General features: G+C 45.2%; 5 protein-coding genes and 1 pseudogene across 13 annotated transcripts in view; 2 read left to right on the top strand and 4 right to left on the bottom strand.

Moving 5' to 3' along the window:
• Positions 1-52457, bottom strand: part of NCAPH (non-SMC condensin I complex subunit H) — a 53628-nt gene extending 1171 nt beyond the window's left edge. Inside the window, exons 1-18 of one of the 4 annotated variants that reach the window (XM_090281822.1) lie at positions 52341-52455; positions 46942-47158; positions 46689-46779; positions 45898-45990; positions 45429-45567; positions 44892-45016; positions 35107-35296; positions 33939-34030; positions 32991-33196; positions 28720-28868; positions 28012-28118; positions 27547-27669; positions 14903-15013; positions 13365-13547; positions 12619-12732; positions 11087-11178; positions 10617-10705; positions 7056-7586 (exon numbers count right to left, since the gene is read on the bottom strand). In XM_090281822.1, the coding sequence (XP_090137948.1) occupies positions 7552-7586; positions 10617-10705; positions 11087-11178; positions 12619-12732; positions 13365-13547; positions 14903-15013; positions 27547-27669; positions 28012-28118; positions 28720-28868; positions 32991-33196; positions 33939-34030; positions 35107-35296; positions 44892-45016; positions 45429-45567; positions 45898-45990; positions 46689-46779; positions 46942-47158; positions 52341-52359 (2175 nt within the window). In that variant the 5' untranslated portion in view covers positions 52360-52455 and the 3' untranslated portion in view covers positions 7056-7551. Of the gene's footprint in view, positions 1-7055; positions 7587-10616; positions 10706-11086; positions 11179-12618; positions 12733-13364; positions 13548-14902; positions 15014-27546; positions 27670-28011; positions 28119-28719; positions 28869-32990; positions 33197-33938; positions 34031-35106; positions 35297-44891; positions 45017-45428; positions 45568-45897; positions 45991-46688; positions 46780-46941; positions 47159-52340 lie in introns of those variants that run through there. The other 3 variants (XM_090281821.1, XM_090281820.1, XM_090281823.1) reach the window with 3 other exon arrangements.
• A 4570-nt stretch (positions 52458-57027) lies between these two features.
• On the bottom strand, positions 57028-61562 carry ITPRIPL1 (ITPRIP like 1). 3 transcript variants are annotated; one of them, XM_090280360.1, is made up of 3 exons: positions 61345-61562; positions 60259-60372; positions 57028-59916 (listed from the first exon to the last, which is right to left on the bottom strand). In XM_090280360.1, exons 2-3 carry the CDS (start codon positions 60265-60267, stop codon positions 58621-58623), a joined length of 1305 nt encoding a protein of 434 aa, XP_090136486.1. In that variant the 5' UTR covers positions 60268-60372; positions 61345-61562; the 3' UTR covers positions 57028-58620. The 3 variants fall into 3 exon arrangements, with proteins under 3 accessions (XP_090136486.1, XP_090136484.1, XP_090136485.1); XM_090280358.1 differs by having other exon boundaries at positions 57028-60372; XM_090280359.1 differs by having other exon boundaries at positions 57028-60281.
• Positions 61563-82415: 20853 nt separating this feature from the next.
• On the top strand, positions 82416-111575 carry SNRNP200 (small nuclear ribonucleoprotein U5 subunit 200). The gene is made up of 45 exons (XM_090281819.1): positions 82416-82584; positions 82953-83116; positions 86554-86725; positions 87734-87926; positions 88373-88428; positions 89914-90012; positions 90362-90514; positions 90617-90716; positions 90888-91024; positions 91499-91582; positions 91673-91846; positions 92128-92265; positions 92503-92658; positions 93219-93389; positions 94986-95179; positions 95394-95517; positions 97114-97263; positions 97507-97617; positions 98141-98272; positions 98442-98630; positions 98964-99161; positions 99530-99682; positions 99779-99859; positions 100133-100216; positions 100788-100894; positions 101244-101362; positions 101603-101757; positions 101870-102059; positions 102224-102397; positions 103294-103454; positions 103729-103956; positions 104281-104472; positions 104560-104738; positions 104966-105117; positions 105874-105982; positions 107221-107329; positions 107737-107926; positions 108022-108186; positions 108392-108513; positions 108732-108875; positions 108983-109159; positions 109431-109591; positions 109679-109760; positions 110951-111043; positions 111137-111575. Exons 1-45 carry the CDS (start codon positions 82540-82542, stop codon positions 111278-111280), a joined length of 6411 nt encoding a protein of 2136 aa, XP_090137945.1. The 5' UTR covers positions 82416-82539; the 3' UTR covers positions 111281-111575.
• LOC150006545 (mitochondrial coenzyme A transporter SLC25A16 pseudogene) lies at positions 84250-85042 on the bottom strand (annotated as a pseudogene).
• A 2673-nt stretch (positions 111576-114248) lies between the features above and the next one.
• On the bottom strand, positions 114249-118409 carry CIAO1 (cytosolic iron-sulfur assembly component 1). 2 transcript variants are annotated; one of them, XM_090281813.1, is made up of 7 exons: positions 118027-118409; positions 117352-117500; positions 117120-117231; positions 116924-117012; positions 116499-116700; positions 115575-115674; positions 114249-114702 (listed from the first exon to the last, which is right to left on the bottom strand). In XM_090281813.1, the coding sequence occupies exons 1-7, from the start codon at positions 118163-118165 to the stop codon at positions 114462-114464; spliced, it is 1032 nt and encodes a 343-aa protein (XP_090137939.1). In that variant the 5' UTR covers positions 118166-118409; the 3' UTR covers positions 114249-114461. The 2 variants fall into 2 exon arrangements, with proteins under 2 accessions (XP_090137939.1, XP_090137940.1); XM_090281814.1 differs by having other exon boundaries at positions 115575-115662; positions 118027-118407.
• On the top strand, positions 118029-137677 carry TMEM127 (transmembrane protein 127). 3 transcript variants are annotated; one of them, XM_090281818.1, is made up of 5 exons: positions 118029-118601; positions 118981-119298; positions 130464-130628; positions 135200-135321; positions 136835-137677. In XM_090281818.1, the coding sequence occupies exons 2-5, from the start codon at positions 119055-119057 to the stop codon at positions 136958-136960; spliced, it is 657 nt and encodes a 218-aa protein (XP_090137944.1). In that variant the 5' UTR covers positions 118029-118601; positions 118981-119054; the 3' UTR covers positions 136961-137677. The 3 variants fall into 3 exon arrangements, with proteins under 3 accessions (XP_090137944.1, XP_090137942.1, XP_090137943.1); XM_090281816.1 differs by lacking the exons at positions 135200-135321; positions 136835-137677 and adding an exon at positions 131364-133742 and having other exon boundaries at positions 118037-118601; XM_090281817.1 differs by lacking the exons at positions 118029-118601; positions 135200-135321; positions 136835-137677 and adding exons at positions 118611-118747; positions 131364-133742.
• Positions 137678-141026: the final 3349 nt, after the last annotated feature.

Raw genomic sequence — 141026 nt, 5'->3', positions numbered from 1 at the left:
CAACTAAACTGTAAAACAACCATCATTCAGAACCATGAGAAATCAAGCTGAATGGAAGTCCTTCAACTATGGAATTAAAGAAGAAACCACATAAAGACTGGTAGAGGGGCAGATGCAGAACGGGCTGGTCCCAGACCCACATATATCGAATAAAAATCAGGAGGGACATTTCAGGAGCAAAGGGCCCCAGCTCCACAACAGCCCCCTTGCCCACGGTTCCAGTGCCAGGAAGAGAAGTCACCATAATTTCTGGCTGTAAAAACCAGTAGAAACTGAGGCTCTGGAAGACAGAAACTTGTGGAGTCCCAGGCAGTTCTTAAAGGGCCTGTGCACAGACTTACTCATCAGACTCACTCCCTCTGAGACCCAGCTTGGGGGCAACAGATTGAAAGGAATCAAGACATATGGAGAGGAACTGAATTGTGCGGGTAGAAGTGGGGGGCAACTTTCTCTCAGACAGAAGAGCAGGCAGAGGCAATTAATTATTCTTCTTCAGAGCCCTCCCCCCACAGAGCCACAGAGCTGGCAGGTGGGTGCCATATCTGAGATTCCATCAACCTGGCTCACACTGTTTGCCCCACCCCAGTGATTCCCTAAGGCCCTGCCCCGCCCAACTTTTAGGCGCACTCAAGCTCTTCCCAGTGGCTTTTCCATTCGAATGGCTTGTCTTGGCCCATGCTGCACATTTTCCTAAGTTCTCTCAAAATAGCAGCACCAGGCATCAGTAAGCCCTGTACCTCTTGATAAGTTGCCCCAACCCAGCCCTAGCAACAGTCAGCCTTGGTTCACAGATTGGCCTCTCCTAGGCAGCTCCAAGCCTAACACAAGTAGCAGCCATCTGTAGATCGCTTTCTAGGTTATGCTGTGTGACCCCAGACAGAACGCAGGCTGTGGCTGACCTTGGAACAACGAGAGCTCAAATACAGCAGGAGGATGTACACAGCCAACACAGTGGGCACACCTTGAGTACTGAGCTTGGATAATAGGGCAGATGTGCCACTGGACTGTACAGGACAGCTACTACATTAAGCCACTCTCCTAAGCCTAGGAGTCATAGCAGCTCTACTTAATACATAGAAACAAACTCAGGGAGGCTGCCAAAATGAGAAGACAAAGAAACATGGCCCAAATGAAAGAACACAACAAAACTCCAGAAAAAGAACTAAACAGAATGGATATAAGCAACCTACTAGATGAAGAGTTCAAAACACTGCTTATAAGGATGCTCAGGAACTTAGTGAGGACCACAACAGCATAAAAAAGATCCAGTCAGAAATGCAGGATACAGTAACTGAAATAAAGAACAATGTACGGGGAATCAACAATAGAATGGATGAAGCCGAGAATCAAATTAGTGATTTGGAATACAAGGAAGCACAAAATAACCAACCAGAATAGCAAGAAGAAAAAAGAATTAAAAAATATGAGGATAGTATAGAGAGCCTCAGGGACAATTTCAAGTGCACCAAAATTCACATCATGGGAGCACCAGAAGAAGAGGGAGCAAGAAATTGGAAACCTATTTGAAAAAATGACAAAAAACGCCTCTAACTTGGTGATGGTAATAGACATAAAAGTCTAGGAAGTGCAGAGTCCCAAACAAGATGAACCCAAAGGGCCCACACCAAGACACATCATAATTTAAATGCTAAAGATAAAGACAAACAGAATCTGAAAACAGCAAGGCAAAAGCAGTTAGTTACCCACAAGGGAGCTCCCATGAGACTGTCAGCTGATTTCTCAAAAGAAACTTTGCAGGCTACAAGGGACTGGCAAGAAAGTGTCAAAGTGATGAAAAGCAAGGACTGACAGCCAAGATTACTCTACATAACAAAGCTATCTTTTAGAATCAAAGGGCAGATAAAGAACTTCTCAGACAAGAAAAAGCTAAAGGAGTTCATCACTACCAAACCAGTATTATATGAAATGTTATAAGGTCTTCTTTAAGATAAAAAATGTGAATAAAATGGCAATATATACATGTCTATCAATAATTGAATCTAAAAAACAAAATAAATAAGCAGAACAGGAACAGAGTCATAGTTACACAGGACACTCTGATTGTTGCCAAATGGGAGGGGGGGTTGGTGGGATGGGCGAAAAATGTGAAGGCATTAAGAAGTACAAATTGGTAGTTATAGAATAGTCATAGGGATGTAAAGTACAGCATAAGGAAATGAGTAACCAAAGAACATACATGCATGACCCATGACACAGACAACAGTATGGTGATTGCCTGAGGGAGTTGGGGGGAATGGGTGAAGAGGGGCAAAGGAGGAAAAAGGAAATAACTGAAATAATATAATCAATAAAATATAATTTAAAAAAAGTAGCAGTTGGCAGCTATAAAAACAGTTGGCTGCAGGTACCGGTATCTGCAGCCATAAGAAGTGCAGTATGCAGTCTGAATCCAGGCAGATAAGTGCTTACCAGAATAAACAGTAGAACTTCTGCACAATACAACAGAATCTAAAGTCACTCCAACATGTTATTCAAAATATCTCGCTTTCAACCAAAAATTACTAAATACATCAAGAAACAGGAATATAAATCTATATCTAAGAGAGAAATCAATACTAATTGATGCTAAATGGGCCCAGATGTTGGATTTAGCAATCTTCAAAGTAGTTACTTAAATATGTTGAAAGAATTTTTAAAAGGAAATATGTTCTAGTAGTTGAAAGAAAATTATAATGAAGAAACAAGGAATCTCAAAAGAGAAATAAAAACTAAAATGGATATTATAGAGCTGAAACTATAACTAAAAAGAAGTTTTGCTATATGGACTCAAGAGCATACTGGAGATGGCAGGAAAAAAAAAAATGAATGAACCTGTAGAGAATTTGGTAACAATGACATAATCTGAAGAACACAGGGAAAAAAGATTTTTAAAAATCAACACATTAGACTTCAGGGAAATGAGGAAAAAAAAAAAAAAACTTAATGAGATGCCAGTTCAAATCCATTAGGACAGCTAGAATAAAAAAATAACGATTGGCAAAGATGTGGAAAAACTGGACCATTTATTTGGACACTGCTAGAAAGTAAAATCGGTGCAGCCACTTTGGAAAACAGCCTGGCAGTTCCTCGAAGAGTTACAATGAATTACTATGTGACCCTACCATTCTTATGTATATACTCTTACATATATATGCAAAAGCATTAAAATTTTTTCCCACAAAAACTTGTGCATGAATGTGTATAGCACCATTATTCACAACAGCCAATAATGGAAACAATATAAATGTCTAGCAACTGATGAATAACTAAACAAAATGTGGTCTATCCAATGGGATATTACTCAGCTATAAAAAGGAATGAAGTACTGACACACACTACAATTTGAATAAACCTTGAAAGTATGTATTACGTTTCAGTGAAAGAAGCCAGTCACAAAAGACTACATATGGTGTTCCCATTTATATGAAATGTTCAGAGAAGATAAATCTATTATATAAGAGACCAGAAGTAGGTTGCCTTCTCCCCTAATCCCTCATCATGTTACCCAGAATATGGAAGTCAAGGCTGGATTCCAGCAGCCACACTGAAGCATAAGGATGAGTTACACATGAGGGACGGCAGAGAAGACAACTGGAATGATCCTTGGTCCCTAGTGATTTCGTAAAACTGCCACACTAGCCCACTTATATTTGGCTTTCTGTTATATGCAGCCAAAAGAATTATGACATAGCAACCATGTCAATGAGTGGGAAGAAGCTTGGGAGGAGGGTGGAAGGGAAGGGAGTTCACTGAGGAAGTTGGGACTACCCTTGCAGTTTTACTGGCCATTGAACCCCAGCACAGCCTCACCACAGAGAAGTGTGCTAAACTAAGAGTGAGACTGGCTTGGCTGGTTCCACTTCCAGGAATGAGAGCAGAGCCAGAGGATGAGCATGCCCTGGCATGTGGAAACATGTTAGAGGCCCTGGCCCAGCAGGACAGGGCACAGGTTCTCCCTTGGTATGTTCAGAAACCTAACCCTTTCAACAGAGTGGGCAATACAGAGTGGGGCAAAAGTAGGTTTACAGTTGTGAGTACATTAAACAAAGTATTATTGTTTATTATTGTATTATTTTTCCATACGAGTGACTGTAACCCTACTTTTGTCCCACCCTGTATTTAGGACAGTTTGGAAAGCACATTCCTGGGTAGAAGGGATTACTCGTTTTTTTGTTTTGTGGTCTTTCGCTTAGGAGCAAGTTTTTTATGATCAGGAGTAATCACCAATTAGGGACTTCGGAATGGCGATAGAATGCGTTGGCAGAGACCCAGGACCTGCCTAGGACAGGATCACTTGGATCCACACCTACAAGCACCGAGTCTGTGATCTGAGTAGAGTAGCTATAAACAAAGACTCTAGAAGACTTCTGGCCAAGATGGAGGCCTAGACTGACACATTCTGTCTCCCTCCACAACTAAGAAGGAATACAACTACCACAAAACCAGAAATAACCAGAAGTTCCAGAAAATAAAGCTACATGAAAGTCCAATGTCTGAATGGGTAGGAGGGGTGAAGCCGGGGTGGAGAGGTCAAGCTGTGCTGGCAGCAGCAGCTCCGGCGACAGCAAGCACAGACACTGTATTTAAAAGAGGCAAGAAGCGCCTGGGGAGCATCCCCGGCTGCAGACCAGACCCGTCAGCTCGCAATTCCAACAACTGGGAAGGCAGACCCCCATTGCCTTGGACTGTGAAGGCCGGAGGGGGTGGGGATGGAGGAAGAAGCTCCTGTTCTCTCAGCAGAGAGTAAACGGCAAGAATCCATCTTGGACCCCCGCCGCCACACAGAAGCCACAGCTGGTGAGAAGGGTCGCCCGGTAGTGACAAGTGCACAGGGCTTTGCCCCCTATAGCGTAGGAGGTATGACAGCCCTGCCCAGAAAGCAAAGGTAAACATAAAACTGTCAGGATGACAGAGATCATGATAGAGATCCCAATCACAAAGCTGACCAGACAGCAAATATCTGATCTAACAGATCAGTAGATAGGAAATTTTTCTGAGGCACAGTTCAGAGCTTTGGTTATAAGAATGCTTACAGACCTAACAGCAGATCTTAAACAAGACGGGGAAGGAATAAAGGCTAGTCCTGCTGAAATGAACAAAAACACATATGAAACTAGTGATGAGGGAAAGAAAACCAGGGATCAAATAAACAAATCGGAACATAGGGAAGGAACGGTCAACCAGTGCAGAAAGAGGAAACGAAAAGTGAGGATAATAAGGAGAGGCTCAGAAACCTATGGTGCAGCTATAAGCAGGCCAACATCCAAATCATAGGGTTGCCAGAAGGTGAAGAAGAACTAGAAATAGAAAAATTATGTGAAAAAATAATGAGGCAGAACTTTCCTAACTTGGGGAAGGAAATAGACTTACAGGTCCAGGAAGCAAAGAGTTAAAAAAAAAATTGGTCCCAGGGAGAACCACACCAAGACACATTATAATCAAAATGTCAACAATTAAGGATAAAGAGAGAATCTTAAAAGCAGCAAAAGAGAAGAAGAGAATTACACACGAAGGGGTCCCAACAAGACTCTCAGCTGATTTCTCAAAAGAAACTCTGTGGGCAAGAAGGGACTGGCAAGAAATATTCAAAGTAATGAAAAGCAGAAACCTACAGCCATGATTACTCTATCCAGCAAAGCTGTCATTCAGAATAGAAGGGCAGAGAAAGTGCTTTCAGGACAAAGTAAAACTGAAGGAATTCATCAGATCCAAACCACTATTATATGAAATGTTAAAGGGACTTGTTTAGGAGAAAGAGGATCAAAACTATGAACATTAAAATGAAAACTGTATCACAACAACCAACAACAGAGGCTAGGGAATCGAAACAAAGGCAAAGTAGGCAACGAGAGTGGGAAAAGAATCATAGGAATGGGGAACATATTGGGGGGAGGTCAGCTGGAAGCGGGAAGGGGAGAAAGGGAGGGAGATGGTACAGGAATTAAGAAGCATAGTAGGAGGGAGTGGAGTAGACAGGAAGAGGTTGAGAAGAACTATATGCACAGCCAATGGACATGGACTAAGGGTGGGGACAACTGGAGGGAGGGAGGTCACTGGATGGAGGGGAACAAAGGGAAAAGAAATTGGGACAACTGTAACAGCATAATCAATGAAGCATATTTAAAAAACAAAACAAAACCAAAAAAACCCCAAAGACTCTAGAAGCAGATTTCCTGGTTCAGGGCCAAGCTCCTAACGGTCTGCAAGTTACTTGACCTTTCTGTCCTGTTTCTCCCCCATACGATAGGAGTGATAATAGTATGTTCCTCACAGCAACATTGAGAAGGCTAAATGAAGTAAATAAGCAAGCCACAGAAGGTATTTAGGAGCCACTTAATCAATGTCAGCAGTTTTTACTGCCATCACTCTCCAGCAGTATTCATAGGCCCCATGGATCCGATCTGAAAATCTGCGTCTCCAGCCAGTGATTTCTCTCTCCTCCACTCTACTACAGACACATCATCTCAGCACTTCCTTAAGCATTTCTTGCCTCACACTGACACATATATCTTGTTTAGCTACCAAGACAGCACCCCCTTGAGTGCACAAACCAGGTCTAATACTTACCTAATGGGTACTCAAATATTTTGCCAAGCATATTACTCCAAATTTTATTATTGTTTTTATTTTGAAAATTATTGATTCTAGAGAGAGAGAGAGGAAGAGCGGGACAGGGGAGGGGCGGGGAGGGGGGAGAAACATCCCTTTGTTGTTCCGCTTATTCATACATTTATTGGTTATTTTTAAAAAGATTTTATTTATTTGTTTTCAGAGAGAGGGGAGGGAAGGAGAAAGAGAGGGAGAGAAAAATTAGTTGGTTGCCACTCATATGCCCCCAACTGGAGCTTGGCCTGCAACCCAGGCATGTGCCCTGACAGGGAGTCGAACCGGTGACCTCTTGGTTCGCAGGCTGGCGCTCAATCCACTGAGCCACACTAGCCAGGGCTCATTGGTTATTCTTTTTTTTTTTTTTTCTTCATTGGTTATTCTTGATTCTTGTAGGTGCCCTGACCAGGAATTAAGCCCAAAACTTTGGCATTATTGGGACGATGCTCTAACCAACAGGGCTATCTGGGTAGAGCCCAGAATTTTATTTTTTAGTATTGTACATTTATAAGTGCACATGGTATATTTTATGTACAACGAATTGGGTAGCTGACAAAGGACCACATATGCCCTGTGGGAAATCATTTCCTACAAGGGTAAAAAAGTGTGGAGAACAACAGATCAATTTAGGAGACTAATACTATACATGGATAGAGAATGAATATAGGTTTTCATCACCAGAACTGTACCCTCACCCTCTCCTTCCACCTAGGTGGTTACAGGGCAGAAAGCGCTAGTCAAGGGTGAGCTTCCAATTTTGGTTCATAGACTGTGAGGGAGAGAAGGAAAGAGTGACAAATGGGCACCTTGGAAGCCAGCTAAAACCTTGCCATGAGCTCCACATTGTAGCACCCTGAGTAGACACATCCTGGTCACTGAAGAAGTGACAAGCCCCGTCCTGCTGACTCATCCTGGTGAACTCAAGCCCCTTGTCTCACAAGAACATCAGAGAGATCCTCGGTTCCTTCCAGCTTTAGATTCTGCAAGTGGATCAGACATACATGGACTCTGGTATACCAAGAATTCAAGAACCACCAAACAAATTCTGATATAACAAAGAATGCGATTTGTCTCATGACTGTAAGTAAAATTATGTCACAGCAAATGTAGTTTACATGAGTGAACCAGTTCCTAATCCTTGCCATTCGCAGGGGTAAATAGCAGCAAGCCTTCTCTGGCTCTGGTTCCCACGCAATCTGTGTACCGGGCCCAAGAGCTAGGCTATCTGTCCTGAAGGAACAAAGGGAAATGGATGGGGGGTCCACTAGGAGCCACAGTGTGTTTACTAACCTGTCCATGCTTGGCCTCTCCAGATCCTCCCATACCCAAATCCCACCTGAGTGATGGCCACACATCCTTCTCTCTCCCCAGTCTCTGTGCAGGCTTTTCCCACCGCCCAATTCTTCCCCACTCTCCCAGCCAAGGAAGTCTCCGCCAGTCCCAGGCAAGTGCTCCCTCAGTACTGGACCACTATCATAGCCCTTCTTACCTAACCTCACTCGGCCCTGGAGGGAGGTGTGATGTGCTGTGCTCAGCAGTCACCCTTTTCTAGCAACAGCATACCTTCCCAGACTGCTAAAGATGGAAAGCTCAGGTCACACCACTCAGGTGTGATGTCTGCAGCTCGAACTCCAGAAGCTGCTTAGGTGAGGCTGACAAGTGACACACTGCTAGCACTCACAGCCACAAAGGCATAGGGCACAGCTTCCATCAGTGGCTGTCCCAAAACCCATAACACTGCATGAGAGGAGCTCCTTACCAGAGTGGCTGATGAGGAGTCCAGACAGGAGGAAAAGACTAGGAAAAGGAAGCCCAGAAAGGGATCATATTCTGGTAGTTAAGTATGAGGTGATCTCTCTTGGTGGCTACAAGCTGGAGTATACATAAATCCCTAAGATTTTCATGGTTACTGCCAGGGCCAAAGTTACCAATCAAATCTCAAATAGCACAAAACCAGGCCCAACAATGGCCTCCGTGCTTAGTCCAAAAGGTCGTGGCCTGAGGCTACCTCCCAGTTCTTCAAATGCTGAGTGCCTTGGGACCCCTTACAGAGACTTGATCACAGCAAAAGGAACAAAGCTGGTACTGCCACTGGGGAAGCAGAATAGTGCTAGACCCAAGTCTCACTAACCTCCTCAGCAGTATCTGCCTGGGCCCTGGCTACTTGGGGGGCAAGTGAGGGCCAGAAGCTGCTCTCTTGGGGAAGACACGTTTCGGAGAAGACACAGCCCAAGGAGCTCTCTGCTTCTCAGACTGATGCTCTGGAGGTGCCCCACATTTCAGGGGCCTGGGTGTGCTATGTCCATTGGGTGATGTGAGATCCCAGGCCTCCCCCAGAAAAGCATAGCAGCAACTCTTCTGAATGTCAGAGAGATGGTGGCTAGTGCACCCTCCTCCTCAGAGCCATTTGTGGATTTCTTATGAGGACAACAAATTATCTTTTTATTCGTTTTTTTCTCTTAGTCATCCTTTCCTCATATAGCTGGCTTCTGACATCAGACACCTTAGGATGTGTCAGGAATCACACGGAGACTTCTGTGTACTGGCTCCCACAACCAGACACCCCCACCCTACCTTCGTGACCTCTGACCAGGACACACCAGCTCTGCAGTCAGCCTGGCTGCTCACTCCAACCAGGAGCTGTGTGTGTTGTGTTCCTGGGCCCACACCCACCTCCATTGGCTCTGATAAACCACTGTTCACTCTTGGGAGCTAAGCTGGGTTATTCTGTTCAGGCCTTAGTTGCTATCCAGCCTAGCAGTTACAGGCCCAATGATCAACCTCACAGTTGGACACATGTAGCATGTGGCCCTGGCTCTGTGGCTCTTCTGCATTTGTTTCCCACCAAAATCAAAACTAGCTTCTGCAAAATAGACAGTTACTTCTCTGGTGAGGTTATTAGTTTAGAAGTTGGCAAAAGAAGACATGGCCCCTGATTCCCAGGAGTAGGTCCACTGGGACTAGTTGGAGGCTGTGCTCAAAAGGCCACCCTACAGGGGACATTCCCTCCTTGGGGGCCTGACAGTCAGTCCAAAGCAAAGGCAGGCCTGGGAAACCAGGCCTGGGAAACCGAGACAATCATCACTGCTCCTGATGTCATTAAGAGGTCAGAGATCAGATACTGGCACATAGTAATTCCCAGCACTGCTACCAGCACCCTATTTTTGCTGCCATTCCATTCCAATCTTATCAATCCTATTAAACCACACTTCAGGTATCACATTCCTCTGACCTCTCACTTCCAGGGCAGGGCACTTACCCTAGAAAGGGCTGAGTAACTACAGTGGTGGCAGCTAGGCACCTGTAGCCCTACAGTTGTTCAAGGTACAAGTTACAGCCCAAGCCCAGCCCATAGTCCTCTACTTCAGGTGTCACTCTGCATTAGAGCCCAGCTACCTGGGGATACCAAAGGACAGCAAGTCTTCAGCAGTACCATACATTCGGGGTACACCCTGCAGCATCAACAGGCTCCTAAGGGTGGGCTGCTGCCTGCTCTTTCCATAACTGCTCGCCAGCACGGCACAGTGAAGGGCCTGGCACACGGTCACAGGTGGCATTTCCACTGCCTCCCTCCTTGTGACAGTTAGCTCCATTCCTAAGAGTTTCCTCACTGCACTTGGTGGCCCAATGTGGCTGGCCATTGCCTCCAGAGCTCACTTCTTTTTCCCTGAGTATCTGAATTCATTCCTCCCTATGCGCTCCCCTTTTCTCTGCCACATTTCCCATGTGTCTTGCTTGACTTTGGCACTGGTAGGATTTGGCCTTTGAAGCCTTTGACTCCCAATGATGTGAAAGTACTTATGTTTTCAAGTTGGGAATAGAAACACCTAAAATTTTCCCATTTGGGTCTTCCTCATTATTTTTATTGCTAATCACACCTGATGGCCTTTTTCTAAGTTACTTCTCAGTGCCTGGTCAAAACTCTGGGATGAAGGTACCATGTAGGTCAATGTACATAAGCTATTCTATGAGGTAGCCGTGAAATTATCTAATAAAAAGTCCATGCTTACCAGAGTCACCTACCTTTTCATTGGCTAAATGTAGGAGACAGGCAAAGGCCAGGGGTACAGAGAGGTTCTGAGCCATGAGGGGTGGCAGGCTGTGAAACAAATGACAGTATTTAGCTAGGTCACTGCAACTCTAGGAACAAAGGCTCTTTCATCAATGTGAATACACATGTCCAATGAATAAACTAATGAGAAACAAAGAAATATTTCAGATGTATTTTATTGGCAGGTTTTTCCAATTTTTTAAAATCTGGAAATAAAATATATCTGCTGTTTCATTCCAACCACTAGTGCAGAAAAATGCCAAGTTGATCTATATTAACTCATTTATCATTGCAGAGAAAAAACAGGAGACCTGCTAGAAGTGTCAGAACAGCAGGTGGTGTGTGGAGGGTCCATCACACTAAAAGCTCAGGCTGGAGCACCGAGCCAGGCTCAAGGAGACGCCAACCCCCAAGTTTGCTGGCACGCACCTCTTTTGCAAGTCCCGGGTAAGCCCGCTCAGCATCTTCTCGTCAGCCACCTCCACTGGGCCCTGTTTTTGTCCAGTTTCACTGTGGTTTGCCTAAAAGAAGAAGGATAGTCACAAACCAGACATCTGGGGCCAGTTCACTTTTGAGGGAGCAACCCAAACTTACAAAGTTCTATTTCCAGAAAGAAAAGCATACATCTGAATGAACCGAAAAAATTTCTTAAGCTATATTTTCAAGGAAAAGAATCCATAAAGGGACCCAGTGCCTGAGCCCTGTACAATGAAACTAACATTTACTGAGTTAGGAAAAGAAAAATTATAAAGAAAGAAAAAAAAAAAGACAACATAACAAAAAGCTATGACTATTTATAGCTTCAACTGGACCACATAGTCAAGGGCAGCACAGAATCCATCTCTAAAAGTAGACTTACTTTCCACTTAAAACACACACATGCTAATATATAAACTTTATCCCTGGCCAGGTGATTCAGTTGGTTGGAGCATCCTATACATCAAAAGACTGTGCAGGCATTGTACAGGTGGCAACCAATTGATGTTTCTCTCTTGCATTGATGTTTCTCTCTCTCTCCCTTCCTCTCTCTAAAATCAACAAACATATCCTCAGGTGAGGATAAAACAAACACATTTAATTAACCAGAATCCCTGGAGGGCAGGGTATTATATAAATTCAAAGGTTAAAACAGAAACCCCTTCCTACTTTTTAAAAAGCACATTTCTCTGATGTTTGCATCCCACTCCATTTTAGTTGATAAAACTTCACAAATACAACAAAAGCTTTATCTGATATCTAAGACTACACAGCCTCAGGGTCCTCAATGAAATCATAATTTTCACTTCTCAGCCAGCAGAGAAGGTACAAAAGAAGGGGCTGAGTTTGGAACGCTCAGAACACCCCCTGAGCAGAAGAGGACTGAAAGGAGAGACAGATGGTTCTACTAATGAGAGTTCCATTCAGTTAGAATGCGTTAATCAAGGTTTCTTTCACCTTGCTGAGGAGAAAAAGAGACAATTTGACAGAAATTTTTTTTACTTTGCCATTTAGAATACACTTCCCAAATCAGTATTATTAGATCAAAGGGTTTAAACACTTTATGGCACTTGAAATGTCAGAATTTGCTATCCAAAAGGGCCATTTATCAACTTAAAATTGTACTGGCACTTAACCCATTCTCCAATCCTTCCTTGACTCTACACTGACAAACACTGTTTAGCTGCTAAACTGTTACTGGAAACCAGCATAAAGATCCTTTCGTTTTTGGTGTTTTGATCAGCAGCAAGGCTGAGTAATGTCTCATGTTCACTATCTCTATCACCTGTATGTGACCTGTCACACCCTTGGTTCACCTCTTTTAGCTGTAATGTCATCCTGGTCTGAGTGACACCTCCTGCACTGGCACTTGGGATCCTGGGGCCGTGGACACCAGCAGCTCCCCACCCTCCTGCCCCACGCTGGGTGCCTAGAGGAGAAGTGGAACCCTCCATCTCCACCCCACCACCTCCACGTCTGCTAACCTCTGCATCCACTTGTGTGGAGAAGTCAGTCAGCAAACTCCACATGCTCTGCTTCAACTTCTTCATGTCCATCTTTTTGGCAGTCTTGGCATAATGAATTTCAATTTTATTTACCTGAAATAGGTATGTGACAAAAAGTAAAACTAAGCAGAAGGGAACATTTACTATCAACACATTGTAAAATGAGACTGGAACAAAGAAGAATCAAGTTTAAACCATGGGGTTAAAGAGCTTTCTTTGAACATATTAAAATAGGGTCCCTCATTTTAACCTAACTTCTTGTCAAGTACAATGTACATTAAGGTTAACTGGAACTCCAGTGTAAAACAGAAAAGTAAATCTAACATATATGAGAGTCTATCACCTGCTATGAAACAGACAGATGCTTAATGTAGATAATTTAATATAAACTGAACCTGGCCAAGAGTTTCCAGAGCCAAACAGCTAGCCTCAGCCAATCAGCACAGAAACCCATCTCTTGGCTTGCAGCCTTCGTTCACATACTTTGCATGACTGGTTTAGGACATGTGGTTTATAATTACCTATAGAGAGGTGGCTTGTTCCACAAATCTAACGAGTCTCAGTTCATCCCCACAGCCCTGTTTAAGAATCAGCCCCTTGGATAACAGTGGGTTAAAATTGAGAAGAAAAAACTCAAGCTCCGATCAATACAACTCTCATTCAGGAGGCAAATGACACAGATCTCAGGAAAACACCATGAAATGGAATTCTTGCTCCATTTTTACCTTCTGTGGCTCAGCTACCAAGTTCGACTCCCCATAACGAGTGATATCTGATCCACGGGTTTCAGGCAAGTCATCGTTCTCTTGTGTTGTCTTAGGCGAATGGCAAGGATAAGTTGAGAGGTCAGAGGTCCCAAATGGTCCCTCAAATAAGTCACCCGACTCTTCATAATCACTGTCAGCAGCCTGGTCAAGAAAACAACTCTTCAAGCTTGGCAGAAGCTGTGGGAGGGGCTTAGACATATCCCTGAATAGGACTGTATTTACACAGCAAGAACAAATGGTTTGTTAAGCTGAGTCAGCCTAGGGTGGACTCCAAGGTCCCTCTAGTTGTCCTCCTGGTGTATATAAACCCTATGAGGGAGACCTCTGTTCATAACTAAGACTGTGGCCCAAAGTTGGTGGGGCTCAGTTTGTTGGAGTGTCATCCCGTAACCAAAAGGTTGTGGGTTTGATCCCTAGTCCAGGCATGTATGGGGGCAATCAATTGATGCTTCTCTCTTGCATGGATGTTTCTCCCTCTCCTTTTCCCTCTCTCTCTAAAAGCAATGAAAAAATGTCCTAAGGTGAGGATTAAAAAAAAAATTTAAAAGTAAAATAACTAAGACTGTGAAACAAGAGATAAAAGAAATACAGTCATCACAACTGCTACAGTATCTCCTTGACTTCTAACAAATTTAGTGTTTAATTTTATAGAAAACATTCTTGAAATGGCATGAACTGTCGGCAGGCCAGCAGACAATTTGGCCAAGCCCAGCGGCCATAGATCAGCTCTCTGGGATGGGGCCCAGGAATGGTTTTTTAATTAGCTCTCCTGGCGACTCTTACATACACTGAAAGTTTGAAAAACACTGGTTAAGAGATTAGTCTGGGTTTTCACTAAAATATAAAAACCCAGCTCTCATTCAAGTAATAAAATAAGGTGAATAAACTATCCTTCCCTTTCTTTTCCCTCTCCGCACATGCAGGGACCCAGATGAAGCCTGGTGTTCTCCCCTTGCTGTTATTTCCACTTGTATCTCAGACTCACAAGAGGAACACTGACACCCTCCAGTCTTATCAGGACCCAAAGACAGAAGTAGTTTGTACAAGTTCACACTGTCAGAACCAGTATCAGAGCTCTAGCCTGGTCTCCTGAGACCCACACATGACCCTTTTGTCCCTGTTAGGACTCACCATCTTTTCATGTCTATGAGTTTTGTCTCCCCAACCAAAATATCAACTCCTAAAAGCAGAAAGTGTTTTCTTTTAAAATCCCAAAAAAGCTAATACAAGCGCTTTACATATGCTAACAACTCCATCCACATGTGGACTGGTTATTGGAGTGTGTCCACTTTTCTGCAAACAGGGCTAACAGTAAGGCAGGCTAGGTTCTGGCTGCTGCCTCAGATCTGCTCAGTTCCCTGATGCCTGGGGCAGGGTAGGCATCCAAAACCCTCTACCTGATTAAAATCCTACAGCCTTCGAGACATGGAAGGGGGAGATAGGAGCAGGAAAGACTCTAGGGCTTGGAAGAAAAGATAGAGCTCTTTTCCCTTTACCTGTAATCCAGGGCAGAAGTTGGATGTGTCATTAGGGTTATTATAGTCATAGTCTGCAATATCTTCATAATGTTCGGTACCTGCCTGCTGGCCTCGGGCTATCATAAGGACCTAGAATGAAGGAAATAACTGCAGAAAGCAATTTCTAGAAAATCAGGGCCAATATGGAGGCATAGGTAGACACATTTTGCCTCCTTCCACAACTAAAAGGATTACATCTACCTCAAAACTAAATACAACCAGACTACAAGAAAATCGAACTGCATGGAAGTCCAACAAACAAAGATATAAAGAAGTAATACTCATCCAGAGAGATAGGAGGGGTGGAGTCAGGGAAGAGAGAATGTGATGTGGTGGTGGCAGCAGCAGTGGCAAGACAGTGGCTGTAGCTGGCCAGCAGAAAGAGCAGTCACATATTATAAGTCAGGAGGGACACTTGGGGAGAAATCCCAGCCCCCAGACCACAAAGCTCACGGTTTCAGTGCTGGGGAAAATAAAGCCTCATTGCTTCTGACTCTGAAAACCAGTGGGGGTTGGGACAGAGGAAGAAACTGCCAGTCTCTCAGGAGACTCTGTTTAGAAGCCCCCATGATCCTAGAATGTTCAAAAATCCACCCACTCTGGGAATCACCACCAGGGCAACAGCTAAAGAGCCAGTCCCATACAGGAAGGTGAAGTGCCTGAAAAAGGGGTGAGTGCTGAGCAAGCGACCTTGTTCCCTCTCTGGCCCCTTCCCCACATACAGTGCCTCAATGTGGTGAAATGGTCTCCCCCCACTGACAAACACCAAGGGTCCACCCCTTTTAACGTAACAGGTGCGGCAGCTCTACCTAAGACACAGAGGCAAATATAGGAGGCTGCCAAGCTGAGGAGACAGAGCAGTATGGCCCAAAAGAGGGAGAAGATCAAGGTTCCAGCGGGAGAAATAAGCAATGAGGAGATAGCCAACCCAACAGACACACATTTCAAAACACTGGTGATAACAATGCTCACAGACTGGACAGACATACTTAAGTAAAGCAAATGCATACGGGAAGAAGGCTATGCTAAGTGAAAATGAAGGAAAATTCACACAAAACCAATGGTGAAGGGAAGGAAGCGAAGGTTCAAATCAATGATTTGGACTTAAGGAAGAAATAAACAGTCAAGAAGTACAGAATGAGGAAACAAGAACTAAAAAATACAAGGAGAGGTTTAGAAACCTCTGGGACAACTTTAAATGTACCAACATCCGAATCACAGGAGTGCCAGTAGGAGAAAAGGAAGAACAAGAAATTGAAAATTACTTGAAAAAATAATGAAGGAAAACTTCCCAAATCTGGTGAAGGAAATAGACATACAAATTCAGGAAGCACAAAGCATCCCAAACAAACTAGATCCAAAGAGGACCACACCGACTTCCGGCCAAGATGGAGGCTTAGACGGACACGCTAGGTCTCCCTCTACAACTATAGAGGAATACAACTACTTCAAAACAAAGGATAACTAGAAATTCCAGAAAATAAAACTACACGGAAGTCCAACATATGAAGTTATAAACCAGCGGTGCCATTTGGGCAGGTAAGAGTTAAAGAGGGCAGTGCTGTTTGCGGTCGCACCCGGAGCGGCGGGCGGCGAGGAATCCCGGCGGCCAAGCCCCTGGCGGTGCGCGACTCCGGCGCTGGGGAGAGCGGCCGCCGCATCGCCTTGAACAGTGAGGCCCAGGGGGGCGGGAGGACGGACCCCGGTCTCCTAGCGGAATAACTGTGTGAATCCATCTTGGACCCCCGCCCCCAAAGAAAGCACCACAGGGCTGCGAAATAGGTCGCGGACAGGCAGGCGCCGGTCGCTAATTTGTGACGCGTACACAGGCACTGCCCCCGACAGCCGGCCCAAGAAAACAAAACGCATCTGTCAAAATGAGGCAGACAACTATAGAAATACCGGTAACACAACTCACCAGGCAGCAGATAGAGAACCTGACAGATGAACAGATAAGAAACCTGTCAGAGGCTCAGTTCTGGGCCATTGTTATCAGGTGGCTTACAGAATTCACAAAAGAGCAGGAAAAAGATATGAAAGAAGCGAAAAACTTTCATAACGAAAGGAACAAAACCGCATACGAGACAGAAGGAAAGGAAATAAAATCCAGAGTTCATTTCAACAAACTGGAATATGGAGAAGGAACAAGCAGTCAACCAATGCAGAGAGAGGAAATGGGAAGCAACAATGAAAGGATCAGAAACCTCTGGGACAGCTATAAAAGGCCCAACATAAGAATCATTGGTTTGCCAGAGAATGAGGAAGATGAACTAGAACTTGAAAAATTGAGTGAAAATATAATAAAGGAGAACTTCCCAGACTTGGGGAAGGGAATAGACCTGCAGGTCCAGGAAGCAAGGAGAGTTCCCAAGAGACTGGACCCAGGGAGAACCACTCCAAGACACATTATAATCAAAATGTCAAAAATTAAAGATAAAGAGAGAATCTTAAAAGCAGCAAGAGAGAAGAAAAGAATTATGTACAAAGGGGTCCCAATTAGACTATCAGCTGACTTCTCAAGGGAAACCCTACAGGCAAGAAGAGACTGGCAAGAAATATTCAAAGTAATGAAAATCCAAAACCTACAACCACGAATACTCTATCCAGCGAAATTGTCATTCAGAATAGAAGGACAGAGAAAGTGTTTCCAGGACAAAATAAAACTGAAAGAGTTCATTAGATCCAAACCACTGTTATATGAGATGTTAAAGGGACTGGTTTAAAAAAAAACAGAAGCTAGGGAGATGAAACAAAGGCAAACTAAATAGGCAACGAGAGTGGAAGAGGAACTGTGGGTACGGGAAGCATATTGGGGGGAGGTCAACAGGGAGGGGGAATGGGGAAAGGGAGGGAGATGATATAGGAATTGGGGATCAAGGTAGGAGGGAATGGAATAGACGGAGAGAGGTTGGGAGGAACTGTATGCACAACTAATGGACATAATCTAAAAGGGGGGGACAACTGGAGGGAGGGGGGCCACCGGGTGGAGGGGAGCAGAGGGAAGGGAAATTGGCACAAATGTAATAATTTAATCAATAAAACACATTAAATCTGAAAAAAAAAAAAAAGAAAGAACAAAGAGGACCACACCAAGACACGTTATAATTAAAATGCTAAAGGTTAAAGATGAAGCAAGAACCTTAAAAGCAGCAAAAGAAGGGAGTTATCTACGAAGGGTCCCTATAACTATCAGCTAATTTTGTCAAAAGAAACTTGCAGGTAGGAAGTTTTCAAAGTGATGGAAAGCAAGGACCGACAACCAATATTACTCTATCCAGCAAAACTAGCATTTAGAATGGAAGGGCAGAAAAGTGCCTCCCAGACAAGATAAGGCTAAAGGAGTTCATCATTCAAAGCCATTATTATATGACACGTTAAAGGGACTTAATTAAGAAAAAAATAAATAAAACTATGGACATTAAAATGACAATGAACTCTCAACAGATTCTAAAAAATTAAAACAAACAGAAGAACTGAATCAGATATGGGGATCATTTGGAGGGTTATCAGCTGGGGGGGGAGTGAGAGAAATGGGAAAATGGTGCAGGGATTAAGAAGCATAATTGGTGGGTACAAAATAAGACGGGGATGTTAAGAATGATATAGAAAAGGGTGAAACCATAGAACTTACGTATGCATGACCTATGGACATGAACTAAGGGGGGTGGGATTGCTGGAGGAAAGGGGGCTACTAGGTGGAGGGGAGCAAAGGGGAAAAAAATGGGGACAAATGTAACAGCATAATCAATAAATTATACTTAAAAGAAGAAAAGAAATGCAACCACTCAACTGGGTTCCTATGCTCAGTCTCCTAGAATTTTAGGGTTACAAGTGCCCTCAGAAGTTATCTAATCCAACTTTCCACTGCACAACTCTATTCTAGAGCAAGTGGGGGTAGCAGGGCTCAGAGTCCTCATCAATCCTAAATAAATCAGAGCACCTGGTTGGCAAGGAGGCCTGCACACAATTTTATGAAAAAGGGCTCCTCCACTAAAATCAAGACCGCCTATAATTATCTAACAAGAAGTCAGCTTTCTGCTGCGTGCACAATTCTGACAGAAAGCTCACTCATTCACTACTTTAATGAGGCAAAGGCTGTTCTCCACAGAGCTAAAGGGAGAGATATCTAGCTCTCCTCCCTGTCATTATATCCAGGGTCCTTTTCTTTTCCTGCCTTCCAGAGCCTAACAGATCAAGTTTGCCTCTTCTCTTTGGGAAATGCCTGCTAAGGACACCCCTTCATGTATTTGCAGGCCCTCAGACCAGTGATTTTTACCTGGAAAACGACTTTGGGGAAGGGAAATGGTATTAAAGTTGTGTAGTTTACAAAAGCACAATGAATATTTTAAATTATATTTTATTGTTTATACTATTACAGTTGTTCCAATGTTTTTCCCTTTGCCCCCCTCTACCTATCTCCCCACCACTCCATCAGGCAATCCCCAAACCGTTGTCCATGTCCACAGGTCATGCATGTATGTTCTTTAGCTGCTCTATTATCTATTCTGTATTTTACATTCCCAACACTATTCTGTAAGTAATTGGTTCTTAATTCCTTAACCTTTCTCAATGATCCCTACCCGCCCATCTCACTGGCAACCATCAAAACATTGTCCATACCTATAATTCTGTTTCTGCTCTGCCTGTTTTTTAGATTCAATTGTTGATAGATATGTATTTATTTCCATTTTATTGTTCACAGTTTTGATCTAAGACACTTCAACATTTCATATAATACTGGTTTGGTGGTGAACTCCTTTAGCTTTTTCTTGTCTGGGAAGCACTTTATCTGCCCTTCCATTCCAAATGATAGCTTTGCTGGGTTGAGTAATCTTGGTTGTAGGTCCTTGCTTTTCATCACTTTGGCTCTTGTTGCCAGTCCCTTCTAGCCTACAAAGTTTCTTTTGAGGAATGAGTTGACAGTCTTATGGTGGCTCCCTTGTAGGTAACTGTTTTCCTCTTGCTGGTTTAAGATTCTTACGTTGTCCTTAAGCTTTAGCATTTACATTATGATGTGTCTTGGAGTGGGCCTCTTTGGGTTCATCTTGTTTGGGATTCTCTGCACTTACTGAACTTGTATGTCTACTGCCTTCACCACGTTTGAGGAATTTTCTGTCATTTTTTCAAAGAAGTTTCCAATTTCTTGCTCTTACTCTTCTCCTTCTCGCACCAACATAATGTGAATTTTAGTACACTTGAAGTTGTCCCAGAGGCTCCTTAAACTATCCTCATTTTTTGGATTCTTTATTCTTCTTGATGTTTTGATTGGTTGATTTTTGCTTCCTTATATTCCAAATCACTAATTTGATTCTCAGCTTCATCCACTCTACTGTTAATGCCCTGTAAGTTGTTATTTCAATCAGTGTATCCTTCTCTCTTAACTGGATCTATTTTATGTCGTTGTGGTCCTCACTAAGTTCTGTGATCATTCTTATAAGTAGTGTTTTGAACTCTGCATTAGTAGATTGCTTATATGTCCATTTTGTTTAGTTGTTTTTCTGGAGTTTTGTTGTGTTCTTTCATTCGGGCCATATTTCTTTGTCTTCTCATTTTAGCAGTCTTCCTGAATTTGTTTCTATGTATTAGGTAAAGCTGCTATGACTCCCAAGGCTTGGGAGAGTGGCCTAATATAAAAGCTGTGCTGTACAGTCCAGTGACACAGCCTCCCCTATTATTCAAGCTAGGTACTCAAGGTGTGCCCACAGTGTGAGCTGTGTACACCCCCCTTTTATAGTTGAGCCTTGACTGCTGTTGGCATGTCCAAGGTCAGTCACTGCCTGTGTTCTGTCTCGGGTCACACAGCATAAACTAGAAAGCGAACTACAGATGGCTGCTACTTGTGTTAGGTTTGGAGGTACCTAGGAGAGGCCAGTCTGTGAACCAAGGCTGGCTGTTGCTAGGGCTGAGTTGGGGCAACTTATCGAGAGGTACGGGCTTGCTGAAGCCTGTTGCTGCTTTTTTGAGAGAACTTAGGAAAATGTGAAGTATGGGCCAAGACAAGCCATTTGTATGGAAAAGCCACTGGAAATAGCTTGAGTGGGTCCTAAAATTGGGTGGGACAGGGCCTCAGGGAATCACTGGGGTGGGGCAAACAGTGTGAGCCAAGTTGATGGAATCTCAGATATGGCACCCACCTGCCAGCTCTGTGCCTCTGTGAGGGGAGGGCTCTGAAGAGGAACAATTGCCTCTGCCTGCTCTTCTGTCTGGAAGAAAGCTGCCCCCTAGCTCTTGCACAATTCAGTTCCTTCCCTTTTGTCTGATTCCTTTCAATCTGCTGCACCCAAACCTGGAACTCAGAAGGAGTGAGTCTAAGTAAGTCTGCAGAGGCCCTTTAAGAACTGTCTGGGACTCCACTCTCCACTAGTTTCTGTCATCCACAGCCTCAGTCCCCATGGGTTTTTACAGCCAGAAGTTATGGCGACTTCTCTTCCTGGCTTTAGAACCCTGGGCTAGAGACCTGGTTGGGGGCTGGGACCCCTCGCTCCTGAGATCTCCCATTGGTGTGGGACCAGACTAGTTTGCATCTTTGTCCCTCCTACCAGTCTTTATGTGGTTTCTTTTTTATTTCTAGAGTTGAAGGACTTCCATTCAGCTTGATTTCTGACGGTTCTGAATGATGGTTGTTCTACATTTAGTTGTATCTTTGATTTAGTCGTGTGAGGAGGCGAGTCATGTTTACCTTCACTGCCATCTTGAGCAGAAGGCCCAAAAGCACAATGAGCATTTCAATGCAACTATATACTACAAAAGAAGCCCTCAAAACTCAATGTTCTTGCAAAACAAATTCAAAATTAATATTAAACAATAAAATATTTAGAATTAAGTGCCCATTTAATTCCACTGCTCCTCATGACACAATTTTTAAATCCCTCTCCATTTACAATACTCTCCTCTGGACACACCAAAAATTGTCCAGAGTCTACAGGAAATGTTTCAGAACGGGTACTTAACCACCTCACATATTGGCTGACTGCAGTTAGAATCCTCTGTTAAGATATTAAACTGGATGGCTGGTTGATCTGCAGAATCTCTAGGTAAATAGAGCATTTATTAAGGCAGTGTTCACTTTCCAGTGTTTAAAAGTCGTTTTCCTAATGTACTGTTGCTGAAAGAGTGATGGAGCTGCAGCCCCTGTGCCTACTGCCCTGCTTCACACGGGGAAATTAGTTATTGTGGATAATCACAAGCAACTCTAGGCTGGGCCAGGCTTAGTGGACGAGCTCACCATGTCCTTCAGTTCCCAGTAGCATAGCTCTGCTCCTCTCTCTCAGACTCTGTTTTCTGAGGAAAGAACTTGTTGCTGGCATCTAACCAATACACACAGTAGCTATAGTTGCTACAAGTGCTGCAACGTCGTATCTCTCTGCATTTCTTTCTTTGTTAATTGAGGTATAATGACAAAGAATATCATATTAGTTCTTTCTGCATTTTTAAGAGGACTTGGGGCCAAGATGGAGGTGTAAATAGACACGCTTAGCTTCCTCGCACAATCACAAGAAAGATTACAACCAACCTCAAAACAAAAAACAAGCAGAACGGCCAGAAAATTGAACTGTATGTAAGTCCAACAACCAAGGATGGAAAGAAGAAATATTCATCCAGACTGCTAGGAGGGGATGGAGACAGGGAGCCATGGTGGAGAGGATGCAGTGTGGTGGTGGCAAGACAGAAGCTGTGGCTGTTGGAATGAGCTGTCCCACGTTCATATGTGGTGGATAAAAGCTGGGAGGGACACCTAGGGAGCAATCCCAGCGTCCAGGCAAGACCGAGCAGCCCAGAATTCCAACACCAGGAAAATAAAGCTTCATAGCTTCTAGCTGTAAAACTCGATGGGGGTTGGGGTGGCGGAAGAAACTGCCCATCTCTCTGGAGAGTTCGTTTAGAGGGCCAGTGCTGAGCAAGCAGCATTGTTCCCCCTCTTACCCCGCACACACATACAATGCTGCAAGGCAGTGAAATGGTGCACCCTGCACTGACAAATACCTAAGGCTCTGCAGCAGCTCTACCTAATACACAGAAGCAAACAACGGGAGGCTGCCAAATTGAGGAGAAAAAGAAATATGGCCCAAATGAAAGTACAGATGAAAACTCCAGAAAAAGAACAAAGTAAAACAGAAATGGCCAACGTATCACATGAAGATTTCAAAACACTGGTGATAAGGATGCTCAGATAACTCACTGAGCACGGAAAACACATAAGGGAAGAAATGAACTACATGAAGTAAAATAAAGAAAAATCCAGACTTCCGGCCAAGAGGGAGGCCTAGGCTGACACGCTCCGTCTCCCTCCACAACTAAGAAGGAATATATCTACCGCAAAACCAGAAATAACCAGAAGTTCCAAAAATAAAGCTACATGGAAGCCCAATGTATGAAGTTATAAAGAAGTAGTGCTCATCCAGACGGGTAGGAGGGGCAAAGCCAGGGTGGAGAGGTCAAGCTGTGCTGGCAGTGGCAGCTGCGGCGACAACAGTGGGATGGTGGTAAGCAGAGACACCCGTATTTAAAGAGAGGCAAGAAACACCTGGAGAGCACCCCCTGACTGCACACCAGACCCGTAAGCTCACGATTCCAACAACTGGGAAGGCAGACCCCCATTGCCTTGGACTGTGAAGGCCGGAGCAGTTGGGGATGGAGGAAGAAGCTCCCAGTCTCTCAGCAGAGAGTAAATGGCAAGAATCCATCTTGGACCCCCCGCCCCCACACAAAATGCCACAGTTGGTGAGAAGGGTAACCCAGTAGTGATGAGTACACAGGGCTCCGCCCCCTATAGCGTAGGAGGTGTGACAGCCCTGCCCAGAAAGCAAAGGTAAACACAAAACTGTCAGGATAACAGAGATCATGATAGAGATCCCAGTGACGTGGCTGACCAGCCAGCAAATATCTGATCTAATGAATCAGCAGTTAGCAAATCTTTCTGAGGCACAGTTCAGAGCTTTGGTTATAAGAATGCTTACAGACCTGACAGCAGATCTTGTAAACAAGACGGGGAAGGAATGAAGGCTAGTCCTGCTGAAATGAACAAAAACACATAGGAAACTAGTGGTGAGGGAAAGAAAACGAGGGATCAAATCAACAAATCCGAACATAGAGAAGGAACAAACAGTCAACCAATGCAGAAAGAGGAAACGAAGTGATGAAAATGAGGAGAGGCTCCGAAAGCTACAGGACAGCTATAAGTGGGTCAACATCCGAATCATAGGGTTGCCAGAAGGTGAAGAAGAAAAATAAGAAACTGAAAAATTGTGTGAAAAAATAATGAAGCAGAACTTCCCTAACTTGGGGAAGGAAATAGACTTACAGGTCCAGGAAGCAAAGAGTTCAAAAAAAACTGGACCTAGGGAGAACCACACCAAGACATAATATAATCAAAATATCAGCAATTGAGGATCAAGAGAGAATCTTAAAAGCAGCAAGAGAGAAGAGAATTACATACAAAGGGGTCCCAATGAGACTATCAGTTGATTTCTCAAAAGAAACTCTGCAGGCAAGAAGGGATTAGCAAGAAATATTCAAAATAACAAAAAGCAAAAACCTACAGCCATGATTACTCTATCCAGCAAAGCTGTCATTCAGAATAGAAGGGCAGAGAAAGTGCTTTCAGGACAAAGTAAAACTGAAGGAATTCATCAGATCCAAACCATTGTTATATGAAATGCTAAAGGGACTTGTTTAGAAGAGGATCAAAACTATGAACATTAAAATGAAAACTGTATCACAACAACCAACAACAGAGGCTAGGGAATTGAAACAAAGGCAAACTAAGTTGGCAACAAGAGTGGGACAAGAACTATAGGTATGGGAAACATTCTGGGGGGAGGTCAGCAGGGAGGGGGAAAAGGGGAAAGGGAAGGAGATTGTACAGGAATTAAGAAGCATAGTAAGAGGGAGTGGAGTAGACAGGAAGATGCTGAGAAGAACTATATGCACAACCATTGGGCATGGACTAAGGGGGCAGGGACAACTGGAGAGAGGAGGGCCACTGGGTAGAGGGGAACAAAGGGAAAAGAAATTAGGACAACTGTAACAGCTTAATCAATAAAGCATATTAAAAAAATAAAATAGAATAAACACACACACACAAAGGACATAGTGGGGAACTAGTGAAAACTGAACCAATCAGTGGTTTCGTTAATAGTATCAGCCCATGGTTAATTTCTTGGTGTTTTTAGTTGTACTATGGTCATGTAAGACATTAACCTTAGGGGAAACTGGGTGAAGGAAATATGGGAACTCTTTGGACTGTTTCTGCAACTTTTCTATAAGTCTAAAAGTATTTGAAAATAAAAAGGTTTTAAATGTTAAAAAAAAATAATTCCATAGGGAACTAATAGTGAAGGGAAGGAAGCTAGGATTCAAATCAATAAATTAGAACATAAGGAATACATAGTCAAACAGTACAGAATGAAGAAACAAGAATTCAACAAAACTAGGAGAGAATAAGGAGACTCTGGGACATCTCCAAAAGTGCCAACATCCAAATCATTGAGATGCCAGAAGGAGAAGAGGAAGAGCAAGACATTGAAAACTTATTTGAAAAAATAATTTAAAAAAACTTTCCTAATTTGGTGAAGGAAATAGACATACAAGTCCAGGAAGCACAGTCCCAAACAAGGTGGATCCAAAGAGGACCACACCAAGACACATCATAATTAAAATGCCAAAGGTTAAAGATAAAAAGAGAATCTTAAAGCAGCAAGAGAAAAGCAGGGTCATCTACAAAGGAGTTTCCATAAAACTATCAGCTGATTTCTCAAAAGAAACTTTGCAGGCAAGAAGGGACTGGCAAGAAGTATTCAAAGTGATGAAAAGCAAAGACCCACAACCAAGATTACTCTTTCCAGCAGAGCTATCATTTAGAATGGAAGGGCAGACAAAGTGCTTCCCAGACAAGGTAAAGCAAAAGGAGCTGCTCATCACCAAGTCCTTATCATATGAAATGTTAAAGGGACTTATTTATAAGAAAAGAAAGAAGATCAAAACTATGAACATTAAAATGACAACAAACTCACTACAATCAACAACTGAATCTACAAAACAAAAACAAACTAAATAAACAATTAGAACAGGATCATAATCATAGATATGGAAACCATATGGAGGGTTATCAGCTGGGAGGGAGGAGGGGGAGAATGGGAGAAAAGGTATACGGATTTAGAAGCATAATTGGTAGGTACAAGAGACAAGGGGATGTTAAAAACAGTAAAGAAAATGGAGAAGCCAAAGAACTTATATGCACAATCCATGGACATGAACTAAGGGGGGGATTACTGGAGGAAATGAGGGTACTGGGCAAAGTGGGGCAAAGAGGAAAAACAAAATTGGGATAATTGTAATAGCATAATCAATAAGATATACTTTAAAAAATAAAAATCAAGGAAAAAACAAAAAAATGAAATAGTATAGTTGACTCGAATACAAGTTTGAACAGTACAGGCCCATTACTATGCAGATTTTTCAATAATTATGTACAGTACTATAAATGTATTTTCTGTTCCTTATAATTTTCTTAATATCTTCTTTTCCTTAGCTTACTTTGTTGTAAGAATACAATACGTAACACATATACAAAGTATGTGTTAATGGACTGTTTATGTTATCAGTAAGACTTCTAATTGACGATAGGCTATTTTAATGTTTTGGGGGAGTCAAAAGTTATGTATGGATTTTTTACTGTGGTAGGGGAGTCAGTACCCCTAACCTCCAAGTTGTTCAAGGGTCAACTATATATGGTAAGTGAAGAGTATTGATTAAAAAGAAAATTACAAGTATATCAGGATTGGTTCATAAAAATAGAATGTGAGACACATTCTATTCAGGGAACTATGTAACTATTATTAAGACCCTATGGAGAAACAGGCAAAATAAGGATGAAGAAACTGTAGGCTGTACACTTGACACCAAATACTAAAACAACCAGGAACGTAAGTGAACAAAGGGTTCCCATCAAATGGAACTTGGCATGAAGTTCCACTTGACCACTGCCTGGTCACGCTGGCGACAGGGACATACACTTGCTTCTAGCACCACCAGAAGAGCAAAGGAAGTGAACAGTAACTGGGGTGCAGCACCAGGTAGTCTTGAATGCTCGTCCTGACAGTCAAAAGGAACTGGGCCACTTGTGCAGTTCTAGGAAACTCCCTAAGAACTGCTGTCAGGTGCCTGGCATGGCCATTACCCCATGTGTCACAGTGGGTTCCTATCTACACCTGGATGGTGGGGAAAGCATGTGGGCTAGAGAAAGCATCCAGCTAGTGAATCCACAACAATGAGAACATGAGAGAATCAAAAAACAACTAACATCTTGTATAAACCTAAACGAAAGATTTTGTTTATCCCTAGCATTTCAACACATAGGCCTGTGTCCAGCTTTCCAGCCAGGTGAGATATTTCCTAAATGTTAGTGTCCATTTATCCTATGAGCTTTTCCATTCAGCTCTGCCTCACCTCTCACACCCAATCTTCTGGTAATTCTTCTTGGCCAACACATATTCCTCTTCATGTTCTCTTGCCTTTTCCTCGAAGACATAGCCTGACAGTCAACACTAACAGCCACTTGACACCTCTGATGGTGTAAACAGATTCAACAACAATGGCCTTGAGGAACCAAGAACCAGTCTTACCTTGGTGCCCGGTTTGAGGTGCAGCTGAACCAGATTATCAGTCTCATAGTGGAAATCTGTAGGAAGAGTGGTGGCTCTCCAGTTCTGGTTCTCCAAAGTCGACTTGGTCAGAATAGTAGCAGCCTATTTTTTTTAAAAAAAGTGGTTTTTAGGCATCTTTAATAAAAATGATCAAAACCTATTTTATTTTTAGAAGGAGCTTGGGAAGGGCATAGGCAGTACTAGTCTACTATCAGAGTCCCCAGTTCTGTGTAAAACTGCAACTTGCTAACATTATTCATATTCTAAATTATTATTTGTCATTGTATTTGAGACTATTTCTCAGTTCCTCTAAGAATTCAGAGACAATAAAGCTATCTGTTTAAGAGTTAAATTTATAATGAATTAAAAAAAATTTTTTAAAGGGAAAGAGAAATGCAAAGAGTAATGTAAAAAAGTACAAATGGTAATAAATCCCACACAAACCTTTGCTTTTCCAAAATACACATCAAAGTCAATGTCATCATCAAAGTCAATTTCAAATTCTTTCTTTGTGCTCTTCTTTCTGTTCTCTGATTTAGAGGCAGCATCTTCTACAGAAATGGACAGAGAGCAACACTGCTCACTTCTGGGGCCTACATTATTTCCACACCTCACAAGACGCAGTGCCAGTCTTACCAACCATACCATAAAGCATTGGGAAAGAAAAATCATGCCTGATTTTCATCCTTCATTTGTGATTTGTAATTTTGCTAACAAAACACAATAAAATTATATGCAAATTAATCCTTCCTTTTCAAAGAGGGAATGAAAAACACATGGTGCTGGCATAATCCCCTTCAGAGTCCTGCCCAGGGTTGCCTCGTGCAGTAACTCAAATGGAACCCAGAGACCAGTGGTCATTCCCATCCATAGCCATTGTTTGAAGCCATGTGCATACTAGAGGGCAGTACCAAGTCAGGAGCCCAGCTCTCTTCATTCTTCCCACTCAGAGGTCTCCATCTTAACTGAGCCCTCATCCCAGGCCAGGCCAACTGACTGTCCAACCAGGAGGCTGGCTTGTCTATGTACATTTGGAGCTGACATAAGGTTAAACAGGACAGCGAACGGCATTTCCCTTCCTCAGCTGACATGCTGTTTGCTGGTCTCCTGCATGATCTCTTTTCCTAAGAAGCTCCACCTAGAAGTACATACGTTTGAGTCGGGGTCTGAAGCGCCAGTGCTCCGGCCCAGCCCACATGGACATGGTGCGGGGACTAAAGTAGGAATATTCTCCAGGTTTCATGGATAGAAGAGGACACATGGTACTAATGTCTCCATCTCCAAGGGGAATCATTTCTTCCCTGTAATATACATGAGGTAATGTTTTTACATGTACAATCATGTCCACTTTGACATATACAATACAACCATGTATTTACATGTATGAGGGGGGACTCAGAAACACCTGAAATTTCTTTATAAAAAATTGTATATTTACACTTACATGTTTAAACTTCAGTCACCTTCAAAGTACTCTCCATCTGATGCAATATACCTGAGACAGTTTTTCCACTGCTCAAACAGCTTTTGAACTTGTCAATTTTAATGCCTTTTAGTGCTTCTGCTGTTTTTTGTTTCACCTCTTCCACATTGACAAGATGTTTTCCTTTGAGGACTTTTTTCATCCAGGGAAACAAAAAAAAAGTTGCTAGGGGTGAAATCGTATGACTAGGGACGGTGAGGCACAGGGGGATGATGTCATTCATTTTTTTGGTCAAAAACTGCTGAACACTCAGCTCGGTGTGGGCAGGTGCATTCATAAATCGCCCTCATGAAATGGGTAAACGCGTTGAAAGAGTCTTCAAAAAAAATTCACTGAAGCCAAGCGCAGCCTGGTAGGTGCACTGATGCAGATGCGTTCCTAGAACACTCACCTAGCAGCAGGGGAAGCCTGTACTATAAGGGGCCCACCCTCTGGAAGATAATTACGTTTATTTTTGCCCCCCCCCCCCTGTAAAGCAGTATCCAAAGCAGTTGAAGGTTCTACCTACCTACCTTTCCACAAATGAACATTTCTAAGTCCAATACAAATACTTCATCATTAATAAGCCTGTAGTTTTTATTTCATCAAAGCATTTTGCTTCTCTTAATTTTATAGCAATACGATCATATCTACACAAGTACTTTGGATGTTCCAGAGTCATAAAATACAAGTTTACCCATTTGAAAACAAGAAAACAGAGGTTGAAAGAAGGTAAGTTTTTACGTAAGACCACACAGCTAGTAAGCTGTCTGAGCAGGGAGTTGGCACAACCCTCACTGGGGTCTTCCAACATACAGGCTTCCGCCACAAGCTTGATAATCTTTCACCCTTTTCTCATTGTTCTTCCATAAAGGAGAGCTCCAGTAACTCCTCCTAAAAATGAAGATGTTATTCTAATTTATATCCCCCAAATGTTGGGGGTGGTGTCTCCCTAATAAATCTACCTCTTAAGCTGGTGCACTCTAGTTGCATTCTTTGTGTGGTCAGTCCAGCATGGCAGTTTGATTTGGTTTTTCACCCATTCTGCAAATTACTATAAGGTAGCTTTCTCCTAAAGACCTCTGGCACATCATCAAGTATGTGAGTACTGCTCTACTGCTCTCTAGGAAAGGTTAACAAGAAAACTTCAGGCTTTTTACCTATAGTGATCTGTAAGTATAAATCCTCTTTATGCCAAGACTTATGGGATAAGCTAAAAGTTTTAAAAGGGGACTTTGCCATTACCTACAGAATCTTATTTTTAAAACCTAGGAAATTGTATTGGTACATTTATTCTATAGTGAAACATTAATTTTAAAGATTAAAGTGTACTAAAAACATTCACACTTTTAGTCTGCAGAATGCCGAGCCTGTTATCAAGTAAGACTGTATGCACTGTGAAAACCAGAGGGAGAAAGTGGCTTCAACAGCATCCTCACTCAATTATAATGGATATTCTTCTATTAAAGCTTTGGCGGTCTGTGGGAAATCACTAGGAACTGATAGGCAAAACTATAAAGAGCTTGGATCCCAACCCCTGTGTCTGTGGGCCAGGGCTGGACTGAGGCCCTGAAGGTCTGAACTCTAGCCATTCAGTTATTCTTACAATACACAGTGCTGTGTGGCAGGCACCTTACCGGTCCCCACTCAACAGCTAATCTAACCACAGCCTACCTTCTTCAAGGCTTGCCCCTCCACTGAACACCTCTAATAAACGGAAGGAATTCTATTTTTCCTGCCTACCACTTTCCCTGCCCCACCCCACCACCCCTGGTGGGCCCTTCCTTCAGTTTAGCACTAGTTCAGTCATCAATACCTTCAGTTAAAGGTCTCCCCCCATCCAGCTCCTAGCACACACGTTGCAAGCAGAGCGCCTGCTCTTGCTTACACTGGGCAAGCTGTGGCCTGGGTCTGGACCAAGGACAGCAAGCACCTCACAGTCACACCACAGAGACCAGGAAGAGGGAGAACACCAAGCTGCTCCTGGACATCGAAGACTTTCTCAGCTGTGTCCTTAACGTACACACACAGAGCTCCACTTTTTACACTGTGCGTAGCTACCAGTGTTGCCCTCCAGAACAGGTAACATGGACATCCCACACACGAGGGGACTTATAATCCAGCAGGGTACCTGCCCCACCCTGAAGACCTTTCAGGATGACGCAGGGTTTTCAACCCTGGTACACAGGATGGTCCCCCCCAGGGAGATCTGGGGAAATGGTACATGGCTGGCCTCACTCAGCTTAAAAGTCCTGGGCAACTCATTATGTGCAGCCAGGACTTCTTAACCTCCCTAAGCCTGTTTCCACATCTGTAAAATGGGGCAAAGAGGACCTAATTATAAGACTGTTTGAGGTTTAAGTGATTATATTTTACATATTATATAAATTACGTGAAATAATGCAGATAAGGCCCTAGCAAAGTGTCTGGCACAAAGCAAAGACAACGAGCTCAATAAATAGATATTACTGTACTCGTCTAGTCACAACCCTTCAAGAAAATGAACAGCCCAGAAGGTGATGCCACTTGCCACCTGCTCTCTCCCCTCACCAAAAAATTTTCATGGCTTCCATGGCAGGGTCAGGTTCAGTTCAGTGCAAACAGGCCAGCACTACGCCAAGGGTAGGGAATTGAAGAAGGACAAAACCCTAACTAGAACATAAGCCTTGACCCCTAAAGTACTCAGTAGGATAGCGTCTTTAGGTTTTGCTCTGTCTGGAGCTAGGGAGAGAAATGGAGACACTTGTTCAAAATAGCTATGGTCCTAATAAAACAAAAGAATGGAAGTGACTTTGCTACCATCAGTTCCTTAGATGCCACCTCATTATCTAGGAAGAATGACAGCTCTTCTCTGACATCTGAAAATGTCCCACTAAGCTGCCTGCCATTTCTTTTTTAGAATATAAAGACGGGAACAGGTCAACAACACAAATCAGGTAAGAAGGGTGCTAAAGGGCCAGGTGGTAACTTTGCTTCAAGGTGCCAAATGTTCAGCCCTTTGATGTCCACTCCAATTTGAAGACACAATCAACTGAATCATTTCCCACATGGGCAGACAAACTGAGCTCAAGAAAGCAGTCTCTTAGCTTGGAGACATTAAAGAAAGGCTCTTGCAGGGATTCTGGCCTCAGTGGAAAAGTCTACTGGATGACTTCTAAGATTTTACCCATACCCAACCAGCTTGGTTGTCCCCAATCCCAGGGCTGCAAAGCTGCTCTTGTAGGCACAGGCATTATCAGGAGGCTTGTTCTATACCCAGGCCCATTTGAGACCTTTAGGGGCCCTCAGCACTATAGGATTATGGGTTCCTGCTTCCAAATCATATTCAAAATTAAAATAATGCTAATCTGTTAAGTACATATAACAAAGGCCAACAAAGTTTAGATTTTCTTAGATGGTTACTAACTCTAGTAAAAAATTTAAATGACTACAGACCAATTTTACCATCTCTCTTCCTGCCTCATATGCTCAATGTTATTTGCCTATTGAGTTTCCCCTGCTCTGCTTGTCCCTGGTAACCCAACACTGCCTAGCCCCACTCTGCCTGACCAATCAGGCAGGGGCCAATTTTTTCCATAAGCAACACATCAGCCTGTTTCTATCTATAACAATAGTGAGCAATTTAGCCAAAAGCTGGACCAGGTGCAGTGTGTAGAAAGGGAGCACTTGCCATGCTACCAGAAGCTACCACTGAAATGGCTATTTATCCCAGCTAGTTTTTACCAGCACTTTACCTATTTTAGTTCTATCCTTACAAACTCCTGCAATGTCAGTTTTATAACCAGTAAATGGCTGAGCTGACATTCAAAGGCAGGTATGAATCCATTGTGAGTCAGACGGCTCGACCAGTGTGGACAACATGTTACAGCAGCCCAGTAATCACAGAGATGGAATGAGATTGTTCAGCAGGAATCTGGGGAAACTCCCATGGGAACATTTTCTGTGATCTTTAGAGCCTTACTGGCAGCTTTGACCGTGGCAGGGCTCCCTCCAGCTCCTGAACTCTGCGTGATCCCCAGAGGCGGTGTGGTCTGGTTCGTCGTTGGCATCAAAGTCATCTTCCAGAGGCCCATCGGGGAGGTCTCCACCATCACTGTCCTCTCTCTCAGCATTGATGTCAAATACCTGATCATTCTTCTTAAATTTGTCCACAAGGACCGACAAAGACTAGAGGGACAAAGAGAGGGCTCTCCTCATTCCTGTGACCCCCGTGGTCACTGCTGGAGGAACAGCCTTGATAGATATGCCTCCTCCCCCTCCCAAGAGCCAATGTTCTCATAACAGAAAAGTGGGGAAGTTTACATTGTGCAGCACAGATGAAGCTGTACTGTCACTGGGCACATTTTGTAAAACATAAAACAGGAATTTGCATCATTAGCTACTTATTTAGAGAAAAGAGTTGTCCATGGAAACCATTTGTTTTGGAAGTTGTAGTAAGAAGGCTAAAGAGGCCAGGCTAAAAATACACAGAGGAAGATTTACATGTGACAATTTCACAGGAAACTCTGTGCCAAGGGACTTAATCTCAAAAAGCAGGAAATTCCTCAAGCTTGACAGCAGCCCTAGAGACCAATGGCCACTGGGATAACCATGTTCAAGACTAAATCTGATCTTAAAAAGTGGCAAGGCTGCCTCTCCCGAGGGGAGCACATAGCTGGCCCCAGAATTTACCTATCTGTCCACTGGTCTTGCTGGAGCTCACAACCCCACTCCTACCCCACTCCCCACCCTCAGGTCTTAATCCCTGCAAAAGTGACAAAGAAAATGTTTGCTATACTCGTGGGCTAAATAAAAATGATGCCACAGTTTTGGTTCCCACTGGGCAGAACTAATCTTAAACCATCTGAGTGAAACCACAAGGTGCTGAAGAAATGTCCAGAGCCCTGAAAAGTCCAAACACTGACCATACCTCATTATGTGTTTCACTGTCCCATTTAGTGAACTGGAACCCAGCCAAGGAAGGGCAGATCTGGCGGTCTTCTGCAAACTGCTGCAGAAGTGCTGGAGAGGACAGACAGAGCAGGGGGGCAGAGGTGAACAAAGCATGCTCCTTACCTCTAGAAGGACCAGAGCAGCATGATGGCGAGGGAGCACTGTTACCTCTGTTCTCAGGCAGAGACACAGGCTGCTCTCTAGGAGGGGTGAATGCATAGACCCCTCCAATGAAGGTAGGCCCCACATGGGCATTCCAACAATTAGTAAGACACTTGAACAGAAACCTGAAGCACATACATGTGACTCTGAAATGGACTGTGTCCTGCACTGTATTTGGGAAATCAAAAACCCTCCCTTAAAGTGTGCAGAGTGCACAGCCCATCATAAATGTTATTTTAGACCTAAACTACAGATTAGCTACCTCATAGGATTAAAGCCCTAGATGAGCACATAAACTTGGAAAACAGGTTGTTAGTACAAAATTGTTTTTCTTAGTAAATTTGAGAGCATACTAAAAGAGAAGGCACTGTAACTTGTGCTAGTCTTGAAGGAGGGTCCATTTCATGGGACACACAGAAATCATGACATACGAGTACAGCTCTTGCATCCTTGCTCCTGGCCTTCCCCCAACCTGTGACTGTCACAACAGCCTGAGATGATCCCCCCACTGGGGGGCATGTAGGGAGAGGCTGGAAGGGAGGTTAAAATCCTTGCCAAGCCAGCGTAAGAGGCTAAAAACAGGGCAGATCTGTTCTCAGACCACCACAGAGACAGCTGTGAACAGATCACAATGCCCATACCTCCTGGACTGGTAACAAATAAGAACAAAGACACTCTCACTCGACCAGTCTCTCAAAGCCCCTTTCCTAAGCCCAAACTCTGACATTCCAGGTTAGCCATGGGCTCTAATATGTGACTCTGAGAACTGGCTGCTAAGGGGTCACCTAAAAAACAGGCACATACAGACCAAAAGCAGGGGAGCACTCACACTGCAGAAAATTGGGGAAATCTTTTTCTCCCAATTACATTCTGGGTAATTCAAATATGCCACACAAGAGCATGATGCGCTTTCTATACCTCACGGTTATAAGAAACAACTAAATGACTAGCATGCTCTGGTGAAAGGCATTGTGTGGACTTACCTTTTAAATCTGTCATTTCTACAACACCCAAATCTGGCATTTCAGGAGGTCCTCCACTGGAGAGGGTCTGGACATCAGAAGGGAAAAGCAGCTCGCTTCTATAGTCATGGCAGTGGAGGGTGGAGAGGAATACCCCTGCTGTACTGCACTCGTCAAATGAGGCTGCTGTCTTCTGAAACAGGGGATCAATCTGAGCACAAACAGAGAACCCAAAGTTATGGAATAGAGCCAAAGGAAACAGCAAATCCATTCACTGAGCCTGCCCAATACGGCTGCACACACTGGAATAAAATGTCTCCACACGTAATCAAAAGGGGAACAGGGCTTTCTAACTGATCAGATAAAAGCCCATCCCAGCAGATACCAGTTCAAAAGTCAGATGAAAAAACTGATACCACTCAAGTACACTGTATGTGATCGTAAGCTTATAACATGTCCAAATCAATCTGTTTTTGTTGAAACCTCAACAGTAACCTTCTGTTGGTCTCTTTCCTTAAGTCACCACTTTTAAATGGCTATCTCTAGTGGAATGCTATCAACGAGTTCTGCTGACTTAAAACACCTGTGTTGTGATGGATCTACCAGATTTGACTATTCCTCGGACCAGAAATTGTCAATGATTTGGAAAAACACAACCAAGAAATCCAGGACTTCCGGCCAAGATGGAGGCGTAGACAGACACGCTGTGTCTCCCTCCACAACTAAGAAGGAATACAACTACCTCAAAACTAGAAACAACCAAAAGTTCCAGAAAATCAAACTGCATGGAAGTCCAGCAAACAAAGATATAAAGAAGAAATACTCAACCAGACAGGTAGGAGGGGCAGAGCCAGAGCAGAGAGGATGTGGTGTGGCAGCAGAGGCAGGCCAGCAGAAAGTGCAGTCAAGCATTCTAAAGTCAGGAGGGACACCTGGGAAGCTTTCCCAGCTCCTCACGGGACCTCACAGCTCATGGTCCCAGCACTGGGGAAAATCAAGCTTCATTGCTTCTGACTGTGCAGACCAGTGGGGGTGGGGGTGGAGGCAGAAACTGCTGGTCTCTCAGCAGAGTCCACTTGTTTAAAGGGCCCCCACAGTCCTAGTACGTCCACCGACCCAACCACTCTGGGAACGATGGCCAGGGCAGCAGATAGAGGGGCGCCAGTCCGGTGTGGAAGTGGAAGAGGTGCCTGGAAAAGGGGCAGGCGGCATTGTTCCCTCTCAGATCCCTCCCCCACATATAGTGCCACAACTGGTGAAACAGGTCGCCCTGTACTGACAAATCCCTAAGGCTCCGCCCCTCACAACGTAACAGGAGCAAGAGCTCTGCCTGGGACACAGAGGCACACAAACAGAGGAGCCTGTCAGAATGAGGAGACAGAGAAATATGGCCCAAAAGGGGGAACGAATCAAGATTCCAGTGGGAGATCTAAGCCAAGAGGAGATAGCCAACATAACAGATGATGAGATAGACAACTTAACAGATGCAGAATTCAAAACACTGGTTACAAAGATGCTCACAGGCTTGACAGCTATGCTTGAGTATGGCAAACACATAAGAGAAGAAGTGAAGGCTATGCTGAGTGAAACAAAGGAAAATCCACACAAAACCAATGATGATAGGAAGGAAACTGGGGTTCAAATCAATGATTTGAAATATAAGGAAGAATAAAACAGTCAACCAGTACAGAATGAGGAAGCAAGAACTGAAAAAAATGAGGAAAACTTCCCAAATTTTGCGAAGGAGATAGACATACAGGTCTGGGAAGCATGGGAGGTCCTGGGCGAGCTGGACCCAGAGGGAAACACACAAATACGCATCATGATTGAGATGCCAAAGGTGAAAGATAAAGACAGAGTCCTGGGGGCAGCAAGAGAGAGTTGGAGAGTTGCCTACAGGGGGGTGCCTATAGGACTATCAGCTGATTTTTCAGAGGACACTTTGCAAGCAGGAAGCGACTGGAAAGCAGTAATCAATGTGTTGAAAAGCAACCTATAACCAAGAATACTCTATCCAGCAGAGCTATCATTTAGAATGGAAGGGCAGATGAAGTGCTTCCCAGACAAGGTGAAGCTAAAGGAGTTCAACATCACCAAGCCATTATTATATGAAATGTCAAAGGGACTTACTTAAGAAAAAGATCAAAACTATGAACACTAAAATGACAACAAACTCACAACTATCAACAACTGACTCTATAAAATGAAAACAAAATACAACTAAGCAATCCAGCATAGGAACAGAATCATAGGTATGGGGATCATTTGGAGGGTTATCAGCTGGGAGGGGGGAAGGGGAGAAATGGGGAAATGGTTCAGGGACTAAGAAGCATAATCGATTGGTACAAAATAGACAGGGGAATGTTAAGAATAATATAGGAAAGGGAGAGGCCAAAGAACTTATATGCACAACCCATGGACATGAACTAAAGGGGGGTGGGATTGCTGGAGGGAAGGGGTTACTGGGCAGAGGGGAGCAAAGGGGGAAAAAATTGGAACTACTGTAACAACATAATTAATAAAATATACTTAAAGATAAATTAATTAATTTAAAAAAGAAAGAAAAAAAGAAATCCAGAACTGAGAACCAAGAACAGGCAGTCAGTTGGGTTAGATGGCTAGGTAAAGCAGGCAGAGGGGGTAAGAAGGCCCCCAAGCTGGGTCAAGGAAGAAGAGTGGCACAGCCAGGTGACAACAAGCCCAAAGGTAGAACAGGGGCCAGGGCATAAGAATGGGGACAAGGCAAAGCACATGCATGTGCAGCAAATGGGTAGAAGTCAGCTGGGACTTTACAGGTGGCCCTGTGGCTGGAATAGGTTGGGTACCAGGTTCACAGGTTTCCTGATGTCTCAGGACGTGGCTACTATGGAGAGAGGCGCCTTGGATATGATGACAGAAGTGGCTTTCTGGCTTTTTCCTGGCTCCCTGAGCTCCAAGCCTGACCTCAGCAGAACTGAGAGTCTCCTCTCAACTTCCCAACAGCCCATCTCACCAGCCCCAGAGTAGTACATATGTCCCTCCATATTGTCCCTGTCACCTCATCCAGTCAGGCACATGGTTCGGTGGTTTTCCTCTCAGTCCCGTGGCTGGTTTGGCTCAGTGGATTGAGCGTCGGCCTGCGAGCTAAGTGTCGCTGGTTCGATCTTCCAGTCAGGGCACATCAGAGAAGAAAAACTCTGACTCCAAAAAACCTCCGCTGCCTTGCGGCATACCTCTTTAGGGGAAAGGCTAAGGGAGTAAACCCCGACAGAAAATCTGGAGCCGGAGTCCCTAAGGCGGTTCGACGTTGTAGTCAACACCGGCAACTCCTGCGGCGCACCTGAAGCCAAGCTGTATTGACTCCGTCTTTCCCTTGGACCCTTCAGCTGCGAAGAGAGGGGGGGTCTGCTGCATGGGCAACAACAGACCCTCCATATCACCCTGCCCAGGCTCTGTAGCTTCAGCTTCACTGGAGAGGACACTCCAGCGTCATCACAAGATGTCGATTCAACACGGGAGGAGACAGATACCGTGTCACTCCCGAGTTGGACTGCACAGCCATTCTCGGCGGTGCAGATAGACTCTTAAGAAGCTACACCATCGTCTCTCGAGACGGACGGCTGCTGACGACGACGACAACATTTCTACCACCTATCCTTTCCTTCTCACCCCCACAGTCCTTGCCTGAGTTAACCCTGTCTCTGGTCTCTCCCATTTCCTATCCCGCAAATACCAGTGTTGTTACTCCATTCCCTCCCTCAGATGCTAACCAGAGCAATGGTTCCCATCAGAGTCCCACCAACCCTAGAGGCTTGTGTAGGAAATTAAACTCAGCATTTCAAAGAGTCAACACAGAAACTGTACAATGACCCACATTAAAGCTGAAAACACTAAGATAATTTTCCTTATTTCTGTCTAGAATTGTATCATGCCAGTGTGAGAACAATGGTTCTTTCATGTATATTAGATCTGCTTGATGTCTTTGAGTAATTTCATGGGAAAATGAATTACTGCTGGCTGCATAGTTTGGGAAGAACGCTTTGAAACACGGGTCCACAGCAAGGAAGAGAAACAGTAAAGAAGGCTTTGGCAGGCAGCTGACTGCATGGTAAGATCTAGGGCTGTTTCAGACTCATGAGGAAGGCCTCAGCTCCAGCCTGACATACACTACCCAGCTCCCTGGAGAACCAACACTTCCTGTTTTGCAGCTTGTGCTTCTGCTTCTGCCTAGAATCACCTTCCTGGCAATGTCCACCTGTCAAATACCCACCCTTCCTTCAAGGCCCAGTTCACAATCCACCTCTTCCATAAACTGAGCACACAGAGAGTTGTGTCCAAAACAGGTGAACTGGGACACAAGTAGTGTTCTCTGCATCTAGACACACCCACAGAACAGTCACTCTCTAATCTCCACACCACCTCCAAGAGAATGCAACTTCAATAAACAGTTGAAACTTCAAATTCTAAGTTTGTAATTATCCCACATTTTCCATCATCCATACAAGTTTATGGCAGAGGACAGAACAAACAAAGCTCTCCAGGACTGGGGTACTTGGTGTTTCCTCATGACTGCTGATTTCACTTGGCATAAATATACCACAGCCCAGCAGCCACATTCTGTTTTCCTTTGTAACAATGAGAGAAGCTACTGCAAGCCTCCTCAGGCTCCCCAGAACTGGGTCTACCTGGTAAGAAAAAAGATGGTTGGAAAACAGAATTTCCAACCATACTATTGACTAGAACATTTTGCTGTAGAACTAGAAGCAAAGCAAGAATGATAGTGAAATAAATTATTCAGATTATCAGAGAAGAAAAAGACAAGAACTTGGGAAGGGAAAGGAAGGTGGGAGAGGATTTCCTGGCTCCCCTTCTGATGTGTACACCATATTATATGGATGAAACACTTTGCCATCAACTGATTTACTAATGTGAAACCTGTGTGTGGGTGGCATCAGTGTTACGTACTTTCACAGTTTAACAAAGTGAGATTCAGAACCTTTTACCAGGCCACACAACTAAGACAGTGGAAGCAGGATCTGAACTTCATATCATGTGTCTCCAAATCTAGTGCCAGCCAAGGTCAATACTGACAGAGATGAAGGAAAGAAAATGGCTCCCTCCCCTAGAGTCCCTGCCCATCCACACACAGTCCTCACAGCAACACTGACTGAAACCACCAGGCAGACCACAGTAGAACTGCTACATCACTCAAAGTGAACCTAGCCCTGTCCACTCAGCCTCATCAGTACCATCTGCTGTGATGGTACTACTTGCATTACTGCCCTTTATTTATTTGTCACACATAAATGAACCAAGACCCCCAGGACTGTATATGTCCCAGGCTAGGCACATCTCTGACATGCCCTTTAGCCCCCATCTTCTTCTCCTTTCCAAAAGCTGGTATTTTCTGCCCTGGCTTGTGTGGCTCAGTCGATTGAGCACTGGCCTGGGAACAAAAAAGTTGCCAGTTTGATTCCCAGTCAGGGCACATGCCTGGGTTGTGGGCTTGGTCCCCGTTGGGAGCATGCAAGAGGCAACCAACTGATGTTTCTTTTGCACATTGATTTTTCTCTTTCTCCCTCCTGGTTCCCTCTCTGAAAATAAATAAATAAAATCTTAAAAATAAAGGAGGCAAGAAAGGAAGGAAGGCAGGCAGGCTGATATTTTCTCCACAGGGCCCTCTACTCAGTCATCAGCAAAATTCCCTCTAGTCTCCACTTCTTCCCTGAAGGTCTTGCCACCTACTTGCTCTAACTCATTTATTCTCAATGGGAGTGATATCACTCTCAAGGGGGTAAAAACTGGTTCTTGGGAGAGGGTGAAAAAAGTCTTAGCAAGTATAATTATTTATGGTTATCCAAACCTCAACCCTGACAAAATCTTATTCCTTAATAATTAATTTCAAAGGGGAGGGGCAGGTACAAAGTATCTAAAAAGGCTTTGAGGAGTGGGAGGCAATGACAAAAGGCTGGGCACCACTCTAAATGAAACAGGGTACCCACCCAAGGGCACTGCTTGCCCTGCAGGCCTCTCCAACATGGCCACTTCCTCTCCCACCACCCTCAAACCACTGTCCAAGAAAGAATTGGCGATGTCCTTGCTCTTCATTGCAGCTTCCAGACTATTCTTCCCAGTTTCCAAAACCCTCAGCTTTGAACATATCAGAGCTTATCATACTCAGTCCATCTGTGTTATAATTACGTTCTCTAATCCCCAGGTCTACCCCCATCTTGGGAGATATTAATATTAGCTTCTTGGCTCATTACTCTCCTCAAACTTTACTGCTGTCATAGTTTTTAGTGATTTCAATATCCGTATGTTGATTCATCCAACATTCTGGCCTCTCAGTTCCTTGATATCTTCTCATTCAATGATCTTGAGCTTCATTCTAAGACCCTAGGACTCAAAGAGATCCTAGTATGACCCCCACACTTCCTCTGCCTTTTGCTCTGAACTGAATCATTAACCATGACTGCAACCTTTCCACACTCTCAATTCTAAGTGCCTCCCTCTGACTACCATTTCCCACCTTTACAGCCTACAGCCTTGGTGCCTACAACACCTACAAGTCTCTGACCCCACCAGATGGTACATATACAGATCAAATGACTACATTGCCCCTCACTGTCTTCTTTCCCAGCTAAAATTCCATAAGCAATGATTATGACCACTCCCATGCACTCGCTCTTAATTCCAGCCTTTTTCTGTTAACATTCACTCAGCTAAATGCAATCCTTTGTTAAATCCAACTTTCTGCCTTTTCCATGTTTCCACCCACACAGCTAATAGTGAAGAAGCAAAGTCATGCTAACTGACCTTAATTCAAATCCATCAAGTAGATCCTAAGTATTGTCTGGCAAGCAAACTATATTCCCCTGGTCCATTTTCTCACCCACCCCCCTAGATGACTCTTTCCTATCTTTTTCTCTCCTGAAACCTCTAATACTTTCTTCCTCAATACTCTCTTGTCAGTTGATGATCTATCTGGCTTCCTATTTCATTGGGGGGGGAAAACCCACTCAACCAAAAGAGAATGTTCAGAATGGAAACACACACCCATCTTCCATTGGCATGGGGCGCCTTGGCCTAGCCCCATCTATGTTGTCCACTCCCTTCCCACCTCACATGCTCAGGAATGCCATGCTAGCATTTCCCTGTTCTTTTCTGCATTGTTAATAACTCCTTCTCTACTAGTGTTGCCTCAACAAGTGAACATGCTGCTTATTCTCCCATTTTAAAAAATACAGCCCTGGCTGGTGTGGCTCAGTGGATTGAGTACTAGCCTGTGAACCAAAGGATCACAGGTTCAATTCTCAGTCAGAGTTCATTCCTGGGTCATGGGCCAAGTCCCCAGTTGGGAGCACACGAGAGGCAACCACACATTGATGTTTCTCCCTCTCTTTCTAAAAATAAATAAAATCTTTAAAAATGTACAAAACTTTGCCCTGACTAGTGTAGCTCAGTTGGGTTGGGCATCATCCTGCAAACAAAAAAGTCACCAGTTCGATTACCAGTTAGAGCACATGACCAGGTTGCAGACCAGGTCCCCAGTTGGGGGCACACAACAGGCAACTAATTGATGTTTCTCTTGCACATCAGTATTTCTCTCCCTCTCTTTCTCCCTCCCTTCCCCTCTCTCTAAAAATAAGTAAATAGCCCAGGCTGGTGTGGCTCAGTCGATTGAGCGCCAGCCTGTGAATCGAAAAGTTGCTTGCTCAATTCCCAGTCAGGGCACATGCCTGGGTTGTGGCCAGGTCCCAAGTTGGGGGCATGAGAGAGGCAACTTATCAATGTCTCTCTTGCATATTTATCTTCCTCTCTTTATCACTCCCTTCCCCTCTCTCTAAAAGTAAATAAGTAAAATCTTTTAAAAAATCAAAACCTCTAGACTTTACTTTCCCCTTCATTTGCCAACCCATTACTCTGCTCCAATTCATAGCAAAATTCCTTAAAACAACAGCATATACTCAGTTTGTTCCCATTTGTTTTCCCCCATTTATTATGAAAAATTTCAAGCCTATAAGAATGATGGAACAGTAATATGAAACTCCACATAACTTTTGCCTAGATTCCCCAATGGGTAACATTTTCATATTTTCTTTCTCTAACCGCCCCCAGCCCCAACAGAACCTTTTTGAAACTAGAAATCATGACACTTTAGCCTTCTGCCAGTTATTAAACTGCTGCCTCTCAGCTCCAAAACCTACCTTCTAAGCCTGTCTCTGTGATGCTGGGGCCACATTTCTGCTTTGCCAGCAGCCTGCTGTTGGGATACACCAATAGGGGGCACTAGAGGGAGACTGCAGGGTTAGAGGGAGAAGGGACTAGCTTCTTTATCTGTAGATTTCCTATTTCTGTTAAGTGTCACCTGGCACTGCTTCCTCATCCCAGATGTGACAGGTCCCACCTGCAGCAGTAGCTGCATTCAATTTGTGCTTTTTCTCACACTCGCAGAACCAGCCTGTGTGCCCCTCAGAGATACCATACCAACCAGCATGCTCTCTGAGTCCTTGGTCCACGAGCCCCTCTTCCCAATTCAGGGGCACTAGCACAGCCAAGCATCACCCCTTCCTTGGAGATTTGAGTTTCAGCTCCACAGAGCTTCCTCCAAACTCACTAGTAGGCTCAGGTTGCCACATCTGACATGGCTCACCATTCCATCCTCCCTGAAACTCCTTACTCCCTCACTTGACACCACGTTCTCCTGACTTTCATCCTACCTACTGGATATTTCTACTTCAGCCGTCTGAACTCAAGACCAGGATATCCCAGGGCTCAGTCTTTCTTCAACATACACACCTCTCCTTGGTGATCAAGTCCAATCTCATGACATTAATTACCATTTACAAATGTCAAGGATATAAGACAAAGAATTACCCTAGTCCACTGTTGGTGGGAGTAAACTGGTATAACAATTTTCTGAGGGCAGTGGAAATTTCCTCTCAAAATTTTCTTACAGATATACTCCCAGAAGAGTGCAAAAATGATATGTACAAAAATGTCTGGGGAGGTGTTGTTTTCAATAGCAAAATTAAAAACAAGATTTTTTGTGGCAACACTTGTTTGCTTCAAATTAATTGTGATAGTTATAAAGCCTCCACTGCCATTCCTTTTTTTTTTTTTTTTAATTTTATTTTGGTTTTTCAATTACAGTTGTCCCCCTTTCCCCTAATTTCTCTCCCCCACCCAACCCACCCCCTCTCCCGCAATCATATCCCTCCCCATTGTCCATGTCCATGAGTTTTTTATACAGGCTCTTTAATTAAACCCTTCCCTTACTTATCCACTGCCATTCCTTTAAGCAGATTCCTTAGGATTTGCTAAATCGTATTGGTTGCTTAGGGCAAGGATTCTGGAGCAGACCACTAAACTTCACATCCAACCTTACTGACTAGCTGTGTCATTTTAGGTAAGTTACTTAACAACCCTAAACCTCAATCATCTCTTTATAAACTATAACAAGGATATTGTAAGGATTAAATCAGTTAATGCTGGTCACATGCTCAGGGCAGCACAGTGTACCCAGCAAGTACACAATAAATGTTCAGTCACCATCACTGCTGCATGTACTAGGAAAGAAAATAAACATTTTAATCAGGTTTCTTAGTAATCTGCCATCTTCTTCTTCTTCTCAGTCATTCTGAAACATTGAGGGAAAGCAGGGACTTGCCTCCGTCAGTCTTCACTGCCAGGCTAAAGGATGATGTTGAAGAAACCAACTGAATATTTTATCCCCTTGAGGCCTAAACAAGCACAAACTAGCAAGGCAGGCTCAGCCCCAAGGTTACAAATGAGTCAGAGACCACACTATGCTCACAGCGCCTCACCTCACACTTTCGATCTGCCTCAGAGACATTGAGGTTGCTTATATTTTGTTCAATGGTTCTGTGTGAGTGCTTCTTCTTGGGCTTTGGAGCCTTTTTAGTTGTTCCTGTTTCAGTCGCACTTCCATCTAAAGAAGGAATAAGACCATGTATTAAAAGGACTGCTTTGGAGGGTCCAATTGAACTGCAAGTTCCTCAAAACTCTAAAGAGTGATTGTGACATAAAACACATACCATTCTCTCACAGCAACAGGCACATCTGATCTGCAGCTGAGCAAGCAACCAGACTACTCAATTAAGCTTCTAAGACAGGTCAATCTTCAAAGACCCCCAAATCAGAAGTTCCCTAATTGGTGATGTTTACTCAACCTAGCCTAAATAAAATCTAAAAGCTTCTCATAGACAAATCTCAAATTGTCCATGTCTTCACCAGATGAGATCACTGATTTCCTGTGATTTCATTCCAGTATATTACTCAAATAACAATCTGCTGCACCCTTAAGAAAGCCCTTACCTTAATCCAGATTCCCACCCATGTACCTGCATCATGGCTTTCTGCCTCTTCTGGAGACGGTGCATCTTTGCCCAGCCCCCCAAGAACTCTGTACACATCAGCATGGACAGCATCCACACGCACCGCATAGATCTTCGTGCTGGCATCCAGAGTGCCTGCAGCCACCTAGTGAGACAAGCAGAACTGTACTCATGCGTATGGATACGTAAAAAGGAACTGCTGAACAGGCAAAACACAGCAAGCGTCACAAAATATTTACTTGTCCTTATGAAAAAAATGACAAAGATCCCTTAAGACTGATAGGGATTAGACAGAACATAACAGAAAGATAGCCTCTCTATATTTCGTCAGTTCAGGAAAAAAGGTAAAGTAGTTAATAAAATGTCTTAAACAAGGAAATTGTTCATGTATTTGTAGAATTCAATGATTGTGCTATGCTAAGTATCAGACACAATCATCATAAACTCATATACAAGAGAAAGGGGACATCCTTACTTTAAAGTTGGTCAGTTCGGTGTCTTTCTGTTTAAGAATCTCCGACATGAAATCAATCAAGTGTAAGCCAAAAGCATTTTTAGTAGTGATTTTCTGGAAAGAGAACATTGCAGAAAGGTTTGTTATTTATAACCCAGGCTCACATAAATAATGCTACCCTGAGAGGTAGGCAAGTTTATAAACAGGGATATTCCACATCTCACCACAGATATCAATTTCCATCAACACTTGGGACATAGCTACATCCATAATTGTTGCTTCTCATTCTCAAGGCCTAGAGAATAACAGCACAAGGTTCCTAAGTGCTCACTGTGTGCAGTCCCCATTCTAAACACTGCCCCAAAAGTGACCCTACCACCCTCAGAACAACTCTATGAGGCAGGCACTATTCTCATTCTTGTTTTACAGAGGACCCTGCAGCAAAATGGTTGGGTGACTTGCCACGGCCACACAGTGTATAAGTGGCAGAGACAGGATTCCAACTCCAGTGGTCTCTAAAACTCACAATTAGCTCCACAACTCTACTATCTCTCTACTCTCTGCTCCAGAACTCACACTGTTATCCCCTAAGCCATGCTGATATACTGCAGGTGGCCAGCAACCTGTCAGGAGCATCAAAGGTCTATAAGAAACAGTAAAACCATAGTGAAAACACCAACATTAAGAGGAGTCACTGGAGAATAAAAGTACATAGATATTATGGATCATACATTCTCTACAGAATCAAGAAGGCTAGATTTCCCCAGTGCTCAAGTTGTAGACTCTTGGATGATAAACCAGCAGATACTCACATTTTCAGTGGACAGTTTGATACAGGTGGAATAATGCTCTGTAATCTCTGTGTTTGTAAACTTAGGAATTGTAGCTGAAAAGTCAATGTTCCTAAACGAAAAACAAAAATAAAAAAACTCTGGCAAGGACTCATGACACTGTAACTTTTCAAAATCAAGACCAAGAATCCATGAGACAGTGTGGAGATGCCAGACCCATGTACCCCATGTCAGGTTGGCGGGCCATTCAGGAGGCAGCCCGGAACACACTCACCGACTGGAGGGGGAGGCCAGCAGACGGGGTGAATCTGTGCTGAACTGCAGGTCAAAGGCCCGGGAGCGCCTTCGCTGCAGACGTTCTTTTTCATCGTCATTCTGAGGGAAGTCTTCAAGAACCGGGGTGCCAGAAGTGTTGAGAGGGGCCTTCTTTGGCGGGGGAATTGAGAACACCCGTTTTGATGGTGAGGCACTGAGAGGGTGTCCACGAGTCTCTAAAGAAGAGTGATTCATTGTGTCTCCGAGTGATGGTACAATTCACTTGCTCAAGAAAATTCAAAAGAATGTTTCTTAGATCTAAAGTGGATTCAGGGCCCGTCACAAAGTGGAAGTTCACTGCTTATTTCCCACCAAGATCATTGCCAACTCTGAGGGTCTATGGCTAGAACCTCTATAGTATGGGTTGCTTGGCGAGGCGGGTACAGAGGAGGAGAGCAGTGATGGGTTTCTGATGCTTCCTTGCCCATCTGGGACAAATATCCACTATGTGAATCTATAGCACTGTTGGGATATAAAGGTGGGTAAGAAAAAGTTGCTGCTTCTGATAAGCTCATAAACTAACAGAACAACAGACAAATATAACCATACTCCCAGGTCAGAGAGACAGGTGCTGAGATACGGGTGAGGTATGGGCTATCAAATCAAATAGGTTAGGTTCTAATCCCAGCAGGACACAGAAAATAAAATACACAAATGTGTAAAATAGTATAACATGCCAAAGGATCACCACAGATTACTTGCTAACAGCAAAGGGAAAAATGGTTTTTACAAAAGAACTAGCAGTCACTATGTTAACCAAACAATCAATGTAGCTGCTCTAAAAATGATCACTTGAAACTGATTCATTCTGACGGGACAAAATATGAAACTCACAACAAAAGATGGGTAACCTAAATTTAACTAAGATTTTAGATCTAACTTCCATTTTATAAGAAACATAGTGGCAGAGGAACAAGTCAAATGGTATCACAAGGAAACATTCAGACAAATCCAGAATGTGGGCCCTGACAAGTAGGGCTCAGTCAGTTGGATGTCATTCAACAAAGCAAAAAGTTGCTGGTTTGATTCCAGGTGAGGGACATGCCTGGGTTGCAGGATGTGTAGAGAGGCTATTGTTCCTCTTCTAAATCTTCCTCCCAGAGAGCCAGCCAGCTGGTACCGAATCTGAGACTCTTATCAACCTGGCTAACACTATTTGACCCATCTTGGAGGTCCCCAGACTCTGGCCCACCAAGCTGCTTTTCTGTATGAATGGCTGGTCTTGACTTGTGCTTAACAACTTCCTAAAACCTATCAAACAAGTAACAGCTGGCCTCAGTGAGCTCTAGGCCCAGCACTACCAGCAGCCAGCCTACATTCACAACTCAGCTTCGCCTGGGAATCTCCAAGCCCAGAACAAGCAGCAGCCATCTCAGATTGCTTTATTGCTCAGGCAGGGTGCCCGAAGCAAAACACAGGCAGGGGCTGACCTTGGTCTGCACCATCCAGGAAACCCCAGTGGACAGCTACAGACCACGTCAGAGCACTACCACCCTGCCCCTGCACACTTGATCCTCCATGGAGGGTGGAGGTTGGTGGTCAGTGGTCATAGCCAATATTTGCAGCTGACTGGCCTGGGTAAATCCCTCCCATTGATGTGCCAACAGCAACCGAGGCTCAACTACAAGAGGAAGGTATAGTCAGCCCACAAGAAGGGCACACCTTCAGTACCCAGCTTGGATGATAGGGAGGCTGTGCCACTGGGCCCTACAGACACCTGCTACATTAAGACATGATACCAAGATAGAGTCATAGTAGCTCTACCTAAAACATAGAAACAAACACAGGGAGGGTGCCAAATTGAGGAGGCAAAAAAACATGGCCCAAATGAAAGAACAGAACAGAACCCTGGAAAAAGAACTAAGTGGAACGGAGACAGTCAACCTATCACAAATGCAGAGTTCAAAACAATGGTGATCAGGATGCTCAGAGAAATGATTCAGTATGGCCTCAAAATAAAGGAAAAAGTGAATTTTATACAAAGTGAAATAAAGAAAAACATACAGGGAACCAACAGTTATGGGAAGGAAGCCTGGATCCAAATCAACAATTTGGAACAAAAGGAAGAAATAAACATTCATCCAGAACAGAAAGAAACAAGAATTCAAAAAAATGAGGAGAGAATAAGAAGAGTCTGGGACATCTCCAAAAGTACTGATATCTGAATCAGGGACGCAAGAAGGAGAAGAGGAGCAAGAAATAGAAAACTTACTTGAAAAAAATAATAAATAATAAAAAAACCCTTCCCTAATCTGGCAAAGGAAATACAGTAGTCCCTCTCTATATCATGGTTCACTTATCGCGGCCTCACTGTACCGCGGGATTTTGCGGTACTGTATATGTATGTTGTTAAAGTTACATAGGTTTAAGAGTGTAGAATATGTTTAGGAACATAAGTAGTGTTTATAAAAGTGTGGAAAAGGTTAACAAGGGAGTGGGAAAGATTAATAAGAAACTGGGAATGGTTTATAAGTGTGTGAGAAGGGTTTATAAAGCCTTAAAATATATATAAATACTAAAATGTAAGACTCCTACTTCGCGGGGTGGGGGTCCTATCGGGGGTGGGGGTCTAGAACGTAATACCTGTGATAAGTGAGGGAATACCGTAGACATACAAGTCCAGGAAGCATAGAGAATCCCAAACAAGTTGAACCCTAAGAGGACCACACCAAGACACACCATAATTAAAATGCCAAAGATTAAAGATAAAGAATCTTAAAAGCAGCAAGAGAAAAGCAGAGTCAGCTACAAAGGAGTTCCCATAAGACTATCAGCTTATTTCTCAAATAAGTATTTGAGGCAAGAAGTATTTAAAGTGATGAAGAGCAAGGACCTACAACCTAGATTACTCTATCCAGCAAACCTAGCATTTAGAATGGAAGGGCAGATAGAGTGCTTCTTAGACAAGGCAAAGCTAAGGAGCTCATCATCACCAAGCCCTTACTATATGAAATGTTAAAGGGACTTATTTGAGAAAAAGATCAAAATTATGAACATTAAAATGATGACAAACTCACAACTATCAACAACTGAATATAACATATAAAAACAAAAAAACAAACTAAGCAAACAACCAGAATAGAAACCAAATCATAGATATTGGGATCATTTTGAGGGTTAACAGCTGGGAGGGGGCAGGGGAAGATAGGGGGAAATGGTGCAGGAATCCAGAAGCATAATTGGTTGATACAAAATAGACAGGGAAGTTAAGAATAGTATAGGAAAGGATGAAGCCAAAGAACTTACATGCATGACCCATGGAAATGAACTAAGGGGGGGACTGCTTGAGAGAAGGGAGATACTGGGAGAAGGGGAGCAAAGGGGAAAAAATCGGACAACTGTAACAGCATAATCAAGAAAATATACTTAAAAAATTACATATGCACAATATAACACATATTTTATAGGAACACATTAAAAAACTGATACACAATAAACACTGGTTTGTCCATGTGAGGGGAAGGAAAAAAGCAGTGATTAGGGATTAAAAAAGTAAAAGCAAATAAAAAACCCTACAAGAACTTCACACGTTCCCCTGAGAGCTTCCCACTAGCTGAAGAGATTAACATAACCCTCAGCTGAGCTCAAAACAAACAAAAGAAAAAAAGTAAAAATAGAAAGGAAGGATGCAAGAGACATCTTTGGAGACTGAATAAAGAGGGTTTGTGACTATTTAGATGCAGGCACTGCAAGGTAGAGAAGGGAGCTGGACCTTGTGAAAAAAGAACTTAACAGAAAAAGGAAGCACTGAAGGAGGAACTTGTCTAAGAGGGAGACTCAAGATGGGTGTTAAGAAGTACGCTTCAATTCTTAGAATATTCTTTCTGATTCCTTGTATTGCCTTTGACATCATGCAACTATTCATTCAACATATGATTTACTGAGCTCAAACACACTTTCTGCATCCACTTTTTTGCCTCCTACTCATTTTCAGCTCCCTCTGGGATGGCTCCTATCCCTACCACCTTATGAAAATTGCTATTACTGATCACCCACAACTTTCATATTGCCAAATCCAGCACTTTCAGGCCTCATCTCTCTTGAGATTCAGCAGCTTTTGAAGCAGTTGACAATCCCATGTTCCTGAAACACTCTTGGCTTCTATACCACCCTCTTCCCAGGTTTTCCAGCTCTTCCTTCTAATAATAGCTTCTAAATGTTGGTCCTCAGTGTTTTCTCTACAGGCTCTTCCTAGCATTCTCATCTGTTCCCATGGTTTTATGATCTATGATGATGATGTCCAAATTTATTTCTCAGTCCATGGACCACTTTCCTGAGTGGCAATCTCTTATCCAGGTGTTTATTGACTCCTTCACCTGACTGTCTCTCGGGTAAGTCATTTATTGTGTCCAAAATGTTAACTCTATAAATTCCCAAATGTCTTACCAAGACCTTCAGAGGCCCTACTCACCTGAGTGACCTAACTCACTGTTTAGTCACATTGTTCTGTCCTGGCCCAAGCCAGGCTCTTTCCTGCAAGTATCCCCCCCACCCCGCCCACATTTTTTTGTGTGTGTGTGGCTCCTCAGTCTGAAACACTTCCCCAGTCTCTGCTAAGAACACCGCTGAATCCTTAAAGGGTCCCTCCCTCCACTCGGCTATTCTCAATCACAGCACTTGGTCTTGGTCGCACCTGTAAATTATTTCATTTGTTTATTCTCTGTCTCCCAAGAGAATACAAGCTCCAATAGGCTGGAATTTTATTTATTTTGTTCTTTATTGTATCTCTGCATCTGACAGAGGACCTGGCCCAAAGGAAGCAGGCAACACTTGTGGAATTAATGTAATAATATACTTAATGCACGTGTGTGGCCATGTACTAACATACCTTCCAAGAAAACCACTTAAAAAAAATTTATCTGAGAGAGAAAAAGAGAGAAAGAGAGAGAGAGAGAGAGAGAGAGAGAGAGAGAGAGAGAGAGAGAGAGAGAGAGAGAGAGAGAAACATCTATTTGTTGTTCCACTTACTCATTCACTGGTTGCTTCTTGTATGTGCCCTAACGGGATAGAACCCGCAACCTTTGAGTATGGGCAGGACGACGCACCAACCAAGCTACTGGACCAGGGCAAGAAAACCTCTTTTTTAAGTGAAGACACACGAGGCGCGGTGGAGCAACCCAGGGGGAAAGGGGTCCCACCTCTGTCCGCGAGCCGAGTAGACGCCAACCGAGGCCGCCATCCTGACTGGCGGAGCGCACCCCCCGCCCCTCCCCTGTGCCTGGCCCCTCGAGCGGCAGAGCCTGGTCAACAAGCCCGAGAACACCGCAGTACCGCTCAGGCCAGCCCCCTGGCCCTGCCCGCGGGACCCTCGCCTCGTGCCGGGACCTTCCAGCTACGCCTTCACACGCTTACCCTCACCTGAGTACGGAGGTCCCATCTTTCCCGCGATGTCTCCTCAGCTAGCTTTAAATCGCGCGCGGAGAGTCTGAGGGCCGTTATGGCCGCGCTGACGTCACCCGTGGGCGGAGTCGGAGGCGCGCTTGCGCAGACCGCCCGGTCTCCCGCCCTGAAAACGGCTCTCGAAAGGCGAGGGAGGAAGGTGTTGTGGCAAGGGGGGTGGGGGCTCCGGTCATGGGCTGGCTGGAGTGGGTTCGGGGACCATGTACCACCCGGAATAGTAGGAAACTCCCTCCTTTCGAGCGCCGGACGCGGAACTGGGCGCTGGGGGCCCAGCATGGAGCCGGGCGGGCGAAGGCTCTGCTTTCATGGAATTTACTTACTGATGGGGAGGGCCGATTACCAGGAAACTAGGTTAATTTCCTTGTACTGTGAGGGCAGCACAACAACGCCTAGGAGGTGACAGACGGGTGTGGGACGGACGTGAGAGGCAGCCGACCCCGCAGTGAGCGTTCCAGGCAAGAAGGACAGCTGCATAACGTTTTATGTCCATTTTAAAAATGAAGACCATCGTTTTGGTTTTTTAAATTTTTATTTACTTTTAGAGAGAGGGGGAGGGAGGGAAACATCAGTGTGTGAAAGAAACCAATTGGCTGCCTCTCACCCCCAACCTGGGACCTGGCCCCCAACACAAGTATGTGCCCTGACCAGGAATCAAACCCACCACCTTTCAGTTCACAAGCCGGTGCTCAATCCATTGAGCCACACCAGCCAGGGCTAAAGGCCATTGTTTTTAATACAAATCCTTGGGAAAAGCTTCCTGTATCTCTCCCCTCAACCCCCTTATAAAAAAAAAAAAAAAAAAAAAAAAAAGGTTATCGTGGGAAGTGAGGCAGGTGCAATATGCCACCAGTCCCTTCATTCTGCTTTATCTTAATGCCTAGATCTGACCCCAAGAATCGTATTAGGGGAGGAAAGGTCAGGGCAATTCCTCCAAGTATTATATTCCTAGAATAGCCTATAATTTCTTATAACACACATTGGCATTTTATACAGTGTTTCTTCTCAAGGGTGCTACTGGCATTCAGGATGAAAATATTGCTGAGGTGTGGGACTCCTGTCCTCTGTGCAGGACTATTCATCATCCCTAACACCATTTGCTGGCTAAATGCCTTCAAAGCCCCTCTGACAGTTTGGCAACCAAAAAAGTACTACCCTTTGTTGAAAACCACTTTTTAAGCCTGTTTGGTTTTTGCATGAACTTGTTCTCCCAGTAACAACCTTCAAATTTTTGTCATAAGGCAGTGTGGGACAGAGGAAAGAATACTTTCACAGTATTCATCTCAGCCAATGATACAACCCCCCCCCCCCCAGGAGCCATCCTGGACACCTGCCTCTCTCAATCCATACACAATCTATTGTTGAGTTCTCTTTACTTCCTAAAAATCTCTTTGGTCATGTGTCTCTCGTTTTTGTCCACAACACCTTGCTGGTCTACAGCAGTCCTACAATGACTCTGACCCCATTCTCTTTGGGCCCAGGATGATAGTTTCTAAGTATAAATTGGACCTGTCAATTCCTCCACAAAGTATAAAACCATTTGAAGATAACTGAATTTTTGCCACCCTTTAGCTGTCTTTTTGGGATATTGATTTTAAGCTGTTCATTAACAAAACTCAGAACCTTTGACCCTCATTGTTTTACTGCCCAAGAGATCCAGGCAGAAAGACCAGCTTTAGGAAGGGAACCTGGGCTTAATCACCTTAAGAATCTTCACCTATGGTTTAGTCAGGAAGACTCCTTGCCTGTTAGCTAGATACCCTATGTCCCATTGTTTCTGAACTTCCTGGCAATAATTTTCCTGATGTACCGCTCTTCCTCAACTACATGTAAATCTCCCATTCTTATTTCAGAAATCTAACATCCCATCCCCCTGCTTTCTCCTTTGCCTAAAAATGTCATATAGCCCTGGCTGGTGTGGCTCAGTGGGTAGAGTGCCAGCCTGCGAACTGAAAGGTCCCTGGTTCAATTCCCAGTCAAGGCACATGCCTGTGTTGTGAGCCAAGTCCCTGGTTGGGGTGGGGGGCCCAGCGTGTGTGAGAGGTGTCTGATTGATGTTCCTCTCACAGGTTTTCCTCTCTCTCTCTCTTCCTGTCTCTAAAATTAAATAAATAGAATCTTAAAAAAATAATAAAAATATCATATATACCCAATATCGCCTGTCGTTGGAATTTTCATACTTGTGTCAATTCCCCATGAACATGTATTACACATTTGATTTTCTCCTGTTAATCTGCCTCTGTTCATTTGATTATTAGCCCAGCCAAAAGAACTTACAAGGTGGGAAGAAAAATATTAATTTCTTTTTTAGCCCCTACACATTTAAAAGTCCCACTGCTCTGAGAAAATCTAAAGTGATCTACAAGGTCCTGCAGGGTCCTGTCCCTGCAGTCTCTCCAGCCCCATCCTGTACCTTGTCTCCCTTTGCTCCCTGCCCTCTGGTCACTTGGGCCTTCTTTCAGACTTGCCCTCACCATGCCCATTCCCAGCACAGGGCCTCTGTGCATGCCATGCGCTCCGCATAGGATCCTCTTCATCTCCATCTTCACCCAGTTAGCTCATGTCACTTCCCCAGGGAGGTAGGTCTTCCCTGATACTCTCAACTAGAGGTTTTAGTGGAATTTGTCACCTGGGCAATTTTATATCTGCTGGGGTGTTTCATGTCTATCCCCTCAATAGACTGTCAAGTCCAAGAGAATGAAGCCATGTCCTCGTTCACCATTGTTTTCCCAGGGCCTGGTGGAGCCCTGGACATAGCAAGTACTTGAATATGTATTGGAAGATAAGTGTAAATCCTGGGTTGGGCCCCTTAACCTCTGGACCTCATTTTCTTCCCCATTTATAAAACAGTAATGAGACTACCCCTTTTCACTGGGCTTTCTGAGGAAGTGGTAATAGATTAAACTCCCATGAGCACATGGGCTCAGTGTGTGCTAGGGTGGAGGAAAGTGGCCTCTGGATTCTATGTCTGCACCAACTAAGAGCAGTGGGGCACTAGGAGGGTAGTAGGTGGCACAGAATCAGGAGCCTCTGAAGAACTGGTTTGGAACTCCTGGCAAAGTCAGGCTATTTGGTAACCTATTAGGTGAGGCATGACACTGTTCTGTGGTTATAATGGAGCCTCTTGAGCTGACTGCTTGGGGCTCCATGTATTGGAAGGAAGGGGCCAGCCCCACCCCCTGCTCTCTCTGAGTTCAGGCAGGTCATTCCCCTCCTGCTCTGAATGCCCTTCTTTGTTTCGAGGGATTAGTACAGAGGGTGCCAAAAGATTAAACAATTTATCAGTGATGTCAATGGTGTGCAAAACTCAATTACCCTGTCTGTGCAAAAGTAAAGTAGTGCGGCCCCTTCCTCATTCCTTTTCAGCAGAAAAGCTATGCTGAAGGCATTCCCCTTCCTCATTTCACTCCTAAGATTCTACTTCCCCAAAATGAACACAAACAGCTTTAATTCGGGTGAGGAACAACAGTGTTATCCACTGGTTACCTGAACAAGCAATCTTTTGGCTTCAAATTTGCCCTGACTTTCCAGCCTGCAACTGGCTTATACCATTATGTAGTTCATGATATGAACCATGTTGTCACTGGGGATCAACAGACACATAGCTGAAATGACTTTACATTCATTTAGACCTCGGAGCAAATGCCTTTAATTTTGTATGTGATAGGAAATTCCTGACCTCCTAAAGACTGAGCTAAGAACCAACAATTTCTGTCTTTTGGAACTTCCAAACATACCACCCTTTATCTTAAAATTAATACACTACTTTTTGCTTTTGAAAGAACTTTAAGCCCTACATCTTGTTTAATTCCCAAGACCATGCAGGAAGTTTGCTGGAGCAAGTGCTTTCCTCCAGGCTCTGCCCTTTACCAGCTATGTGACGCTTGGGGAAGTTGTGTACTCTTTCTGTGTCTGTTTTCTCACAGGTAAAATGGAGAAGATAAAGCACCAACTTCATGGGGTTCTGTAGTGAGGATTAAATGAGTTACCAGATGTGAAGCATTTAGAACGGTGCCTGGACCATTGGCAATGCTCAAAGAATGCTCTACTTTCATTACTATAACTGCTGTTCTATCCTGGGTGCCAGCCAGGTATTGTTTTAGAAGAAAGCTTGGCTTCCTAAATATCTAGAGGTTTTCCCTTTCATTGTAAGAGTATTCCCAGAGCACAACAGCTCCATTCTTCCCACTGCTTGTTTTTTTCTATACTCTTAATTACATCTGCTGCCCCACCCAAGCTGTGCTGTTTCCCTTTGTAGTCCTCTTGCCGGCTCATAACTTCATTTTCTTGCTTGCTTCTTACTAGACTAGAAACCCCACAGTGCTAGAACGCCATACTGCCTTCTCACTACCTGATAGACTTATGCCCTCTAGAACTTGTGTATGTTGTTTGTAGCCACAAAGATCTTCAACTTGGCTGATATTTTGTTTGGGCACCATGAAAATGAATGGCTTAGGCGTTCCTTAACATTTTGAATTATTCTTTTCTGGCTACTAGCCAGGTCACTGGGAAACCACAGGGCAGACTGGTTCTAGGTACATTAAGAAACACCAGTATGTGCTGGATGAAGCCATCAGGGTAAGGTGAACTTCTTGGGAACAGGTATGTGAGAATGTTGATCTGTGTGTATTACAACACAGATTCCAAATGACACAGAAAATAGCTTCCTTTATTGATTTATATAGAAACACCAGCATATTATTTTCTAAACAAAAAGCCTATGGATGTTTATAAAACATCAAAATCCCACCAGCATGGAACCAACCATCACTGCATCTTAACCTGAAAGCAGTACCTGGCAGAGATATCAGCAGACAACATGAGAGCATGGCAGCTACTAAGCAGCAGAGACCCAAATACTTACTGGCATCAGCTTCTGGTAATTTTTTTTTGCTGGGGGGGAGGGTATGAATTCTACAGCCAACGTCCATAAGGTCAAGTTAAACGTAGGGCTAGTTATCCTCCCCAGATTTTCCTGGCTTACAAGGTAGAAACAGCATTGGATTTCAAAAACAACCACACCCACAGCTATTGTCATATTTCTTAACACTCCTCTTCAGGAAGCCCAGGATTTTAAAGAACAGAACAATACATCAATCACATCTCCAAAATTGTGACTTTGTTCAAAGTTGGATTGCTTTACAGTCCTTTTCAGTCCAGCCCTGCCAGTGGTCAATTGTTTTGACCTTGCTTTGCAAAACCACACATATAGTTCAAATAACCCCTTTGTGATCTTCGAAAAGAGAATACAAAGGCATTACCAGGCTGAGAAAAAGCACAGCTACACATGGTAGCTAAAACATCTTTCCATTTAACAAACAAGTAAGTTTCTCTCAGAAACAACAATTAAATTATTCATCTCATAGCCCCCAAAAGAGCATCCTCTACAAGGGATTTATAATGTTGCTTCCAGGCACTGAGAAGATCAGCAGGCTTTAGCTATTTAATTTTAGTAAATACATTATCTCAATTGTGGGATAGGTCACTACTGACAATATTTGTGAATCAATGCTAATAAATTATTTGGGTAGTACTGGAATTTTTCAGATGCATAAAAACAGCTATATTGTCATATAAAACTTAGGCTAGCCCTGAACAGCATGGCTCAGTTGGTTGAGCATCGTCCCACAAAGTGAAAGGTCGCTGGTTCGAATCCTGGTCAAGGCACATGCCTGAGTTGCAGGCCTGGTGCCCAGTTGGGGCACATGCAAGAGGCAACCTGTCAATGTTTCTCTCCATCTCTTTATCCCTCTCTTCCCCCTCTTTCTAAAAATAAATAAATAAAAACTTTTAAAAAATTGGGCTAAATTAAGAAAACACAAAATAAACATCTTGGTTGTATATTCTAACATTGAAGGTCTGAAAAATAAGCTCCTAAAATGTGAGAAGGAATGAGCTGGAATGTAGGTATTCTCTGGTTCTCTTTTGCTTCCTGTGTTGATACAAAACACAAACTTCACAGGCCACCTCTGGATCTAACTCTTTAGCAGCAAGATCTGCCTATAACATTTGTTTCCCTGGGCTCTCTGTGGGTCATGATGAAAGTTAAGTCAGGAGAAGAAAACCTCAGAAGACCCACTGGGACCCCATTTGTTTGACCACTTCATGCTTTAAGTGTCTTAATCTATCATAGCCCCTACTCACAAGGTGAAGGTCATCTATACCACTGATGTATCTGAAAAATAAACTCTTGCAGCCAGGGGAATCAGAAACACCTTCTCCCCCTTTTTAATGGCCTTTACTATACATTAATGTGCCCAGCCAAGGGGGCACAGGGCAGAGCTTTCACTCGGGTCAGAAGGTTGTGGAACTCTTCCAGTGCCTGTGAATGTGCCATGGGGTTTAGTACCAGGTGTTGGAAGAGATTGACAGGCTCAGCATTCCGAAATTTCTTAGGAATTGGGATGGTCAGGGGCAGGAAGTTGTTACCAATGAGGAAATGATGGAGCAACCTTTGCTGGAGGCCACGGCCCAAGAACCAGAGGATGTCCTGGAGCCGCTGGGAGAGCATGCTGTGCTGCCAGTCTGTGAGAGGCAGCCACAGCAATAGGTGCATGAGGGCTGTTTTGAAGTGGTAAGAGGTAAGGATGGGACGGGATGCTCCCTGGGGTAAGCTCTGAAGGTCCCAGAGACTTAAAATGATCTGTAGGCACTTGAGGTGACAGGTGTTCTCTGGAGCAAAACGCCCTACCAGCTTCAGGAACAAGTGCTCACAGGCTGCAAAGGACTCAGGCCAATCCAAAGTGGTGAGCTGTTCCTGGTCAGGGGCCTGACTTACCAGGTAGACCAAGCTGTCTTCCCGTTGTACCCCCAGGACCAAATGAATTGAGAGAAAGCGGCCTGAGCGGTATTCCAGCCTGAGCTTGCAGGAGGTGGTTGATGGTGGGAGGCTGAGCTGAAAGTCATACTTGTGGGCCACGAGGGCCCAGGCAGTGCCCACCATGTTCCGGAACCACTGCACAGTTTTGCACACGTCCAAGTGGGAGCCGGTGCAGAGGGCTGCTTTGATGGAGCTGCTGCACTTGCCCAAGAGGGCTGAGTGGTCCCTGAAATGGTGCACCAGGCACAGCACATCCCCCAGAAGCTTCTCACGTTTGCACACACATTCCGACTCCACCAGCACACTGCCACAGCGGTGGCCTAGGGATGGATTCCTCATTTCCAGCACAAACATGGTGCCCTGGGGGGGAACAATGGGCACCAAGATATCAAATTTCTGGGTCTCATGGCAAGTTCCCCATTTCTCAAAGGCAGCCCCAATGCCCAGGCAGTCCTCCAGCTGGGGGTGAGCCTCCCGGCGGCTGAGCACCCGGCAGGCCTCAATGAGGTCGTCCACAAAGCTCTCCACAAACTCACAGGTGTAGGGCAGGTCACGGATGGCATTCTGGACATAGTGTTTGTGAAAGGATTCCAGGGCCTCCTGAGAAGGGAAGTTGGTAAGCCAGTTGTAGATGACGGGCACCACCCGGACTTCCTCCTCCTCCTCATCACTGCTCGAATCAAAGTCTGGCTCATGCTGCATGTTCTGTCGTAGAAGCTCAAAGACGAGAAAAAGGCAAAAGAGGCTGGCATTCCACATGTTTCCCAGCATCCAGCTCAGTGGCCCCTCCTGGCCCTTGGCCTGGAACGGCCACCCCATGTCTTTCCTTCCCAACACTAACTGGTCACTGGATATGTCTCCTCTCCAGAAGTCCTCTGCCTTCTGCCTCTGTTCAGCTGCTTGCTTTCTCTGTTCAAACTCTACCTCTAACTGGCGCATCTCCTCACTCATGCGCTTCTCCAGCTGCCGACTTCTGGCTAGCGTGTCCAGGTCCATCCGGTCATTGACCATCAAGGGGTGGTGAACAATATACATCACTGCCAAGAACAGAAGACTTACCACAGCCATGGAGGCCTCTGCATCTGGAGAAGTAGGAGGGTGGGAATCAATGGTGATCTTCAGAACTCATCTGCTCCCCAGTGCATATTTCACAGAGTCCTGGAACCCTAAATCCTGGAAGCCAATTGCCCAGAATGAACAGACAGCTCACAGAGCTGGGACTGGACAGAGCCAAGGTGGTCTGCCAGAGAGAAGGTTTGAGAGAAAGGGGGCAGAGGGATATACTACTCAGCGTCTCTACTGCTTTCCTTCCTTATGACGTGGGTTGTATTTAGGCTTCCAGACTGTGGACATGGGACTGCTTTCATTCCTGTGTAGGATGAGGAGGGGGATCTCTGTGGTAGGGTGGCCTCACCCAACTCAGGAGTCCACCATGGGCACAGGTGTGCCCTGCTGATCCCAAAGGCTCCCTTCCACGAGCAGGAAGTACTGGTCTGCCTGGGCAACAGCTTTTCTCTTGTCAGGCAGTCAGCCCAAGGCCCCACCTGTAGCATCCCACTTTCACTGTGACTTCACAGTCCTCAGTTCTCCTCACCCAGTGCCATTAGACTACTCAGCCTCTTCTCCCTGGTGCCCAGTGGGCCAACTCCCAGAGGGTGCCAGGGAGGCACAGTGCCCAGCCACCTCTCCACTGCTGCTGCTGTGCTCTCTAAGGTCCTAAGGGGATTGAGAGTTGCCTCATCTGGGCCCATAGGCAGGCACAGTTGCACCTCTCAACTCAGGAAACTTGTGAAGAACTGTATGCCCAAGGCCACCTGACAGCTGACAGTAGCTGGTGCCTCTGCCTCCCCACCCAGAGGCTTGAAGCTTCCTGCATTTACCCCACTAGTGCACAAGCTGGCTGGGCTCACCTAGATCATGAAGGACCAAGCCCAGTGGGCACTGAAGCCAGACGGGGGCCTTTCCTCCCTTTGGAACTTGGCCTTGCTCAGGCTCACCCAAGCCCCAGTAAAATTTACAAGGTACCTGGGGCTTTGGCTCAAAGCAGGGTGCTTCCTCTATTCATAGCCTCCCCAAATTCCATGCTCAGAGACCTGAAATTTTACGCGCCCAGCCTCCCTGGAGGACCTGGGCTAGATTTCTCACCATAGATGTCAGCGGGAACACAGTCTTAAAGGACCAGCACGGACTGACCGCCCCCGCCTACTTCCCCGCCGTGTGGGGGATCCTGGTTCCTCGCCGGGTCTGCCTCCAGGAGTGGTCCAGCTCCCCTCGCCCGGGGAGCACACCATGTCTGTCTCAGTGTCCGGTGATCTGTGCGCCGCTAGCGGGTGAGAACTCGAAGTGCTAACCGCAGTTCTGAGCGCGCCAGCCCGGCACAGGGACTACAGGCCCCGCCCAGCCCCGCCTAGTCCCTCGGTGCAAGCCCCGCCCAGCCCCTCCTACCACACCCGGGCAACCCAAGGCTCCGCCCACCCGGAGCTCATGGTCACCTGGTGACCGCCTGGCGCACCCGGCTCCTAGGGGTGGGTTCGCAGAGCGCTGAGGCTCCGGCCCCAGACTTGTAGCTAAGTCGTGCTCCTGCAGCTTCTCAGCACCCCGAGGGGTGGTGCGCGCGTGGGAGAGGGGGTGGGCGGGGACTGCGGTGCTGACCTCAGCTTCACTCAGCTGAGTTTAATAGAATGTAGACTAAAAAGGGGCCACATCCTCCTAAACCTGACAAGCCCAGTGGAGGCATGTTTGCTGGCCTTACAAACTCAGAAACGGAAAAGTAACCGCACAGGATGATCTGAAATGAATACTTTCTAACTAAAAGCAGTTCATGGCCTACCTAGAGTAGTCATGTCCTAGGTCAGTATTTTCCTTGACAAAGAGTCTTTACCTTAACTGAGCCTATTGTCTATTTGCATCTAAAATAACGTTCCTTGGGAATGTCTGAGTAATCCCTTTTTCTAGACCTCTCAGGGCATAATCTTCCACCCCAGCATAAAATAACATATCTCCTCATTGTTATTATTTTTCTTTTCTTCCCTTTTTTCTTTGTCTTTTTCTAATTATTATTATCATGTTAATTGTTACCTGTTAACTATCCTAACCCACCTCTATTAAAAAAAAGTATGGGTCTACTCCTTTTACTTTTTATCCAATCCCAGAGATGTTCATGTTTGCTTTCTCTCTGCCCCTTAATCTACCACCAATGGATTCCATGTAACCCCTTTACGTCTTCCCCTTTGATTCTGATGTATAAAATAAGTGGCAAAACTGGCATTCTCTGGAGCATTTTCTCAATCCATTGAGATGTTACTTCCTGGCAATCATCAGTTTGGCTCAAGTAGACTCACAAAAATTCTTACAGGTTTGGACATTTCTTATGTTGAAAGGAGAATACACGAATCTAGGTGTGAAAGTGATGGTGGCATGAGTAGGAATTGATGCAGGGAATATCATTCCCACTTTGGGCCTGTGCACAATAGTACAGATGAGGTGTTTTGTCAGCTTCCTTCATATACCTCACTCCTAGGCCACCCCCAGAGTCAGGCAGTTCTCCCCAGCTTCTTCTGGCTTTCACGATGGACTGACTACACAGCACCCAAAGACCTGACTGCAGGACTTGCTTGCCACTCATTAGGCATGTGGGAATAAAAATTCTAAACCTACGGTAGCTCTGCTTATGAGGTGGGTATATAAGAGAAAAATTTATAAAGTGTGGAGGTGGAACAAACCTTAGGATTAAAGTTAAAAATACCAACAGATGGATTTTCTTTAAAAAAAAAATTAACCTTATTTTTTCATTTAGTTTTTACATTTTTTACTGCTGTTCTATTACAGTTGTCCTATTTTCCCCCCATTGCTCTCCCCTGCCCCCGCTATCCCCTCTGCCATAGTCAATCTCCACTGTTGTCCATTTTCATGGGTCTATTTATTTTATTTTTTAGAGAGAGGGGAAAGGAGAAAGAGAGGGAGAGAAACATCACTGTGTGGTTGCCTCTCACTCACGCCCCCAACTGGGGACCTGACGTGCAACCTAGTCATGTACCCTGACTGGGAATCAAACCAGCAACACTTGGCTCGCAGGCCGACGCTCAATCCACTGAGCCACAGCATCCAGGGGTGGGTCATCTGTACTAGTTCCTTTTTAAAAAAATCTTTATTGTATTGTTTTACATGACCTTTTAGTCCCCTTATACCCCCCTCACACCCAGCAATTCTTTAAAAAAAAATAGATGTTATTCATTTGTTTTTAGAGGTGGGAAAGGGAGGGAGAAAGAGAGGGAGAGAAACATCATCGTTTTTAGTTGTTGCTCACATGCCCCCAACCCAACAAAGGACATGGTTGCAACCCAGGCAGGTGCCCTGACCAGGTTCACAGGGGACCTGGCTGCAACCCAGGCATGTGCCCTGCTTGGGAACAGAACTAGTGATCTTTTGGTTTGCTGGGGATGCCCAACACACTGAGTCACATCAGTCAGGGGCAGAGTGGACTTTCTGAAAAGGATCTCCAGAACATCTGGAAGGGCCCCAGCTTTCTGTCCTGTGTCAGCCACACAAGGAAAAAAGGAAAGGGTGATCTCTTGATAATAACTGAAGTTCTTCTGCTGAAAGACAAGTTTCAGGCCTCCTTATCCAGCAGCAATGAAGGGGAGGTGGGCCAAACAACTTTGATGCTACTTCCAAAAGTATTGGCTTAATTGCAGAGGGGGTGGAAAAGACTGTCTTCTGGATGACCATGACTGATGTTCCAAAGTTCCTCTTTATAAACTGCATGACAAAAAACAGACCATGGGCTGCTACTAAGCATTTAAGCGGTGATAATAAAATTCTCTATTATTTTTTATGTTATGATGTGACAATGTCGTGACAAAAAAACAAAAACATTTCAGAGCGTGCTAACCACTGGTGTTTAAAGCCAAGTGTTTAAAGATGTGTGTGTTCATGGTCAAGCAAAGGTTTGTTTTAAGAGTGGTTGTTGGGTTAGGAGACATTAGTTAAATCACGGTCTGCACAGAAATGAAGTTAGTTGTTAAACAGAATTAGAGACCCCAAGCTAAGAATTATTAAACCATGTAAAGATTACATTAAAATCACAAAAATGCCCTCAAGTAGTGGGCAGTTGTTAACCTGCTTTTCAGTGATTTTTCTTCTTCAGAATGATGTGAAATGACTGTTGGCTTAGTCAATGGGACTATTAGGAAATCAAGTCATTGGGACACCTCGTCACTCATGTTAATTGGTGGTTGTACACAGATGACATGTGGGTAAATTGTAGCAGTAGTTAGACTCTACTCTGGTGGAACTTACCCTCGTGAAGCAATGAAACAGTAGTTTTCCCCCAAAATAAATTTATTTTTATCATTTAAAAAGTGCACTATAAAGAACACAGAAAGTTAGTACCTACATAATCTACTCAATTCTGTCTTGGTCTCAAAATCTAAAGTTTGCTTAAGACTATTAGCCTTTCAGCCCTGACTGGTAGTGGTTCAGTGAATTGTGCACTGGCCTTTGAACCAAAAGGTCACCTGTTTGATTCCCTGTCAGGGTACATGACTGGGTTGCTGGCCAGGTCACCCGTTGGGGGCGTGTGAGAGGCAACTGATTGATGTCTCTCTTACATGTGGATATTTCTCTTCCTCTCTTTCTCCCTCCTTTCTCCTCCTGAAAATAAATAAAAAATGTATTTTTAAGAAAAGACTATTAGCTAGTTAGTGAGAACACTTTCAAAGACTCAAGAAAGTTGGGGAAAATGTCAATAATCAATTTATTAAAAGGCAAGTGATTCTGAGTGGTTTTTCTTGGTTCTTGATGAATTGGCAGTTTACTGATACTGCTCAGTTGTTGTTTATTCCAGAAGGTAGTGCAGACTTTGTAGTTACTGAAGAATTAGACTTATGAAAAATCTGCATAAAACAACCACAGGCAAGAATATTTCAAAGACATTGAAAAATCACTAATTCGGTACAACCTTAAATGGAACCTGCAGCAAAGCTGCACATGTGTTGCAACTAATGGTGGTAAAAATATATGTGAAGCAGGAAAAGGTTGAGGTGGACAAATGTACAAAGTCTGTGAAAATGTAAGCTGATTAAAGCCTGTGGTTATTCATTGTATTAGTCATCAACAGATACTTTATAGAAAATATTTGAATCTCTCATGAAATAGTGAACAATAGTGCCAATACGGAATTTTGTTCACTCTCCTGGACTTAAAAATCATCAGTTTGGTGAGTTTTGGCCAGAAATAGAAGCTAAATATCCTGATTCGCCCTTCTACACGTCAGTTTGGTGGCTTTACTACTGTAAAGTCTTACTGCAATTTTTTTGAGCTTGGAGCTGAGATTTAATTTTTTCTAAATGAGAACTGTCCTCAACTACTATTATCAAATACTGAATGACTTTGGAAGTTAACTTTTGTTGCAGACTTGATACTGTTTCCTAATGAATTAACCTAAAATCACAAGGCAAAATGCCATTTATATGTAAAATTTATATTGTGATGATCATTTCAACAAGTAACTTTAAATCACAAGCAATACACTTTTGTGTTGTCAAATGACAAAACAAAAAGTAAGATGACCATTCCCACATAAATTTTGCTGCAGAGATATTTTCTTTTTTTAAAGTATATTTTATTGATTATGTTGTTACAGTAGTCCCAATTATTTTCTTCCCTTTGCTCCCCTCTGCACAGTAACCCCTTCCTTCCAGCAATCCCACCCCCCTTAGTTCATGCCCATGGGTCATTCATGCATATAAGTTCTTTGGCTTCACCCTTTCCTATATTATTCTTAACTTCCCCCTGTCTATTTTGTACCAAACAATTATGCTTCATAATCCCTGCACCTTTTCCCCTTTCTCCCCTTTCTCCCTCCCAGCTGATAATCCTCCAAATGATTCCCATACCTATGATTCTGTTCCTATTCTGGTTGTTTGCTTAGTTTGTTTTCATTTTTATTTTTGTAGGTTCTGTTGTTGATAGTTGTGAGTTTGTTGTCATCTTAATGTTCATAGTTTTGGATCCTCTTTTTCTTAAATAAGTCACTTTAACATTTCATATAACAAGGGCTTGGTGATGATGAACTCCTTTAGCTGTACCTTGTCTGGGAAGCGCTTTATCTGCCCTTCCATTCCAAATGATATCTTTGCAGGACAGAGTAATCTTGGTTGTAGGGCCTTGCTTTTCATCACCTTGAATATTTCTTGCCAGTCCCTTCTTGCCTGTAGAGTTTCTTTTGTGAAATCCGTTGATAGTCTTATAAGCACCCCTTTGTAGGCAACTCTCTTCTTTTCTCTTGCTGCTTTTAAGATTCTCTCTTTATCTTTAACCTTTGGCATTTTAATTAGGATGTGTCTTGGTGTGGTCCTTTTTGGCTCTAGCTTGTTTGAGACTCTCTGTGCTTCCTGGACTTATATGTCTATTTCCTTCACCAAATTAGAAAAGTTTTCCTTCATTATTTTTTCACACAAGTCTTTCATTTCTTGCTCTTTCTTTTTTCTTTCTGGCACCCATATGATTTGGATGTTGAACTTTGGGACAACGTTTAAAGTTGTCCCAAGATTCCTAAGGCTCTCCTCATTTTTTTGAATTCTTGTTTCTTCATTCTGTACTGGTTGACCATTTATTTCTTCCTTATGTTTCAAATCATTGATTTGAACCCTGGTTTCCTTCCCTGCACCATTGGTTTTGTATGGATTTTCCATCCTTTCATTTAGCATAGCCTTCACTTATTCCCTTCTGCATTTGCCGTACTCAGGCATATTTGTCAAGTTTGTGAACATCTTTATCACCAGTGTTTTGGACTGTGCATCTGTTAGGTTGGCTATCTCCTCGTGGCTTAGTTCTCCCACTGGAACCTTGATCTGCTCCCTCTTTTGGGCCATACCTCCTTGTCTCCTCAACTTGACAGGCTCCTGTGTTTGCCTCTGTCTCTTAGGTAGAGCTGTCACTCCTGTTACTTTGCAAGGAGTGGAGCCTTAGGTATTCATCAGTACAGGGTGACCCATTTCACCATGTTGTGGTGCTGTATGTGGGGGAGGGGTCTGAGAAGGAGCAATGTGGCTTTTCCAGGCACTTCTTCCACCTCCCGTATGAGACTGGCACCCCTCTAGCTATTGCCCTGGCCATGGTTCTCAGAGTGGATGGGTGTGCGGATGTTCTAGGACTGTGGGGGCCCTTTAAACAAGCAGACTCTACTGAGAGACTGGCACTTCCTTCTTCTGCCCCAACCCTCACTGTTTTGCTCAATCAGAAGCAATGAGGCTTTATTTTCCCCAGCACTAGAACTGTGAGCTGCACATTCCGGTCTGGTGCTGGGAGCGCTCCCTAGGTGTCCCTCCCTACTTTTTCTAATGTGCGACTGTGCTTTCTGCTGGCCGGCCACAGCTGGCCACCAACATGTTGTGAGAAAGCCCCTGAACAAAGAAGGTAAGAAACCTAGGACTAAAGCACCCAGGATACAGAGTCTTACTATTTCACATGTCCTTTAACACAAACATTGACACATTGCTCTGAAGAAACAACATACTAAGAAAAATAAGGAAGAGGCCACAGAATATACTAAACTTTTGTCTAAGAGAATGAAGGAGGCCAAAGAAATTACCAGGAACAGATTGCCAAGAAACATAGGCAGTCCTCTCTGAGAGCTTTTACCTCTAAGTCTGAGTCAAGTAAAAAATAAGGTTTTCTAAGAATAACAAATAAATAAGAACAAACAATCAACTGGCGAATGCATAAGTGGAACTACAAATCAATGTTTTTTGTTCTCCCTTCCTCTCTCTCTCAAATTAATAAAACATTTTTAGTCCTGGCTGGTGTGGCTCAGTGGATTGAGTGCCGGCCTGTGAACTGAAAGGTTGCTGGTTTGATTCCTGGTCAGGGCACATGCCTGGCTGTGGGCCAGATCCTTGGTTGAGGGTATGCAAGCGGCAACTGATTGATGTTTCCCTCACACATCAGTGTTTCTCTCCTGTCTCTTTCTCCCTCCCTTCCCCTCTCTCTGAAAATAAATACATAAATAAATCTTAATTTTAAAAAAATAATCAATTTTTGGGAGATGGAATGCCTTTCTGACCGTGTATGTATTTGATAACTATGTTTATGCATTTTTGAATGTATACTTTATTCAAAGGCTTAAATATTTCGGCAGCCGTCCGTCTCGAGAGACGATGGTGTAGCTTCTTAAGAGTCTATCTGCACCGCCGAGAATGGTTGTGCAGTCCAACTCGGGAGTGACACGGTATCTGTCTCCTCCCGTGTTGAATCGACATCTTACGATGACGCTGGAGTGTCCTCTCCAGTGAAGCTGAAGCTACAGAGCCTGGGCAGGGTGATATGGAGGGTCTGCTGTTGCCCATGCAGCAGACCCCCCCTCTCTTCGCAGCTGAAGGGTCCAAGGGAAAGACGGAGTCAATACAGCTTGGCTTCAGGTGCGCCACAGGAGTTGCCAGTGTTGACTACAACGTCAAACCACCTTAGGGACTCCGGCTCCGGATTTTCTGTCGGGGTTTACTCCCTTAGCCTTTCCCCTAAAGAGGTATGCCGCAAGGCAGCGGAGGTTTTTTGGAGTCAGAATTTCCTTCTCTGATGTGCCCTGACTGGAAGATCGAACCAGCGACACTTAGCTCGCAGGCCGACGCTCAATCCACTGAGCCAAACCAGCCAGGAATTAAATATTTAATATTTAAGAAATATTAAATAGCTGAAAATCTGTGGGAAAGTAAAAAAGAAAATGGCAGAAAATAGTAGACACACAAGAAGAAAAAGTAAATAGACTAGAATATGGAAAGAAAAATCCATACTATGAAGAACAGAACATTAAAGAGAGAGAAGAATGTTAGTCAGCAAACTGAGAACAAGACAGGAGAAAAAAACTGAGGAAAATGTGTGTCTAGCATTGTGATCCTTGTCAAGAACTTTGATCCTGTCCTCATACCTCTCATGGTCCTTCCTGGTCCAAACATACCTTTCATGGTTATAAAAAATGCTCAAATACATATTTGTGCAAAACAGACAATTCATCACGACAGACCTTAGAATCTGTTTACATCTTTCAAGTACCTATTGAATAATAAGCATCTATTTTGTTGTCTTATGCACAGTACAACTGTTATATCTGAGAAGAAAGAAGCTATTCATTGTTTTTCTGAAGAAATGTATGAGAAGTAAAGATGCTATTCAGGTTTGGTGCATTCTGTGCATACGAAGCAGCACTGCTATCAATAATATTCCTCCACAAAGCTCCCCTTGAGAATAAGGCAGCAATTTTCTACTTTCCCTTTATGTTCAGAAGGATCAGCAACACACAAGTCTGTCTACACAAGCAAGCTTCACAAATGTTTGTCACCAGAGCAAGTTACGATTTTGAGCTTGTGATAACAAGAAATTGGTTCCATGAAAGTCTTGCAGATGTAAAAAATATAATTAAAAAAATTTATGGTTGAGAAAAATGACTTCTCCTGTGATTGTTTATTATATAATGCTATTTTGCCAAGTTACCCTGATCTCCCATCATTAGCCCCAAACCAAAATATTTTACTTAAGATCTAAATATTTATTTACTTATCTGATTTTTGGCAATAGAGCCAATTTCTGCACCCTCTTGGTCGGGTTTCTGCATGGATCCTAAGCTTTCTATCTTTAATAAAAAAGTATATTTTATTGATTATGTTGTTATAGTAGTCCCAATTTCTTTTCCCTTTGCTCCCCTCTTCCCAGTACCCCCCCTTCCCTCCAGCAATCCCACCTGCCTTACCATTTTTGATCCTCAGCTTTCTTTCTGCAAGTTATCAAACTTCCAAACAACCTATAAAAACAAACATGGTACCATCCCTATCCAACCCCAAACACTGTGATTCTTCATGGCTGCAACACCCTGTGTCGTTCATTCATTCAAAAACATTTAGCATCTGGCCAAGATGGAGGCATAGACAGACATGCTGCATCTCCCTCCACAACTAAGAAGGAATACAACTACCTCAAAACTACAAACAACCAGAAGTTCCAGAAAATCAAACTGCATGGAAGTCCAGCAAACAAAGATATAAAGAAGAAATACTCATCCAGATAGGTAGGAGGGGCAGAGCCAGAGCAGAGAGGATTCAGTGTGGTGGTGGCAGCAGCAGCAGCAGTGGCCAGTTGGCAGAAAGTGCAGTCACACATTTAAAAAAAGTCAGGAAGAACACCTCGGGAGCTTTCCCAGCTCTTCCACAGACCTTGCAGCTCACAGTCGCAGCACAGGGGAAAATCAAGCCTCATTGCTTCTGACTGTGCAGACTAGTGGGGGTTGGGGTGAACACAGGAACTGCCAGTCTCTCAGCAGAGTCCGCCTGTTTAAAGGGCCCCCACAGTCCTAGTATGTCTGCAGACCCACCCACTCTGGGAACGACGGCCAGGGCAGCAGCTAGAGGGGCGCCAGTCCAGTGCAGAAGCGGGAAAGGTGCCTGGAAAAAGGGCAAGTGCTGAGTTGGTGGCATTGTTCCCTCTCGGACCCCTCCTCCACATACAGCGCCGCAATGTGGTGAAACAGGTCGTCCTGTACTGACAAATTCCTAAGGCTCTGCCCCTTACAACATAATGGGAGTGACAGCCCTGCCTGGGACACAGAGGCAAACTAACAGAGGAGCCTGTCAGAATGAGGAGACAGAGAAGTATGGCCCAAACTGGGAAATGGATCAAGGTTCCAGTGGGAGAACTAAGCCATGAGGAGATAGCCAACATAACAGATGAGGAGATAGACAACCTAACAAATGCAGAATTCAAAACACTGGTTATAAAGATGCTCACAGGCTTGACAGATATGCTTGAGTATGGCAAATGCATAAGAGAAGAAGTGAAGGCTATGCTAAGTAAAATGAAGGAAAAGCCACACAATACCAATGGTGAAGGGAAGGAAACTGGGGTTCAAATCAATGATTTGGAGCATAAGAAAAAAACAGTCAACCAGTACAGAATGAGGAAGCAAGAATTGAAAAAAATGAGGAAAACTTCCCAAATTTTGTGAAGGAGATGGACATACAGGTCCGGGAAGCATGGAAGGTCCCAGGTGAGCTGGACCCAGAGGGGACCACACCAGGACGAATCATGATTGAGATGTCAAAGGTGAAAGATAAAGATAGAGTCCTGGGGGCAGCAAGAGAGAGGCGGAGAATTGCCTACAGGGGGGTGCCTATAGGACTATCAGCTGATTTCTCAGAGGACACTTTGCAGGCAAGAAGGGACTGGCAAGCAGTATTCAATGTGATGAAAAGCAACCTACAACTAGATTACTCTATCCAGGAAAGCTATCATTTGGAATGGAAGGGCAGATGAAGTGCTTCCTAGAGAAGGTGAAGCTAAAGGAGTTCATCTTCACCAAGCTGTTATTTTATGAAATGTCAAAGGGACTTACTTAAGAAAAAGAAGATCAAAACTAATGAACACTAAAATGACAACTAACTCACAACTATCAACAGCTGTATCTAAAAAAAAAAATAATAAAAATACAACTAAGCAAACCAGAATAGGAACAGAATCATAGGTATGGGGATCATTTGGAGGGTTATCAGATGGGAGGGGGGAAGGGGAGAAATGGGGAAATGGTTCAGGGACTAAGAAGCATAATCTGTTGGTACAAAATAGACAGGGGGATGTTAAGAATAATATAGGAAAGGGAGAAGCCAAAGAACTTATATGCATGACCCATGGACATGAACTAAGGGGAATGGGATTGCTGGAGGGAAGAGGGGTACTGGGCAGAGGGGAGCAAAGGGGAAAAAAACTGGAACTACTGTAACAACATAATCAATAAAATATACTTAAAAAAAAAAACCTCAAGAAAAAAAAAGAAAAAAACAACCCCAAAACATTTAGCAGTTGCACAACAGGAATTGAGCTAGGTCCAATTCTGGTCTTTGCCCTTAAGAGTCTCAGATTTACGTTAGAGGCAATTTTCTGTGGGAAGTGTCATAGTTCATAATGTGAACACAGATGACAGATATCAAACCCAGGAGAATGGGTGACTAATTCATGAGCCAGATGCTCTAAATGTATTAGTAGATTCCTGATATTTGCCTTTTAGTATGTCATTACATTGCAGATTAATCACTTCTAGTTGAAAGTTATGTAGAAAATGCTCAATTGCAAAGTTAAAAATGGATTTTTAATCACCAAAAAGGATTTATTCAGGAAAAACAAAGGATTGCAATTCAGAATGTATAGACTCAGGCAGCCAGGAGCAAGACTGGTCAGATAAAAAAGACGAAGAAAGTCTTTTTTTTTTTTTTTTTAAGTTACAAAGTTAAATGCATTTTGAAACATGGAACTGTCCTTTCCATTTGCATTGATGATTGGTAAACTCTGCTGGAACTGAAGTTTGAGCTTAGAAAATACATCTGCAGTGACACCCAGCCAAGATGTAGGTGTAGGTAGACAGGCTGGGTCTCCCTCCACAACTAAGAAGGAATACAACTACCTCAGAACTAAAAACAACCAGAAGTATCAGAAAATCAAGCTGCATGGAAGTTAAACAAACAAAGATATAAAGGAGAAATACTCATCCAGACAGGTAGGAGGGGTGGAGCCGGAGCGGAGAGGACATGATGTGGAGGTGGCTGAGGTGACAGGAGCTGTTGCTGGCCAGCAGAAAGCGCGGTGTGCTAGCACTTTTGTGCCTTAGGTGACAAGGCACAGTAGTATCAGTGAGACCAGGAATATCTCCCCCACCCCTTTTTTAAATGAGCAAGTGAGAACACTGAGATTGGCATCCACGGTGCAACCTGAACAGATTTGCACTTTCTTTCTCCAGTCCTCCTTCATCTATAAAAAGAAAGTTCCTTACTCAGTAGCAGGTAGACATGGCCATAGGTCCAGATATCCTGCTTCATGGGGAAACCTTGTTTGTTGTTTCCACCAATGATCCAAACCACATAACCCTTCCATTCTTCACCCAGAGTGTCAGTAGCCACTTCTGTGGCCATATGCTTCTCATAAAAGGTACGGGTTTTGCATTCACCATCCAATTCATTGAGTTTCTGGCAGCCAGTGGCTAGGAAAGGGATGTTCAGCTTTATCCTGAGCAGATGACCACCCTTGAGGCCCATGAAAAAGAGCCATTGGTTGATAATTGTACATACCCTGAACCAGAGATTGAACCCACAACTTTGACATATAGGGATGGTGTGCTAACCAACTGAACTTCCTGGCCAGGCCCACAAATTGATTATTAATTACAAAAGGAAAAATAGTCACTTCACAGCAGAGAAACCTGGAGGTTACCATCTTATCCAAGAGATCAAAATTCACATCACCATTATGTGCTTCCTGGTATGATGCACTGAGTACAAAATGTTGTTCATAAAATATTCTTGCCTCAAATGCATAACCTGTATAACCCATACTGTGGGGAAACAAAATTGAATCGAATAGCATTTTACAAAATAACTGGTTTATACCCTTCAGGAAGATCAAAAACCAAAAATAAAAAGAATAAAAAAAAGGTAGGGGAGGAATAAATTTCGATTTAAAAAGACTAAAGACATAAGAAAAGTTAAAAATGCTATAAAAGATACTGAGATAATTGTTGAAATTGGAATGTGGAAATAGTATTGCTGTTACTTAAGAAAATATCCTCATTCCTTAAAAATTTACACAAAAGTATTACGGAATAAAGGGGCATGATATATGTAATTTTAAACTATTTTAGAAGAAAACATTAGTAAGAGAGAAATAGATAATGGTAAAAATGTGGCAAAATGTTTATAATCAGTGTGGATAAAGGGTACATATAAGTTTGAAATTACTTCAAAATAAAATTAAAAAAAATAAATTTTATCTTTTTTAACACCTTAAAGTATTGCATTAATTTTAAAATACAGAGCAAACATGTCACACTTTAGAGAAAGTCTATACTTAATTTCAAGCCTAGTCACTTCTGCCTCTCACCCACCTACGTTGCCATCCTTCAACTAACAGACACGGTTCTCATGTGACACTGGATGCTTTCATGCTCTTTGCTGGAAGTGACCAATCATGTGAATACAGGTGAACAAAAGGAAGAAAACAAAACTCATTCATCATCTGTATTTATTTTGAAATGCATCAAAAAAATAAGGTGGGTTGGCCCTGGCTGGGTAGCTCAGTTGGTTAGAGCATCGTCCTGCATACCAAAAGGTTGCAGGTTTGATTCCCGTTGGGGCACAGACAAGAATCAACCAATGAAGGAATAAGTAAGTGGAACAACAAATCAATGTTTCTCTTTCTCCCTTTCTCTTTCTCTTTAAAAATGAATTTTTAAAAAAGGTGGATTGATAAAGGGTTGGATAGTTGGATTGATATGTGATAAAACAGGGATAATAAAATGTTGCCCCCCCAACTGGTGTGGCTCATTGGATTGAGCATTGGCCTGTGAACCAACAGGTTGCTGGTTCAATTCCAGGTCAGGCACATGCCTGGGTTGCAGGCCAGGTCCCTGGTTGGGGAGCATGTGAAGGGGAAACTGATTTCTCCATCCCTTCCCTTATCTCTAAAAAATAAAAATAAAGTCTTAAAAAATGTTAATGTTAGAACTGAGATAGTGCTCATTATCAAATTCCACATTTTGACCCATGATTGCCTTTGCAAGAAGTTTACATTCATACACACACACACACAATTATGACATTATTTCATTTTTAAACAAGCATATGGCAATCTGCAAACCAAAATGAGTTCTCAGTCTCTGCAAACCAGTCACCTAGTGAGGCCACACATTTAGTCTAACAGTTCTTCCCTGGACCACAGCATTGTGACACAGCCACTCAACCTATAGCTGTTGGATACACCTAGTTCTGGAAAACTTATTCCCCATGCGAGGGCTGGAGTTTGGAGAAAAGCCAACAGTCATTCAGAACTGACTTTGCTAGGGCAAAGGGCCATCAGATTAGGCAAGACTATTTGGAAGGATATGAGAAAGAATGAGGCAGTGCTCTTGTGTTTGAGTCACATATTGCCTTCAAACACAAAGTGTTTTATAAATGCTTTTGAGAAATGCAGTTCTGTTGGATAATACTTTACACTTATTATTTCCTGGCTTAGTTATAGGTGCCCAGGGACCCTAGGGAGGAGGTAAGGCTATCTGCATTATACAGTTGACACACCAAGGCACGGAGTCACTAGGAACTTACTTAAGATTGCACAGCTAGTAAGGAGTAAAGCTGGAATTTGAACTAGGCAGTCTGACACCAGAGTCCATGCTTCTCACCACATCAGACTGCCTCTTGTTTAAAAGGAGGGCATTGCCTCCTAAGGTGAACACCTGGTAAGGAACAAAGCTTATTTAGAAACAAACACCAGATAAATTAATTAGAAAATCAATTTTCTTGCTACATAGTTAAATCTTACATATATCTTCATAGAATATCTGTCTGGTTTATGGTGCAGACCTGGAACCTAATGCAGTGACTGGTACCTAGGAGTCAATAAAATTTTGTTAAATGAGGCAGTGAACAAATGAACAAGGAAGTTCAAAAGTGTGCATTATGGGTGAACTGATGTTCTAGGCAAATAGAGAGGGAACTACCCATTTATTAAATCCCTTCTCCATGTGGACAGTGTCTACTAGAGTCATTCTATTGGAGTCATTTGACTTAGCCTCACTCTAACTCTATAAGATGAGGTCAGGAGGCATCTAACCATCCAACATGCAAGTTACCAAGGGGCTTTTGGGTGATCCAGCACTCCTCTTTCCTGACCTCAAGAGTTCAGGCAACCTAAGTGCTTCCTGGACACATCAAGACAATGACCAAGTTCCTTTGAGTTTCACTCTCATTTCTAATGTTGCTTAACCCCTGCCCACAGTGATTCCAGCAGGTGTACCTCACCTCTTGCTCCATCTTCTTCAATAGCCTCCCAGCTATACTTTCTGTTTCTGGTTCCACCTGCTTGGACTCTACCAACATCTGTCTTACCTTCCTGATGCCCAGCTCTGTGATGAAGCCCCTGTACTGAGGGTCTGGAATGAGATGGCCTGGCTTTGAGGCTAGTGATGCTACGGAAGTCAGTTATTTTCTCTGGGTCTCGATTTCTTCATTGGTAAAATGGGGAAAAATCAATATATTTCATAGGGCTTTATGGGAATTCAATGAGACAATGTGTACTGAACTGGTACTTTGCAAATATTTGACATGTGACAAATAGCAAGTTTTTGCTTAATCTAAATACTGGTTCTCCTAATCAAATAGCTGCTATAAAGCTGCAAAAAGCAAGAAAACAAAATCAATCAGGCCAGAAATCTGCTATGGCTTCCTACCTACTATCTCCTAGAATAAAGTAAAAACTCTTTACATTGGCATTTTTTCAAGAGATTTTAAATTATATCCCATTATTCCTTTAAAAAATTTTTTCCCACATTTAGCTGAATTGAGCTCTTAACAGTTCTTGGTACATGTCTCTGTCTTTCTACCTTCATGCATTTGCTTTTTCGGTATGCCCCTGAAACCTCCCCCATTCCCTGCCTCTACTGAAATCCTAACCAGCCTTCATATTCTTCAGTACGACTGCAAAGCTTCACTCCATCTCTTAAGTGATTTCTCTGATCTCCCACAATGCCTCTGTGGCATTGACTGCATTCTGCTCTTTTAACTGCCATTTTTTGTACATTTTACTTTTCCTGCAAGACTGAAACTTCTCAAGGGTTCTAATTGCACCTTGTTTTTCTCTGAGTCCCTAAAAGTGCTCATGGAGTTTAGTGCACATGTAAATGTTTGAGAAGAAACTAAATGAAGTGACAAGTCTTCGGGTACAGAAATGCAAGGCCCAGGAGCCTGAGTAGCCCTGTGTCCAGGTCTGGGAATAGGGAGCAGTGAATTCTGAAGGTCATCTTTGCAGAGAGGCAGCACAGCGGAGCACACTGCAACAAAATTATATCTGAGCCCATCTTGGTAACTAATATTCTCTCTGTTAGGGTGCTCCCAGGTCCTTCAGTTTTGGGGGGATAATCATATTTTTAAAAAAGTTTTAAACAGCCCTGACTGGTGTGGTTCAGTTGGTTGAGCACTGTCCCACAAAGCGAAAGGTCACCATTTCAATTCCAGATGAGGGCACCTGCCTGGGTTGTGGGGCCTGGTCCCCTACTGGGGTGTGTGCCAGAGGCAACCAATCGATATTTCACTCTTTCTCTCTCCCTTCCCCTTCTGTAAAAATAAAATTAAAAAAAATTTTTAAACAACTTCATTGAGATATAACCTATATACCATACATTTCTTTTATTTAAAATGTACAGTTTAAGCCCTGACTGGTGTGGCTCAGTGGGTTGGGTGTTGTCCTGCAAACTGAAAGTTCAGCGGTTCGATTCTGGTTGGGGCACATGCCCAGGTTGCAGGCCAGGTCCCTGGTTGGAAGCGAGAGGCTCTCTTGTTGGATGTTTCTCTCCCTCTTTTTCTACATCCATTCCACTCTCTTGAAAAGTAAATAAATAAAATATTAACAAAATAAAATGTACAGTTCAAGAATTCTTTTTTTTAATCCTCACCTGAGGACATGTTTTTTACTGCTTTGAGAGTGGGAAAAAGGGGATGGGGAGGGAGAGATTGGTTGCCTCCCATATGCACCCTGACTGGGGAGCAAACCTGAAACTTAGGCATGCGCTCTGACTGGGATCAAATTGGCAACCTTTTGGTGTACAGGATGACATTCCAACCAACTGAACCACCCGGCCAGGGCAAGTTCAACAGTTTTAATCTGCATTCAGAATTGTGCACCAATCACCATTGTCTAATTTAGAACATTTATCACCCCAATAAGAATATTTGTTCCCATTTGTAGTCACTCCCCATCCTTCCTCTCCCACACCACCTGTCCATCTGCTAATCTGCTAAATTACTTTCTGACTCTGCAGATTTGCCTATTTTTGATATTTCACATATATGAAATCATACAGTATATGGTCTTTTGTAACTTGCTTCTTTCACTTGTTAAATTAAACAAGGAGGTCTTAGCAGCCTATGTAAGAAAATCAAACCTGAAATGCCTCAAGCACATTAAGAAATCAAAACCTAATGACAACCAATCAAAGAGTCAACCAAACAGCTTTTTCAAGTGAGGTAAATGCTTAAGCTATAGCCAATCAAATAATTTCCTAGCTCTGCTTCCTCATCTTCTCTACAAAAGTCTTTCTCCTAGCTCCTGTTGGTGGAATGTTCCTCACCACTTCTGGTTTGAAGCTGTCTAGTTTTAGTCTGTTTTTGCCCAAATAAACTTTTAAAAATGTAGCATGCCTCTGCCCTGACTGGTGTGGCTCAGTGGGTTGTGCATTGTCCTGCAAACCAAAAAAATTGCCAGTTTGATTCCCTGTCAGGGTACATGCCTGGGTTGTGGGCCAAGTCTCTGGTTGGGGATGTGCGAGAGACGGTTGATTGATGCTTCTCTTGCACATCAATGTTTCTCTCTCTCCCCTTCTCCATCACTTCCCCTCTTTCTAAAAATGGATCTTTTAAAAAAATTGATAAATCTTTTTAAAACTGTAATATGCCTCATTCTTTTAATACACTTAAATTATTTTTGAGATTTATCCATGTTACAGCATATATCAGCATTTCATTGGTTTTGGGGGATTAATAATATTCCCTTGTATTAATCTATAGTACCTCAATTTGTGAATCCATTCATCAGCTGATAGAAATGTGGGTTGTTTCCACTTTTTGGTTATCATGAATAGTGCTTCTGTGGACATTAGTGTACACGTTTTTTGTGAGACATGTATTCAATTTTTTAGATAGATATTTAGGAGTGGAATTGTTGGGTCAAATTATAACTCTATGTTTAACTTGTTTAGGAGCTACCAAATTATTTTCCAAAGTGGCTGTACCATTTCCATGAGCAATGTATGAGAGTTCCAATTTCTCTGTATTCATGACAACACTTGTTATTGCCCCTCTTTTTTTAAAAAAGATTTTATTTATTTTTAGAGAGAGGGGAAGGGAGGGAGAAAGAGAAGGAGAGAAACATCAATGTGTGGTTGTCTCTTGCATGCCCCCAACTGGGGACCTGTCTCGCAACCCAGGCATGTGCCGTGACTGGGGATTGAACCCGTGACTCTTCGGTTCACAGGAAAATTTTACAGTTTTAGTTCTCACTTTTAGACTTATTATCCGTTTTAATTTTTGTGTACGGTATGTGGCAGGGGTGTAAATTTATCCTTTTGCATGTGAATATCCAGTTGTCCCAACACAATTTGGTGGAAAAACTCCTTTCCTCATTGCCTTGTCTTGGTATCCTTCTCAAAAATCATTTCCCCACAAACATATTGGTTTATTTCTGGACTCTCAATTCTGTTCCATTGACCTATATGTTTAACTGTCTTTTAATCTTACAACAAACTGGCTCAAGCTTCATTCTACAGGTTATGAGGAAATCAGCATCTCTCCACTGCCAGAAGTCTGGAAATTCTCAGGGTTATATTTTCCCTCCATTACCTCTTGTACTAAATTCTTGCTTCCACTGAATTCTCTCTCAGCTGGGTCTTGTCTTCTATTACCTAGACTTTCCATCTCTCCATTTCAACTTTCCCTGGACCCCGCTTTCAATCCTTCATCCCCCTAGAGTACACAACACTGTGTGGCAAACTCCCACTCAGGATTTGAGTAAATGGAGAATGTTGCAAAGTTTATACGCAACTAAAAACAATTTGAACATCACTGTCTAAAAGTGCATCGGTCAATCTCCATGACAGAAGATTTTTCTTTGCTTGTGGCTCCTTTAGGTCCTGGCTGATTGTCATCTTCCTGGGCTCTCTTGCTTCCTGGATACCTTTCTCTTCTCTTCTCTACATGCCAACCTCCAACCTCCACTCCTCTCCCTTTTCTTATCCTGTTCTTTCCTTGACTTGCCTTCACCAAGACACCCTACCTCACCCTTTTCAATAAGAAGGCCCGTAAAGTTTCCGTGAACTGGTTCCGCCAACAGAACTCCCACTTCTGATACAAGCATTGCCTTTTCCCCCAGAGTGAGGAAGCACAGCTGTCTTTTTTTTTTCTTCCTGTACATACGTTTGTTTAATAATCCTCTCTTGGCTGCAGCCTCAAGTAGGAAGCTGAATTACTCTATCTCTAATGCTCTTTCCAGTTCTCATGTCCTATGGAAATATCTAAATCTATCTCAATTGCTAAATGGAGGATTAAAGTTGCTAGAGACTGCTTAGAGGGGAAAAGGAGACAGGGGACTTTTCCTTTTTTCCCTGATTCAGATCTCCCTGTGGTCCAGGCTCAATTATGAATGTGAGTACCACTCCTACAGTAACGCAGAGCAGAATCCTGGAAACTTTTCAAACCCTTTTGTGTTAGGTGGGTGCCACAGCATGACTACGGGATAAAAGTCAGTCTTGAAGACTCAGATTTCAATAACCTTCAGTGAGCCCCCACCTTGAGTTTGACAGTTTGCTTGTGGTTTATTTTTTTCTTTAAAAATTTTTTCTTTTTAGAGAGAGAGGGGAAGGAAGAGCAAGCACAATGGGTCCTTTGTCTTGAGGATCTTATCTCTTTCTGGCAGGCCAGAATCTTAGGGGAGGTCTTGAGGGAGTGTTTAGTAAAATAGTCATCAGTTCTCCAGGTGTGGCCTTTCAAGCTCATGATCTCCACTGATTGGTCAGTGACAAGGGGTCTTTAGTCATTGCAGTTGGTTCTGGAGTTGTCCCCCGGGTTTTGCTGCTTTTCTGGGCCTGAAGCTGAAACACAACTGAGGCCTGGGTATTATCTCTAGGGAGGTGATCTTTTGTATCTGGCTGTAAATTGCTTGGCCATTGTGTTCAGCCATCTGTCTCAGTTTTCCTATTCCACTTGCCAAGGAATTTTCCTAGCTTCTTAACATCCTGTCTCATTATGAGGAAAATTTTATTGCCTCAATTTTAAGGATGATGAAAAATGAAGCTAATCCAGAGACACCAGGTAGCTACCTCAAGGTTCCACAGCCACTGGGGAGCAGAGCTACCACAATGACGACGGTCCTTTGGAAGGCCCAGGTTAGAGATAAAAATCCAATCAGGGTTGCAAACTCCATGCCAATAGGCACCAGGAAGGTAACACCAAGGAGTGAGGGGTCTAGGTATGATAAAACAGGAGCAGTGGGAGGAGCACGTGTCTTTTAAGGCTGGCAAATGCTTATTAGCACTGGAAGGTACGCCATGTAGAAATGTGTGTCTCCTGTGGCCAGTGTTGATTTCTCCCTAGATGCCAGAAACCCAGATTTTGTGTGAACTCTCCCAGTTTTTAAAGAAGGAACAAATAATGAGCCAAACAAAATACCCCTGCAGGTCAAATTGGGCCCAGGAGACTCCTATTGAGGATGAATTCATTTATTTTTCAAAAGCAAACAGTTTCTAAGTGAGGTGCTCATTCAGCTGTTAGTTGCCATTCCATAGGTGAGAACTAGTTGATTGGGGGTGGGAGGCCAGGGGCTTTGTCATAGGGTGAGAAATTAAGTTCAAGCCCTGACTGGTGTGGCTCAGTGTGGTGGGCGTCAGCCTGCAAACTAAAAGGTAGGTCCTGGTTGGATTCCTGGTGGGTGCACATGTCTGGGTTGTGGGCCAGGTTCCTCTTTGGGGGGCTAACAATAAAATAAAATCTTTTAAAAAATAAAAGCGATTAAGTTCATTGTCTTTAAGGAGTTAATCCCTGCCAGGAGGGCAGCTGCCTTTACAAAGGGTCGTGGAGAGAGCCCCGCGGTGGTATGTGACAAGCGTTTGGGAGCAAACTGAGGGCCCCAGCTGGCCTAGGGCTTTAGGTAGGGTTTTCTTTCGATTTTTAAGTATATAAGAGAAATCTAAAGGAAGCTATCAGACACAGACAGGCAGACACGCGCGCGCGCGCACACACACACACACACATATATATCACTCAATGGGTTCTTTAGTTTCCAACCGGAAATGAGTCCCTCCCTGCCTGCAGAGATCACAGGAACGTTGCCAGTGTCAGAAGCGAGTGGAGAAGTGCTTGGGTTAGGACAAGGGAGATAAGCAGGCGTGACTTTTGTCATGAAGTTGAGTCTTAGGGGTCGAAGGCCGGAGTCCGAGGTGTGGGGAGAGTACGGGTCGTGGGTCCGAAGTGGCAGCTGGTGGTCCAACCGAGAGTCCGGGGGTGAGGGGTAGTCCCAGCTTTACCGGAGCGGGAATACGCCAGCCTCACCCAGAAGACCACGGGGCAACGCCGCGAACCCGCCGAAGACGCTTCCCATCCGCCCTTTCGGCGCGCGACCCGGAAGCGGAAGCGTAAAGGAGGTGCTTTCTCTCTGCCTCCTGTTCGTCTTTGCACCGTTGTTCCGGCCTCACGGGGTCGCGGAGCGGTGGGCGTTCGTAGCGTGCGGGTTAAGGGAGTGGATCTCTGAGGACACGGAGCGGCCGCGGACATGGCGGATGTGACCGCCCGAAGCCTGCAGTACGAGTACAAAGCGGTGCGTGTGGCTCGGAAGCGGAGTGGGGAGCGGGAGGCTGGAGAAGGTAGTTTAAGACTGAAGGCCTACAGAAAACCACGAAAGCGGTATACGTACTCACGCCCTTCCAGGTGTCACTCCCAACGTGCACAACATTTTCCCTGGTGTGGGTTTTAATGTGTTGTCTTAGAAGCGGCATTGGTCTACTGATTTGCTTGCGCTTTGCTAACGCGCAATTATGCAATGCTATTCTTGAGAAAAACATCTTTTTTATTATCAGCGCTTAGTAACTCCGATTTTTACTTCCTTTGTTATTTGCTGGTATCCTTGTGATAGAGGAATTGGCCCTGCTCATGTCACAACTTCGATAATATTGTGATCTGTTACAGAACTCGAATCTTGTCCTCCAAGCTGACCGTTCTCTCATTGACCGGACCCGCCGGGATGAACCCACAGGAGAGGTGCTATCCCTGGTTGGGAAGCTGGAGGGCACCCGGATGGGAGATAAGGCTCAACGGACCAAACCACAGATGCAGGAGGAAAGAAGGGCCAAGTGAGTGCCAAGGGGAGAGAGATGCAAAGACCATCCTCTCCAGCATTTGAGCAGCATTTTTGCTCAAGTGCTGAGTGCAAGATGAGTCATCAGTGGCATTAAAACAATTTAAGGTAAAAACAACAGAGGTAAAAGTTTCTTTGGCCTTGACCAGTGAGCCCGCAGTGGAAAACAACTTTTAGTCTTTTTTTTAATCCTTACCCAAGGATACGTTAATTGATTTTAGAGAGAGAGGAAAGAAGAGAGAGGGAGAGAAAAACATCAATTCTACAAATCTCTATTTCTGAGGACAAAACTATAACTGTTCCCCTCCCATTTCTGTCATGCTTATAATAAAACATAAAAAGTACTCTAAACACAATAAATGGAATTCTTACACTTTAAACCAGTTTAATAAAAAGGATAGCAGATCAAATCATTTTACATTTCTACTTAAGTTTTTATATTGCACTAAAATTATTTTACTTGGAAGAATTAGTTGATGTATCATGAGACACCTGAGAAATAGTCTTTGACATTCGCATCTATATTAATGGATATTTCACAGTCTACTAAAATAAATTTTCTAGTGTACACCAAATCATCTAACAAAGCAAATCTATAATGCTAGTCTATTTTGAGAGAATATTGTCAGTATTTACTGTTACTCTCTTTGGGAAATACATTGACTTTTAAGTATATTTAAATCAGTCATAGTACCTCTAATAACATTTGAGCAGTAACTGAAAATTCGTCATTTATTGTTGAGTCTGTGTATGACTACTTTTTATTTTTTAAAGATTTTATTTATTTTATTTTTAGGAGAAGGGAGAGGAGTGGGGGAGAGGGGTGGGATGTGCAAGAGAAACATCAGTTGGTTGCCTCCCACACTCCCCCAATCAGGGACCTGGCCCACAACCCAGGCATGTGCCCTGACAGGGAATCGAACCTGTGACCTCTTGGTTCACAGGCTGGTGCTCAACCCACTGAGCCACACCAGCCAGGGCTGTATGACTACTTTTTAAATACAAGGTTTATTTTTTTTAATGAAGAGAAGTGGTGTTTGTCCTTTTATCCAGTGGAGCAGAATTTTAAGAAGTGAAATAATAAGAATAATAATTCAGTGCTGACTTCTGAGCTATGGTTTATATAACTTAAAAGTTCAGTTTCTGTAGACTGGCACTCAATCCATTGAGCCACGCCAGCCAGGGCTTATGTGAGTTTTCTAATGAAGGTCTGCCTAGAAGTATAGGAGCATGGGAAAACCTAACACTCAGGTAGCAAAAGTAAAAAATGGAACACCTGCATATGGGGCCATTTCTAATATATTAGGCATAAGGCCTCTGTAAAATCAAAGGAAACCACCTTTCTTTGCATAAATTCTTTTCGAGTGCATGAATAATTCCTGTGTAAGTATGTTTCCCTTTCACCTGGAATGCTAGGCAACTCTAACCATGTCAAGAGGGTGAGTATAGGTAACTGCTGTCATGTCCACCATGGATCCATCTTTTAATCTGTGCACATGACCATAAAAACCCCAGCTTTGTAGTAATTAATGTTTTATAATGCTCACATGCCACAGGGAAAGATTTGAATCATCATTGCACTGTTCCGTTTATACAGTCCAAGTCCTCCTTCCTTTTGGGGAACAGCACACAATCAGAAAATACTCCTGAACGTTTGTAATGGTGATTGTGAGCTTGTAATAAAACCTTTACTCAATCCAAAGGAGCAGCTGTTTTAGCACAGCATCCTGCATTGCTACCAACCAGGATCCTTCCAGTAGAAGTAGAAGCAGAAGGCAGGGGTGAACTCGTGGTGGGCCCTCCACCTGTGGCTTTGTGGGAAGGGGGTTGGGTGCCACCAGGGCTGGTGCTGCAGCCTTCATAACTGCCTTGTGGAATTTTAGTTGCTAAATTACAATCCAAGGGCTGGGGCCATGGCCATTGCTGGCATTGACAGGGCACCTATTGCCACGTGTGCAGGGTGGAGTCCAACTTTCAGATCTTAAAAATACATATATATTGATGTGAGAGAAAGAGAGAGAAATACCGATCTATTGCCTCCCATATGTGCCCCGATGGGATTGAACCTCCAACACATATGTGCCCTGACCAGGAATTGAACCCTTAACCTTTTGTTGTATGGGGGGATGCTCCAGCCACTGGCCAGGGCTAGACCTTTTTCTAATGTATGTGTTTCTGGTCCATAGATTTTAATTTTTTTTCATGATATTTTCAAGATTCTTGCTGTTCCCTTGTCTTGGTAATTTTTTTCCTTCCATTACTAACATCCCATTCCTACTTTTTTCATCTGCTGTTGCCCATTTCCTACTTCTGTGTTTATAAACTAATATTCAAGCATCCAGGGTATAAATGACAGGTTTTGGTTAGTGTTTTTTGTTATTTTTTACTTTTTGGGGGGATATGTTTCAAAACTTAATAATTTCTCTTCATCTCTCCATTATCTTTTGACCCTGATCATGTTTTCCTCCTCCCATGATGAGTCTCAAAAATTAGTAGGCACAGTTTTGATTAAAGTAGTTACATTTGAAATGAGTTCATATATTATTGGTCTTCTACTTTGAAAAGTAGGACTTTTTTTCCAGTTTTGTTATAAGTTTTTTGGAATTGATGGCAGTAGATTACTTTGAAGTTATAATTTCTCTGGCTAGAAAAAGAAAACGTATTTGAAAAACCAGTCAGAATTCCATTGTAGCCCTGGTGTGGCTCAATGGATTGTGTGCTGGCCTGTGAACTAAAGTGTCACTGGTTCGATTCCTGGTCAGAGCACATACCTTGGTTGCGGGCTGGGTCCCTGGTTGGGGGTGTGCGAGAGACAACCACACATTGATGTTTCTCTTCCTCTCTTTTGCCCTTCCTTCCTCTCTCTCTATAAATTAATCTTAAAGAAAACCCTAAAAGTCCCTTTGTATGATGTCATACAAAATAAAAAGGTTTGCATTTTTTAAATTCTATATTTATTTTATCCTCACCCAAGGACATTTTTTCATTGCTTTTAGCGAGAGAGAGAAACATTGATCGGTTGCCTCTCGTGTGTACCCTGACCACAGACCAAACCCACAACCTAGGCATGTACCCTGACCAGGAATTGGACCTGCGGCATTTCAGTCCACAGGACGACACTCAAACTAACTGAACCACACCGGCCAGGGCAAAAAAGTTCTGTTTTTTAAATGAATTGAGATGTCTCATTGTAACATTTAGCACATCTAGTGAGAAAATGACAGACAGCTCTATTATTGTGTTCCTATAAAGAAATAACCCCTGCAGCTGACTAAGGCCAAATGGGAATTATTTATTGAGGTACAGATTCTTGTTTTTAAATATTACTTGTGTGCCATGAAGCTGTGAAGGAGAGGAGAGTGGGCTTGATTTAGTCTTGCCTCTGGGAGGGAAGGTTCTGCCTGTTCACTGTCACATTATGTGTCCCATTAGGCGAAGAAAGCGTGATGAGGACAGGCACGACATCAACAAGATGAAGGGGTACACTCTGCTCTCAGAGGGCATCGATGAGATGGTAGGCATCATCTATAAGCCCAAAACCAAAGAGACCCGGGAGACCTATGAAGTGCTGCTCAGCTTCATCCAGGCTGCCCTTGGAGACCAGGTGAGTCAGCCAGAGGGTGAAGTCATGGTTTTGGAGAGGGAGAGAGTCACAACTGGAAGGCGCCAGAAGAACCTTGTCTGTGGCTCTTCCTCTGTGGGCCATGCCAGTTTGCAGAAGTGGCTAATACTTCCTGAGCACTTACTTTATTTGGGATAGTACCTTATGTGTCTTCTCTCTTACAGTCCTCGTGTTAGCTCCATGATTGGGTGCTATTAGTACTCATTTTCAGTTTTATAGAGAGATATGAGAGGCAAAGATTAGTTACATAATTTTCCGAAGTCATAAAGATTGTATTTGGCAGAGCCAGGATAAGAACCGGGTAGTTCGTGTCCAGAATTGGCTCCTAACTATTATACGTGTGTGGTTAGAGTCCTGGAGAGGCTCTGGTTGAGGTGGGTGTTAGAAGAGGTGAGGATAGAGGATTACCAGAAGTTGGGCAGGTTAGAGGAAGACTGGAGTGCCTCTGCCACCTGAGGAAGTGTCACAGGCTGTGGTGGAGTTCGCGTCCTTCTCCTTCCTAAGACCACCTATCTAATCTTTTTAAAATGGGTTTTCTTTTAGTTGTGTAAGTCTTGGTGGCATTTTTTATTTATGTTAATGAAATGACTAGAACCTGGGATGCAGATTTTTATTTTTAAAGATTTCATTTATTTTTAGGAAAGGGAATGGAGGGAAAAATAGGGAGAGAAACATCGATGTGTGAGAGATACATCAATCAGTTGCTTTTCCTCTTGCATGTCTCCTACCGGGCATCTGGCCTTGCCTCTCATACGTCCCCACTGAGAACCCGGCCCACAACTTAGGCATGTGCCCTGACTGGGAATCAAACCAGTGACCCTTTGTTTTGCAGGCTGGTACTCTTGTTTACTGAGCCACACCAGCCAGGACTGGGATGCAGATTTTAAAGATACATGACTTTTCACATCCAGTTGTCACATAACACTGGTCAGTGATGTTCTGCTTCTCATTGTTCTAAATTTTTTCTTTCTTTTTTTTTTTTGCCACCAGCCACGTGATATTCTTTGTGGGGCAGCTGATGAAGTTCTAGCGGTCCTAAAGAATGAAAAGCTTCGTGACAAAGAAAGGAGAAAGGAGATTGACCTGTTGCTGGGGCAGACAGATGATACCAGATACCATGTGCTAGTGAACTTGGGCAAAAAGATCACAGACTACGGTGGAGACAAGGAAATCCAGAATATGGGTAAATGAGCTTTTTATGTCCTGATCATATAAACTGGTTGCTTGTTGAACCCTAAATGTGATCTAGCTTCAGTCAATAAAACACCTGATTGTGTAAGTTCCCATAATCTCTTTGGTGTTTATTGAGGAGTTATTATTGATGAATACCAGAATCCCTAGAATAGAAGCCATTTCTTACTCTGGATCTTTAGGTAGAACATGGAAAAACTTGGGCAGAGTCTGGGGGACTCAAATGGTTGAGCAAGTAGAGAAGCATTGTACTCAAAGTTGGCAGGTCGGAGGAGGCCTCCCTGGTGGCAATACAGATGACTCTCTTAATGTTGATCCTTGATTGTCTATGAGATCCATCCTGAGGAGAGGCAAGTCAGGCGGTTGGGGAGTATGTGCTCTGTAGTGCCTCAGTTCACTAACTGTTCCCTGCCCTCCTCTGATCTCTCATTGTTTCAGATGACAACATTGATGAGACATATGGTGTGAATGTGCAGTTTGAGTCTGATGAAGAGGTAAGGTTAAAACAAAAGGACCTCATTTATTCTTGTTTTTTGAAATTGTTCTAGTGTAAGGAAGTTCCCTAACTGAAGTCAGATAAACTTGATGGTGTTGTATGGGTGTCACTTGGGCTTAAATGTTATTTTGCTAAAAAATTATTACGATCATCTTTAGGTTTTTGTAAAGCAAACTAAGCATAATTATAAATTAATTAATAATTTAAACTAAGTGCATTAGCAAAAAGAAAAAGATAAGTACAGTGTATACCTTAATTGAAGGTGTATGCTACCACGTTTTACTGCATTTTAACCTTACTTTTATAATGTCCCACTGGTTGGTGCTATGCCCCATTGCCAGTTTCAGAAGAATGTACTTTTTGCCCAAGACCATAGGCATATTCAGTACATGGATGTTTAAGTAACAGTTGCAGCATCCACTGAGGTTTACCACCTAATCATAATTTCTTTAATATAACTAAATAGAAACAAGTGGGGCTTTTGGAAATCTTTGCAAAGTTGCCCTAGGATTCTCGGTGTGTGAGTTGGGCTCCTGAAGGTAAAATGCTGGCCTTGGAATTTCATGTGCTACGATGGGAGGAAGGGGCAACACAGTAGAGTCCGGAAAGAGTGCCACACTGGCAGTCAGGAGGTTGAATTTTTGGCCCTGTATCTTGGGCAGGTCATTTTGCTTCAGTTTCTCCATCTAGCAAATCAGATGAGTGAAATAGTTGACTGCTAAACCCCTTCCTGCAGTACATTTAATAGAATTTTAGATTTTAAGTAGCAACAACCTGAAATAAGGTTTTGCTCAGAGAACTTATTCATTTAACAAATACTTATTAAGTTTCTGCTTTGAACATAATACTATGCTGAGTCCACAGTATAGTGTGAGCCAGGGTGTGAGTCAGGATTGGTGAGCAAGCCAAATGTCGTCTGCACTTCTGGATCCAAGTGTGCTTCTGCTGCATAACTCTTCCTCACTGCGAGCGAGCTCTCTTTTTTAAGATTTTCTTTATTTTCAGAGAAGGGGAGGAAGGGAGAAAGAGAGGGAAAGAAACATCGATGTGTGAAGAGAAACATCGATCGGTTACCTCTCGCATGCCCCCAACTGGGGACTTGGCCTGAATCTGCAACCTTTTGGTCCGCAGGCCAGCACTCAATCCACTGAGCCCCACCAGCTCAGTGCTGAGCTCTTTTTTAACGTGCATTGGTTGTATCTGTATGAGAGAGATTGTGGTCCAGTTGGTTGCCTTCACGGTGGCCTCAAGTGAGAAGCCGACAAGAGTGGAAGCACCTAATGAAGCTTGCCATGTGGACTTAGAGTAGTGAGGCCATGCCATTAAATGTACTCTGGCTAAGGCTGATCCTGCTTCCAACAGGCTATTGGTTTCACTCCAAAGCCATCTCACTAACCAATCTTAAGTGACTTAGGGGAGAGATTCTGTGGGAATGTCTGGATCAGCTCCAAGTCATGGGCTGGGGTTGGGGCTCTTTCCACAGGAAGGAGATGAAGATGTGTATGGGGAGGTTCGAGAAGAGGCGTCTGATGACGACATGGAAGGGGATGAGGCCGTGGTGCGCTGTACCCTCTCGGCTAATGTGAGTAAAATGTGTCCTTGCCTCCTGCTGCAGGCCAGGTTCTTTCCCATACCAAGGTCCTGTTATATCATTTATTGAGCTCCCTGTTTTTTTTAGGGTAGGCCATAACAAACATTTAGTGTCTTGGTTTTCTTATGATTTCAGTCAGTTGTCCTCCTTCCCAAATGCATATGTTGATGAGATCTTAGTTTGGTGTGCTCCCAAGTTCAGTATAGTAGACATTTCTTTCCTCTGGAAAGTTTTCAATAGAAGGTGGGCTCTGGGTGGCGAGTAGAGCACTGTTGCAGGATGATGAGGAAGTGGTTGGGGTAGACAAATGTGGTGAGCTTAGTACCTGTTACTTGTGCAGCTTGTAGCCTCCGGTGAACTGATGAGTTCCAAGAAGAAGGATTTGCACCCTCGGGACATTGATGCATTTTGGCTACAGCGGCAGCTCAGTCGCTTTTATGATGATGCCATTGTGTCTCAGAAGAAGGCAGATGAAGTCCTGGAAATCTTAAAGGTATGGCCAAGGTCACATTTTTGCATTTAGTGTATCTTAGGAGTTGGGGAATGTATAGAGCAGATGGCTGTGTCATTAATCCTGGTGTTACCTTCTCTGCAGACAGCCAGTGATGATCGGGAGTGTGAAAACCAGCTGGTGCTGCTCCTTGGTTTCAACACTTTCGATTTTATCAAAGTGCTGCGGCAGAATAGGATGATGAGTGAGTATACAGTGGCCCCTCTGTAGTGTGTGTGCGCACGTGTGTGACGGAGACTGTTGCCTTCATAGCTTCAACACATTTCATTCATTTTCCTTTCTACCTCAAGGCTAAAGGTTGATTTTACGCACTGTCTCCCTCCTCACCTTCTCTTTCTCCTCTTGCTATTGGCAGTTTTATACTGTACCTTGCTGGCCAGTGCACAGAGTGAAGCTGAAAAGGAAAGGATCATGGGGAAGATGGAAGCTGATCCAGAGCTATCAAAGTTTCTCTACCAGCTCCATGAAACAGAGAAGGAGGATCTGATTCGTGTAAGGGCTAGGCTGATTTTTCTGTGATTCCAGAGCTAGAGTGTGTGCTTTGGAAGAGACATTAGTTAGAAGATGGCAGCATAAAGCAAAATGCCTATTCATAGGAAGGTGAAGAAGTATTTCTCTAAATTTTTTGAGGTTTGTCAGTGGTACATATTAGAATTGACAACTTCACATTGCTGTGGGCCCTTCTATTTGTTTACATACTAAATCATGGTATCTCCTGAGAATAGAGGAAAGGACATGTATTTGCTGAACAGAGTGAGAGCTCTTGACACTGAATTGTTAACCCCCACACTATGCATTGTCCGTTTAAAGCCATTTCCTTGGCAAGTGTCTGAACATAAAGGGCTATCTTTGTTTTGGACTTACAGGTCAGCAGCTATAAGTCAAGCTTAGCTAAGGAGGGACTGAGATGGATAAGAGCCTAGAATGGTGATAAATTGTTGCCCTTTTTATCTTTGCCCACCACAGGAGGAGCGGTCCCGGAGGGAGCGAGTGCGCCAGTCCCGAATGGACACTGACCTGGAAACCATGGATCTGGACCAGGGTGGGGAGGTCGGTGTCTCAGGGCCCTTTCCAAGGCTGATGGATACAGGCTTATTTGCTCAGCCTCCTGACTTCGTATTCTGTTTTTCTTACTCTCAGGCATTGGCTCCTAGGCAGGTTCTGGACTTGGAGGACCTGGTTTTTACCCAAGGGAGCCACTTCATGGCAAACAAACGCTGTCAGCTACCAGACGGGTCTTTCCGTCGTCAGCGCAAGGGCTACGAAGAGGTGCATGTGCCTGCTCTGAAACCCAAGCCCTTTGGCTCAGAGGAAGTGAGTTAATTGCTTCTCTCGGTTTTCTCCTCAGGTCACCTCCCTTCCAGTTTGGATTTCAACCCATTAACCACAATGTGGCCTTATCTCACATTCAGTTTATTCCAGGAGTGAAAGGTTTTCTGTTTTGATTTTGAGCCCCAGGGACAATACTGATCCCTCTGGTCTGCCCTTTAGTGGACAGTATACAGGTAGCTTGCCAGGAAATGTAGTCCTGGAGATCCCTCAAGAACATAGTCTGCTCAGGGTACTGCCAATAAATACGAATGCCTCTCTTTCAGCAACTGCTTCCAGTAGAGAAGCTGCCCAAGTATGCCCAGGCTGGATTCGAGGGCTTCAAAACATTGAACAGGATCCAGAGTAAGCTCTACCGGGCTGCCCTGGAGACAGATGAGAACCTGCTGCTGTGCGCTCCCACTGTAAGCACTGCCCTGGCTGTTGCTTTCTTGTGGAATGTGGCCTATATTTTTGGTGGCAAGAGGCTTCATTTCCACTCATACACTCCAAATCTTCATTCTTTGCTGAAAGAGATATTAAATGGTTGAATAAAATTCTTGGGATGTCCTCTAGTCTCTCTTTGGTAGTAAGCCAATGGGAGTTAAAGCGGTGAGCATTCCCAGGTAAGCAAGCCGCCTCAACCTTGACCTCTGTCTCAGGGTGCTGGTAAGACCAATGTGGCCCTGATGTGCATGCTCCGGGAGATCGGGAAGCACATTAACATGGATGGCACTATCAATGTGGACGACTTCAAAATCATTTACATTGCTCCCATGCGGTCCTTGGTGCAGGAGATGGTGGGCAGCTTTGGAAAGGTAAGGGTAGAACTCTCAGAAAATGCTGGCTACGCTGTCACAGGTTGGGGGCAGGTCTGTTGCTTCACTGCTTCTTGTATCAGGGCATCTCTGTAGTCCCTCAGATGGTGTTTTTTCCATTTCAAAGATAGTACTTGACCCAGATACAAAGTGTTTCTGAACCAAGAATGTCCTTGACCTATCCTGGCCTTTGCAAGGATTTATTGTCTTTGTGTGACCCTCTGCGTTGCAGTTTTCTCCAGTTGTTCTCATGGGCATTGTTGGAGTAATGAAACCCTCGCATGGCTGGGATTGATAATAGACCTGCTGGTGTTAGTCCATGTTCTGTGATGTACGCATTTCCATTTTCCCTTCATGTGTATGGAGCTCCCAGAGAGCCTTTGTCTGTTACATTTGCCTGGTTGTAAACTTGGATTTGTTCATATGATTGATCTAATTCACCTGGTATTTCCCTGATGGGCTGAACCTACTTCCAATGCTCTGTGCTCAGACATTTCTGACAGTTTGGTGCCAAGGCCCCCTGCAAACATTCTTGCCTAATGTGCCTTTCCTCCACACAGCGCCTGGCCACATATGGCATCACAGTTGCAGAACTGACTGGCGACCACCAGTTGTGCAAGGAAGAGATCAGTGCCACTCAGATCATTGTCTGCACCCCTGAGAAGTGGGACATCATTACTCGCAAGGGTGGGGAGCGCACCTACACACAGCTTGTGCGGCTCATCATTCTGGTGAGCAGGGGCACTTGTTGGGGCATGCAGATCAGTCTGGCCCAGGAACTTTTCTCCAGTTACTGGCCTTTGTAATGACTCCTGTTATCAGCATTGTTTTTATCATTAAATGATAATCTGCACTTCATTGAAAATTTCCTAGTACAGTGATTGCAATATTATTATTTATACCTCTTTTTAAAAAAAGATTTTATTGCTTTATTTTTAGAGAGAGGGGAAGGGAGGGAGAAAGGGAGAGAAACATCTGTGTGTGGTTGCCTCTTGCGCACCCCCAACTGGAGACCCGACTCGCGACCCAGGCATGTGCCCTGACTGGGCATCAAACCGGTGACCCTTTGGTTTGCAGGCTGGTGCTCAATGCACTGAGACATACCAGCCAGGGCTCTTTATATCTTTTTTTATGTCAGAAATTTTGAGATAGATGTGAATGGACAAAAGAAAAACTGTGTTATCTCAGAACATCAAGGGGATTTATAAATAGTCTATTGTGAGAGGGAGGGAGGGAGGAGTCAGGGTGTTGTGTTCCATTGAAGCAAAAGTGCCTAGAGACCAATCACTGAGTCTGAGTATAGTTGAAGTTGTCTGGGAAAGCAGAAAGAAGAGCTTACATGTTGGTTTTCAGTGTTCTAGAGGAGAGGCTGGCAAGCTGTGGCTGCTGGTTTTTGTTTTATTGGAACACAGCCATATGTATTGTTTAGATACTGTTTATAGCTGCTTTTGTGTGGCCATTACCGAATTCAATATTTATAACAGGGACTATGGCCCACAGGCCTAAGGTATTAACTATTTGGCCTTTAATAAAAAGTTTGCCACCCTGGCTGGTGTGGCTCAGTGGAATGAGTGCCTGCCTGCGAACTGAAAGCTTGCTGGTTCAGTTCCCAGTCAGGGCACATTTCTGGGTTGCAGGCCAGGTCCCCAGTTGGGTGCATGTGAAAGGTAGCTGATCAATGTTTTTCTTGCACATTTATGTTTCTCCCTCTCTTTCTCCCTCCCTTCCCCTCTTTCTAAAAAATAAATAAAGTCTTAAAATTTAAAAAACAAAGGAAAAGTTCTGTCAACTCCTGCTAATGAGCTTTGGTAGAAATAGAGTCCCTGGCCGCACCCCACAGCTACTGAAATGCAGTGTGCATTTTAATAAGGTCCCCTACTGGTTTGTTTCCGTGATAAAATTTGAGAAGCACTGCCTTAGGCCCTGTGAGCTGACCATCTGTTGCCCAATATCTTTTGTTCTTGGTGAGGGTAACTGCCCAGAGGTGAAGCCTTTATTTGATATAAATGTGGTTTGATCAGTAAAGAAATATATCTTTGAGTGAAGTTATGAACCACTGTACTTGAAGTATCAGATTTTCTTTCCATAAAGCATTGTTTCACTAAACTGTAGTAAAGCAGCAGCTCATTGCAGAGCGTGTTATTTCACAGGGTGCGGGGAGGGTTCCAGGTGAATTTTGTTTCATCATTTGGTTTCTCTATCTTGAGATCCCTTTTCTTGTCTATATTTGGCATATTAGATTTGTACCTACAAAACGTGACTATTGTCAGGAAGGGGGGCTCAATTTCTCTAGTCCTAGAGGTAATTTGCTGCTCTCTATTCCTTAGGATGAGATCCATCTTCTCCATGATGACAGAGGTCCTGTCTTAGAAGCTTTGGTGGCCAGGGCCATCCGAAACATTGAGATGACCCAAGAGGATGTCAGACTCATTGGGCTTAGTGCCACCCTCCCCAATTATGAAGATGTGGCCACCTTTCTGCGTGTTGATCCTGCCAAGGGCCTCTTCTACTTTGACAATAGGTATGAGGAGACGGAGAAGTTTAACCAAGTGACCTTCCTGTTGACTTTCCCTTTGCCACGGAACTCTGTTGGATTGGGTTTTAGAAGGGCCTTTGGGTTTTGGTGTGGTATGACTCCAAAAATAGGAATATTGCTCCTGGGCAGTGAAAAGGACCATTTATTTCTTCAATATTCTGTGCCAAAAACCTCCTTTGTCTAACTTTTGAACTTCTAGCTTCCGTCCAGTGCCTCTGGAACAGACTTACGTAGGCATCACAGAGAAAAAAGCTATCAAGCGTTTCCAGATCATGAATGAAATAGTCTATGAGAAGATCATGGAACATGCAGGAAAAAATCAGGTCTGTCTATGGTTTCTTATCATTCTTAAACTCTGTTCTTTTGAATTCTTGGTTTACTAACGATTAGGCAAGATTGACAAAGATAGAAGACACAACCCAATGTCAGTATCAGGAATGAAATGGATATTACAGAAGTAGCTATTGAAAGGATAATAAAGGAATAATCTGAATAATTTTTTACACATAAATTTGACAACCTGGAAGAACTGGGCCATTTGTTCAAAAACTACCAACTACCAAAATTCAGCCTAGATGAAATAGATAACCTGAATAGTCCTATAAATCATTAAAGACATTGAATTTGTAATTTAAAACCCCCCAAAAAAGAAATCCTGAGGCTCAGGTAATCAGTCTGTCTGCATTATCAAGGGTTTCTTCCATAAAAGATCTGGCTAGCTTACAATAAAAATGTAACAGTAAAAATAAAGATAAAAGCTAGAGAAAGAGATCATTTCATTAGAAAGTATGATAAAATTTTTCGATTGAAAACTGGCTTTAGCCATGTTAACCAAGACAAAAGCTAAGGAAAAGTGACAGATTATATATTTTTGTCTGTTAAGTAGCATTGGATTTAGGTGAAAAGATTAATTTAAATGAAGAGACAAATCTTTCCATTTCTTTTTTAAAAGATTTTATTTATTCATTTTTAGAAGGAGAGGAAGGGAGGGAAAAAGCGAGAACATCGATGTGTAAGAGAAACAATCGGTTGCCTCTTGCACATCCCTAACCAGTGGTCTGGTCTGCAACCCAGGCATGTGCCCTGACTGGGAATCGAACTAGTGACCTTTTGGTTGCAGGCACATTCTCAATCCACTGAGCCGCACCAGCCAGGGTGAAGAGATAAATCTTTTCTTGGCACTAAATACTTGGAGGATTTTATTTTCTATACAAAATGGTGCTCGTCTCATACTGAGACTTCTTTTCTTTTTCTTTTTAATTGTTACCCAAGGACATGTTTTCATTGCTTTTAGAGAGAGGAAGGGAGGGAGCGAGGAAGGGAGAGAGAAATATTGTGGTGAGACAGAAGCACTTATTTTCTTCAGGGGTTGTAAACTCTTGGGCTGAGGCTCAAACCTGCAACCTAGCTATGTGCCCTGACCGGGAATTAAACCCACAACCTTTATAAGTTGTGGGATGATGCTCCATCTAACTGAGCCACATCACCAGGGCCTGGGACTTATTTCTTAATATCCTTTTATAAAGGCCAGTGCTTCTTATTTCATAAATATTTTGGCCATTATTTTGCAGACACATTCTTCAGGTGGCTTAGAATCTTACCGGGTGCCTGAACAGAAATTCTTGAGATTTATGCATTTGCATCCTTGTTGTATGTAAACTTGCCATTAATGATATGATGCTGACAGTTAGTTTGGTTTCCCAGTTCCAGGACTATCTCACTACTGGATGCTTCATTCTTTTAGGGTCTTACCAGCTCTGTTTAGGCTTCTGAGACAGTCCATTCCTGCCGTGGCTCCTCTTTAAGACCTTGGCTTCTGGCCTTATGATGGTGCCAGCCTCTGTTTCTTGCTGCTGGTGCTGTGGGAGGGACTGTAGGAACTGTGTCTCTTGACTGTGGCAAACCTGGTTTCTACTTAGGTGCTAGTGTTTGTCCACTCCCGGAAGGAGACTGGGAAGACGGCCAGGGCCATCCGGGACATGTGCCTAGAGAAGGATACTCTGGGTCTGTTTCTGAGAGAGGGCTCTGCCTCCACAGAAGTCCTTCGGACAGAAGCTGAGCAGTGTAAGGTGAGAAGACACAGGCTGGTTCTCTCATTCCTGCCTGGGAACTGGCTCATTCTGAGGTTGTCCAGACAGTCCTTTAGAACTGCACCCTCATCCTGCTGTTTCACACCAGTTACGGCTGATTGTTTGGATGTGGTTTTGTAGAGTAGGTAATGGGGGGATGGCTCTCATGAAGAGATTTATTTTCTTTCTGGGAGAGTTTCCACAGGAAGGCTCACCTCATTACCTGTTTTTTCTGTTCCACAGAACCTGGAGCTGAAGGATCTTCTGCCCTATGGCTTTGCTATTCATCATGCAGGCATGACCAGAGTTGACAGGACACTTGTAGAGGATCTTTTTGCTGATAAACACATTCAGGTGAGGGTGGACGAAGCACAGACTTCAGAAGACTCGAAATATCAAAGGGTGTGCCGTAAGTTTGCGCCTGGTGCTTTGTTGTTTCTGGCTCAGGTAACCGGGTCAGGGAGTTGTGGTAGGCACAGTTGTGGTCCCACCTTTCCCAGCTCTTCACATTCAGCCTGGGGGAAGGTGACTGAGTTTAGGAAAGTGTCTGGAAGCATGGCATGTTGGTGACTTCAGATAGTGCCAAATAAGGCCTCACACAGGGCCTTCCTTGTTCAGTTCCTCTCCTGGGAGAGCCTATGTTAATTATCTGGTGACCCTAACTTGGTTAATATAGGTCTACACTTCTGCAGAAAAGCTAATTCTTGAATAGATGTGGTATCCAAGGACTCCTTTTTATTTTGGTGTTACGCTGAGAAGGATGGGACCCGCCTTGGTGCTGCTAGAAGCTCTGGGACTGGTTGCCTAGACAAGTTGGGGATATTGACCCTCTGGTGGTAACATCTGTTTTCTTTATTACCTTGCTTTGCTTCTGTAGGTTTTAGTTTCCACAGCAACTCTGGCTTGGGGTGTGAATCTCCCTGCACATACAGTCATCATCAAAGGCACCCAGGTGTATAGTCCAGAGAAGGGGCGCTGGACAGAACTGGGGGCACTGGACATTCTGCAGGTACAGATCCTTTGAGTGTATTCTTGGTGGGGAGGAGTACCCTGTGTATAGAATGCAAGGATGCCCAAAATATGGCAGATGGAAGATGAGGGTCTGTAAAGGAGAAGCCTGGAATCCCACCCAGCACCCCTGTGGCCACAGCCCTCTTGGTTTGTTATCTCTGCCCTAGATGCTGGGACGTGCCGGAAGACCCCAGTATGATACCAAGGGTGAAGGCATACTCATCACATCTCATGGGGAGCTTCAGTACTACCTGTCCCTCCTCAACCAGCAGCTTCCTATTGAGAGCCAGATGGTGTCAAAGCTGCCTGATATGCTCAATGCAGAAATTGTGCTGGGGAATGTCCAGAATGCAAAGGTACGGACGGCGCTGCCCTGGCACCTCTTCCCTTCACCAGAGAGGCCAAGGTACCAGGAGTGGAATGGTCTGGGTGGTGTTGTGGGCCACCAGCATCCAGGATCCTCCAGCTTTGATATGAACAATCTCAAGCTGCTTGGTTCTGTGGCTGACAGTTCTTCTTGTTACAACATCTTAGAAAGGACTCCCTTTTTTCTTAATGAAATGTTATAAGCCCTCAGAAGATATGTAATACACATTCTTATAACTGGAAGTTAATATCTAATGATTTGTGGGAGCTTTTCATTTGGACACCAGTTCTCCAAGCTCACACCCAGGAGCTGTCTCTTGTAGGATGCGGTGAACTGGCTGGGCTATGCCTACTTGTATATCCGAATGCTCCGATCCCCAACCCTGTATGGCATCTCTCACGATGACCTCAAGGGAGACCCCCTGCTGGACCAGCGCCGACTGGATCTGGTTCATACCGCTGCCTTGATGCTGGATAAGAACAATCTGGTCAAATATGACAAGAAGACAGGCAACTTCCAGGCGAGTGGGATGAGGGATGGAAGCAGAGGTCTCAACAAAAGTTAATCACCCCACGAGACATTTTCAAATCACTCTTAAATTTGAGCCCTGCCTAATGCCCATTGCTTGGAACAGTAGAAAACAGGTGGGGTTGCACTGTGCTGATTGACAGTGCCTTCTTTCTGGAACTTAAATGGAGGTGGCTAATTTATCTGTCTTTTCTGTATGGGTATCAGTTCACTGTAGGTCAGATTATTGTGCCACATTTCTTCACGTGCTTGGACCAGGCACTTGTATTGTGATGCATTCACTCACTGGGCACCTATTGTCTACAGTGAAAGGTCACAGCCTGTTAGTGCTCACATTGGATTGCACCTTCCTTTTCATAGGTGACAGAACTGGGTCGGATAGCCAGCCACTACTACATTACCAATGACACAGTGCAGACCTACAACCAGCTGCTCAAACCCACTCTGAGTGAGATTGAGCTTTTCAGAGTCTTCTCATTGTCTTCAGAGTTCAAGAACATCACTGTGAGAGAGGTGGGTCCACAGCATGTGTACTCACTGCCAAGTTGCTGGGTGGGTTCTCTGCATGGACATCTGGCGTTGCCTTGACCTGTTTCCTTCTTGTGGCAGGAGGAGAAGCTGGAGCTGCAGAAGCTGCTGGAGAGGGTGCCCATCCCTGTAAAGGAGAGCATCGAGGAGCCCAGTGCGAAGGTGAGCCTAGCACCTCTGCTTGGGGTAAGGAGAGGTGGTGGTTTTCAGAATTTTGTGAAAGATGGACCTTGGACTGGGGTTTGTGCTTAGTAACCTGCTTGGTCTTCCAGCGTCCTTCTCATGTGTTCTTTTCATACGGAGCAAGAGTTACTTAATGCGTAAATCAAGAGCTGTAGAAGATATTGCCTGGCATGAATGCCCAGAGCAGAATGTGATTTATTTCTTTGGACTGTTCATAATTGGCTGCCTTCTGACTGACCTTGCATTTTCCAGATCAATGTGCTTCTCCAAGCCTTCATCTCACAGCTGAAATTGGAGGGTTTTGCACTGATGGCCGACATGGTGTATGTCACACAGGTGAGGGCAGAGTTGTGCTGCCAGGAGAGGAGGCCTGTACAGTTTCCTCCCCTGTGCTGTGTGCGTCTTGGAGAAAGTAGGCTAAACACGAGTACGGGAGTGGGAAATCCTGAGGTTTGCCCCAGCTGGCTCATTGATTGATGCATGTGTGGTAGAGCCACTCTATTTTCCTGCTCTGGAGCATGTGGAAAAGGTAAGGCCTCGAGAGTGCCTGAAGGGCTCCATAGAGAGATTCACAGGACACAGCATCAGCTTCTCTAGAGAGTGACTTCCCATTGGCAAAGGTCTTTAGAACTACTAGAGCCTTAAATGCAAAATGAGCCAAAAAGCTTTAAAATCACTTGGTGAGCTTCAGGTTAAAACGTGTGGGGAGCTCAAGCTGCCTTTTCTAATTAGTCCGTGTTTCGCAAGCACCTACTATATGAAGGGAAAGAGTAATTACAGAGGGACTTTGCTTTTGAGTTGGTGAGGCTGATTGCATCAAAGTGATGCAGTTAAACTGTGTATAGAGTGGCTTCATTAGTTTGCGACAGTCGGGACGTAACAGAGGGACTGCTTCGTCTTTCCCCAGTCGGCGGGCCGGTTGATGCGGGCCATCTTTGAAATTGTCCTGAACCGAGGTTGGGCACAACTTACAGATAAGACCCTGAACCTCTGCAAGATGATCGATAAACGCATGTAAGGGCCTGGGGTGCTTACAACTCCTCACCATGTTGGGATCCCCAGGCTGAGGGTGGTGGGAAAGCCGTAGAGTGTGCCTTACCTCTGGTCCTGATGCATGAAATGGGACATGCACCTGGGGATAGTTGAGAAGAGACAAGGCCCCGAGGGGTGGAGCTGGAGAGTGGGCGCGGGGTGGTGGTGAGGGTTGGCTCTCAGGTCCCATGGCTGGCACAGATTCGAATGTCTTTGTTTAACAGCTGTATCTCGGGTGGTCACGGCTAATCTGTCAGAAGCCATGATGAGGGCAGTTTATTATAGGAGCTGCATAGCAAGGGGCTAAACAGTTTATTTCCTTCTTGGGTAGGTGGCAGTCCATGTGTCCGCTGCGTCAGTTCCGGAAACTCCCTGAGGAAGTAGTGAAGAAGATTGAGAAGAAAAACTTCCCCTTTGAACGTCTGTATGATCTGAATCACAATGAGATAGGTACGTGGGAAGCTATCATCTTTCTGGATGTACAGCCAGATGTCTTTCTAAGCCTTGTGCCCTAATGTCCTGGTCACCTGTCATGCCCACTCAAGCACGAGGCCAGCTCTGGTCTTGGCCTTTGGCTCCTCTGGGCTCTACTGAGAGTGAAGCGAAGGGCCTGACACACTAGAGTAGAATGTGTGCAAACACATTTGGCAGTCTGGGTGGCAGCTCCTGTGCCCTCTTGTGTTCTCACAGGAGAGCTCATCCGTATGCCAAAGATGGGCAAGACCATCCACAAATATGTCCACCTGTTCCCCAAGTTGGAGCTGTCGGTGCACCTGCAGCCCATCACCCGCTCCACCTTGAAAGTAGAGCTGACCATCACACCAGACTTCCAGTGGGATGAAAAGGTAGCTTTGCTTGGAGGAGGCACTGGCTTCAGTGTGATCTCGAGGAGAGCTGGGTTGGAGGTGCTGCGTGCCTGTGCTAGCTCACATTTCTCCTGCTTGTGCATGTGTTCAGGTCCATGGTTCATCTGAAGCATTCTGGATTCTGGTGGAGGATGTGGACAGTGAGGTGATACTGCACCATGAATATTTTCTACTCAAGGCCAAATATGCCCAGGATGAACACCTCATTACATTTTTTGTGCCTGTTTTTGAACCGCTGCCCCCTCAGTACTTCATCCGTGTGGTGTCGGACCGCTGGCTCTGTGAGTGTGTGTCCTCTGCACTGCCCCTTAGGGACAGGTCCTCCCAGGGCAATTGTAAGAATGACACTGGGGAGAGCAGTACATCTGCCTCAGGGTTCCAGTGTGCACAGTGGGGATCTGGGAGCTGTTAGGTAAAGAAGACTGCCTACTGTTTCCTCTGGCAGCTTGTGAGACCCAGCTTCCTGTCTCCTTCCGACACCTGATCCTGCCAGAGAAGTACCCACCTCCCACTGAACTTCTGGACCTGCAGCCCTTGCCTGTGTCTGCCTTGAGAAACAGTGCCTTTGAGAGCCTTTACCAAGATAAATTTCCTTTCTTCAACCCAATCCAGACCCAAGGTAGGTGTTGGTTTTCCTGGAGGCCTTGTAAGGTAACCAAGATGTTTCCTGCGCCAGAAGGGAAGTAGGGTGCTCAGGTCTCAGTAGGCATGGCAGTCCATCAGCACTGACTGAAAGAGGAACCCCGTCATTTCCTCTCAAGTCTGTGGTTAGGGTTAGATTTGCTCTGCTTCTTTGTGTGTCTCACTGAAGAGGGTTGGTGGGGCATTGTTATTTCTCAGGCTCAGGAGGATCCCTGCCCCTGACATTCAAGCATTGGGCAGAATGTCCAGCATCAATTGAGGCCTCCCTCCCATCACTTTGGATAACACTTATGTCCACGTAGCGCGCCTGCATTCTGAGTCCTGCAGGCAGAGGGCATCACGGATGTTTTCTCCTTTATTCCTCCCACTGACACTATGCGGCATTTAGTATGTGAGATACTACTATCAGTGTCCTATTTGACAGGTGGGGAACTGAGGCAGAGAAGCACTCAGTTGAACGAGCTAATAAAAGGGACTTGGACTTTTGCTCAGTCTTGAAGCCGGGGTTAGGCTGTTCCCTTCTTTCCTCATTAGGCTGTTTCTAGGAAACATGAGAGCATTGGAAGCAGAGAAAGGCAGCCAGGGCCCTATTGCTTTGCGTCTTGGCCCCTGAGAAGACCAGCTAAGAAGCAGAGGAGACTTGACCTCCTTTGCTTCTGCTATTGTCCTACAAGTCTCCATGGGACTGGAAGTCTTGATGTTGGTTTCCTCCTGTCTTCTGTGTGAGAAGGAGACCCATGAGGGGACAGCTGGGCAGCCCTGCTGCAGGGAGAGGCCACATGCCATCACCCCTGAGTGCTGGTCCCCACTGACTGTATGATGAGTGCTCGAGTCTCTTTCTTGCTCTCATGCTGCTGCTGTGTCGGTCTGCAGTATTTAACACAGTGTACAACAGTGACGACAACGTGTTTGTGGGGGCGCCCACCGGCAGTGGGAAGACCATCTGTGCAGAGTTTGCCATCCTACGCATGTTGCTGCAGAGCTCGGAGGGGCGCTGTGTCTACATCACCCCCATGGAGGCACTGGCAGAGCAGGTAAACATGGGGTGCTGTCACCTCAGTGCCTTCCCAGAGGCTTTTTCCATCTGTGAGTCCAGGTTAAGCTTCTCTGAGCCTCCAAATTTGCAGGGTCATTTGGGGTAGGACTGTTTGCTTTTTCTTGGTCCTTTTTTCAGTTTGTTATAAAGTAGCTCAAGAGCGACAGAGACAGGTCTATCGCTTTGGCTTCTTGGCTTTTTTTTCTTATAGTGAAGGAACCATTACCTGGCCTGGCCTGACACTTTCTCCCCTTCCTCTCCCTGCCTGCCAGGTGTACATGGACTGGTATGAGAAATTCCAGGACAGGCTCAGCAAGAAGGTAGTGCTCCTGACAGGCGAGACCAGCACAGACCTAAAGCTCTTGGGCAAAGGCAACATCATCATCAGTACGCCTGAGAAGTGGGACATCCTTTCCCGGCGCTGGAAGCAGCGCAAGAACGTTCAGAACATCAACCTCTTCGTGGTGGACGAGGTCCACCTCATTGGAGGCGAGAATGGGGTATGGCCCGTGTATGCAGCAAAGAAGTGGGGCTGTGACTGGCCAAGCGACCTTGGCATTGGGCCTCATGTTTGAATCTAAGACTAGGGACTAGAGCATTTTCCCAGGAGGACTCTTCTTGTCACCTTACTCCAAAGGGATACTGTGAGACTTTTTGAGGTATTCTTAGTAGAGATTGGCTGCTGTGGAAGAGTTGGAGCCCCTATTCAGAGGTGGAACTAGGAGATCATATTGAGAGCTTTGGGCTGTACACAAAGGGTAACTCAGGGCTGAGTGTGGCTCCCAGGCCTGTGGTGACTTCTTTTCCATCTGTCCGTCTCCTAGCCTGTCTTGGAAGTGATCTGCTCCCGGATGCGCTATATCTCCTCCCAGATTGAGCGGCCCATTCGTATCGTGGCACTTAGCTCCTCGCTCTCGAATGCTAAGGATGTGGCCCACTGGCTGGGGTGCAGTGCCACCTCCACTTTCAACTTCCACCCGAATGTCCGCCCTGTGCCCTTGGAGCTGCACATTCAGGTAGGACCTACCCTTCACATTCCTCTTGGCCCTCTGTCCAGAGTACCAGGTCTTGTAATCATTGTCTCTCTTTTCTGTGGTCCCCAGGGCTTCAACATCAGCCACACACAGACTCGCCTGCTGTCCATGGCCAAGCCTGTGTACCATGCTATCACCAAACACTCTCCCAAGAAGCCTGTCATCGTTTTTGTGCCGTCTCGCAAGCAGACCCGTCTCACCGCAATTGACATCCTCACCACGTGTGCAGCGGACATCCAGCGGCAGAGGTGGGGAGGGGCTGGGCTCTGTCCTCTTCCTCTTGTCTGGCCTGGTTTCTGGGCAAGGGGCTGAGGGGAGTTGGGTCAAGTGAAGCTGGCCCACTCTGAAGGGTGGTGTGTTTATGCGGGTGGGGTTAGCTCCCTTTCTGGCTAGGGGCTGGGTGACTGCACAGTTGGAGGGTGTTTGCCAGGGCAGGAACTTTTTGGAGCTGAAAATAAGTGCCTCTGCCGCCCAGGTTCTTACACTGCACTGAGAAGGATCTGATCCCATACCTGGAGAAACTGAGTGACAGCACACTCAAGGAAACGCTGTTAAATGGTGTGGGCTACCTGCACGAGGGGCTCAGCCCCATGGAGCGACGTCTGGTGGAACAGCTCTTCAGCTCAGGTAAAAAGCCGTGTGGCACAGAGTGATTACTGTGTCCAGGGGTACTGCTTATGATATTCCTTAAACTTTAGGGTGTGAGTGCTAGTTCTCTGCAGCACTAGTCATTTTCAAAGTACTTTACTGATTATTGAATCTGTTACCTCATTTGAGCCTCCCAATAATCTTGTGATGTTGGTGGGTCAGATGTTATCCCTATTTGCCAAAGAGAAAGCAAGCAGACACACAAGGCTGTATCATTTCAGAAACGGTTTTCTAGACCAGCATCTTCAGTCTCTATACCTGGTTTTCCATGGACATCAGACTGCCAAGGTTGTTAGACCCCAGAGATATGTAAATGGTATTATCATTTTGGCACTGGTGGAGTCACAGTGGAGATTGTTCTGCCAAAATTACTTCCTGTCAGTTATAGACCATTGAGTCTGTCTAGTGTGGGGCACACTCAGCTCAATTTTGCTGCCATAGGCTGAGTCAGCCCATGGCTGAGCTGGTACTTTCCAGTGAGTAGAGCCAGTCTGTCAGGCAGGTGTCTAAGCCTGGGCTGGGAATTTTGTTCCAGGGTTACTTCATTGCCTCTAGGATAGACCCTCAAGCAGGTGACACCGGCATGGAGCCACCTCTCACAGTACTGCGTTTCCCCTCTTAGTCATAGCAGACCATGTTCCCTTCAAGCTAAGCCCCTGCCTGCCCAGTAGGTAGTAAACCCTGCCTCAGCCAGGGAGCCCTGCACTCAGTCGTTTTCTCCCCTCTGCTGCTCAGGGGCCATCCAGGTGGTGGTAGCGTCTCGGAGTCTCTGCTGGGGTATGAGTGTGGCCGCCCACCTGGTGATCATCATGGACACCCAGTACTACAATGGCAAGATCCATGCGTGAGTCCAGCTGTGCTCTGTGCTAAGGGGACCCTTTCCTAAAATGGACAAAACACCTGCAAATCCAGAAACTAGCTCTTAGGAGGAAAGGGGTTCGGGCAATCAACAGCCAGCCGAGGTTCCAGCACAGCCTTGTTTTGGAGCGCTTTCAGTCTCAGGACCTAGGCTCACGTTGGCTTTTCTAGTTGTCCTCCTGTGTTTCAGTAAGTGGAGAACCAGGGAGTTCAAGCTAGAAGGAACTTTAGGGTTTATGTAGTTAACCTGTTGTTTTATAAATTGGGAAACTGACTTGGTCCAGGTCACAAAGCCTTGGGTTGACAAGAAGTGGGAAGATTTGGTTTTTCCCAGAAAAAATTTTAAATAATTTAACTCTTAATAGTAATAATTTTTTCCAAAATGCAGATTATTTTTGAAATGAGTTTTATTTTTAATGTCTGAACCTACTTGTAGGTTTGGATTTAAGTCAGGTGACTTGATTATTCATGAAATACACAGCTGTTAAGTTTGGGCAGCTTTTGCCCTGGCTGAGTGGCTTAGTTGGTTGGAGCGCTGTCTGGATGTGCTAAGTTTACAGGTTTGATTCCCAGTCAGGGCACACGCAGGAGTCAGCGAATGAATGCACAGATCAGTGGAACAACAAATCAGTGTTTCTTTCCCTCACTCTCTCAAAAAGAATCAGTTAAAAAAATCAGTAATATAAAAACAGGTTTGGGCAGCTTTACTTACATATGTGATCTTTATTAAGGAGTCACTTTGCTTTTGACATTAGATGAATTTGTAGCTTTTTTTGACTTTATTTTTAGACTTTATTTATTTATTTTTAGAGAGAGGGGAAGGGAGGAAGGGAGAGAAATACCAATGCGCAAGAGATACACCAATCAGTTGCCTCTTGTGTGCTCGCAACTTGGGACCTGGCCTGCAACCCAGGCATGTGGTCTGACTGGGAATCGAACCGGCTACCTTTCAATCTGCAAGCTGGCGCTCAATCCACTGAGCCACACTAGTCAAGGTGGATTTGTAGCTTTTCACTAAGGACCCTGAGCAACAAAGTCACAACTCTTAAACTTATAAACTGCAGTGATGTAGATAAGCAAGTGAAACTAGTGCCTCAACACAAGAACTCATAAATACTGTTTGTTATAATGTGCCCATATCTCCCCATGTTTGCAGTTTATTCTGATTTTAGGGAGTCACGCCTGTGTTGATACACTCTGCCTGTTTCCCCTCTCTGCCACTAGGTACGTGGACTACCCCATCTATGATGTGCTTCAGATGGTGGGGCATGCCAATCGACCTCTGCAGGATGATGAGGGGCGCTGCGTCATCATGTGCCAGGGCTCCAAAAAGGTCAGTCCTAACCTCTGTGCCATCTGGAAGCCCTGGGCCTTGGAACACAGGCTTTCATCTTCTCATAGAGATTATAGTTAGTTTTTACATTCTTTCTGTCAGCTGCTGCCTTTCAGCTACAGGGAATTTTGTTGCTGCTGTTGCCTCCATTTGCTGAGGTCTTCAACTTCTGGCTAATTCCATCTTCCTCCTGTGCTGCTCAGCCTGCATGACTCCGAGTACCCCCTGTTCCCACTGTAAAAGTAACCAGTGATGCCAGTGGGAAGAGGCATGCACACCCAACACTCCAGGTCTAGACCCAGCTCATTTGTCTGCAGCTGCTTTCTTCCATCTCCTATTCATTTGCCCTTGGCTCTTCTTTGTGACCATCTCATTGACTATTACTATCTCCTCTCCCCAATCCACAGGATTTCTTCAAGAAATTCTTATATGAACCCTTGCCAGTGGAGTCTCATCTGGACCACTGCATGCATGACCACTTCAATGCTGAGATTGTCACCAAGACCATTGAGAATAAACAAGATGCTGTGGACTACCTCACCTGGACCTTTCTATACCGCCGCATGACACAGAACCCCAACTACTACAACCTGCAGGGTCAGCAAACCTTGGAGCACACTGTCCTTATGTGGTTTTCATAGCTTTTGCTGGCTGCCTCCCTCTGACTCCGCACTAACCACTCTCCTTCACAGGCATCTCCCACCGTCACCTCTCTGACCACTTGTCCGAGCTGGTGGAGCAGACCCTGAGTGACTTGGAGCAGTCCAAGTGCATCAGCATAGAGGACGAGATGGACGTGGCACCTCTGAACCTGGGCATGATCGCTGCCTACTATTACATCAACTACACCACCATTGGTGAGGGGCTGGGAAGGGCTGCTGTAAGTCTTTGGGGAGCCCTGCTCCAAAGGGGTGCAGCTCTCCAGAACTAGATGACGAGCTTCTAGTGCCTGTATTTGTTAGAGGGACGTAGTGTAAGGTAGGGCAGGGGTGCTCAAGCAGTTAACTCTCCTCCCTGTTTTATTCTGCTGCTTTTGACTCCTCCCAAATCTGTTTCTGTCAGAGCTCTTCAGCATGTCCCTGAATGCCAAGACTAAGGTGCGGGGGCTCATTGAGATCATCTCCAATGCAGCCGAATATGAGAACATTCCCATCCGGCACCATGAGGACAACCTCCTGCGGCAAGTGAGGACACCTTGGCTTCAGGAGGATGGCCTGTGTGCCTAGAGCATGGGATCTGTCACCCTAGGGAAATCCCAGCATACCCAATCTCCCATCCCCACCCACCTCTGAGTTTTGAAGGGTCGTGAGTCTGGGTTGGATGGTGCTAGTGTCAGGGCCTCGGAGCTAGTGTCAGGCTGGGTCACCTGTTGATCACCAGCTGTTTTTCTTGTGCTTTCCAGTTGGCTCAAAAGGTTCCTCACAAGCTGAACAATCCGAAGTTCAATGACCCACACGTCAAGACTAACCTGCTTCTGCAGGCTCACCTGTCTCGCATGCAGCTGAGTGCTGAGCTGCAGTCAGATACTGAAGAGATCCTTAGCAAGGTAGAGTGTGGCTGCAGTGTGGGCATGGTTGGGAGTACCCACAGGGGCCTGTGAAGTAGCAGTTCTAGCCTCTCCTTCCCCCGTTCTTGTGCTCCTACCCCACTCAGGCGATCCGGCTCATCCAGGCCTGTGTGGATGTCCTCTCCAGCAATGGGTGGCTCAGTCCTGCTCTGGCAGCCATGGAACTGGCCCAGATGGTCACCCAGGCCATGTGGTCAAAGGACTCATACCTGAAACAGCTGCCACACTTCACCTCAGAGCACATCAAACGTTGCACTGACAAGGTAAGCTGGATCCAGACATGGCTGAGCCTGAAAACTGAGTGTCCTGGACTTGGGGTGGGGGAGTGAGTCACAAGAGGGGAGACCTTTGGTTCTGTCTGAAGGTGTTATACCCCGAGATCCTAGAGAGCCTGATGACTGTGTGCCGTATTCTCTCTGAAGCCATGTCTTTGATTAGCTCTCAGTGTAAGATGGAAATTAGCAGCCACTTAGAGCCCATTTCATTGGTTAGCGTATGTTCTCTTCTCCCCTGACCTCTGAATGCCCACTGCAGGGAGTGGAGAGTGTTTTCGACATCATGGAGATGGAGGATGAAGAGCGAAATGTGCTGCTTCAGCTGTCTGACAGTCAGATGGCTGATGTGGCCCGCTTCTGTAACCGCTACCCTAATATTGAGCTGTCTTACGAAGTGGTGGATAAGGACATCATCCGCAGGTGAGCCATAAAGGCCCAGGTCCTTGCTGGTATGTTGTGACTCCACCGCCCGACACTGATGTGCTGCCCTGCTTTTCTCTCCATCAGTGGCGGGCCTGTCGTGGTGCTGGTACAGCTGGAGCGAGAGGAGGAAGTCACTGGTCCTGTGATTGCACCTCTCTTCCCACAGGTATGTCCTGGTAGCTGGCTTTTCCAGGTGTCTACTGGAGGCCTTTTATCCATTGGTAGAGTCAGAGTACAAGGGTGCATTGTCACTAAGTAGGAAAATTTAGAGTGACAAAAAAGTCACGAGTCATAAACTGAGAATAATCTTGGGGTTATTGTTTTGTTTTTTGTCTTAAAACAGTTTTTTAAAAAATCCTCACCCACGGACATTTTTCCATTGCTTTTAAAGAGAGAGGAAGGGAGAGAGAGAGAGAATACACCAATGTGAGAAAAAGAGTCGATCAGTTAGTTACCTCCTGTACATGCGCGGACCAAGGATTGTATGGTGCCTGGACTGGGGATTGAACCCACAACCTAGGCATGTGCCTTGACCAGAAATTGAACCTGCACTCTTTCAGTTACAGGATGATGCTCTAACCAACTGAGCCACACTGGCCAGGGCTGCCTTAAAACAGTTTAGGTGACTGGTCATTGTTAAAAATGTCAGTTCAACATTATTGTCAATCTGTGACTATTAAAACACAGTTGTCTTTAACCTTAAATGGCTCCAGGACAGTTGGACTTTTCTTCTCTTGTTTCTCACTGCCACTTACTGTGCTTCCAGTTGCTTGTTTCTTACCACCAGAAAGAAAAACTGATCCCTTATATGGGAGAGTAATTGAAGGTTGAAAACAGAAATCATATATACTAAGTTTAATTTTACAGACTAGTTTAATACACTCTGAGAAAGGATGCTTTGATCTAGAATTCTAGGGCTTTCTCAGAGTGGAGTGGCCAGCAGGATTCTTGATAGAGGCAAGGCCCACTTTGGATCCTCTCTGTGCGCAGGCTCCTCTCCATGGTTGTTTTAAATGTGGCAGATGTGCCTTAAAAGGGTGTCTGAAGAATTCAAAGCTGCTAGGCCACATAGTCTACATCTCTAATAGTGGAATCTTGGATGCAGTGGCAAGTACTGAATTGGAGAAGGTACATTGGGACAAGGAAATAAGCCTGAACCAAAAAAATGAGTATTTGCTACTTAAAAATTGAGTTCATTTGAGATGCCTTATAATAGTTTCAAAATCTTAGTTTTATCAAATTATATTTCAAGAGGAAATTTTAGAAAGCTTTCTACCTGGTTTGTTAACCATTCTCATAGTCTCATATGACTGTCAACTTGTGTGAGCTGAAATTTTTGGCTTTTGGTCACTGCAGAAACGTGAAGAGGGTTGGTGGGTGGTGATCGGAGATGCCAAGTCCAATAGTCTCATCTCCATCAAGAGGCTGACCCTGCAGCAGAAGGCCAAGGTGAGTGTCCAATGGCCCAGCATTTGTTCTGAGGCAGGGGCAGGGTGCTCTTCCTGTGTCCTGCTCCCCCTGATTCTTGCCTTTTCTCTCTAGGTGAAGCTCGACTTCGTGGCCCCAGCTACTGGTGCCCACAACTACACTCTGTACTTCATGAGTGATGCTTACATGGGATGTGACCAGGAATACAAATTCAGTGTGGATGTGAAAGAAGCTGAGACAGACAGTGACTCTGATTGAGTGCAGAGGCCTTTGCATAGAGAAGGTGAACCCAAGTTAGGAACTTGGACAGTGTATGGGATCACAGCAGTGGAGACCAGGTCTGTTGGCAGAGAGAACTGCCAGTCAATGCAGGTGCTGCCCCAGCCCACTTCCACTCCATTTCTCTCTTGCTACCTTGTCATCCAAGCTTTGGATCCAGTGTGTGCAAGTGTCATGGAGCTGTCAGGCATAAACTGTATAGCATTTTTAGGCATGTTCTTGGTAGTTCTTTGATTACAGTCATACATTCTAATAAAATAAATTGGAGAAACCAGTTGTCTTTGTGGTGATTCCAAATTAAGTTTCTTTTCTCTAACCTAAGGCTCTTGGCCACAAAGTTTTTTTTAACCACTGAACTTAATACTTCTGGAGGACAAGGCTGTACTTCAGGCTGTCACAGGCAGCCATTTCAGCAGGTGCAGAGGAATTAGGTAGCTTCTTTTTAGTCAGTATACCTGGGTCCTCACCTTATTACCCAGGTATCACCACTACTGCAGGGAAAGGTCACAGGCTAGAGGTTTCTCAAGATCTGTAGTCTGCCCCCACTCCCTACGATGAGGCAGTACAGGAGGGACTGAAATGCACCAGCTGGGCGTGGCCCAAGTTTGGTACACTGATATTGTGATCCTGATCTGCAAAGTTTACTCTTCAAGTTCTTGCCTTCTGTTCTGCATAAAATTGGAAGATGATTCTCAAGAATAACTTCCTTGGGTCAGCAGTTTGCAAATGATTTGGTCTTAGGAACCCTTTACACTATAAAAATTAAGACCCCCAAAGAGGTTATTATCTTGATATTTACTATATTAAAAGTTAAAAACAATGGATTAAAAATAACTTATGTTGACTTTTTATAAAAAATTACTTCCAAAGCAAATAAATCCAGACAGAAGAGTGGCCTGTGATATTTTTACAAATTTGATTTCTGACCTAATAGAAGACATGGATTTTAGTAGTGGTTTCTGCAATTGTGTATGTTATTTAAGTTGCAGTAAAGCTGACTACACACAGACAGTTGGAAAGGAGTTTTTATAGCCTTGGAAACTGGCTATTTGATGCTATAGCAAGACTCCACAGTGGTAGTTTCTTAAGTGCAATGTGGAATCTGAAACCTTGTAAATGAGCTTCCTGTACATTAAGACCATGGGTCTCTTACCTCTTACCCATGAATGATTCTGTAACATCACACATTAATCATTTGGAAGAGGCTGATTCACTGAGTCACAGATCTCCAAATGTCAACACATTTCATCATATAAATCAATTTGTTAGTATCACCACTAATCTAATTAGAAGAATCTTAAGTACAGTAGTACCTCTGTACTCGCCATTCATTCATTCCAGAACTCTGACAAATGCGGAAACAGATGAGTACTGAACAATGAAACATTTTCTCTTGCGGGGTGGTGGTGGGGGAGGGGGTGGTGGTGGTGTAACTCAAGTTCTAGCAAGCACCAAGTACTGCTGAAACTTTTCTGGTCGAATGTGATGAGTAGAGGATTTGACAAGTTCTGAGGCTGACAGGTACCAAGGTATGACTGTATTGGGAAGATGTCAAGCTCATGGTTGCTATCAAAGTTTTCCAAAACTGATTTTTGCTTGAACCCTTTGATCATTGGCAATGTTATCAGTTGCCCTTGAAGTGAAAGGCTCATTCATTTCCCAGAAATCATCTGCCAAGTAATAGTTTCGATACTGTAATTTGCTACTTATTACAAGTAAACATAGCTCATTCAGCTTGCAATTCAGCTGCACAACTGCTCTTCCTTCCTTGTGCTGTTTGCATGCTGCCATTGTCACAGAACATGGCAATGTTCCCAAGGGTCAAGATTTTATACAGTTAGCCCTGGCTTGTGTGGCTCAGTGGATTAAGCACCTGTCTGTGAACTGGAAGGTCGCAGGTTTGATCCTGGTCAGGGCACATGCCTTAGTTGCGGGCCAGGTCCCCAGTTAGGGGTGTATGAGAGGCAACCGATTGATCTCACATGCTTCTCTCCCTTTTTCCTACCCTTCCCCTCTCTAAAAATAAATACAATAAAAAAAGATTTATAGTTGATTTGTATTTGTTCTTGAAGGACATTTCTAAGTCAAGTTGGCAGTACTTTTGCTATGAGAGCAAGGTAGTGAAGACTATAACTCCTAGTTGGTGCCACTGCCATGGCTCCTGCCAACATGGCAGCAGCTGACCTCTCATACCCCCTGACCCCCAGGCACTCAGGACTGTCAGGGACGTGTAGAGTGCATTTGAGAAACACTGCTTTTGGTACTGCCCCAGCTGTCTCTTCAGTCTATGGTCACTTCTGTGGTGTAAAAAATTAATGAAGGCTGTAATTTTGGGGAACAGTCTTCAAGCCGAAACCCTTATCAAGTGACAAAACAGCCTGAGTGCAGTAATTCTCTACCTTTTTTCTTTATTATTCCCCTAAGGAGCTGTGTCAGAAATCTTTTTCCTACTTGCCCTCACCATGAAAATTAATACCACAGATACAGTGTGTGTTGTGTACTACGGTACCTTAGATGACCACAAACTAGTATCTCTAAGGTTTTTTTGTCCTCCATCCAAGAACCAATTTTTAGCCCCATTGAGAATGTATGGCCTGTGGCCAATAACTACCTTTTAGGGTTCACACCTTCCCCATTATTTTTGGCATTCCCTGCAAGTACAGAAGATACACGAAGGTTTCTAAGGGAAAGCAGAGGTGTTTTTAAACTAGTCAGAAGTCAGGACCTATTTCAGAAAAGGACTCATCCTGGAAATGTTTTAAATTGTGAATGTCCTAATATAAATAGAACTTGAGACTCGGATTATTTCTATAATGCTTACAATTTCAGAAAGGTCTGAGATACAATGCTCCTACATACAGACACGGCGATTGTAAGTAGTATACCCCTCTACCCCCCCGCCAAACTTTAACACTGAGCTAAAGGGAAACAAAATCTGTGGCATAACTACAAGGTACTGCTGTTCTGTATTTGTTCACAAAGGGCCCCATGTCAAAGGAGGGAAAGAGTGAGTGGTTCTGTGGCCCTGCACATCTACCCAGGTCTGACTGGAAGAGAGCCAAGTTAAACGGGACCAGGCTGTTCCTTCAGGTCCTCTTGGGCTAGTAAAGTCTTATGACATTTTCTGGGGAACCATGATCCTGTCCAAAGTGCAGGTGGCTCAGAGGCCTTCAGGCCGCTGATACTTCCAGAAGGCCACCTCGCCATCATCACTGCAGGAGGCCAGGAGTCCCTGCTCCTTGGGATTCCAGGCCACACAGTTGACATCCTGGGAATGGGCCTGGGGCAAGTGGGCTGTCAGGGAGAAGGTGGGCTGCTGCGGATCGGAGCCGGGGTCCTCCTCAAACACTCGGATGGCATCGTCCCCACAGGCTGTAGCCAAGGCCCCTGTCAGCGAACACCTGGGAGGAACATGTTCATCAGTGCATATGCTGGTGGCTGATCCCTCCCCAACCTGGCAAGTTAGTATAAGGTATTGATTCTACAGTCCTAAGCTGGCTTTCTTCCCAAACTTCAGGCTTCAGCTAACATCTCCTAACTTAATATACAGCCACAGACATCACCCCCTTAAGCATTCAAGTGCTGCCATCTAGGTTTACCCCCCAATAATTAACCTAAAAAAAACTACGTAAGATTCTGAATTACACTTTTGTCACTTACCTACCATAAGCAATTTCCTTTGTAATGAATTTTGTGTAACCATTTTTTAAAAGTGATATAACAGACCATTGAATTTTATCACTTAAGTCTGTTTCTGTTATTCCCAAATGTTTGCTAATATAAAACTTTGAGGCACATTAACTTTTCTCATTATTTAGGATTATTTCCTAGGGATAGATTCTTAGGAGCAGAACTGCCTCTGACTGACTTTCCTATATGAATTATATTGGTTTTTCTAGATTCCATAAGGGTAGAGTCAGTGTTACTAAACCATAAAAATCCTGACTATAAATCCAGTTTCATTAATGAATATTTCTGGATGTACAATGCTGTGTGATCTCCTGCAAAGGCCAGTGCTGCCCTCACTACCTGGGTGCTTAACGCCAGTGCAAACCTGGGTCTAAGTCTATTCTGGATTCCTGTGAACCTGGGCCAGCCAACTAAGCCAGCATGGTGGACAATCTGGCCTGTTGTGAAGAAATGAAGGTGCTGCTCTCTATTCCTGTGCACTCTCAAAAGGGGCAGAGGGAAGGTCTGACTTTTCTAAAATGCCTCCAGATTGGGGCGGGGGTGGGGGTGGAGCAGAGACGGGGAAAGGACACGGAGGTCTTACCAAGCGATGTCGTAAATGGTCCTGGAGTGGAAGCCTGACAAAGTGCAGATACATTTCCAGCTGGGGTCAGAGCTGCTGCATTCCACCCCTGCATGACAGACTTGAGTCCAAGACATATCTGTGTCCTGGGCACTTCAGGGAACTAAATGCCCCACTGTAGAGGAGATCCTAGTTTGCCCTTGCTCACCCCACCCTCAGTCATGAGTCCTCATCTTCATTCCTCTGTCCCCATCCTCACCCATCTGCCTTACATACTGTGGCCAGACTGGTATTTTTACAGAAATCTGGGAAAGAAATGTCCTGTTCTTAAAAACAAAAACAAACAAAAAAGTAAAAAAAAAAAAAAAATCACCTTTTGCTGTAGACTATATCTGACTAGTTAGCCTGCTATCCACCAGCCAGCCCAACTGACCTTATTTCTCCCCAAACCTTTTATATACTCTATGCTTCACCTAAAGGAGCAGATCTAGGCTTTCCCATCTTTAATGCTTTTGCTTATGCCATTCTCTTTTCACATAGAGTTCTCTTGCCTTAAAATCCTACATACCCTACCCTGGCTGGGTAGCTCAGTTGGTTGGAGCATCATCCGTGCACCAAAAGGTGTGGGCTTTGTCCCTACTCAGGACGCACATGGAAGATAACCAATAGATGTTTTACTCACACTGATGTTTCTCTCTCTAAAAACAATTAAAAAAACATATCCTCAGGTGAGGATAAAAAAAATCCTATACACTCTTTCAAGTTCCAATGAAAACGGCCTTTCTACATAACTTTTCCTGATTCTTTCAGCACTCTCTGGTGCCCTTTCATGACACATCTCCCGTTATACCCCAGTTTGTTGTGCTTCATCTGTGTCTTAGCCCGAGTAGACTGTCAGCCTCTTAGAGAGGAGGAGTCTTCTTAGCTCTGCACTTGGCTCCTCACCTTGCTCATTCCCTGGTAGATACTGGCGCCAGATGCGCACAGTACGGTCATCACTGCAAGATGCTAGACGCTGGCCACTGGGGTCAAAGGCCAAGCTCCACACGGTGGACTCGTGGCCCTCAAGGGTGGCACAGCATACCCAGTCATCCTCTTCCTCTTGGTAGAGCTTCACTGTGTCATCATAGCTGGCAGAAGCTAATAGCTAGGGACATGGGAAAGCACAACACTTATGGCCCAGAAATTGTCTGTGGTTCTTAAACCTCTCCCTGCTAGGACAGAACAGTCCCAGGGAGCTTTATAACAGAGATTAATGTCTTTGACCACAGAGAGTGATCCCTATGAAAACCAGGCTAAGTCTGAATGGCAGAATGGGGCTGGGCACAACCAGAATTAATTCCCACTGAGATAATTTGCCAGACTCTTACCTCCTGGCTTGGGTGCCAGACCACATGCTTGACATCCTGTGTATGGGAGTTGAGGACACTGACACATTCGTACTCATCTTCTTCATCAACTATGGAAAGAAAACAGAAAGGAGCCCATGAGCTGACCCTGTCAAGGTCACATAGTGGGTTGTCTGTCTGCTGGCTTCCAATTGCACCTGGAGGGACCTGGACTTACCTTCCCAGACCCACACACTCTTATCTCTGCTGCAAGTAGCAAGGAGGTTGCCAGCTGGGGCCCAGGCCACTGACTTGACCTCATTTTCATGGCCTTCCAGAGTGGTCACACACTGTGAGAAGGGAAGAGGGACAAGAATCAATGGAGACCACTGGCCCAGGTTGGCTCAAGTTCCTGAGTCAGCCCTGGGGAACAAATGGGCAACATTCCTGGTCCCATACAGCCTGGTTACCTCAAAGTCATCCTGATTCTTCTTCCAAATGCAAGTGGTAGCATCAAAGCTGGCAGAGGCTAAGTAATTGCCGCAGGGAGACCAAGCCACCTTCCGCACAGTGCGCTGGTGGCCTTCAGAAAGGACAGATTTGCAGATCCAGTTGTCACCTAAAAGCATAGGACAGGACAGGCACTGGGGTTGGGTGCACAAGAAGACACTGAAACACTAACTTGCTCTCTGACAATTGGGGCTAGTACTCAAGCCAAGCTGAGGGCTAAGCCCAATGGGCATATTTAACAACATACTTTTAGGAAGAAGTAACTGACCCTACTTCCTCTGGAGGCATCATATAGGGAGTCACCCTCCTATTTTAAAAGTCAATGGCTCCTGAATGCCCTCGGGATAAAATGTAAACTTCCCCATCGTCGCAAATTACTCTGCAGATTACTTTCCACCGCTTTTCTCTCCTCGTTTTCCTGCCTCAGCAACTACCGCCATTTCCTCAACAGTTCTAGATTGTCTCCTGACATTTTTGCTTCTAGTACTTGCCCGAAAAGTCTTTATCGAAATGGCTTAAGTCCACCTCGAGGTGGCCTCTCCCCACTCTCCCTGGGTGCTCCCCCTGCCCAGCACCCGCACTGCGCGCACGCGGAACTCCCGGCGACGGGATCGTGCGCCCAGGCCGGGCCTTACCCTCGGTGCCCCAGATGCGGACACTTCGGTCACCCCCGCACGAGGCCAGCAGGGTTCCTGCGGGGTTCCAGGCCAGGAACCAGCATCGCGAGTCCGGATGCGCCGGGACACGGTCCAGCAGCACCAGTGAGTCCTTCATGGCGACGCGACGCAGGACGGGGAGGAAATGGGCAGAGCACAGACGGCGGGTGCCACCGCGCAGGTTCCCACGACCTCCACTCGGGCTCCCGCGGTCGCCGGCCGGCCACTTCCACCCCAGGACCCGGGTCTGCCCGGGAACTGAAGTGCCCAATACTGCGACCGCGTTTAACCCGGGCGTAAAGCGTTGCGGGACCACAAAGAACTACCAGTCCCATGAGGCCCCACGTAGGGAGGCGGTGGTGCGTCAGTCTGTGACGCTCGCGGAGACTGGGCGGAGAGCGGGAGAAGGCGGAGGAAGAGGAAGAGGAAGCGGAAGTGGGTCGGACCCGGGTCAGTCCGAGTGTTTGGGTTTACGGCCTGGGGTCCCTCAGCTCACGGCTGATGAGGAGCCTGTGACGGGACGGAGCGGCGTCATCCCTGAGGCCTACTGACTGGTGAGGAACAGCGATCGGTGTGGGAAGGGCCTTTTCCGGGCAGAGGTCGCATCCACGAGCGCCGGTCCCGGATTCCCGCGGCCCAGCCTAGTTCTTCCCTCGACATCCTCTGCCTGAGACTCCGAGTCCGGGTCTCTCTCCCGCCGGTAACCCAGGTCTTCGCCCCCCACCCTCCACCCCAGTCTTCCCAGTTTCCAGGCAGCTCCCTTTCGGGTCCTCATTCTGCACTTCCACTCCAGAGACCCAGTCACCGTCCCCACCCCCTGAATCCCTGCAGCCCTCCTGTCTCCGCTCTGCCCCTGGTCCCAAACCCCCCAGCCTCCGCTGTCGGCCCTGGCAGCCCTGCGCCTTTTCCTCACCTGCCTCCTCCCTGGAACAGGCAGACTCTGCGCGCTCCGCGAAAGTCGGCTGCGAGCATCAGCGACCCCGGAGCGACGGCGGGCGGCCCCGGGCATGTACGCCCCCGGAGGCGCAGGGGTGCCCGGTGGGCGCCGGCGGAGGAGTCCGGGAGGCAGCGCTCTACCCAAGCAGCCGGAGCGTAGCCTGGCCTCGGCCCTGCCCGGCGCCTTGTCCATCACGGCGCTGTGCACCGCCCTCGCTGAGCCTGCCTGGCTGCACATTCACGGCGGCACCTGTTCCCGCCAGGAGCTGGGGGTCTCCGATGTGCTGGGCTACGTGCACCCGGACCTGCTGAAAGGTGAGGCCGCCGCTCGCCGGCCCTCTTCTTCCTGGGCGACCCGGGCTCCTCGGTGGGGAACAGAATGTAGTACGGGCTGGAGCTGTGATAGCCAGAGCAAGCCTTGGTTGAAGGAAACAGCCCCATTGTTGCCTGGTGTTCATGCCCACCAGGTGGCTCTGTGTGGGGTCCGGCTTCTCATTAATTAGATGTTATTCAGCCAAGCACCTACTCTTCACGCCTGGACTGCTGCTATTTTAGGATTCTGCCTGAGGAAGGGCGCTGTATACCGAGAAAAGATACCGGTGCTAAGCATTACAATTAGCCGTCCCTTTCTAAGGAACCTCTGGGATGTAGGAAGATTTCTTTAGGGCAGCTGATTGATGGAGAAAACGGAACTTTTAATATAGCTAGATTTAAAAATATATTTTCGAATTCTACAGTAGTTGAATTTTTATTATAGAAAAGGGGAGTCTGTGGCAGTTTAGATAACCAGTAGTCAGCACCAGCCTCAGAAAAACAGTTGGAATTTGGCTCTGGGAACCATACGGCTGTGTCTGACTGAGGCGAGGTTTCTTTGCTCTTCATGCTTACCAGCCTGGTGGTCAGAGAAAAGGGGAAAGGAACTAGGGACTGGTTTCCATACTGGACACAGGGGAGGCCACAGCCTGGGTGGGGGCCAGTGGCTGCTGCTCACCCCTGTCTCCAGCAACAAGGGAACAGGCTGTGTGGTGTGAGCGCAGGACTGCACTGCCTGGCTTTTACCTGGGAAGTGGTCAGTGGACCCCACACAGCCCTTAGGGCCAGCACACAGTTCATCACCCCCACGGTCTTTTTTTTCTCCCTCCATTTATTGGGGGTGACATTGGTTAATAGGATCATGTAGGTTTCAAGTAAACATTTCTGTGATACATGACCTGTATATTGCACTGTGTGTCTGCCACCTAAAGTCAAACCATCTTTTGTCACCATATATTAGGCCTCCTCTACCCCTCAACCCCCTCCCTCTGGTAACCACCACATTGCTCTCTGTGTTCATGAGTTTCAGTTTAATATCCCACATATAAGTGAAATCATGTGGTTCTTATTTTTTTCTGACTGACTTATTTCTCCCCCTGGTCCTTTGAACCATTCTTGAAGGTTTTCTTATTTTCTCCCTGTGCCACTCTCTGGCTGTGATGTGCTTCAGATGTTTGCTGCCCCATGCCTCAGAAGCCCTTCATGTTTGATCTCTTCCCGTCACCTCTTTAAGGACTCAGACATTGGGGTTTGGTGAAAAGGTCAAGTTCTCCTCTGTGCCTTTGATCTTATACCACTTCTTCAGGTCTAGGCTGAAAAGCTGTATCCTTGTGGCCTAATGTAGTCTTTCTCTGAGAGTTCTCTGACTTTCGCATCTTCTTTGAGTTTTTGAGGATTTTGGATGATTTGGAGAACAGGATATGGGCTTCAGGTTTGTTTCCAGCTTCTTTCCTGATGATAGCCTTTGCTGGGTTTGCTCATTAAGACAGAAGTTATACACATGATGGAGGCTTTGTGACATGCAGTTTTTTCTGTGGCCTGTAGCTGATGGCAGAAAGGCCATCAAGCTGGAGTTGAGTCTGGATGTTTTTCCCATAGTACATTCCCCTTACTTGCCTTCACTGAGGCACAGCTGCCACCATCACTTCATCTAGACCAGCGGTTCTCAACCTGTGGGTCGCGACCCCTTTGGGGATCGAATGACCCTTCACAGGGGTTACCTAAAACCATTGGAAAAGACATATATAATTACATATTGTTTTTGTGATTAATCACTATGCTTTAGTTATGGTTGGGGGTCACCACAACATGAGGAACTGTATTAAAGGGTCGCGACATTAGGAAGGTTAAGAACCACTGATCTAGACCTTTGCCCTTGATCTCCTGGTGTTTCAGTGTTTCAAGGGCTTGCCTACAGACTGGGAGAGCGTTCCTGGTGTTTCTCCCATTCAGATCATTCCTAGGGAGGCTCATGAAATTTGTGCAATGTGGGGAGAGGTCCTTATTTCAGAAGTCCAGGAAGCTGTGTCTTGGGGAAGTGAAGTCACAGCTCTCCAGGGCCACACACCTGAGGGTGGCATAGCTGCATCTGCCCTATCTACTGACTTGATATAAAGTGATGTTTTTTATCCTTAGTTTTACTTCCGCTGTCATAGGAATGATCTCAGGGTTATTCTACTTCAATGTGCATTCTTATCAAAGCCATGTAACAAATTAAAATAAATTTCTTGGTGCAGGTTCTTCTCTGTTCAGATACATATTTTTGGAACCTTTTTTTTTCTACTTTAAGTGTCCTGACTGAAGATTGAACCTGCAACCTTGGTGTATTGGGACAGTACTCCAACCAACTGAGCTACCTGGCTGGGGCCCATATACCATATCTATACATATATATTATATATATACACGTACATATATAATATATATATAAAGCATGTTGCCTTAGCCTTTACATTTGCTCGTGTGTTTAGGGTTCTTAACCCATGGACAGCTTCAGTCTATGACCATCTTCTTGGCCATTTCAAGCTGGGAATGCTTGGTGTCCATTCATAAGAAAGTTGACAGTGGTACCTCATGAGCTGTCACAGAAGGTGGCAAGGAATAAGGAGGTCCATGATTGCTTCTTTTCTTTTTCTCTGTAGTGGATGGGTTTTTGGTACCCAGTCAGCTTTTAGACATGCTCTCCTGTGTGATTATTCTGATCCTCGGGGCCTAATAGATGTCCTAGCATGGAAGCCAAGTCTGGTGCCTACAGATGCTTCCAGAGGGAGCACAGACCCTGCCAGATCTCTGCAGGTGACAGGAAGTAGGCTGGGCCAGCAGGCTTTGGAGCAGTACCTTCCTGTTTTTCCACCCCCCTGCCTGAGTGTCAGGCATTGTGCTCAGTACACTCTGTGCCTGTCTTTAGTTTCTCCTAAACAACACCTTAATTTGTCAGGTGCTGTCATTACCACCACTTCACAGTGGTCTTAGGCTCAGGGAGGTTAGGCGACTTGCTCAGGGCCACACAGCTGATCTATGTGGCATGGCCTCTACTCCTACCCATATACCTTTGTGATTTCCAGTTTCTTCTTCTTTTATCAGAGCTGTCCAAGTCCCTCATCACCTCAGTATTCGGCTCAAGTTGGTGATCTTGAGGCAAAGCCACTCGCCCTCCTGCAGAGCCCTGGAGGCTTTAGTAAATGCAGCCTGGCTCAAATAATTCCAGCCTGAATTCTCCTGCTCCTCTGGGGTGCCTGCTTCTCACAGTGCTCTTCAACCTGGGCTCAGGTCCAGAGATATGCTCAGACCTCTAGTGGCCTCAAGTAGGGGGACCCCAGATAATCGTGTTTCTGCATACCATCCCTTTCCGCCTCAAGTGTGGCCAGTGAAGGGCAGTACTGATGGCAGCCTGAGGAAACACCTTTGGGGAGTGAGGAGATCTGGGATTTGAAGTCAGGTGAATCATGACTGACAGCAAGCCACTGGAAGTTCAGGGGTCAACCAAAGGGCTAGTATGCCTGAGGTGTGGTGACTGATACAGCTGGCACTTCCAAGTCTTGTGGGGCCTGTTCTCTGAGGCAGCTTGGCTAGGGCCATTGATATTTGTAGTGATGGGCCAGCTAAGCACTTGGGGATCCTGTTGGAGTCCTTCATCAGAAGCCTGTCTGGAAGCTAAAGTCACAGTGGGGAGAGGCTATGCACTTGGGGCGGATAAGTGCTGAGAAGCCCAGGGTGGTGGGGAAGTTCCTGTAACTCATCAGGACTCAAGTGAGGGGAAGGGAGGGAGGATGGGACAGAAAAAGGGACCTGGCTAGAAGCCACTACAGTCTTCCTGCCTGCAGCCTGTTTAGGGTTGGGAAGGGATCAGAGCAGTGGGCAGGTAGACTGGAAGAGCCAGGCCTTCAAAACAAATCCTGCCCGGTGACTCACCAGTGACCTTGGACAAAGTCAGTGCTGTGGAATCCTATTACACAGCAGCTTCCTTTTTCCCTGGTGACTGGAGGGGACAGTCAAGTAGTAGTTATGAAAATAAACAGCACAGCTGGAGGATAGGATTTGTTCCATCTTATCAGAGTGTAGTGGACTGCACCACTGGCTTGAATTTAAAATGAGGACCTTACCCCATGTGCCTTTTCTTCCCACAAGTGAAATAATACCTACACAACATTGGGGGATTCTATCCTTTCAAGGGAGCAGATATTTGTGGTCCTCTCTGCCACACTGATGTCTGGCAGGGGAGGGAGAGAGAGAACATGGAGATCCTGACCCAGGAGAGCCTGAACTCAGTTCTAAGCATGTCCAGGATCCTCTCCCTGTCTCTTCTATGCACTGAGACCCTCTGATGAGAGACTGCCTGGGCAGTGAGGCAGGCTCCTGCGGTATTTATTAGCATCACTCCCGGGAAGTTCACACTTGGCTTCCCTGCTAAGCCCAAGGGTAACTCACAGTTTTGGAGTGGAAAAAGACAGTTACATTGAGACAAAACGTGTTTGGCCCTGGCCTGCATGTCTCAGTTGATTGTAGCGTCATCCCTGTAACTGAAAGCTTGTGGGTTTGATTCCTGGGCAGAGCAGATGCCCAGGTTGCAGGTTCAATCCCCTGTCCCAGCACGTACGATTCCTTGTCTGGGAGGTATCCAATCCATGCTTCTCTCTCCCATTGATATCTCTCCCTGTCTCTCTCTCCTCTCCTCCTTTCTCCCCTCTCTCTTCCTTTTTCCCTTCCTCTCTCTGAAAAGCAATGAAAAAAATTTGTCATTGGATGAGCATTTAGAAAAAAAAAACACCTGTTTGAATCTGGGTTAAAGGCTTTTTGTCTGTACTACATCATCCTGTTGATGAGGCACATCCTTAGTCTGGCTTAAGTGAGTTTTTTCTCTGGCCCACACTGGGGCACGCTCTGATTGACATGGCTGTGGCCAGTGCAGAGGGAGCAGTTAACACTGCTCAGCACTCATGTGACAGATGAGAGAGCAGAGACCAGGGGCAGTTAAGTGACTTGCTCAAGGTAACACATAGTCTGTGGTAGATCTAGGATTTGGTGCCAAGTCCAGCGCCTTTCTGGTTTCCTCACTGCTTTCCAGAGTCAGACTCTGATGGCATGACCCCCCCCCCCCCCGCCCCTTTCCCACTCTCATTCACCTGATCTTGCCTTGAGTGACTTATTTTTTCTTGTGTAAAGAATCTTCAAAGGGAAACATTTTGCTGCTGTGGAAGAGGTGAAACAAAAATGACAGAAACGCTAAAAGGCATTAAAATTGATGAGTTCAAAAACCGTTTTGAGCAGTGGAAAAAAACGTTTTGAGAGGTATATTGCATCAGATGGAGAGTACATTGAAGGTGACTGAAGTTTAAACATGTGAAAATAAATACACAATTTTTTAATAAATAAATTCCAGATTTTTTGGGTCCTCCCTCATATAACAGATGTACATTTTTAAGGATAATAAAATGAACATCCTGTACTTACTGTTCAGTTTAAGAAAGTAGCTTTAAAGCCACTGAGTATTACTTTTTTTCAGTTAAGACTAGTTGTTAAATTAAAACAGTGGATTTTTAAGAACCACAATTAAAGCCCTACTCCAAGTGCCTAGCCACATTAAGTAATCTGAATACAGCCTGCTGCAGAGCGGAGTGTGCTGTAAGCCCTTGCACTCTGCAAGTTATTCTTGGGAGTACTAGAAGAAAACTTTTGTCCTGCCCCATCTCTGCCTCATGGCACGTGGACCAAGAATTATCTCAGAGAGCTTTTAACAATATTCAAATTAGAGCCAGCAGTTAGACAGTCCCTGCCTCCAGGAGCTTTTCCTTCACCAAGCCTCCTGCAGGCCCACAGCATGGTCTCAGGCTAAGTAGGACTGAGTGAAATGGGGGCTGGGCCTGGTTTCTAGCAGAGCTATCACACAGGCAAGCCTCCTGGTAGTAAGCAAACACCAGGCTGGATGATTTGGCCAGAAACAGATGGTCAGCTGACATGAGTGACAGATAGTTCTGAGGGCAGCCTAGAGGGTGACCTAAAACCAGATTGCAGCATGAGTCTGGTATGGGCTCAGCCACCATCTGCCTGGTGAATTTTGAGCCTGAGGCAGGGAACATGTGCTGTCACAAAAACCCAGGGTCTCCTAGTGTCTGCTCTGGTTCTGAGGTCTGGGGTCTGTCCAAGACTCCATGATGCCAATGTCTCTTAGTTTGAGTCTGCTTTGTTGGCTTCAGGTCTCCTCCCCAGGTTCTTGGACTTTTCTTCTCAGTATCTCTTCTAGGCCCAGGATTTGTGCTTCTTGGAGGGTAAAGCTTGGGACACCTGCATAGGAATTACCTGGGCTGCTTATTAAAATCCAGATTCTTAGGCCTTGATCCAGATTGAGAGCTCGGGATTTCTGGGGCCTGGGAACATGCTTTCAGCCAGCACCCTGGTGACTGTGATGTGCACTGGAAAATAATGACCACCATTGCCCAGGCTCTTAGCTGTGGTCAAGACTCAGGAAAGGAGTCTATGTCTAAGTATTGCCAACCCTTTTCAGATTGTCTTAAATCACCTGATGACCCATGACCTAAATGAAAGAAGAGCTTGCTGGTGGCTGGAATAGAGGAGAGAGAGGAAGCTAAGCCACATTTTCTACTTTGTTTTTCCTTTTTTTTTTGTATGTTTTATTGATTATGCTGTTACAGTTGTCCCAATTTCTTTTCCCTTTGCTCCCCTCCACCCAGCAACCCCCCTCCCTCCAGAAGTCCCCCACCCTTAGTCCATGTCTGTGGGTTGTGCATAAAGCTCTTCTCAACATCCCCCTGTCTATTCCCCACCCTCCTACCTTCTTAATTCCTGCAGTATTTCCCTCCCTCTTCCCCTTCCCCCTCCCAGCTGCCCTCCCCCCACATGCTCCCCATACCTATGATTCTGTTCCCACTCTAGTTGTCTGCTTAGTTTACCTTTGTTCCGTTCCCTAGCTTCTGTTATTGAGAGTTGTGATACTGTTTTCATTTTAATGTTCATAGTTTTGATATCCTTTTTCTTAAATAAGTCCCTTTAACATTTCATATAATAATGGCTTGGTGATGATGAACTCCTTCAGCTTTACTTTGTCTGGGAAGCACTTTTTAAAAAAAAATAAGGAATCAATTGAATTTTACTTCAAGGAGTCACTCTTTTTAAAAATATTTATTTATTTATTTGTTTGTTTTTAAAGAGGGGGGAAGGGAGAAAGAGAGGGAGAGAAACATCACCGTGTGGTTGCCTCTCACTCGCGCCCCCAACTGGGGACCTGACGTGCAACCTAGTCATGTGCCCTGACTGGGAATCGAACCAGCAACACTTGGTTTGCAGGCCAATGCTCAATCCACTGAGCCACAGCAGCCAGGGCTGGGAAGCACTTTATCTGCCCTTCCGTTCTGAATGATATCTTTGCTAGATAGAGTAATCTTGGTTGTAAGACCTTGCTTTTCATCACTTGAATACTTCTTGCCAGTCCCTTCTTGCCTGCAAAGTTTCTTTTGAGCAATCAGCTGACAATCTTATTGGTACTCCTTTGTAAGTAATTCTCTTCTCTCTTGCTGCTTTTAAGATTCTCTCTTTATCCTTAACCTTTGGCATTTTGATTATGATGTGTCTTGGTGTGGTCCTCCCTGGGTCTAGTTTGTTTGGGACTCTGTGCTTCCTGGACCTGTATATCCATTTCGTTCCCCAAATTAGGGAAGTTTTCCTTCATTATTTTTTCACATAATTTTTCAATTTCTTGCTCTCCCTCTTCACCTTCTGGCAACCCTATGATTCAGATGTTGGCACGTTTATAGCTGTCCCAGAGGTTTCTAAGCCTCTCCTCATTTTTTAAAATTCTTACTCCCTCCTTCTGTACTGGTTGACTGTTTCTTTCTTCATTATGTTCCGATTTGTTGATTTGAACCCTGATTTCCTTTCCTTCACCCCTTGTTTCATATGGATTTTCCTTCATTTCAGCCAGGATAGCCTTCATTCTTTCCCTGTCCTATTTAATCTTTATTGTCAGAATTGTGAGCATGCTAATCACCACTGCCTTAAACTGTGCTTCTGTTAAGTTGTCTATCTCCTCATCTGTTAGGCGTGCTATCTGCTGCTCATTGCTTAGTTGTGCCACTGGGACCTTGATCTGCCCCCGCTTCTGGGTCATACTTCTCTGTCTCCTCATCTTTCTGTGTTTGCCTCTGTGATTTGGGCAAGGGCTGTCGCACCTCTTACATTACAGGGGACGGAGCCTTAGGGATTCCTCAGTACAGGGCCACCTGTTTTACCGTGTGGTGGCGCTGTGTGTGGGGGAGGGGTCAGAGAGGGAACAATGCCCCTTGATCAGCACTTGCCCCTTTTCCAGGCACCTCTCCCACTTCCGCACCGGACTGGCGCCCCTCTAGGTGCCTCCCTGGCCGTCGTTCCCAGAGTGGGTGGGTCTGTGGACGTTCTACGACCGTGGGGGACCTTTAAACAAGCGGACTCTGCTGAGAGACCGGCAGTTTCTGCCTCCACTCCAACCCCCACTGGTTTGCACTGTCAGAAGCAGTGAGGCTTGATTTTTCCCCAGCGTTGGGACTGTGATCTGCAAGGTCTGGTCAGGAGCTGGAAATGCTCCGGACTTCCTAAAACCTGTAACTGCGTTTTCCACCAGCTGCCGCCGCCACTGCTGCTACCACCACAATGTGTCATCTCCGCCCCGGCTCTGCCCCTCCTACCTGTCTGGATGAGTATTTCTTATTTATACCTTTGTTTGTTGGACTTCCATGCAGCTTGATTTTCTGGAACTTCTGGTTGACTCTAGTTTTGAGGTAGTTGTATTCCTTCTTAGTTGTGGAGGGAGATGCAGTGTGTCTGTCTAGGCCTCCATCTTGGCCGAAAGTCCTACCTTTTTTTTAAAGTATATTTTATTGATTATGTTGTTACAGTTGTCCCAATTTCTTTTCCCTTCGCTCCCCTCCGCCCAGTAACCCCCTTCCCTCCAGCAATCCCACCCCCTTTAGTTCATGTCCGTGGGTTGTGTACATAAGTTCTTTGGCTTCACCCTTTCCTATATTATTCTTAACTTCCTCTGTCTATATTGTACCTGCCAATTATGCTTCTTAATCCCTGCACCTTTTCCCCATTTCTCCCCTTTCTCCCTCCCAGCTGATAACCCTCCAGATGTTTCCCATACCTATGATTCTGTTCCTATTCTGGTTGTTTGCTTAGTTTGGTTTTTTTTTTTAGGTTCTCTTGTTGATAGTTGTGAGTTTGTTATCATTTTAATGTTCATAGTATTGATCTTTTTCTTAAATAAGTCCCTTTAACATTTCATATACTGTAATAATGGCTTGGTGATGATGAACTCCTTTAGCTTTATCTTGTCTGAAGAGCACTTTATCTGCCCTTCCATTCTAAATGATAGCTTTGCTGCATAGAGTAATTTTAGTTGTAGGTCCTTGCTTTTCATCACTTGAATACTTCTTGCCAGTCCCTTCTTGCCTGCAAAGTTTCTTTTGGGAAATCAGCTGATAGTCTTATGGGAATTCCTTTGTAGGTAACTCCTTTCTTTTCTCTTGCTGCTTTTAAGATTCTCTCTTTATCTTTAACTTTTGGCTTTTTAATGATGATGTGTCTTGGTGTGGTCCTCTTTGGGTCTAGCTTATTTGAGACTCTCTGTGCTTCCTGGACTTGTATGTCTATTTCCTTCACCAAATTTGGGAAGTTTTCCTTTATTACTTTTTAACATAAGTTTTCCATTTCTTACTCTTCCTCTTCTCCTTCTGGCACCCCTATGATTTGGATGTTGGCATGTTTAAAGTTATCCCAGAGGTTCCTAATCCTCTCCTTGTTTTTTTTTCAATTCTAGTTTCCTCATTCGTACTGGGTGACTGTATATTCCTTACATTCCAAATTATTAACTTGAACTCCAGCTTCCTTCTCGTCACCATTGGTTTCATGTGGATTTTTTTCCATTTCATTTAGTATAGCCTTCACTTCTGTGTTTGCTGTACTCAACCATTTTTGTGAGCATTGTTATCACCAAGTGATTTGAAATGTGCGTCTTTTAGCTTGGCTATCTCCTATCTTGGCCAGAAGTCCATGTTTCCTGCTTTTTATTGAAGCTTAAAATGACTTCTTTTTAGATCAGTCTTCATTCTGTCCACATGTTTCTGGGAGCTATGGCAGTTTGCATAGATATCAAAGGGTTCTGACAGTGTTGTCTAGACAAACTTTAAAAGAAATAAGAATGGTATTACAGTCCTGGAAGGAAATATAGGTTGTTCTGCATGTCTGGTGTACAGTTATCCTTCTGGGCTCTCCCTTCACCATGACTCTGGGGACTCTGAATGTTGGGTCTCCTTCTTCAGCATCTTCTTTTTCCTTGACTTATGCCTTCATTTTGGTGGAGTGTGTACCCCTCAGTGGCTTACCTTCATTTTAAAAGGTATTTTGTGCTGTCAGTTTCTGAGCCTTTCAGGCTTTGTCGTGTAAATCTAGTTGTGTCTTAGCTTTCCCACTTTGGGCTGACACTTCAGCTTACCCAGTCTGCTAAGTCAGTGCTAAGTCCCTTACTTTCCAGTTTCCAGAATTGTGTTTTGCCCCTTTCCCCTTTGTGTGAGTTTATGCCTTTAAAATTTTTGTTCTGTTTTGTTTTTGGTACGGTTCAGGGAGTGAACAAAGATAAATGTAAAGGTCCATCTTTCCTAACTTATATAGTACTCTCTTGTGAGAATGCATTTTTCTAAATAACTTCAAATTCTTTTTTGAACAAAAAGGGGATGAATGAGTGGCTGGACAGAGAATTGACATTGATCAGCCTCTGGCCTTGCCTCTCTGGTCATCTCAGCTCAGTAGTTAGTGGCCTCTTCCTGCAGCTGAGAGCATGCTTTAGCAGAATGGGTTGATGTGCCAGATTAATTGTCAGGGTCTTTAAAAATGATTAGAAGACCATGGCAAGGACAACAAAGTGGAGGTCTGCAGTTAGACTGGTTTTGTTGGAAGTGAAGGAGTTGAGTGCATGGGAGCAGTGACCAGTGTTTCTGTCTGCTAATTCGGGTGCTATCCTATGTCCTCTGTGGGCCAGCTCAGAGCAAAAGTTATGACTGCTCTCTCTAGGACTCCCCTGACTCTCCAGGACTGTAACTGAGGAGGACAGACTCCCAGGTGGGGACTTCCTGCTCCAGGGTGCTGCTTGGGGCCCTGAAAATTTGGTTCTTCCCCTACAGATTTTTGCATGAATCTCCAGACAGTGCTGCTCCTGCGGGTCATTGCCGCCTTCTGCTTCCTGGGCATCCTGTGTAGTCTCTCTGCATTCCTTCTGGATGTCTTTGGGCCTAAGCATCCAGCCTTGAAAATCACCCGTCGCTATGCCTTTGCCCACATCCTCACAGGTAAGCCCAGGCCTGCTCCCAGTCGGGGAGGAGCTGCCATAGGGTGGGGGCAACCTGTCTGCAGTTGCAGGTGGAGATGGTGGGGTTTCTGTGAGCAGACACTGGTCCAGATGTTCATTTCAACTCTAGGCTTTCTCGGAGCACTAGGGCATGATAGAAACTTGCTTTTGTCATTTGCTTGTACATCTGGCCCAGCTGTTGGGAGGGAATATTGTTAGAATTCCCCAAGAAATCTCACAGGTCTCCGTGGGCTTGAAGCTCAGCTGGGCTCCTGGGATCTGGAATGAGCAAGGAAGGGAGCAGTGTCTCACTGTGTCTCCCTGGAGTGCACTGTCTCATCGGATTCTTTCCTCTCCTTTTTGCTTCCCCACAGACTAGCCTCTGCCATGACTAAGCTGGGTGTTGTTTTAATTGGTGGTGGTGACGATTCCAGCTCCCAAACTGCATGACCTTATCTGTTCCTTTCAAGCACTCAGTGACTTCTAGTAGCCCTCATATTCCAATTCCATATTCTTAAGACAGAGAGACTCTGGCTAGCCCAGATGGGATCAGGCATCTGTCCCCAGTCTCAGCCTAAGAACCCCATGACCTAGAGAGCTCCACTTGCAGGATCCAGGGCCTTGCAGATTCTCTTGACACTGGGGTTTGGGTAGAGAGGCTGCATTTGGTTCCTCAAGCATCCCAGCTGCAGGGTGCTTGCTAACCCTCTTTCTATGCTGTCCCTCTGTCCCCCAGTCCTGCAGTGTGCTACCGTCATCGGCTTTTCCTACTGGGCTTCTGAACTCATCCTGGCCCTGCAGCAGCAACATAAGAAGTATCATGGTTCCCAGGTGTATGTCACCTTTGCTGTTAGTTTCTACCTGGTGGCAGGAGCTGGTGGAGCCTCAATCCTGGCCACAGCAGCCAACCTCTTGCGCCACTATCCCACGGAGGAGGAGGAGCAAGCACTGGAGCTGCTCTCTGAGATGGAGGAGACTGAGCCCTACCCCTCGGAATATGAGGTCATCAACCAATTCCAGCCGCCCCCGGCCTACACACCCTAATGCCAACCTGGGCTTTCTTCCTCATGCTCCCACTCCACAGCTCCCACACCCAGAGGAGCACCTTCCCCCAGCAGGCCTCACTGGTAGGATCCTGACCATCTTCACCAACCCTTCCCCAGGAGAGACTCTGCCTTTTGGGTTGTTCATGTATCCCTGCTTTTGAAACCTGGGGTTCACAGATTTTATATCATACACTTTTCCCTTCCTGCTACCTTCCTGTCCCTGAGGTCACTAGTCATTACCAATCAGGGATGATCATAACAAGTTTTCTCCCTTCATGGGCCATGTCTTTCAGACCAGAACTTTCCTTGGGAAGCTGCTGACAGTGGGCAGTCCCAGATAGAAGTGTCAGCAGGGCCCAAGAGAAAGGGGACTGTGCCCTGTGGGCTTCCTTCATGATGGTCAGTGTTTGTTCTACAGCTGCAGCTGTGGGCTGACCCTACCCCCATTCCTTCCCAGAGTGCCCAGTGCCAGGCCTCCCGCTCTGCGGAAATCTCTGCACTTTAGTCTTTGGACTTCCCATCCCCCAGTTCTGGTTTGACTGGGAAAAGGAATCGCTCTTGGGAAGCAGAGCCAGTCTTCTCCCCACCCTGCCCTGGCTTGGGTGGCTGGAGCCCAGGCAAGGAGAGAGCACTGGGCGTGGGCCTGAGGCCTCCTGGTGCCCAGAAAGGATTAGAGTGAAGGGGTCTGAATTTCCCCAGCCCCTTCACCTTTTAAAATTGAGTGGTTTTAAAAGGGAAAAAGAAAACCAAACAATAGCAACAATAATCTGTTTTTAAACCAGTGAAAAGACTCTGTCATTTTCCTGATACTTTTGGGCTCTGCAGTGTTTTGGGCCATAGCTCCTTCCAGCTCATAGTAGTTCCTCCCTGAACCTCTCCCAGCAGAATGCAGCCCTCTTCTCTTGCTCCCTGCCTCCTAGTGGCCTTCCTGTGAAACCCAGAGCCCCATCAGCAGAGGGCTGAGGACTATGGCCTGGCTGGCTGGCCAGCGTGGTGCTCCTCAGGACTGTGGCACTGAGATGTAACCTGGCCTCAGTGCAGGAGCGGGGGCCACAGCAGGGCAGGAAGCCCACCACTCTCCACATAGGAACCACAACCAGTGGGCTCCACTGCGTGAGGTGTCAGACTGGCAGACCTGGCTTCGTCCTTCAGGCTTAGTGCCTACCCTAAACTGTGACTTGGGGCAACAGCTTGCTGCATGCCCCCTCCCCTTCTTGAATGTACTCTGGTCTTGCAGTGTGCTACTCACTAGCTTTTTCTTGCTCAGCCATCACTCTGCTCTCCTGTTTGCCACACATGGCTCCGGGTCTGGCTGAATTTTCTGCTCTGAGACATAAAAGTTGGAGAAACTCGAGAGAGCTTCAGAGTGGATCCAGATGGCCAAACTTCTTTGGAATCAGTGTCCAATGCTGAGCTGAAAAGCAGATGGATCCCAATCTCCTTCTATAGGCTACAGAGCAAGACTGGAGAATGGACACCACCGTTGAACTGTGGCTAGGAAGGAACTGTCATGTGTCTCATCCTTTGGCCAGACTGCCTGGGGATGTCAGGATAGATGCCTCCGTGGGTAGTGAAGACCATGTCTGCACATGAATGAGTGGCTGCCTGGAGTTCACTGTGATGCCAAAGTGTGTCCCAATTGTGACTCTCACATTTCCAGACTCTTCTGTTCAGCAAGAAAAGACGTCTGTGTGATACCTTCGCACCAAGCCAAGGACTACATTGTCTTGTCTTTCTGTCAAGTCCTAGATTGTCTTTGGCAGACCAGGGTATGGCCAGCTCTCATTGACCTTGGGTGTCTGAAGGGCAGATCAGGAGACCAGGCACCAGACACGCATGCCAAAGTGACCGGTCAACTCATAAGACCCCAGACATGACTCTCTGGACTGTTCCATGTGATTCAAAACCCACTTTTTATTAGCCTTCCACGTCTCTGACCTTTCTCTTTTCCATACTACCCTGACTCTGTCATATAAATTCCCCTGGTTGTGTATTTTTTCTTTTTAGGAAACAATAAATAAAAAAGCAAAAACAAAACAAATGAACAGAAACCACAAGTAAGAATTTAAGTGCCAGTGGCTGCCTGTCGTTTTTCTGTCAGTTTCCCTGAGTTGGTTTGGCCCCTTCCTCTTAGAGAAGCAGGAGAAACTGATAACGTATGTAATTACAGAAGCCAGAGCACATGTGCCTACTCTGTGCAGGGCATTTCCACCTGGTCACACCTCTAACCAAAACCCTGGTGTTGTGAGACCCAGATCAGAGGAACTGCTTATGCCATGCCCTGTTTCTGACTGTAGAAGCTGTCAGATAGTCACAAATGTGTATTGTCACTAGGTTACTGGTATTAGTGCTCCGCAGCAAGAAGTTTTGGTGCCAATTCTGTTGACAGGCTTATTGTCTTTCTTGTTTTTTACTTTATAAGTTCATTAGGGCCTGGGGGGGGGGGTCATGCTTTCTTATGTTCCGTTTGCTCGTCAAATGCACTGAACACATGCTTTGCAGAGGAGGTAGATACTAAGGTACATAGTTCTTACCCCCCAGGGCCTTCCCATCCAGCTGTCAGGATAAGGGAAACCTGACAGGGAAGAAACTTGACACATGGCACTTGATGCCTCTTGAGACTAATAGTCCAGGAAGGCTTCATGAAGGAGGAGAGACATAATTTTGGCCTTGAGGAATGGGTAGGCTTGCATGAAAGAATGATGTAATCAGTGGTGTGAAAGCAGAAAAGAAAGGGACAGGCATTGGGGAACACTGAGTTGGTGTTGTGATTGTGGTCTCCACTGAGGGTCTATGAGGGAAGGAGATACTTTCAATCTCACTCTGGTTGTTGGCAGAATTCAGTCTCCTGCAGTTGTAGGACTGACAAGTTGGGTTTCTTGCTGACTTGCTACTTCACAGCCCACAAAGGAAAGGGCTAGCAACTCCAGCAAAATTGGTGCTGCGGTCTGTGTGAGGAATCCCATCATCACATTTGTCCCATCACAGTGGGCACATGCTATCCTGCCGTCTTCAGATGTGCTCACGGAAGGGGCTTGATGGGATCAGGAAAATCCAGGTCAGTGCTAGGTTTTCTTACCAGGAGCCACCATTTGGGGTTCAGTAACTGTTGTGGGGAGGGTGTGGGCACAAGGTGCCTATGCACTTTGAAGCTTGGGAGAAGTGGCCACTCGATTATCGTTTGGGCAATCTGACTGGGTTTGTCTCTGTCCTGCAGCTTAATCATTCCCTGATCCACTGCCCTGAAAGTCAGCAAGTGGAGCAGGGTCCCAAGACAGAAAGGCACTTACTTACTGGGCTTTTCTCCCAAAAACCTTAACTGGGATCTCAGGGTCACACTCCACTGAGCCACCAAAGAGAAGGTGTGTTCTCTTGAGATCTGGAGCTGCAGCTTTGATTCTTGGGGGCATGAGCTCTGTAGCTGGTCAGTGCTGGGTTGGGCTTTCTCCAGGTCACACTTCTAACACCCAAAGGAACCGTGCCTGCCAGGGCCTCTGTGGACTTCCACCCTCTGCCTTGTCCACAGGAGCAGACCCAGTCTCAGTGCAGCCCACACCAGGCTCCTGGAGCCAACCAGGAAAGTTTCCATGCCCTTGGAAGGCAACGGAGGAGATGTTGCTGCCTGATGTCCAGGACACATCCTTCTTGGTGGGTATCTGTGTGATTGCAACATCTGGACAGCCCCAGGAAATTAGTTTTAATTAAAAATATTGTGGGAAGCCAGACTACACCCATAACATGCTTCCTGGTAGGGTAGAAATATATACTCTTCATGTATTTGTTTGGATAGAAGAGAAAAACCTTTATGCTGTCTTTGCATTTTGCTAGTTTAGATTAACTACTTGTCCCAGGTGTCCTGTGGACCAGTCAGCTCCATTGTCCTTGCAGACCTTCTCCAAGGCTTACACATCATCACACTTGATAGGGCGGTTGTACAAAAAATGGCGCAGATTTAAGGTACTGGACACATTACTCTGCAACTTGTCATCTCACGGAACACAGCAGACCACTGTAGGCTAGCCAGGTGAGGAGCGGTAGCCTTATTAATCTCCATAATATTTCATAAAAGAGGTAATTTTCCTCATGCTTCAGCCTTTCACTGTTGTTAGACCTTAACATGGTTCAGTTCTGCTGCCATTTTGACAGTGCTTCAGGAGACACTCACTGTATCTTGATGGACTGTGCACTAGTTTGCTAGGTCTGCCACAACAAGGGACCACAGATTGGGTGGACAGCCCCTGATGCCTTCTGGCGTGGTACCGGGCTCTGTCTTTTAGAGGTCCCCCCAGGACATCATCCAGGAGCTGGTCAATGGGTTCAACTACCCCACTTCCCTGGACAAGGGGAAAGTGCACGAGCCACCAGCATCATCTGTACTGCACTGAGGTGAGAGCTGGCCCAAGGGGTCTCCACACCCCTGACTTTGAAATGATTGGGTGGCCCAGAACCTATACTCAAATCTAGGACTCCCCTGGGGCCTTCCAAAGCTCTCCCACGAGTGTCCCGTTCCATGCACAGGCAGGAGCTGTGGCTTCACTTGTGTTCATAATATTCCATAAGGGAGGATGTTGGCCACAGCGATACAGCCTCAAGTCCATTTCAGCAGTGCTTCCAGAAACACTTAAGTGTGTCTGAGTAGACTATATTAGTCTGCTCGGGCTGCCATAACATAGGGCCACATCAGGTGGCATAATCACTCACTTTCTCACATTTCTGGAGGCTAGAAGTTAAAGATGAGGGTGTTGGCCAGGCTGCTTTCTCCAGAGGCATCCCTCTTTGGCTTTTAGATGGCCATCTTCTATCTCAGTGTCACATGGACCTCCTCTGTGCTTCTACATGTCCTCCTCACCTTTTCAAAGGACACCAATCATACTGGATTAGGCCCCACTCCAGTAAACTTTACTATAATATTTCCTTAAATACCATAAATCCAAAAACAGGCTTGTTCTGAAGTTCTGGGTGTTGCAAAGTCATTGAGTTTGAGTGACACAATTGAGACAAATAGTACACATGGAGCTACGTGCCTAGGGATGGGACTGCTGGTGGAAGGACATGCACATGTACAATTTTAACAGCTGCAGACATTCCAAATCAGAAAGGCTGTAGCAGTGATGTTGCTTACAGCAGTTTCTCATGATAGCTGCATTTTTCATTCATTTAGGTTTTTATTAACCTGATGTCAGCGTGTTTAAGGCAAGTCCAGTGTTCCTTGATTTGCAGTTGCCTCCCATGTACTTTGAACCACCTGTCAGCTTTTTACCTGCCACGTGGATTTGCTTCTTCCTGATTCATCTGCTCAGATTCCTGCCTGGTGATTGGCTTTCTCCAGTCTGGAGTCTCCAGGCATTTGCCCCTTTGTGGAATCTGATTTCTTTATAATGAGGTTCTCAAAATGCCCTTTAATATCAAAGGAGAAGAAATAAGATCTTTTTGAAGTCAGTGGTTTCCATACGCGGTGTCTATCCTGTACAATTCTCCAAACTGGGAGGGACAAGGTTCTCCAGATATTTTCTATCCATGTCAGGAGCAGATAAGTGTCAGGTAGCTGAGAGGGAATGTCATGCAGCCCGACCTGCATGATCTTGTGCAGCCATTTGACATCCCTAAGCCTCTATGCTTTCATCTCTATAATGGGAATGTCTGTTAAGGACTTGTAGGGACAATATTCTTAATACAGAGTATTAATACAGGGAGGTCTGATGTTCCTGAGCTAAAAACATGCCTAGAAGGTAACAATTGAATAAACATCCTCCCACCCCACCAAACTTAAATGGTACTTTTAAAACCTAGAACCTGTGCCCTGGCTGGTGTGGCTCAGTGGATTGAGTGCTGGCCTGTGAACCAAAAGGTCACTGGTTTGATTCCTGGTCAGAGCACATGTCTTGAGTTGTGGGCCAGGTTCCAAGTTGGTGGCGTGTGCGAGGCAGCTGATAGATGTATCTCTGATACACTGATATTTCTCTTCCTCTCTTAAAAAAAAAACGGTAAATAAATTAATACCTAGAACCTGTTCAGCATGGGCACTCCTGTCCCTCCTCTTTTCACATCCCTGAGGGAATGCAGGCCCTCCAGGAAGGCACACTGGAGAAGGTGATGGCGACCTTGGTACCAGCTTTCCTGGGTGGAAACATCCCCCACGTCTCCACTTTCATGTACATCCACCCGACCTTCTCCAGAGCCCACCAGCTCCTGGATCAGCTGTTTACTAGGTGATCCCATGCCCCGTCTTTGGCACAGTGGTGGCTCTGCCCACTGATAGCTGTGTAGTCTTGAAAATGTCACTACATCTGTCTGAGCCTCAGTTTGTTCCTGTGAAAAGTGGGGTGATAGAGGACAAACCTCATAAGGTTCTTGTAGGGCCTACTGTGGGGACAAGCCACAGCAGGTCTCACCTGCTGCCTGGCCCTGCAGAAGGGGCTGCTGGACGCGCTGCAGTTGTCCATGGCTGTTGTTTCTTCCCCATGAAAAGTCACCTGCCTCACCCGTGAGTGGCCTGTGGCATTTCTGAGTTTGGAAAGACACACGGAAAACAACCTGTCAGGGAGTTTGGGAATCTCCTTAGCTGATCTTTGTCCTTGTCTTTGGTGTAGCCACATTAGGGATCTCTGGGGACAGAGGTGGCCAGGCCCACTGGGATATCTGGGATGGTTCTGTTCAAGTTCATGTACTCGACAATGTGGATTAAGCACTTATTACCAGCAGGCACTTTTGAAAACACTTAGCATAATTCAGTGAGTGAAGCAGACACAATCCCTGGGCCTCAGTTCTAGCCAGTGAATCAGACAGTCACACTAGACGTCATGCACAGGTCCTGTCCACCATCCATCAGACCTGATGCCATCAGTGTATTCTTGGCATCCGGAGGCATATCTCCTTATAAAGACCAGGGTGACACACCACAGAAACAAGTTAAAAAGTGAGTGGCCTTTGGGTCAAGAAGGAGGGCCTCCTGAGTCTACAAAGTGGGGACAGTGGTTGGACAGGGCTGAGCAGAATTGTGATCTTGTACATGTGCTAATTTCCAAGGGCGGGCTGAGCTCTGGTGGCTTCCACTCCAGGAGGACAGAGGTCAAAGAGAATTGTGGATGGGGTCCCAGGACTCCTAGAACCAGAGGGGAGGCTGGGATGAGTTGTCCACTAGAGCCCCATCTGCACCTCAGAGCCATCTTGCTCTGCCTGATTTTCTCCACATCCATCACCTGACCACCATCACCAGTAGAGGTGGACACACCCAGGACATGCTGCATAGAGTGTAGCATCACACCACCAGCTGGGTGGGTCCCGGCCCATTAGGTGAGGAGGGGAGCTCACTGTGTGCAGCTGGGTACATGGGTCACCCATCCAGCTGCCCATGAGGCTCAGCAGCCTCAGCACTTATTAGGCACCTGATGCATACTTAACTCCAAGGGAGACAAACAAACAAAGCCCATGGTTGTAACTGCCACAGGGAATGTGCACTGAATGAGGATGCAGCCCAGAGGGGTGACCAGGATGCTGGAAGAGGCCCCCTTTAGGGTGAGCATGCTTGAGCCGCAGCCTGGAGCTTGGAGTAGGTGAAGATGGGCTGGGGAAGATGCTCTGGTCCCTTCCCCACCAGACTTGGGTCCTGGGTCATCAAGTGAGGAGTGCCGTTGGTAGAAAATGAATCCCATGGGCTCGCATGAGGCTCAGATCACACCCTCAATTTCCTGAGCTCCAGGTCTGACCAGTGACCCCTGCCTGGTACCACAGGGAACTGGGGACACTGAGCTGGGATGTGGTAATGCTGAGTAACACTCTCCTTTCTCCCCAGGAGCTATTCAAGAAGGTGCTGCCTCACAAGTGCCTGGGCTCCGTCTGGTCCCAGAGGAACGAGCTTGGCAAAGAGCCCCTGGCATACACTGTCTGTGCCTCCATCACACATTTTAGCTGGTGGTCACCTGTATGATCACCACCTGCCTTGGGGACTCAAGCATGATTCCCCGGGACAGCGCCGAAGTGGTGCAGCACTGGCTCAAGGTGGCCAAGGTATGTTATGGGAGCCCCAGTGGAGTCCCATTCCAGAGCCTTAAATGCCTCTACTGCTTTTTCAGCTCTCAGGATGGAGGTGTGAGGCCTGAGCCCCAGCACAGTTACTGGGTCCTTTTTGCCAGGGGCACGCTGACCTTGACTCTCAGGTCCTGGTGGTGGGAGGCTCACTCCTACCTGGCTCCTTTCTTGGGTTGAGCTAAGATCCTCCTCTCTGTGAGTGTAGGTTTTTGGGTCTTAAATGTACCCACCCTGAGCATCTGTCCCACCCAGGAGGGGTGTCAATGGAGGGGCCTTAAGCTAGAGCTCCAGCTCCTCACCTCACAGCTCATCCCTTCCCTCCTAAGGAGTGCAAGACCCTAAAAACTTCTCCCTTCATGCCATACTGTCTGACCTCCAGAGAGTGTCTGTCCATTATCTGAACAAGACATGGGTGAAAGATTCCAAGTGAGTAGGCCTCTCTCCACAGGAGGACAGGGGGGTGAGGGGTCTCCCATATGTATCTCCCAATGTCCCCTCAGCATCTGGCACCTTCTGGGAGGCAGCCAACCCTGGGGACAGGGACAGGGCTGGTGGGTGAGGTCTCTAAGCTTCCCTGGGGCCTCAGGCCAGCAGCTCTGCTTCAGGAACCTGTTTCCTTAAGTGCCAGAAGCAGCACTGAGCCCACTGGAGATTTTCAGGTGTTTACAGCACAGGACCCTGTGCCCAGCTGAACCCAGAACTGGTCAAAGCAGAGCTGCTCAGTAAACATGGAAACAGAGGCCAAGACGTCCACCATCAGGGCCCTGCCCCGTCCCACAAAGACCTTCCTGCTCAGAGGAGCCCAGTGAGAACCCTCACCAGGGCAGTTTGAAACCTTAGATTGTCCAAAGGAATTTGCCTGTTATCTTTAACCATGTCTTTCCCTGTCGTGCCCCTCAGGAGGAGCTCAGTGACATTGAGAAAACTTTTTGAGGAAGACAATGCAAAGACCACAAGGCAGCGCCAGCCTGGGAAGAGAGGAGGGTGTGAGGGAGGGGGGACTGTGCAGGATGTGGCTTTGCTAGTTTGTCACTTCAAGATTCTCTGAAAATGTCCACCCTCTCTGATTAACAGGAAGATGGATTTCTTTGGTCCATGGGCAGGTGGGGAGCAGTTTAAGGGGCAGGAAGCCCCCCCCACCCCGAGTTATGGCATAATGTGGTGGGGGCTGGGCTGTTCCGGGACAGGGATGCGGAGTTGGCAGAGTGAGTGGGTCCCTGGCTTCCATGCTGGTCCATCCATGGCACTTAGCTTCTACCAGGCTCTGGGGAGAACGGGGAGGATGGGATGCCTTCTTCCCTAAATCAGCCCAGCCAGTCTCAGGA

This window comes from Furipterus horrens, unplaced genomic scaffold (assembly GCF_987537825.1).
Source record: "Furipterus horrens unplaced genomic scaffold, mFurHor1.1.pri manual_scaffold_6, whole genome shotgun sequence".
Classification (NCBI taxonomy): domain Eukaryota; kingdom Metazoa; phylum Chordata; class Mammalia; order Chiroptera; family Furipteridae; genus Furipterus; species Furipterus horrens.
This window is presented reverse-complemented; position numbering and strand designations above follow the sequence as displayed.

What these genes read in the sequence shown, in the direction of transcription:
- CIAO1 (XM_090281813.1), bottom strand. Translation starts at nt 118,165, where the DNA reads ATGAAGGACTCACTGGTGCTGCTGGACCGTGTCCCGGCGCATCCGGAC. An exon ending in AGAATCAGGATGACTTTGAG is followed by an intron (nt 117,232 to 117,351) that starts GTAACCAGGCTG and finishes CCCTTCTCACAG; the next exon opens with TGTGTGACCACTCTGGAAGG. An exon ending in GAGTGTGTGGGTCTGGGAAG is followed by an intron (nt 117,013 to 117,119) that starts GTAAGTCCAGGT and finishes TTCTTTCCATAG; the next exon opens with TTGATGAAGAAGATGAGTAC.
- ITPRIPL1 (XM_090280358.1), bottom strand. Translation starts at nt 60,267, where the DNA reads ATGGCTGTGGTAAGTCTTCTGTTCTTGGCAGTGATGTATATTGTTCAC.
- SNRNP200 (XM_090281819.1), top strand. Translation starts at nt 82,540, where the DNA reads ATGGCGGATGTGACCGCCCGAAGCCTGCAGTACGAGTACAAAGCG. An exon ending in GCGGACATCCAGCGGCAGAG is followed by an intron (nt 104,739 to 104,965) that starts GTGGGGAGGGGC and finishes TCTGCCGCCCAG; the next exon opens with GTTCTTACACTGCACTGAGA. An exon ending in CTGAAGAGATCCTTAGCAAG is followed by an intron (nt 108,876 to 108,982) that starts GTAGAGTGTGGC and finishes TACCCCACTCAG; the next exon opens with GCGATCCGGCTCATCCAGGC.
- TMEM127 (XM_090281816.1), top strand. Translation starts at nt 119,055, where the DNA reads ATGTACGCCCCCGGAGGCGCAGGGGTGCCCGGTGGGCGCCGGCGGAGG. An exon ending in GCACCCGGACCTGCTGAAAG is followed by an intron (nt 119,299 to 130,463) that starts GTGAGGCCGCCG and finishes CTTCCCCTACAG; the next exon opens with ATTTTTGCATGAATCTCCAG. An exon ending in CTTTGCCCACATCCTCACAG is followed by an intron (nt 130,629 to 131,363) that starts GTAAGCCCAGGC and finishes TCTGTCCCCCAG; the next exon opens with TCCTGCAGTGTGCTACCGTC.